The sequence below is a fragment of the Melitaea cinxia genome, chromosome 21 (assembly GCF_905220565.1).
Source record: "Melitaea cinxia chromosome 21, ilMelCinx1.1, whole genome shotgun sequence".
Classification (NCBI taxonomy): Eukaryota; Metazoa; Arthropoda; class Insecta; order Lepidoptera; family Nymphalidae; genus Melitaea; species Melitaea cinxia.
Window position 1 is genome coordinate 11,478,094 of NC_059414.1, and position 144,179 is coordinate 11,622,272.

General features: G+C 32.4%; 1 protein-coding gene and 14 non-coding genes across 15 annotated transcripts; 3 read left to right on the forward strand and 12 right to left on the reverse strand.

Moving 5' to 3' along the window:
• Nucleotides 1-56,184: 56,184 nt before the first annotated feature.
• Nucleotides 56,185-56,303, reverse strand: LOC123664305. The gene has a single exon (XR_006744795.1). It is a non-coding gene; the product is annotated as a 5S ribosomal RNA (ribosomal RNA).
• A 71-nt stretch (nucleotides 56,304-56,374) lies between these two features.
• LOC123664315 lies at nucleotides 56,375-56,493 on the reverse strand. Its single transcript, XR_006744804.1, has one exon. It is a non-coding gene; the product is annotated as a 5S ribosomal RNA (ribosomal RNA).
• A 71-nt stretch (nucleotides 56,494-56,564) lies between these two features.
• LOC123664316 lies at nucleotides 56,565-56,683 on the reverse strand. Its single transcript, XR_006744805.1, has one exon. It is a non-coding gene; the product is annotated as a 5S ribosomal RNA (ribosomal RNA).
• A 71-nt stretch (nucleotides 56,684-56,754) lies between these two features.
• On the reverse strand, nucleotides 56,755-56,873 carry LOC123664307. The gene has a single exon (XR_006744797.1). It is a non-coding gene; the product is annotated as a 5S ribosomal RNA (ribosomal RNA).
• A 7,328-nt stretch (nucleotides 56,874-64,201) lies between these two features.
• LOC123664318 lies at nucleotides 64,202-64,320 on the reverse strand. Its single transcript, XR_006744807.1, has one exon. It is a non-coding gene; the product is annotated as a 5S ribosomal RNA (ribosomal RNA).
• Nucleotides 64,321-64,393: 73 nt separating this feature from the next.
• On the reverse strand, nucleotides 64,394-64,512 carry LOC123664317. Its single transcript, XR_006744806.1, has one exon. It is a non-coding gene; the product is annotated as a 5S ribosomal RNA (ribosomal RNA).
• Nucleotides 64,513-66,814: 2,302 nt separating this feature from the next.
• Nucleotides 66,815-66,886, forward strand: Trnah-gug. The gene has a single exon. It is a non-coding gene; the product is annotated as a tRNA-His (tRNA).
• Nucleotides 66,887-67,894: 1,008 nt separating this feature from the next.
• LOC123664327 lies at nucleotides 67,895-68,013 on the forward strand. The gene has a single exon (XR_006744811.1). It is a non-coding gene; the product is annotated as a 5S ribosomal RNA (ribosomal RNA).
• Nucleotides 68,014-70,290: 2,277 nt separating this feature from the next.
• Nucleotides 70,291-70,409, reverse strand: LOC123664333. Its single transcript, XR_006744818.1, has one exon. It is a non-coding gene; the product is annotated as a 5S ribosomal RNA (ribosomal RNA).
• A 3,329-nt stretch (nucleotides 70,410-73,738) lies between these two features.
• Nucleotides 73,739-73,826, reverse strand: Trnay-gua. Its single transcript is given in 2 exon segments — nucleotides 73,739-73,774; nucleotides 73,790-73,826. It is a non-coding gene; the product is annotated as a tRNA-Tyr (tRNA).
• A 17,376-nt stretch (nucleotides 73,827-91,202) lies between these two features.
• On the reverse strand, nucleotides 91,203-91,321 carry LOC123664334. Its single transcript, XR_006744819.1, has one exon. It is a non-coding gene; the product is annotated as a 5S ribosomal RNA (ribosomal RNA).
• Nucleotides 91,322-91,394: 73 nt separating this feature from the next.
• LOC123664312 lies at nucleotides 91,395-91,513 on the reverse strand. The gene has a single exon (XR_006744801.1). It is a non-coding gene; the product is annotated as a 5S ribosomal RNA (ribosomal RNA).
• Nucleotides 91,514-91,586: 73 nt separating this feature from the next.
• LOC123664313 lies at nucleotides 91,587-91,705 on the reverse strand. Its single transcript, XR_006744802.1, has one exon. It is a non-coding gene; the product is annotated as a 5S ribosomal RNA (ribosomal RNA).
• A 73-nt stretch (nucleotides 91,706-91,778) lies between these two features.
• LOC123664320 lies at nucleotides 91,779-91,897 on the reverse strand. The gene has a single exon (XR_006744809.1). It is a non-coding gene; the product is annotated as a 5S ribosomal RNA (ribosomal RNA).
• Nucleotides 91,898-111,605: 19,708 nt separating this feature from the next.
• On the forward strand, nucleotides 111,606-112,460 carry LOC123663944 (craniofacial development protein 2-like). The gene has a single exon (XM_045598583.1). The coding sequence runs from the start codon at nucleotides 111,606-111,608 to the stop codon at nucleotides 112,458-112,460; it is 855 nt and encodes a 284-aa protein (XP_045454539.1).
• The last annotated feature ends 31,719 nt before the right edge of the window (nucleotides 112,461-144,179 follow it).

The window sequence follows — 144,179 nt, forward strand, 5'->3', positions numbered from 1 at the left end:
TGAAAGCAGTATTATTTAGTTGTGATCTTCTGTAAGGTCAAGGCCATTCGGACTGTTCCATTTTTTGAGCAGGAAATTTCCTGCCGTGCTCTATCTCAGTTAATTATAATAATTATTTGTTAGACATCTTATTTATAAAGTAGGTATGTACAATAAATACTATGATCATAAGTGAACTGTAATATGTTTGAAGAAATAAAGTTTCTTAAACCTAATAATATTATAATCTTTAGCTTCACCTATAAAAGAATTACTTTCATACCAAGGTAACATATTTCGACCTTACCACGTTTAAATAAATCAAAAATCAAACACAAAACTCATTGATCTATAAAAGGTTTTTATAGATCAATGACAAAACTGCATCATTTTAGCGTACTTTTTACACGTACACAAGTACATGACTCAATTAAAATAAACACGATATATTTTAAATTTCGAACGATCGAATTATTTTCCATGGATTATCACGTCATTAGCCATACATACCCATGGGGTGAAAATTGAACCTTTTTTTCCATGTTAATTAAGGAGATTATACCACATATACGGATGACCTATTTTTACCCCGCTTTATTCCCCACGAGGGAGACATAAGCGAACGGTTTAAAAGAATAAAAATAATTAATTAGGAAAATATTTCCCAGTTAATTGGACATCGGTGATCGGGTTTTCAACCGACTTCAAAAAAAAGGAACCTGTTCTCGATTCGACTATATTTTTTTATGTATATTACCACAGAACTTTTAAGCAGGTGGACCAACGTTTATGTTTTTTTTTTAACAGAAAGATGGATGTCAAGTGGTCTCATTTCAATTTAATTGATTAACTATTATCTACTTCATAATTAATGTAATAGGTATGTATTTATTTGTGTATTTAATTCTTTATATGTTTATAATATATATATATATATATTATTGTATTATTATTAGAATGTAGGATTTACTTTGTTTTTAATTTTCTGTTTTGCCTTTTGATAACCCTACTCTACTACCCCAAGGTTGTCTGGAAGAAATCGCTTACCTAGCGATAAGACCGCCTTTGTGCATAGTATTGTTTTGCAAATTTTATTTTTAAAGATGTATGTTATGTAATATGCACAATAAAGTATATTTCTTCTTCTTCTTCTTCTTAATTGAGATCTAACAAGTACTTTTCGAGTTATCGTTAATATTGCGAATTTACTTGATTATTTTTCCACATTTTTGTCAACCTACATTTTATAACTTTTCGATGTAATTGAAGTCGGTTTTTTCCTACAATCATGTAAAACATTTATTTCAACAAAATATAGAAAAAAAAAAACAAAATCTAAAAGGGACTGGCAGTACAAACATTTAAAGCTGTGTTATTTTTAACTGTACTAAGATTGAAAGATGACTTTTTCGTAAATGTTTCGTTTATTTACAACCGCTCTGGTCAATCATCTAAAGCATCGACGGCTTACAGGTTCGATTCCCGCTCGGAATTGATATTTGTATTTGTATAAAAAAAATAGTCCGGTTTGGATGTCTGTCCTTTTGGGTCTCCCTACCGTGCCTCGGAGAACACGAGCCGTCGGTCCCGATTATTATCATGAATACCAGATAGCGATCGTTAGTCATAGTAGGGAACATATCCGCCAACCCACATTGGAGCAGCCTAGTGGATTAAGGACCAAGCCTTCTCCTACATAGAGAAAGATGCCTATGGCCATCAGTAGGGTACACGCTTAATACGATTTTGTATTTACTTTCCTAATTGTAAAACAAACGTATGGTGATCTATATTTCTTTATATATTTAAATATGTTAATCAACTAAAGTAAAAAATACCTGTAATATATAATATACGTGTCATATTAAAAGTTAAGATACAAAATTTTCTGTAATTTTTTGTTGTATCCCATCCCTTTTATCTCTCTCCATATCCTGTCTAATAGTAATTAGTGTCATAATCAGTTAAGTGCGGATGTGTTTTACACGACTGAAGTAAAACATATTTAGCTCCTACAGTAACGTAATACGAAACGTAACTCTTTCTCTATCTTCACTAATATATATCTCATTCTCAACTTCCGTTTGCCCTGCCCGATCATACTTTTCGTAACGCTCTCGTCACGCATTCACCAGCTCACTCCGCATGTCAAGCGTTAAGAAATTTTGTTTCAAAGGTCATAAAGAGCAAAAAGTAACATAAAGATTTCTTTGAATCGTATAGATTCATCAGACGTCAAAATGGTGCATTATATAGAGTCTCACGTTCCAAAGTATCAAAACACGCTAAGCCCTTGAATCCCTTCGCACACGAAATAAGCAAGCCACAGAGCGTAACAATAACAAATTCGAAAATCGCAGAAAGGGTAAGGAATCGTCTTCCGCGCTTGAGCGATCTCATGACAAATTGCCTGTCTTGTAGGGTAACAACTGCCATACGAAAACTCGGACGTCGAAATCGAGATTTATATAAGAATGGATTGGAACTCAAATATCCCTAATTATGTTGGCATGTGAATATACATAAGTACAATTTAATTGTTGATAAAAATAGTCAACGTTCCTGTTAGATTTAGTTGGTCTCATTCTTAGTACACTAGAACAGTGTTCTTCATTTTATTTCATTAAAAATAGATCTTTTACGAAATTACTTTTTTAACGTAATATACAAAAATAACATATTCAGCATTTTCTTATTAAATGCTAATTTTTTTTTTTTTTTTTTTTTTGTAACCGAAAAATGCATTATTTTATTTATTTACTTACCAAACTTTAAGTGTATTAATTTGTCAGTCATATTATTAGCAACATTTTTTTGCATTATTGTATTTCTTAAGTTACCAAAATTTAAGTCAATTAATTTGTCTCTTATATTATTAGCAACATTTTGTATTTTATAAAAAAAAAATCCCATGAAATGCTTTTAATTGTGGTTACCCTAATCGCCATACAAAACATAATCTTACCAGGTAATGTAAGATTTATGAGTCGCAAATAGAATTCTGACTTTTTTGTTGCTCACCCGTAATTATGTGTTGTTTTGTCAAGCTACTTTTCATGAAATATTAAATTTGAATTTCAATAGACTATATGGAATAAAATTATATTTAATGCATAAATAACAGGCTCTTTAGTATTTTTACTTGGACATTAGTTAACACTTTTTTATTTATTAAACGATCTAACAGTTGTATTATTTTTTTAATAGGAAAAGGACATTTTCTTATCTTTTTTTTTTATAGTAGGCTACTCATTATTTGAGATTTATGAATGTTATTTTTAGTATGTAGTTTAATTTCGTTTATTTCAATTATAACTTTCGTTATTAATCAATCAATAGACAATGTTTAGACAGAAACTTAGACTTCAAAACAACATATTAAAATACACAACAATTAATTCCACAATCATTAATTAATACGAAACTCCTTTTAAAGTTACTTATAATATCGTTATAATAGTGATTCAGCAAAAAATCTATTATATTATAAGATAATGTACTATCGTAAAAAACTTAAGTGGATCGAGTTACACCATTACGTCCCCACTGATGGGAGATTTGATTAAATCTCTCTTTTACTTCAATTTGGTAGAAATTGTTGCGTTTACCCGCTTTTGTGGGGATAGTGCGGATTAGAGGAATAGGGGTGAATAATATTTTGCTAATTTCATTACTAATGATATTTTTTGAATATAATACGATATTTATTGTTATATTGATTCGATTATTTTTTTATGTGGTTACAGTTTTGATTGCGTAAAACAATCGCTGTTGTTTAACAATTGTAACCTTATTGTGTGTTTTGCTAGTTGTCATTCAATCATTTATTAATTGTTTGGCGTAATTACATTAAATAAATTTTGACTCTATTAGTAATGGATTTATTGAATATAGTCAAAACTAAAGTTATGATAGCCCGATATTTAAGAAAAAAAAAGTGTTTTACACACAGTGTAATAGTAATATTTTAATTTTGCGATAAATAAGTGGAGAGTTACATAAATATTTATTATTACTTCAAATTCTTCCCTTAAATATCGAACAATAATGGATAACTTCGACGTTTATGAACCAGTTTTGATAATTCTTTTTTTGTTGAAAAGGAGATATCCTAAATGTGGTACCAAGATAAGGAAACCAGGATCTGATGATCGGATCCCAGAGAAATCGAGGGAACCTTTGAAAATCCGCATAACTTTTTTGATGATTTTTAATTTAATCGAAAGCCGATGTTTATCATGTGGTCATATTTAAATTTTATCGAGATCTGATTACAACTTTTGAAGTAATCTTTGATAATGCGTATTTACTTGACTAAGTTTTCGTCTACCTACGTTGTATTACTTGTGGATGTAATTGAAGTCGTTTTTTTTTTCGTGTGCTAGCAAACACAACTATTTCTAATTTTTCCGCCGCCTTTCTCTATGATGTAAAATGATTATCACAGACTTTGAAATAGAATAAAAAACATTATTATTGTATTATATATACTAGTCCTCTTGTAATAATAATAGAATGAGGACTTTCAAATAGGATTTTCCTTATAAGCAATAACAGTAATCAAGCACACTGGCTGGTCATTCTTTCATATATCTTTTCGCTTACTTAAAGGCCGGCTGCCCCTCTATAATTCTTGTTAGAGCCCAAGAGATAATTTCCACTGGAGGATATTTGTGGGAAATCCAGTTATACCTATGTAGAGGCTGTTTTTCGTTTTAAGTTTTTGTTTTAATGTATATTTTGTGTTTGTTACATTTAAGACTTAGTTTAAAAAGTTTAAGTGAAATATATTTTCTACTAGTGTTGATTAACTCTATGTAAGGGTAACAAACATCGATCTATCCCCACGAACTTTACTATTTGTGAGGCCTTAACGAATTCTGTTTTATAATCATCAATACGAGTGCCAATATTCCAGCATATTTACCACAGCTATAAGCGAGAAATAAAGTACACGCCAAAAAAAGTATCTTATACGACATCTATACTAATGAATGGAGGGTTTTTTTTTTGTTCGGTTATATAGCGAAAACTACTGAACCGATTGGAATAATACTTATACCATAAGGTGCAGCGTGTATAAGAAAAGGGTTTAGTATATGTTATGCTGGTGATTACTTATCGTGTAAAAAAATATCGACGGACAGATGTCGCTAGTATAAAATATATATTTATGGGTCAATGATGTTAGTAAAGATTTATAATTATTTAAACTGAGAAAAATTTGTAAAAGATGACACACAAACGAAGACAGATACAAACTTCAAAAGTAGTAAAGATTTATAAAATCAACACGCTGTATATACAAACCGATAATTCCTATGAATGTTGCATGACGTCTCTCGCGTTGATATTATTTACCGCACCCCCGCTATAAACCTGTCTCGAATGAAGACAAACTGCGCTGGACATCTTGTGCCACTGTGCGAGCTTTTTTGCTTGACCCTCCGTTACGATTGAACGGTCATATCACTTTACAAATGATGGCTGCGAAATAACTGACGATTGTTTATTAAAAAATATTTTTGTGTAATTTTTAGTAAGTATATATTTAGTTTGTATGAATTTAGGTTCATTTTTACATGAGTACATAATATGCAGTTTTAATAATTAATTTTCATATTTTATTGTTTTCGATAACTAAGATTAATTATTATAGATAGGTTGTTTCTATGGAATCGCTCGTAGTGATAACACCGCATTTGAATATTTGTTTTATTTTTTTAATGTAACTCTTAATGTGCTACAAAAGTTTAAACAAAACTATTTTTTTCTTGTTCATTTTTGCGTTCAGACAGTAAACATAAAAAATGTATTCGAGACTATGATGATAGATAAACAATTTTTAAGCAAAATAATCTTTTTATTTACTAACAATTTTGTCAATTTTGCAAATGAGACAAAAATAAGCGATTCATTTTATGTATTTATATATTAAATAAAAAAAGTAACAGATTTCTCAATTTCTTTATACGTTTGTATATATATCATTCATTCATTAATTCATTTAATTTTAGCATACGAATCCCACCCATCTCACTATTTAAATTAAATTTAAAATATTCAATCACAAAAATCACCTAAATCCAAAAACTATAACTAATTCATTGATTAAAACGTCACTTATCTCTTATATAATACATATAATCCGAACAATCGGACAGTGTGAGTTAACATTAAAGATATTGAAAATAAATGTAATCCCCGTGAACAGTCGACAGTCACGTGTTTGTATAATAACCTCACATGTATGCAAACGATATAAATTTGCATATGTCAAACTATGCGATGTCGCTAAGTAATGAATTCGGAAGATTAAATTTTTTCCACTTGTTATTCGTTTAAAAATTCCCTCTGTGAAGTATGTTTTACACTTTTCCAATTAACGTGACATCAAATAACGTTAAATAATATTTTTTTAAAAAAAATAAACAACTCATTCGACATTTCTATTTTAATCGATTTAAACATTCTCTGTGGGAAGATAGAAAATCATTTTGTTGAAAATGGTTCCAGGCTATAAAACATTATGCTACGACTGAAACAGGTGTGACATTGATCACCAACGGCAACGGAGGTGAAGACTTGCAGGTTCGCATAAAAAGAAATCTCTTATATTTGCAAAATTATTTAACGCAATATAATATGATTTGTGCTTTGATATTGCATAGTTACTATAAGATTTATTTATTTATTATTGCATTCTGAACGAATGAGTATAGGTACGATATTATTTTTGTGTTACCCACACATTAGGAATTCTAAATATTTTTGAATATCATATCAAAAATTGACCGTTCTAGCGGGGATCGAGAACTCACTATAGACGGCGCCACGATTCGCTGAAATCGAAAATAAAATCATCATATCAAAAATTTCGATCTAGCGGGTACATCGTTCCATAGCTTAATTGGCTAGAGCGCCGACATGGTCAGTCAGAGACGCGGATTCGATCCCCGCTAGAACGGTCAATTTTTGATATGATATTCAAAAATGAATGAGTATAGAATTAACAGCGATGACATTTCTCTTCATATATTTAAAACAAATTTATATACCACCGTTGTCATCATCTTATTATCATACATCATAACTAAAACAAAAATGAAAAACATTAATGAAGTACAACTTAAATATTTCAAGAGAAAATCACAATTCAAAATTTAAACTACGAATACAAAGACATAAACGGTACCAAAGATAAGAGTATCGTCTATATCCATTAACATTTTAACAGGCATCCGTTATATAGACATTATCGTAACTCAAAAACCACTCCGCCAGAAAAAGCGGCATATTTAAAATATTAAGTAACAAGACAAAACAAAATTCTGAAGTCCCTTTGTTTACTGGGGAGGAAATAATTAGAGCAGATTCGAACGTAACGGAAGGAAAGTAAAAAAAAAATAACAATAATAACTCATCAGGTAAAAGCGGAGATAATCCAGAAAATTTTAACAATGGTATAAAAAAAAATCATCCGGGAATAGGATACGTTGGGATACGCAAATTAGCAATTAAATTATAAAAAATTCACTCGAGTGCCCGCTTTAAGCGGTATCGTATGGCGCTTTTATTTTCGAAACGCGATACCGGAAATTAAACGTACAAGGACTTTTTTTTTCAAGATGTTTATATAAACGTGTTTTTAAAACAAACATTTCCATACGAAAATAATATAATTCCAAGCGTAAATGTTTGTTTCATGTCGTATACTGCTTTGTATAAATGACTAGCATCCCGCCCCGGCTTGGCATGGGCATTTAACAAATATTTCAAAATATTTTTTCACTATTTTCTTTTTGAAATAATAATATAGCCTATTTCACCCGCAGATAATGTAGCTTCCCAACAGTGAAAGAATTTTTCAAATCGATTCAGTAGTTTCGGAGCCTATTCAATGCAAACAAACAATCAAATCTCTCCTCTTTATATTATTAGTATAGATACAAAGAACACGAAGGAAATAAAAGTTCTGCTGTCACTTCCTTGTTTTAACTTTTGGTCGTTGATTCTAAATATATTTTAGTACTTGATAAAGTAATTACAAATTAAAGAATTAGCTGAAACTATTACCATTTTGTATAACAGTTTTATTCAATAAATTCTATCAATTTAGCTTTTGATTTTGTTTGTTTCCATAAAATAAGTTTCAATTATTACAATACGTATTTTATCTCCTAAATTCTGCCAGATTTATGTAATCTATTACAAATGTGTCCGAGTGTCACCCTCCCATAAATATGTATGGCGAGCGCTCAAGTGTCATCCACTGTTGTCCCAACTTGAAGACAGATGGCGCTGATCGAGTACCCTTGTTTAGGTACTTTTAACTATCTCATATTCAATTCTTCTGGATACATAATACTACCCACATAATCTTACTTCCTTCTTTATATTTATATACATTTCTTGTAATTGCTTCAATTGAGAACTATTTTAATGGTCAATTTAGATTGTGACTATTTTATTTAATTTGTAATTGACTATTTATCATGTCATCAAATTAAATTTCTCGGATTGAACAATATCGTAAGTGTCATAAGTTAAACAAAAAATTTGAACTACTCAAAACATTGATAAACGATATCTAAATCGAAGATGCACCTTCTCCTCCATAAAGAAAGAGGCCAAGCAGTGAGCTATAACAGGCTAAATTCCTCAACAAAAATACATGTAGGTAATAATACACATTTTAAAAACAAACGAATCTTAATATTACTTGTAATTTAAAGTTAATTTTTAATTTTGCATAGAAATGACGTCAATGACAATCATTATCGAGTTCCACCCTATAATAAAGTTTAGAAAAACATCAATTCTTAAATAATTCGACAGCCGGAAGGCCACGACACTGATGTATCACTTATCCCTCAGAAGCAAAGGTCCGACGCGACATCTTAACAATTACACGACCCCACGTTCTCACTCAATATTGCTTTAAACAAGATGGCTGACATTGATCTAGAGTTGCAAGAGGGACCCAATATTATAATTATAATTATAATTAACAATAATAACAATTTATTTATTCATTCCTCTTAACATTTATAATACTTGAAGTGTTTATTTGTTTATTTACAGAAAAAAAATAGAATTTATGTGATAAACAGTGTAGCAAAAACAATTAGCAGTTTAACAATACGGTTTTAACACTTACTTTCAGTGCACCCACTAAAAAAATTCTTAACCACAAATCTGGCAACACATTTTAGCTTTTATTAATTCTTGGGTATACTCAAACCTGTGGTATGTTTTTATCTATACGTATATGTCTATATAAGTCATTAGTAACATCTAAAACTACCCGTCAAGCAGTCAAAATACATTTTATTTTTTTATTAATTGTCGAGTATTTTATAGTCAACATAACTTAAGAATGAAATTATTTAATCTGTACTAATATTATAAAGCTAAAAAGTTTGTTTGTTTGTTTAAACGCGCTAATCTCAGGAACCTACTGGTTCTAATCGAAAAATTATTGTTGTGTTGTGTTGTAGCCCATTTACCGGTAGGTTTTTTGTTTACGTATATAGGTACAAAAATATTGATGATTGAAATTTTAAACAAAATAAAAAAAATATTTAAAAAGTGTTATTTAAATTTAATTTAAGAATTAAAGCCATATCCAGTCACTCTATTAGTATTGCAAGCACAATAGATCTTTTACACAAAGAAGACCCTTTAAATGTACCCCAAAATTTATCACAAGTTGATTCAATCATTTTTTTTTTTATATTGTGTCTAATATTTTAATGATCATTTTCACCTCAAAAATTACTGTCAATAAAAAAACAACCTTACAAACAAAGTTACTTATATAAAGAAAGCTAGAAAACTAGTTGGTCGACTTTTAAAAATATTTCTTATGCTACAAAGACTGTTTATTAGGGAATTTTATAATAATTTTATAGGCTTTGATACATTACGCTGTGATGTTTCGAAGGCTGGCCAGAAAGCATAAAAAAAAGTGAAATAACTTAGGTTGTCTTATTAAAAATTTTACCTATGCATTGTACGAATACATATCATTCTAAACAGTATTTGAATGCAGTACCTAGTTGTTTACAGTTTCTAAAAGAATAGTTCATTTAAGACCGGACCACGTCTTATTTTAGAAAAGCATCGCCTTCCTTTGGCGAAATATTTCCACGTCTTTTAATGTTGCACAATCTCAAAGGACAAAAGACAAGTTCACATTTCAATGCAAATAGCAGTTATCAAGGTATAGTGTTTAATATTTCAGTGAGTTATTCGAAAATGCTGATTTAAAAATGTTCGACGTACATTGCGTTGCGGAAACTATAAATCATTTATGTTTTATAGTAAATGTCATGTTAAACAAGCAATGTATAGTCTTATATTGTATTTCAACGTAAATGTTGGTAGTTACGTTATATATCACAGTGGCTTGCTATCAAAGGCTCGAAGGGACGTTAGAAGACGCGGTTTTGTTGTTGACTTCCAAGTTAATGTATTCTGTTGTATTGTTCGCGGCAGACGGGATTATGAATGCATTTGATATCAGATTGCAGTGTAATAAGGATTCGGGTGTCTTTATCGATAAACAAGAGATATTTAAACAGACATATAGTGAAAATAAGATATTCTTATAAAGTAAAGGTAGATCCTTTTTTCTTTATAATCATAATGAGAAAAAAAATGTAACGAATTACGTTCCACAAATAAAGTTTGATAATGAAAAATCCATATTTAATACTTAACACCATAATACAATAAAAATCACTTTATCATGATCTATAAAACGCGACAAAGAATTAAATAATTATTAAAGTAACAACCTAACCACCATTACTATTAACCCTATATCCGACAATGTAAACAAAACTTAAACTGCCATCCATTACAGTAAAGTCTGAAAGCCTCGGATTTGGGACTCATGAATAAATGGCGCTATTCCATCGACAACTTGCCTCTTAGCAGATTGGCGATTCACTAGCGATATGGTCAAAGGAACAAAACGTCGTGAGACTAGATGGTAAATAATTAATTTGAGTAATGGCACAGTTTGTTTGGAACGTTTTGACATTTGTCACAATGTAGCAATTGATCGTACTCGCCTTTGATGTGATATTTTGGTTGATTATGGAGATTTCTGTTGTTAGTTTGGAAATGGAATACTTTATTACTTATATTTTAGGAAAAATTATACAATTAATATATTTTTGGTTCATCTTGGTGTCTACCACTTTTTTATACATATTAATTAGATAAAGAAAATATATGAAATAGCCAACAAACGATTTAATAAAACACTTTTTTCGGATTTTATTACGGTTTATTGTTAACTTTTGATTCCCGACGTTTCGGATACTTTACAGCAACCATGGTCACGGGAGGACTGAGGTGTCAGACGTCCCAACGTTACAAAGTTATTCGAAACTACCCGACATACATCAATATCTTATATAGTCCTATCTACGCAGAATGTGCTAATTGAGTCTTTAATCTGTGGTGAATTATGCTTGGTTTTTGATTTAATTATATTAATAATGGGGTCCCAAGCAGGTGGTAATTGCCAGCCATCTTCTCTATTGAAATTTGGATGTTGTTTAATTTCAATAGCCTCACGGATCATCCTTGGTTGGAATCGGTGTTCTTTTGCGAGGATCTGTGGTTTATCGAATCTAATATAATGGCTAGCTGTGTCTAGACTGTGTTCACACGTGTATACTAAGTCCGCAATCTGTGAACACAGTCTAGACACAGCTAGCCATTATATTAGATTCGATAAACCACAGATCCTCGCAAAAGAACACCGATTCCAACCAAGGATGATCCGTGAGGCTATTGAAATTAAAAAACATCCAAATTTCAATAGAGAAGATGGCTGGCAATTACCACCTGCTTGGGACCCCATTATTAATATAATTAAATCAAAAACCAAGCATAATTCACCACAGATTAAAGACTCAATTAGCACATTCTGCGTAGATAGGACTATATAAGATATTGATGTATGTCGGGTAGTTTCGAATAACTTTGTAACGTTGGGACGTCTGACACCTCAGTCCTCCCGTGACCATGGTTGCTGTAAAGTATCCGAAACGTCGGGAATCAAAAGTTAACAATAAACCGCGATAAAATCCGAAAAAAGTGTTTTATTAAATGAGTAAAATTCGCGTAAACATTAGAAAACAATATGTGAACCAACAAACGATGTTCTTTGACGTGACATGAAGAATTGAAGTGTGATAATTGTAGAGCTGAAAAAAATAAATGAATGAAGAAATGTTGTTTATTTGATCTCTTACTGAACTAATGTAGTAGGAAACGGCCATATTATAGCTATTGCATGTCAATTTTCTGTGAAAATATTGTATTGGCATATAATATGCGAATATAGGCTATGTTTTTTTTTACATGTTTATCAACTTTATATTACTTTGTTGCCACTATTATCTGATAGTAGATAAAATAATCTTCTTTCACACCATTAGACAATATCACTCCCAAATAATTATATAATAGATTTAGTAATGTAAGGCTATGTATAATATAATATAAGGTTATATATAATAGACATTAAATAGAAATTATATTTTATGCCAATTGGATCGAATATAATAAATTGTAGGGTCCATCTGACGGTAAGCGGTTACCTCATCGTACGAGCACTCACAACACTAAGATCCTTTAAAAACGCTTTAACGTAAGGTACTTACTTCTCCAGTCAGACTGCTCCAGATTTTGAAATATTTCCAGACGTTCTCTTATAAAACCAGCTTAACTTATTTTAAATTCCAAATAATAATGTTATGCGTTTAGGGAGTTTTTATTCAAATATTAGTCAATATGATCTCGAAGCGTCGATCTTTAACTATCATCAATTTTTACTATCTCAAAGGAAACGGGAATCACGATGAACATTTAAATGTTTAGCATTGTGTAAAATCACTTCAATAAATAGTAGGCTCGACAGCAATCGACGCGCCAACTGCCTGTTTTGAATTTACTTAACATTCACAATTGGAATCCGAAGCACTTTGCCATGCTTGGCTACACGCTGACACACAGACAAAACTAAATTATCTGTAAATTATTTAGGTCTTGTTAAATTAAAGCGATATTAGAGTAACCAAAGTGTTTTATAGAATGCTAGCGACTATAGCCACCCTCTCTCTTTGTGGGTGTCGTAAGAGGCGACTAAGGGATAACACAGTTTCGCTACCACCTTGAAACTTAAAAAGCCGACCGGTGGCGGGATAACCATCCAACAACTGGCTTTGAAATATACAGGCCGAAAACGAGCAGCAGCGTCTTCGGTTCGACAAAGCCAGCCCTGCGGTCACCAACCCGCCTGCCCAGCGTGGTGACTATGGGCAAAACACATGAGTTCACGTTATTTTTGGCGTATACTTGTGGACTATGTCCAGCTGCTGACTGTATAGGCTGTAATGATGATGGTGAATCATAAAATTTACTACACTATAAGTAATTGTACGTTTTGAGCTATATTTAAGATTAATTCTCCGGTTATCATCATATATATTACTACGCTAAGGTTAAGAAGATAATTGCCTCCCCCTTTAGAAAAAAACCTCACAATTACTTCACATAAATTATATATCATTTTATAGATAATGGCTTGCTCTACCGGCATCAACAATTAAAAAATTATTGTAGCTTCTTTTTTTTGTAAATTAATTAATTATTAATATATATATATATATATATATATATATACACATTGGGACACAATACAGCAATGCTGACATCTGACGGCTTTTATTTTGAAACAACGCAACACGGTTTGACAGTCGGTAAATTTTTTTGCAATCAACTCACGTATACATACTTTTTTTTTAATTTTGGAAAGTGATAATCATTTTACTTATTTAGGGCGAATTATTCGCAAGGGTGTTGAAACCAAAAAAAGCAATCAATAAGCAAATAACAAATCACATATATAACATAATAAACAGAGGTTATTTTTTTAGCCCTTATTTTGCTTGTTATTCCTATTGTCTGTGTGTTTCCAACGTCTTACGCTTTCATTGACTTGATATCGTGCCATAACAATAAACCTCGCCAAAGGGCCTCGATATTTACATATGTATTGCTTGAGACGTTTAAGACGTTTGACAGTTTCAAATCTATTGTTCTAACTTGAAGTTAGTTGATGAATAGGCTTCGTAAATCTTGTGGGTTACTTGAGTGAGGTATTAATAATAGTTTGGTACCACTTAAATCGTCCTGTGAATTTACCTTTATAGATATGACCCGAATAAGAACTTTGCTATATGAAGTACTGTTAAGCACTTAGATGATTATATTTTTGCTGTATCTTTACTAGTTGCAAACTATTTAATTTTAAATATCTAATTATAGTATCTATACAAATAAATAAAATTGCAGTGTCTGTTTTTAATATAAAATAACCGCTTTTTACTAAATGCATATGGATGTATACACGGTACCTATACCAAAATAACATTTTTTACAATTTTTGTCTATCTGTCTGTCTGTCTCTTTATTCCGGCTAATCTCTGAACCGGCTGGACCGATTTTGACAGGACTTTCACTGGCAGATAGATGATGTAATAAGGAGTAACATAGGCTTGAAAACTATCTAAGAGTTGAATTTAAATACAACTTGATATATCAATAAATCTAATTTCCTTTTATACAATACAATATAAATTCAATATAAATTTTAAAAGATAACTCTGAGCATTCAATCATAGCTAAGTGATCGATTGCGTTTCCGCATTTGAGTAATTCTTCTAATATCGCACTTTTTACTTCATAGTGTAGCGTCTATAATAATTGTATGAGAAAATCAATTCCTTACACATCATTCGGATGTCATTCATTTTCCTTGCGTCAGAAGAGTCTTAGACGCGTGTCTGCGATCAATCAACATTTTTGATACATTGTAAACGTTATTGAATTTATTTTATCTGTAGTTGATTCACGCTGCTTTGTCTAAGGTTTTATTTAGGTTTGTGGAATCACATGATGACAGTGTAATGTTTTATATACTGTCATCGTTGTTTATAAAACGGCTTGCATTACATTTACAACCTTAGATATAAAAGACAAAAAAAAAATAGTTAAGGTATTCAAAGTTTAAAAAACAAGCTAGTATTAGCTATTAGTAAAGATTTGATTGCAGATGCAGATTTATAAGAATGTTATTTAAATATGCTTTTTATCTACGTACTTTATTAATTAGCTTTTTCTTTATTTAAAATTAACATCCGTGGGCTTAAAATGCCCATGCCTTTTGTTGAACTTTTATTATAATACCACAGGCGATTTATTATTTGAACCACAAATCGATAGTCCTGTGCCTAGTAAAGCTCAAAGCTAGGACGTGGTTCGAAGCTGTTGGTATTTTTTTTTCTCTCTCACACTCACACATACACATTTACATTACACACTTGCACATATACACCTATATAATTATCTATCCACATTAATTAGCTTGCTTACACATCATCATCATCATCATCATCATTATCATCATGATGATTGAAATTGTATGGTCCTAATAAACGTAAATAAAATATTTTTGTGGTTAGAATATTACAAAAAAATATGGTGTCCATTAATTTAACAATTATTAATAAAAATGTCAACATTACACACTTACGAAATTCCGAGAGAGTATTGTTTTTTAAAAGTAGGTTTGATTCAAAGACAAGTTTACGCCACCTTATAAAACCAGAAAACAAACTACTGTTAAACTGTTACTGTTATACACTACCTTTTAAATTTCCAAAGCATTTCATGCTACATTTTAATAAAATTCAAACAATTTAGAGTTTAAATTCAAAGCAGATATTTGTTCGCTATTTAATTTTGAAATACGCAAATACACCACAATTACAGAAGCTTACATAGATATAAAATTTTTGGATGTGTTATCGTCGTTATATTTTCACACAATAATAAGGAAACCTTATTTAACTTAAAGTCATACGCTATATTAAATAATGCCTTAAAAAAATTAACTTCAATACTCGTATTACTTACAATGATTATGTATAGAATCTTTTGATAAGTTTTTTTTTTTGAAATTGAAATTACAATAACTAGTCGAAAATGTAACTAATTCTATTCGAAACATAACTAATTCTAAATATAAAATACATAATTATATAAGATAGAATTATATAAAATAAATTGGGGGTACATCTAGATGCTTGTATCCTAAACGTCATGTAGGATCTGCCTGTCGCAAAGCCGAAATGGATCAACTGAGCTTTGTACGGACGGCGACGCGCGAAACATTTGCGCTAATTGCGATTCGATGCGATGCGATCCGGATTTACTGATACGCTATTACGTTCAGTTTAGCATCGGTCTTTATTTAACTGTGATTTCACGTTATTTATGAACGGGTTGGTAGGATGTATTGTTATAGTGTTATTTATTATGTCGACGCTACTAAGTAGAGTTATTTTTCAGTATGTTATTGTGAGATATTTTTATAAGCTTGAAGTATAATAAAGACTAGTTAAATTTGATGAGTGTAGACAGTTGTATGATATACAAAGATTGTTTGACGAGTAATAATGGTCAAAATATCGAAACTGCCGAAAAATACACTTAGCAGATATTGATTGCTCTGACGATCATATCTCTTGGTGTAAATAATAAGAAGAAATTTTATTAGTTTTTTCAAGATGTCTTAGTATTCCGTTTGGGGGAAAGGAATATATGAAGAAAATAATTTTACCACAATTGACTTAATATGACTTAACACTGACAACTTCGTTGTTATTAGTCTAACTTTTAATATTAATTAATTTATTAATGATACAAAACATAATTAAAATAAATTTATAAGCTAAATGAAACGTCGTATCATTTTAATTATAAAAAATATTAAACACTCTAACATAAAAATAAACCAACACTCAAATACCAAAAGCGGTCTATTAGACCGTGTTCGTTCGTCGGCCAGTTCTACCGACATCGATCAATGTCGCAACTAATTCCTGGACGCGGACACGATAAAGTTAAATGCAAGCTACGTGACGCCGAGCGAATTGGATGTTTTTCTCTCAGAGAATTATTTAGGATTGGACAAATAGTTTTCGAGTGGACGTGAGAGGGTTTAAGATAAAGCTGGCGGTTAATAGGTATGAGAATTAGGTTCGATCGGATTGCTGTAAATGAATTGGACCGAGATGATATTGAAAATTTACTGGATAAAGATAACGTAAAATTTTGTCGATTTCGGCAAATTATTTTATATAACTTTTATTAAATGAAATATGTTATGTGATATAAAATGATATTATTTTTTTGCATTCTAACTATTTTAGAGCGTATATTATAATTTTGTTTTACGTGTATATAACACGTATCGTAATATAATACTAATTGATAATATAGATGGTTTAGTGGTAAATATTCTTTTAATGCATATTGTCGCTGGTTTAATTTCAACCCGGAATGGATATCTGTATGCAAATATTTTTTTCGCTCTTACTGTTCATCACGTGTCTACGCTATGTGTTTGGTTTTTAATCTATATATTAATACGTGACGCAAAAACTTTGTACCCCTTTTCACGAATATATTCAGTTTATATGGAGAAGGAGTGCAGAATACTTATTTTTTTTAAATATATATAATAAGAAATACACTAAACCAACAAAACAAAAACATTACACACACTACTATGTATTTGACACACACGCATATTATATCTTTTGTTGAATGTCAAAGTCTGTAGTCAATTGAATTTTTTTTATTAAAAAGGTTCTTTATTTTCATAATTTATGGACGGGTTGGATATGTTATGGATAGGTTGGTATCCTTTGATTTAAATTTTTAATTATGGTCGAACTTCGACCACTAGGCGACCACTAGTAATAATAAATAATTAGCCAATAATACCTAACAATATTTTCTCTTGGTAGGAATATTATCTACCCGAATTAGGAATCCTGCAAAGTGAGGTAATAAGCTTCTACTTTAGTTTTAGAACTTTTTTTACCTAAGAATTTCCTTGGACTTTTATTTAGAAACAAGAAGAGGTTTTTACGATTTCGTCCGAAATTATTTTTTTTTAATTCCAAATATTCCCATGGAATTTGTTTTCGTTGTTCGAAATTAAATTGTCTAGAAACTTTTAACGAATCGAAATGTAGTTCTTCATAAAATTTTAAAGTACCAACACGCGTTCCCATAGTTTAGATGTTTTGTTATAATTTATGAGTGTACCTCTATTATATCTGCGATTCCATGCACAGTCAATTGAGTGTTATAGAAACCATTAAACATCGCTAAATACAAGTCAACACGCCCTGCAGTTTATATATCAATTTGATTTAAACTTTTCCTATTTGAAACGATTATGATTTATATTACCGAAGCCTACGGTTGATATTTCTGAAGCGAAGAATATTTTTTCTTTTGTTAAATTTTGTACACGCGCGACTTCACACATGAGTGGATTTGTGTCGTTTGTCATATTTAAAAGTATAATCGCTAGTAATTATTCAGCAACAGTTGTAGCGTGAGAAGATTCTTCCTCCCATAAGTCATTATTTAAAAGTTATAAAACCCTTATATTATGTTATTTCAGAATATCATTTACCTATTTGAAAAAAAAATAGTTATATTTATTTGACTGCGGATTAGCTCGGTGGTCATGGCCATTGTCTTGAGCTCTAACTTTCACTTTTTTGAATTCCACTCATTAAAGCTGTTTATATAGACTTGGAGATGTTTGCGCTAGCTTGGATATTGAAGTGAACCTGACAGAATTCGAATTCTATTGAAGTGCAGTCTTAAAAACGTTTTTTTATGTCTTTATTTATTTATTATGTACTGTTACTATAAAGAATTTTAAAATCGTTTTATAATTCCATCAAAACTAAGTTCTTACTATAGCTTCTGTCATATTATTAGGTTACGTATATTATAAAGATTATTGACGTAAATAAAGTTACATCGAACTTAATTGATTCACATACCCAGTTCATAACAATGCAATGTCAACATCTGAAACGGATATCCTTGAAGACACCTTATACATCAAAGGCGATACATTCGTATCATATCGACAGATCACTAATTGGATTATTCAACTGCAATATTAGTTCAATATACAGTTGTCGAAGTACAATGACCCTTCTTGGTCAATCGATGTCCCCTATCGAAGCTCTGAGGGTTCTAACATTTCTGAGGGTTAAAGTAATAGGTAAATCTAACTAAACATGTTTAGTTAGATTTACAAAAATGGATTTAATTGTTTTAAGAAGTTATTTATTTGTGTATTGAGTTTTAAATTATCGTGAAACAATTTAAACAATGTAAATTTTAAAATAATAGTTTAGTGGGTCTGTACGAGCCCGTCAGCGTTTTAAGTGTTAAGTTTAATGTGTATAAATTGTGAAAAATATATATTCGAAAGTTGTATTTCAATATAAAAGTGAGTAAACTTGATATGGTTAATGTTGTAGCAGTCTGAAAATTTTAACTTTATTACTTTTAGTGAAGACTATAAAAGTAACAACAATAAATGAGATGTTTACAATATACATAATATAATTTTAAAAGCAAAAACCCGTGGGATGCGTGGGACACCAGATAGGAACGAAGTTGCTTATTACAAAATAAAAATTTCAAGTTTTATTCGAGGTATAAAGAAAATACTCATTCGGGTATACATTTTAATTATGATTTTTTTATCGTTAAAAAAAAAACTACGTTACAAAATTATCTTAACACCTCAACAATTATCGAATGATATAATAATAATAGCAAACTGCAATAATAAAAACATTCATCACGTAAACTACAAATTAGATACTGTAAAGCCATCATACATAGACTATACATAAATATCTTCGTTATTTTTAACGCTACGGAAGTTTGTTGTACGCAACGCCCCATAGGGAACTTTGTTTCAAAAATTTTACTTTTTTATTATAAAAAAAAAAAAAATTACCAATAAAGAAAACATTAAACCTTTTTTAATAATTTTATAATAAGTAGGTATATTTTTTATACTAGCACATTAGAATAATGTTTAATAACGTCGCTATCGAGAAACGTAAGAATGTATTTTAACACAATCTGACCGAAACACGATTCAGCAGACTTCGTCCATTACAAACTTTGCATTAACCGTAGAATTAAATGATCATTAATCTTGTGTGTATGTAAATTTCGAGATACATCGCCGGTCAAACGATGTCGTCCATTATTTCACGTCCGAGCTTGTACCTCATCAGTCATCCGTGAACTGCAAACTTTGTATTTTGTTCAACAGTTCTTTTTTCGATGTCAAAATGTATCGCTCGTTGTTGTTGGATGATGAAAATTTATCGATACATGTTTTCATTTTGAAAGAACTGGTACTATTTTTTTATTATGAAACGAACTCTAAAATGTTCGAATGCCTCTGGGATTTATGGAGATGCTTTTTTTGTAATAATACAATTTATTGACACATAACCAAATAAAGTTTTATTCTTTCTTAATTAAAATTTATTTGAATTTTATTAATAATGTTTTCAAGTAACTTGATCGAAATCAGTTTTATGAAAATATACCTTAAAATAAAACAAAATAATGCAAAGAACCATGGAAGTGGTAATAATTCAGTTAAAATTTAATCAATATTATTTTACACTTCATGACTAAATACAAAATTTATTCAAAGAGAAAAAAAAAGGTGTAAAATATGTATATTTTTAAATTTTTTATTACTTAAGTAATAAATGGAATGGGAAACTTTTTTATTGACTAATATTTGAAAATTTAGAGACCTATTTTAGTTCAACAATGTTAAAATACACTAGTGTATTACACTATTATTAATCAGATTTAATGTATTTTAATAGTGCCAAGATCTTGTATGAACATCTTAGAAAACTTCTCTGAGGTCACTTCGAATGGAGAAAATACGAAAGAGAATCTTCGTTGCATTGAAGTTTACTAGACATAGGCGCAGTTTTTTTCTTTAAGATTTACCAATTACATATAATAAAAAAGGAGATATTTTATCTTCACAATCAATCACACCACAGACAGATTCTAAAACACTTTAAATTCAACTCAAAAAGAGATGGAATCTTTTTAAATCGTTATCCGTCTATTTCGTCTTCGTAAAACGTTGGTTATAAAACGTCCGGACCGATTCCCTATTCCGCAAAACGCTTGTCCATCCTGACGAATGTCCACACATCGGGAACTGTTACGAAATTTTAAAACTACTTTCAATGGAATACCAATTTTATATCTATGTATTAAAGTTGAAAATTTTCTGTTTAGTTTTGGATTCGTGGTGGAGAAAAATCAGATAAAGTCGTTAAAAAACGAGAGCAATTACGTGAGTCTTATCTTCAGGATTCACAGTCTTGAGTCACGATCAAATCCTTGTTTGAATTGTTAAAAAACAAAGCGTCAGATGTCAGGGTAATCTGCCAATTAAAATGGAAACCGAAAATGTTAGGGCTCATTAAAATACGTAATAGGACGGTTTGAATGTGTCAAGATTGGATGGTCTCTCGTGAAATGAAAGATACATATAGTATTTAAAAGAGATTTATTTATCCAAGTATGTCTGCTTTAAAGTAATTAAGGGAGGCTTTTGTTTTTTCGTGCTTAAAAGCGAATAATTATATAATATATATTCAGAAAGCTGAAATGTCACCTTTTTTAATAATAAATAAAATTTTCTTTCTGAATATTTTTAGAAGTCAAATAATTTTTCTCACTCTAAATTCAAAAAGAGATGTAATGATAATGTAAAGGAATCTAATAATGTGATAAATAACACTACTCATTACTATATAATTTCTTCTTCTTCAATGGCTTTGAATATTGCCAAATCAGCACAGATTATTTCGCAACTAAATAAATTCTAATGCATTGATTGTTTTTCTTTGTTTTTTTTTCAGTCTGTTTTTTTTTATTATTTATGTAATTATTCTACTTCTAGAACTCGCTACTACTGCTTATGTAGTTGAAATACCTACGAATTAAGAGAGTATTGAATTTTCACTTACATGGTTTGTATACTATAAGTTTTTAGGTTTTTTTACTCCAATTTCCAGTATAAATGTATTATAGTAAACAATTACCTTCCCCTAGATCTAATTAAAGCATGTAACAAGTTATTACAAAATTGTTGTACATTCAAATGATTAAGACACTTTTTTACGGATACAAAATTTAAAACATAACCTGTATATAGAACGTTTCATTAAAAATAATAGTTTTTGTTAATTCGTATTGGTACAAATTTGTTTACCATACAAATCATGTAAGACATAAATAATAATATATTTATTGTGTGAAAAGGGAAGTCATGTTAGCAATTAATACACGTTACAATTGATCCATGCACGTGTTATATGACAGAGAGTACATAATGTTGGTTTATAAATTATGTATGTTAACACTTTGAAAGCAATTACCAGGTTTCCATTACATAACTCACAGATATCTCGCGCAAGGTATGCTAAATTTATATGGATAATATCAATATTTTAAAAATAAATTTATTGTAAAAAAAAAACCTTAATCGTCTAGATCTATGTGTTAGTCATATCCAGATTCCCATTACAAATTTATATACAATGACGACTTGCGTGAATTAATTAATAAGTTATGTATTGAAGTCTATTGTTGACTACTGTGGTGTCACCAATTCCTTTAGTATTGCAATTGTCCATAAATTGTAGGAAATTTCCTGCTCAGAATATGGAGCAGCCCGACTGCGGTAGTACCTTGAACTTACAGTAAATTACAGCTAAATAATACTGCTTTCAAGCAGTATTGTGATCCTGTTGGTGAGTAAGGTGACCTGGGGGATTGGGGGTACGGTCGGCAATGCGCTTGCAATGCTTCTGTTGTTACAGACGTCTATAAGCTATGGTAAACGCTAACTATTAGGTGATCCGACCTAGTTATATATAAAAAATTAAATGTTGTGCTGAAAAATAAATAATTATGGTTAATATGAAGCTACCCGATTCGGAATGTAGATTATGCTGAGAAGAATCGACAAGAAACTCCGAAGTCGTGAAAAATTAAATAACATAATTTCAAAGACAAGTCCTCTCCATACCATCATATCATCGAAACCCATGTCCACTCCTCTAATAGCGGTCTACTGAATAATAATCAAACTCACATAAAATTTCAATAATGGCCGCGTTAACTGCGTCTAGATGCAAATCAGTTACAGATTTCACTCGAGGCGCTAAGTAACTTTGTTCTATAAGTTTTAATTGTCTTCCCCTCGGGTTGTAAATCTTAATACTTCATTCATTTGGTCTATTTGTTTTATTTGAGTTTATAACTGAGTTTATTATATTTTCACTTTCATTTTATTTTATTCGTGTAGTTCCAGCTATTTCTTTTGAATTAATTGATTTCTATGAAAATCAATCATATAAAAAAAAAACCTAATTATTGATACCTAATAACATTTTTTAAATTGTTAGCAACGTCTAAAGACTCAGCTTTCTGTTCTGGGGGCTATGGATTTTGATTTCCGCCCTGAGTCTCTACGTGATGTACATTTGTTCATAAATGTTTTATTTATACGCACATTTAAAAAATATTTATCTTTATCAACAGCTTTAGGAACATATGACCGCGTGTATACGTTAAATCTATTTATTTATTATTTAATAGCTTCACATGTATTTTTGTATGTTGGTAATCGACTCTTGGACTTTATTTTGACCCACTTCAAACGTTTAAATTTCATTTAAACTTAGTAAACTTATCGAGGACAGATGACAATACACTGATTTGATAAGATTTTCTACTTTTTAGTTTGTTTTATATAAAAAAGCGTGTTTTTTAACTATTATTTATTACAAAATTGAATTGTTAGAAATGTAACGCTCGTGTACGTTGCGTTGTCTCTACGTTACATTTTTAGTCTCTTCCTTACTTTCGAAGTAAAACTTCTTAACGCACATTTGACTTAGGAAGTAAGCTGGTGCGTGACGAGAGTCTTACAAAAAGCGTGATCGGGTGAGGCGAACGGAAGTTGAGAGTGAAATATAAGTTAGTTAAGATAAAAAGAACGTGAGTTACGTTTCGTAATTACTACAGGAGCAAAAAATTTACTTTAGTCGTGTGGTTTGAAGCAAACTTGTTTTTTTTACTCGTTCATATTTCTTTCATCTTTGCGCTTTAGACTTTAGCTTTTTAGCTCTTTAAGTAACATGCGTAAAATAAATTACTCAAAAAGTAAATGTTATCTTACGAGCTTATTTTAAAAACTTTATAACTACATATTGTTAGCAACTATATCTGAACTGGCCAAATTAAAATGGCCATTTCTAAAATATTTATTGGCACAACAATACCCTCCTGAAAATCTAGGTAGATGTTTCCAATCCGATCAGGCTCTTTAATCAGTCATTCATCGATTTTTCCTTTCATTCAACTAACTTCTTTATTTCCAAAGTTATTAAGTCTGTTTTCGTAAAGCACTATCCAGGTGAGTGTTCCCAAAGGATTCAATGCAATCATAAATACAATACTCGTAGATTTTAATTACAATGCTATTTATTATACGCTACAGGGCCAAGAATATTTTGTACACAAAGCTGGACTTCATAATCATTTAAACCACGTTTTAATCAAATCCCCTGCAAGCTCAAAGAGACATACCTCAAAACCGAAACGTCTATATTATAATCTATTTTCATATATCTATAATAAAGCTGATTTCGTCTGTCTGAGAGCAACAAAGACGGCCTTACAGAATTCCGCCTAGCCATTGTCCACTTTGCTGGAGGCAAGATTCACCTGTCCAGTATAATTTGAACCCTGTCATACAATTTATTACCTTCAATAACGTTTTGCGCGCTTCGTAAAGTTAGTATTGCTTGATACCAGCATAAACTGGGTAGATCCGGTTTAAACCAGATGTAAGGGGAATGAACCGGTATATTATGGGGAATAGGAACAGAATGCGGTTTCCGTATATGAGACGGTGACATCTGATACGTGGGGCTTGGAGGCGTATTATTATCGTTTGTTAGTGTTGGAAAGGTCTTTATCGATATCAATGATCGTAAACATCCTTCAGCGCTTTGCCTTAAGCCTAATGTACTTAGCTCAGCGTCTGTTTGTAGTAATTTTCATATTTTTTAACCATGCGATTACTCAAAATTATTATTTATACTATTAAAAATCAAATCATAATATTATAGTAACAGCTGTAGACGGCTACAAAATTAAAACATTAATAGCAAAAAAATAGTTTTTATAAAATATATAAAAAAATATAAAGAAAAATGTACAGAAACATTGTACCATGTCACTTTATTTAGAACATTATAATATATGTATTATTTCTTACGATAATTAAATGATATTAGAATCGAAAGAATTACGAGCTTCAGAAACACACACATACAAAGTCACACACATTAACACATTTTAGATTTTTATGTTATTATGAATAAATATTAAGTAATATACCTCAGTAATCTGGATGAACGTTTGAAACCTAATCTCTCTAAGAACAAGCAATTCTATAGCTATATTCAACGCTCATTAGGAATTAGAGTGACTACCTATAGTAAATAGGCGGTGACATTTAATTAGATATCCCGAGGCGAATTCAGATCTGATCCGGCCATTGATTTGTGTTTGATAAACGAGAATTGCTACGTTCTGAGATTATACATACGTATATGATGATGACATTACATCGTGACGTGGTTAATGACGCGAGATTTATTTGGAATTGACTTTGGATTGACAATAAAATATCATTAAACATGGTTAAGTTAAGGTATAAACGGTTGAAAAGCCGAAAATCTATATACTTAAAAATGTATGTCCCTTATAGAATCGTAAACTATGCATTTGATCACGTCATGATCTTCAGCAAAGTGTTGCGCACGAGCCCACAAAGGTTTCTGAGTTGATACGACCAGTACGACGCTAGTACATTATAAAATTATAATCACTTATTAGTTCACAAAGAAAAATATTACGATTGATAGGTTTTGAAGTAAAACATCTTAACGCACGCTTGGCTTGGGGAGTAAACTGTAAAAATTCGTGACGAGAGCGTTAGAAAATGTGTGATCGGGTGAGGCAAACGGAAGTTGGGAGGAAGATATAAGTTAGTGAAGATAGAAAGAAAGAGAGTTATGTTTCGTATATTACTGTAGCGGCAACTAATGAATTTTTACTTCAGTCGTGTGGTCTAAAACACACACGTTTTTTTCTACATTTTTTATTAAATAAAGCAATAATAAAAAATGATTAAAGTAAAACAAGCACTTCGAATGTATTAATTCGCGTAGTAGACTTAATAATTGTGTTTGTTAGTAAATAAAGAGACTAACCAATTCACATTGACAAGTAATAAGATGACAATATATAAAATTTGTCCATTAAATGAGCATTATTAGGGATAGCCGTAATAGTACTCTTCAGACCTTACTCAAATTTAATTGAAATCATACGACAAATCGACACCAACAATTTATACTACGTCAATTCGACTTTTCGATAAGTTTGTTTTTTTAATGCGAACTTGATAAAATGTGTTTTTATATGTTATAAAAAATTGTGAAATTGCAATGAATAAATTAACTATTCATCATTCATCATTACAGCCTATACAGTCCACTGCTGGACATAGGCCTCCACAAGTTTACGTCAAAAATAACGTGAACTCATGTGTTTTGCCATAGTCACCACGCTGGGCAGGCGTAGTGTTGCCCAAATTCAGTCTTGGTCTTGCAGTCTTGGTCTTGTTCTTGCGTTTTTGCAAGACCAAGACCAAGAACAAGACCGCGTATTTTTAGCAAGACCAAGACCAAGACTGACCGTGCAAGACTTGAGCAAGAACAAGACATAGCCTGCAAGACTCTTGCGTCTTGCAGCTAGGACTTAGCGCTATTTCACTGAGTAGTTAGGTGTAACAGTTCGGTGTATAGGTAGGTACGCTTAGGGATTCTATGAGACGCAAAAAACTGTATCAAAGAATATGAAAAACTGGACCTATGCGCATTACGACTAATACCATAAACATAGCGAATAAAAAAATATCTATTAAAATCAAACTGAGTGCATGCATAGTTATGTTTTAACCATCGGCACTTTGATAATGCGGCATCAAAGGTTTTGTACTTACTTCTCAAAGAAATTTTCCGCTTGAGCGGGCATTGACATATTGTGCAGTTCTGTCACCGAATTAAATGATTTTCAAATCACAGCTAATGAATGGCAGGTACTCGAAAAATTACATAAATTTCTAATAAACTTTAAACTTTTAAGTACAAAACTTGGTGGAGACAAATATGTTACATTACCGCTAGTCATTGTATCATTCAATCTCTTGCTAAATAAAATTGAATCCATGGTAAAACAGTTAGATGAGAAACCTAATCGATCTGAAGTGGATGAAAGGCTCATTCTAGCTTTCCAAGCAGCTCGAGACAAAATGCTTAAACATTACAAGAAGAGCAACTGGATTTATTGTACTTCTTTAATTTTAGACCCAAGGCATAAGGCTCAGACTTTTGACCTGACAATGTGGGGGAAGCAACTTAAAACAGAAAGTCTGCGCAAGTTCAACGAACTTTATGAAGAATATAAAAGTCTACACTCACTGAACAAATCTCTGGAATTACCAGAAAAAGAAAATAAAGTATGTGATGAAGATGAAGACGTAATAGACTTTGATAAACTCTATGCTTGTCCCTCGACGTCATCTGGATCTTGTCTTCAAGGCTTAGTGATAGACGAGTTGGAGGAGTACCTGAGAAAACCAAGAACTGCCAGCTCGGAAGACATTTTAGATTGGTGGAGGACGCATGAGACAGAGTATCCGATTTTATCGAAAATGGCCCGTGATTTTCTCTCAATACCTGCAACTTCAGTACCTGCTGAGAGGTTATTTTCTAAAGCATCATTAGTAATTAGAAAACATAGAAATAGGTTAAGTGATGAGTCAGCCAGATGGTTACTTTGTATTAATTCTTGGTCAAAAAAATTGATATAAAGTATCATAACCTAATGATAAAGCTGTTGATTTGTGTTGTATTTTATTTTTTATTCAAATAAATGATAAATCGTAAAACTCTTTTATTAAATTTCTTATAAGTTGAGGGTTCAATCTCTTTCTAGACAGATAAGTATTGTTCTTTATAATTGTGTTTGCTCGCAAACGAAAAAAAAAACCGACTTCAATTACATCGAAAAGTAATACAACGTAGATCGACGAAAAAATAGTCAAGCAACTACGCGTTATTAAAGATGACTCGAAAAGTAGTTATCAGATCTCGATAAAATTTATATGTGACCACATGATAAACATCAGCTTTCGATTAAATTAAAAATTATCAAAATCGGTACACCCAGTAAAAAGTTATTACGGATTTTCGAGAGTTTCCCTCGATTTCTCTGGGATCCCATCATCAGATCCTAGTTTCCTTATCACGGTACCAAACTAGGGATATCCTCTTTCCAACAAAAAAAGAATTATCAAAATCGGTATATCCAGTAGAAAGTTATGCGATATAATACAACGTAGGTCGACGAAAAAAGCGTCAAGTAAAAACACATTATTAGATATAACTCGAAAAGTAGTTGTTAGATCTCAAATAAATTTAAATGGGACCAATTGGCACACACCACCTTTCGATTAAAACAAAATTTGTCAAAATCGGTCCACACGGGCAAAAGTTCTGATGTAACATACATAAAAAAAAAAAAAAATACAGTCGAATTGAGAACCTCCTCCTTTTTTGGAAGTCGGTTAAAAATACAGTCAAGTTATTGTAATTAAGTTGTTTTTTTACATGTTTTAGCAAATGTAAGCTTATAAATCATAAATGTTTATTAAGAAACAGTTACTTCCATGGAAAACGACATATAGGTCAGTTGATTTTTCGAATTTCTTATCAAATCTTAGTTATTTATTAATCTGCTTGATCTTTACTATGGCTATGTTAATTCAAGCTCACAATGTTCCAATTCTAATACGTTTTTCTAAGATTTAAAGTAAACTTTAATAAATAGTAATAGACTAATAGGTAATTGCAAGACTTGCAAGACTCTTGCTGCAAGACCAAGACCAAGACCAAGACTGGGAGCGCAAGACCAAGACCAAGACCAAGACCAGGTGTATTGGCGCAAGACCAAGACCAAGACTGGCTAAGTCTCGTCTTGTTCTTGCATTTGGGCAACACTAGGCAGGCGGGTTGGTGACCGCAGTACTGGCTTTGTCGCACCAAAGACGCTGCTGCCCGTCTTCGGCCTGTGTATTTCAAAGCCAGCAGTTGGATGGTTATCCCGCCATCAGTCGGCTTCTTAAGTTCCAAGATGGTTGTGGAACCTTGTTATCCCTTAGTCGCCTCTTACGACACCCACGGGAAGAGAGGGGGTGGCTATATTCTTTAGTGCCGTAGCCACACAGCACTTTTTACAAATTAACTATTAAAGATACCAAATTTCAAATAAGTTTCTTAATTAATATAAAAGGTATCACGTTTTTTCCTTTTATAAGCCTCTATTGTAAAGTTCACTTTTAAGAGTTAGCTTAGTATAAATTGCTGGTGTCGAAATATTCGCTTTTGAATAAAAACGAATAATCTAAATCGGTCCACCCCGTAAAAGTTATGAGGTAACACCTAAAAAACAATTTAAGTAAGAACCTCCATTTTTGAAGTCAGTGAAAACTGTTTGAGATGTTTGAAATATTCGGTTTTTTTACTATTTTAATTATTATTTATTAACAATCAAGCCGTGCGCCAATTTCAGACATTTTACCAAAAATTTGTAGTATACGCGTTTGGTTTAAATAGTCATAAAAGCAACCAATTAAAAAATATGTATGTAGCATGTTTGAAGGGTTGTCGATGTTTATTTATTAAATAAGATCTTAGTCGAAGTAAAAAACCTTTGGAAACCATTACAAAAAAATGGACACGTTTTTCTTTATCTCATTGTCAAATAATAACGAGAAAGCTAATATGTTAAGCAATAACGTAATATATATATATATACATATATACTAGCCCGTCAGCGCAGTTTGACCCTGCTTTTTGCTCCAGGGGTTGTGGGTTCGATTCCCACCCCGAGTTTGGGTGTAATTATATATAATATTCATTTACATATGTATTATTTATATGTAACTATGTTTATCGAAACAAAAATGTGTAGCTATACCAATCGGCTGTTACTTATAATACACAAGCGTTAAGCTGCTTTCTTTAGGTACAAATGACCGTGTGTGTATTGTAGGTATTTATTTATTATTCAACAATAGTTACAGCAACAGTTTTTTGCAATGTCATCCCAATTTTTTATTTTGATATAAGACTATTACTGTTGTGTGTAATCTGGGAAATTCTCAGCGAGAGACAAAAATACCATCTGTAAAAATCAGCAACACAATTCTTCTCGCCATAATTAATCCTCCGGACCTCAATAAAAGTAGATTAACCGACAGCCACTCGGACAAATTGTGTATTAATATTTTATGTGTTCACACCGCCAGGACTCGGCCCCGGCTCATAAAACTGTCATCGGAAGACAAACTGTTACTTCTTATAGTGATTTAGGTCTGGATTATAGTATTGAGGTTGGGTGCTACGGACGGACAAGTTGATAATGTTTTGTGTTAAAATTATGTGAATATTGCGTAAATATGTACGACTAGCTGTTCCACGCGGTTTCACCCGCGCAATTTATTGTCCCGTGGGGATAAAAAGTAGCCTATGTGCTATTCTAGATCTCCTTTGCGTCAAAGAGTACCAAATATACACGCAGATACATCCTCAGAAACTTTCGCATTTATAATATTAGTAGGAAGATTTTTATTATAAATGAGTTTTAAATACAAACATGTGTCCAGTTCCTTAATAGACTTGAAAAGCGTACTAAGTATAAAAAGAAATGACGCAATGTATTAAAAATAATTAAAACGTTTTCGTGTATTATGTTTACCGCTAGATAAAAACTATTTTTAACCGACTTCCAAAAAAGGAGGAGGTTCTCAATTCGACTGTATTTTTTTTTAATCTATGTTACATCAGAACTTTTGACTCGGTAGAGCGATTTCGACAAATTTTCTTTCAATCGAAAGGTGGTGTGTGCCAATTGGTCCCATTTAAATTTATTTGAGATCTAACAACTACTTTTCGAGCTATATCTAATAATGCGTTTTTACTTGACAATTTTTTCGTCGACCTACGTTGTATTATACCGCATAACTTTCTACTGGATGTACGGATTTTGATGATTCTTTTTTGTTGGAAAGGAGATATTTAGTACCATGATAAGGAAACCAGGATCTGATGATGGGATCCCAGAGAAATCGAGGGAACTTCTTGAAAATCCGCAATAACTTTTTATTAGGTTTACCGATTTTATTGATTTTTAATTTAATCGAAAGCCGAAGTTTATCATGTGGTCTCATTTAAATTTCATTGAGATCTGATAACTACTTTTTGAGTAATCTTTGATAATGCGTTGTTACTTGACTATTTTTTCGTCGATCTACGTTGTATTACTCGTCGATGTAATTGAAGTCGGTTTTTTTTCGTTTGCGAGCAAACACAATTATTCCCAACATTGTTAACTAGAAGTGCCTTTATCAAAATATTATAAAAATACCATCGCAATGCAGTAAATTAATATAACTGTATATAACGACAACATTTGGTGAGAAAAATATGACTGGGCTTAGAAGCAGTGTATTTAATAAGAGTGCAAAACCGCAAGCATATACATAACATTATAAATCCAAAACCCTAATCCACTAATTAAATACATTAGACCGAGCGTCCACCGATCAGAGAGCAATTTAATCGGAATGTACGTCACACGCACGTAATTAGTGTCGACATCTGGCAGGCACGCGCCAACGAGCCGAGAGGTGTACACAAAGTGAAAATTGTATGTCTCTTAAGGTGTATAGATAGATTTGTAGATCGGTAGATTTGTAGTAGAATTGTCTTTGCTCGCAAACGGAAAAAAAACAACTTCAAATATAGTAATGTCGAGATCGAGGACAAAATAGTCAAGTAAATACGAATTATTAACTAGGTCGGCAAACAAGCGTACGGCTCACCTGATGATATGAGATTACCGTACCTTATAAACGTCTGCAACACCAGAAGCATCGCAAGGGCGTTGCCGTCCCTATCCCCAGTTCCCCTCAGAAGCTCTGGTCACCTTACTCACCAACAGGAACATAACACTGCTTGAAACAGTATTATTTAGCTGTGATCTTCTGTAAGGTCGCGGTACTTCCTTAGTCAGACTGCTCCATATTTTGAGCAGGAAATTTGCTGCTGTACCCTACCTTAGTTAATAGAGATTAAAGATAACTCAAAAAGTACTTGTCAGATATCGATCAAATTTAAATAAAAACACATGAGGAGCCCACTGCCCTATCACCGCCTTTTGATTAAAAGAAAAACCATCAGAAACAGTCGACCCAGTAAAAAATTCTGAGGTAACTAACACATGAAGAAATACAATTAAATTAAAAACCTCTTCCTTTTTTGTAGTTGGCTAAAAAAACTAATTAGCCACTTCAGTGACAAATTTGACTATAAAATAGGAAATTTTGATGAAAAAATTTGAAATCATTTAAGTCTCTTTTAACAAAATTGTAATAAAAATTTGCATTTGTGCATACGATCGTACGTGAGTGCTATTTATATTTGATCTTCTATAAGGTCGAGGTTCTTCCACAGTGGGGCTGCTATAGATTTTGAGCAACATATTTCCTGCTGTACCAATTAAGCTAGACTACTGTAAATTACTGAGCATGTTAGCTATTCAAGAGAGCTCGACTTTACGCACTTAATCTTTCCGGTTGCTAACAAAGTCTCTGACAACTTATTAAGATATTATCTACCAGATAAACTAAAATTTTAGATTTTACATGCAGATACATCAGAATGGCTTGTAACATCTCATCCGAATCAACTGACTGTTACAGATTATATCACTAAAATATTTAGTCTCGAGCAAAAATCTAAACACTAGTAGGTAAATAAAAATATATGTTTTTTACAAGTGTTAATAAAAACATTTATTAAAACAGAATCAATCAGGAACATATAATAAAAATTTAAATGTTGTTTTTTTTAAAGTTTGTACACGCTAATCTCAGAAACGGCTTATCCGATTTAGATGCGGTTTTCATTAATATAATGTGGTTAACATTTAGTGTTCTTTTCATGTCAATCGGTTCATAAATAAAAAAGATATGCCAATTTAAAAAATCACGTTGAATATGTAAATACCCTAACGACAGTGTTTATAATCCAAAATAAACCAAAAGCTATATCCAAAAAATGCTGTCGAAAGTCACAACTCCACGCGGACGAAGTTGCAGGCACAGGTATTATAACATAAAAATATAACCATAAACATACAATAGATATTCAAAAAGATACGGTAATTTTAAATGGTAACAATACAATAACTTACAATGAGAATTCAGAACTGATCCTAAATCGAATCATTCATACCTTTAAATTTCCCAATCCCATCGATGTTACAGGTTTAGGTAATAAACATATTGTCACTTAGCGTGATTAAAATGTTTGAAACATGGCCCGTTTCGAATTTATTTTAACGCCAGCGATCGCAATAAACACGTATTACCCGCTTCCGTCATAGATTTTTATTAGGTCCGTCCAATTTTCGTATGCAGTCGTTTCGTCATATCGATTAATTAATGCTTTTATTCGAATTGTTTGTTTTCGTTTCGATAATTGTTGTGTAGCTTTTTTTTCCATTGAAATGAATTGGTAAATTTATTATATTAAAAAATCAGTTACGTTTCGACTAAAATATATTTTCAAAAAACGAGTGTGCTTTAGTAAAGAGGTTTTACTTAAACCTCTTTAGCAATAGGCCTGCACATAGGCCTACACTGTCTTAGATATACGAAATCACACATTTATCGTAACGCTCTTGTCACGCATTCAGCTTACAACCCAAGTCAAGCGTACGTAAAGAAGTTTGACTTCAAAAATACGAGTGTGCTTTACGCTACACGACTGAAGTAAAACTTACGAAACGTAACTCACTCTCTCTATCTTCACGAACTAATATCTGCCTCCTAACTTCCGTTCGCCTTACACTTTTTGTAACGCTCTCGTCAAGCGTGCGTAAAGAAGTATTACTTAAAAAACATTTGGTAAGAGATCTCATAAAACTTAAGCCAAGTCTTAAGGCGTCGTAGCTTAAAAATCTTTAAAATAATTATTTAGTTCTTAAAGACATTTTTTTATTTATGAAATAGTACAACATGCTCGAAATATTAGTTTTTTTTTTTCTTTTCATAAAGGAATAAAGATATTTTTATACAAATTAATGAAAGCTTAAAACCTCTTTTTATAATATATTTAAATTTAATATTGTTTATATTCGCTTTCACCGATAAATGCTTTGATACAAACAATTCTATACAGACGCCTTTGAAAGGGCGATGAAAAGTTTATGCTAATGGCGTGTGCGATATCAGAACTTTACGACGGAATAGAAACATAGATTATTCTCTTTGACTACACGGTTAAGTAATTTTCGCTTAACAAAACTTTACTTTATGATAAACGGGAAGATAAACAAACCGTCTTAATTATTATTACTGGTAATAAGGGGAGGTTGATAACCCTTTCATCTTGGAAACAATTATTATTTTAAGACCAATGTGTTTTTAAAACTGAATAAAAATTATAATTTTAATTTCATATAGAATATTTAATAGGTACCTAATAATCAGTAAACGGATGTTATTGTAACCAATACGAATTTTCCTCCTCGTTGATTACGGGCCGGTTTTTTTATTACATTTTATCCTCTCTCTGTCTTTCTGTCTCTCCCTCTCTCTATGTTAAATTTTTTGACTACATTTTTATTTTTGTTGTCTTTATATAAAATTGTAATACTATAGTATTTTAGCTACTGAACTAAATTTGAAAAAAAATAATTGTATTTGCTCGCAAACGAAAGAAAGGACTTCAATTACATTGACATCGACAAGTAAATAACGTAGGTAGACGAAAAAATAGTCATGTAAATACGCGTTATGAAAGATTACTCAAAAAGTTTTTATCATATCTCGATGAAATTTAAATGTGAATACATGATAAACATCAGTTTTCGATAAAATTAAAAATCATCAAAATCGGTACAAGTCAATGCGTATAAATACAACGTAGGTCGACGAAAAAATAGTCAAGTAAAAACGCATAATTATATAGAACTTGAAAAGTAGTTGTTAGATCTCAAATAAATTTAAATAAGACCAAATGACACACACCATCTTTCGATTTAAAAAAAAATTGTCGAATTCGGTCCACCCAGTCAAAAGTTCTGAAGTAACATACATTAAATAAAACAGTCGAATTGAGAACCTCGAGTTAAAAACGAAAATATAACAAATAACTTATTTATACTTGATTCACAGTAGCGGATAAACATTTTTAAAATTCCTTACACCTGAAACTTGCATGTACCTAATCATTTTAGCATGAAATATTATGTTAACCGTATATTATATCATATATCAAATACTTAGGCCATCATCAAAGGCCTCTTTCCCCATATTGAAGAAGGGTCAGAGCCTAATCCACCACGCTGATCCAATACAGGTTGGCGAATAGGTTATCAGGCTTACATGACAACAACCGGGACCGATGGCTTAACGTGGTCGCCGAGTCACGGTGGGAAAACCCACAAGGACTACACAAACACCCGACCACGGCAAGCATCTGTATGGCCTTAAAAATAATGTTTGTCATGTGCGGGGATCGAACCCGCAACCGCCAGCGCAACAGCCACAAACCAGTGTTGTGACCGTTACGCCAACGCGTCGTCAAAAGTTAGTATTTTGAATAGAAAAGATTTATGTAAGTAATTAAATAAACAAACAAAAACCAGTCTTACTTTTTTGATTATGAAAATTCCTAAAAACATTCAATATTTTAAAACATTTTACAGACATATTTTAAGAAGCATATTTAAATGTTACATCGGGGAGTGCTACATCTTGCAGATTTCGACGGAACCAAATGTACTGACGACATTTCTATGAAATTTACAATGCTTTTAGTCTCACTCCAGTGGTCGGCTCACACGTTTGCGAGCGATCTGTTTGGAAAAACTCGGATGTGAGAAAAATAGATACGACATTATTTAAAATATATTGGTATACTTAACTTTAATATTCTTCTAATGATTTTATGATACATATTTCAATTATAATCTAATTTACTTGTAATGACGCATTACACATACATTATTTCTTCTACACAGCTTAATTGTAAAATATTATTTGCTTTTAATTACATATAATTCTAGTTAGCCTTATCATCGTCACGTTTTTGCGTTTACTCAATTTTTCTACCGGTATAAAGTAGTGTAAATTGAAAACAAAATTAAAATGTTATTAAAAATCATTAATTCCCAAAGACCATTTCAATAATTCTAAGGTATCCAATAAAACATAAAGAAATTAAAGGCATTGCCTTGTCCAAACTTTCTTTAAGCTACGTTAACGTCAACGGGAGTAAAGGGGAAGACGTAGATTTTCTTATGCCATTAACATGTATATTACCTTTAATTTATAGCGCAAACCTTTTTGATGGCATCACAAACACTTTATTTGCAATTTGTTCACAAATACTGTATCGTTTCTAACATTATCTCGGCTCGATTGATTCGATAATGGATTTTTTAGTCAACAGTTGGTACAAGCAGTTTATAGTACTTATGTTTTTTGTTAAAATTGTTTGTTATGGAGAATACCAAATTATGTTAAGTTATGCTTTCTAATTTTAATACATGCCATATGCCAGTGTGGAATAGATTTGGTTTCAAGGAATAAAATCTTGTGATAGATGGTCAAACAATCGTGCAACGAATGTAGGTACCTACTGAAAAAGTTCCCATTGGTATTCATTTGGTATTTTACGGAAAAATATAATATGACATCCATATACACTATTTTACGTTTTTTTTATCAATACTGTATATGTGTTTCTATTTTTTTTCTTCTTTTTTTGATTAGTTCCAGCCTTGCTTTTAGCGTATATTACGATTTTCGCGTTTGTTTTTTTTTTGTGGTATCAGACATATATATTGTGTTTGTATTTATAATAAAAAAATATCCAAATATATCACGCCTATTTTAAGTGAAGACAAAATTCATACAGCTTTTAAAAAGATCAATTTTTATACATTGCAGAATACAAACAGTTCTCATAAATCATAATTAATGTCTGTTTCTTATGCATTAATCATTATTGTTTCATATTTTACTTATTTCACTTCATTATCACCATTTGATTCTGATTTTAAAAGAAATTTGAACTCAATAATAACTGCATTAAGAGTTACTTTAGCTATAAAATCATTAGGTTTCAAGCTTTCTGCAATCAGTTTTCATTTAGCACAATATTACCTTCAATTTGAAAATGGCGGAGCGAAGCAATCAGCAGAAATACGGTATAAACCATTGTGAAACAGTAAGTTACCGTCCAATTTAACCGGATCTGTGACTACTTGTAATAAATTTGTTGATTGTATAGACTCAGAAGGAGCTGATTCTTAGACGGGTGTCTGAGTAAATTGGTCAGTTTTAGCATAAAATAAGGAAAACGCTCGGAGCATATTCGGAAGAAAATCTCGAATATCACTTAGCTGGAGGAGTTATAACAATAAATTCGCGATAACATTTACATACGGGCGCTTGAGTCGCGAAGGGTGATTCTGTAACGGGTCGCTTAACACGTTAATGTGGGCTCTTGTAGAATTTTTCCTGTTTTTCCAATATTTTTTTTGTGATATTCTTGTTTTCTTTTATTTATAAATAACGGTTTTCGATGCAGCGTGAAAAAAAATAATTTTTGGTTATAATATTAATATAAATTTTTGCAATCTTAAATTTAGAAACAATAAAAAAGCTAAACATATTGACAACACTTCCAGCATATTAACGAAAATTACATTTTCAACGCATCTGGGGTTAAAGTCAAATCTTGACAAAATTATAAGTTAAACGAATCGATGGATTGTGATTTTGGTATACAAAAAAATACTTAATTTTACTTTTGTTAGCTTCACTTTTAACCATAATTAATAATTTAATTTGTAAAATGATGATTCGAAGGTGCTTTAGTGGCCTATTTGAATAAAGCATTAATAAAGATTATTTAAGCTGAGTTTCGTTAAGCTAAAAATAAGTAATGATATTTCGGAGACGCAAGACAGATACGAAAAATCCAATCAGAGAAATCATTTTTAATTCACACCCCCAACCACGATCACTCGAACTTATCTCGTATAAAGAAACTCGAATGAATATAAATGATATGAACATCCGAACCGCAGAGGAAATGACCGGGGATTTGTCATTGTCAAATTTGAATACAAAACGGATGTGAGAAAAACGAACGTCATTTGAACAGACTGGTATGAGGAGATTATGTTGTTTTGTACTGCGATTCGTTTGATGTTTTTATTTTGAGTCTGTTTCGTATTGGATGGCCAGTAACTTGTTTTTACTTAAAAACATTAGAAGTTTATTTCAATGATATTGTTTTTGACTAGTTGTGATTATATTGATACATTTTTTTTGATTTTAATATCGTAGCGTTTACGTAATATTTAGCAACCCCAGTTCATGTGGGTAATGCATTTCATCACTCTCTTTGTATATGTTCCCTACCCCTTTACTATGTTGTATTTTAGAGCCTATGTTGGTATGGACGAGATTGTCTATATAAAACTACCTTCATCCAACTAGAAGTATTACAATAAAGACATCTTTCTTTTATTATAATACTTCCAGTTTCTTTTTTTATCGTGTACAATAAAATGTATTTTTATTACGTTCATTTACATTTTCATATATATGACATTCACAAATTACCAGTAATAACATACAATGTTACATAGAATATTTACGTAATAATATGATTTTATTAAATTTAATTATTAGTATATATGTATGCTGTGTGGTTACGGCATCAAAGACTATAGCCACCCCCTCTCTTCCCGTGAGTGTCGTAGGAGGCGACTAAGGGATAACACAGTTCCACTACCACCTTGGAACTTAAAAAGCCGACAGATGGCGGGATAACCATCCAACTGCAGGCTTCGAAATACACCGGCCGAAGACGGGCAGCAGCGTCTTCGGTGCGACAAAGCCAGCCCTGCGGTCACCAACCCGCCTGCCCAGCGTGGTGACTATGGGCAAAACACATCAGTTCACGCCATTTTCGGCTCGAACTTATGGAGGCCTATGTCCAGCAGTGGACGGTATAGGCTGTAATAATAAAAAAAAAAATAAAAGAAAATATCTCGCTCGAAATCTGAATCAACCCGATTGGCAGTGTCTCAAACTTACTGCGTTTTGATTCTATGGCAAGAAAGTTATCCAGAGTAACAAAAACATACTACATTGCAAAATCTTGAAAAAAAAAACGAAGAAACAAAATATGGAAAAGCCAAAAACCTATTATACTTATATATAAAATATTGTACTGAGACAGACTCTGGTCAAGAAGTTAAAGTAAGCCGAACACAAGCTCAAGCTAAAACGCTTTTCTATTTAAAAATAAATATGGAATGCGAATAAATATGGAATACGGATTTTAAAAATGCTATAAATATAAAACTTAAATGAAAATAATAACACATATAACATCTGTGAAATGTATTAGATCTACCGAGATTTATTCAATACGAAAATATCATTATATTTCTATCACAATTCTCATACATTACCATCAATTCAGTATTTCGAAAAGAAAATGAATTATGGACGTCTTCATAATTCCTGTAGGATTTTTACTCATCCATTATTTAAGGGAGCGCAGGCTTTGTGTTAGATTTACAGTTTCCGTTTGAGGCGTATTCAGTTCGAGTATATGTCATTGTCGAGTTATCGTAGTTAACACCTGTAACAGCTGTAAAACTTTTTTGTTCAAGGGAAAGAAAGTAGAATTTATGGGTCACATTTACAAAAATTATCATATGTTAGGATGATTATAGTGTTTTGTATTATTATTCCTATATCAATAGGAATAATAACACAAAACACTATTGTTGATATCTTACCATATTTTTAATTTCTCGATACGACGTATTATTTAAATTTTTAGGTTTCCAACTAAATCCAAAAATGAGCTAGGATTTACTAAAACTGTAATCAGCGTGGAAGTATAATATAAAATTGTTTTTGTTAACTTGAACATCAAATCAAAGAAATATTTATCTAAAAATATGGACTATGAGTTAGGTTAGGTTAGGTTTAGGATTTTTATTAAGCTTTATTTAAAATTATATCAATTTTAATATATATAAGAAGCCAATATGTACGTAACTCATGTTTGAGAACAATTTTGAAATAGCCAAATCACACTAAAACATACACTACATTGGACTGTGGTGAAGCGCGATCAACTTGATTATTTCATACTATTTAATACGGTCTTCAAAAATCTACGAGTATTAAGTCTCTCATCGGCACCAAACAATCTTTTTCAAGTATTCTTCATTCTACGTAACATTGACGAAATCATCTTTTCTATATTACTGATAATCCAAATTAAGAAAATTGGATTATTTCATTAACATTTAAAAACACTATTTGTGAAGATAAAAAAAAACCGGTGAAACTTCAGAAGGTAGGTTTACAAAAAAATCGTTAATTATTGTGGAAATTATACGGAAAAACTAAGTGAACTTAATTTCATCCTGTTTACGGTGTATAATTTATCAACTATGTGATAAATAAACACACGGGTAATCCTCATCGGTACACTACCGAATCACGTACGCGCATTAATCATGCGTTGGATTTTATGTAAATTTAGCTAAGTGCTACTGATAAATGGATGGTCAGATCTGGACAATAGCGCTGGTAAATTATGAACTTAAGCTTATTTATTGCAAGTTAAGAAAATTAATAAAAAACTATAATAAATAATTATTGTTTTATTTCTTCTGTTAAGTTGTGTTCCTTCTAATATTATAAATGTGAATGTTAGTTTGTTTGTTACGCTTGCACGCGAAAACTACTTAGCCGATCATCATGAAACTTTGGAGGTATTAGAAGTAACATAGGATAATTTTTATTTAAGAAAGTTCAATGCGAGCGAAGCCGCGGTTAAAAGCTAGTTATATCATAATTAGTAAATGAAGTTCTATAGTATTATATTATTTTACAACAGTATTGACAATTTGATAGTTTATTTGTAAACGTGAAGCTATCTCAAGATATTATAAATTTTTATTTGAATTTTTGCGACCACCAGGTCCTCTGGTATACAATTCACCAACTAATAATGATATTATTAATTTATTAATCAAAATTGGAAATACCTACCATGTAGATTCTGTGATTTCATATGATATGTTTAAAATATATAAAGCTAATCTAAATAGTTTGGGACGAAATTCAATATTTTTCAGATGGAAACAGACGTATAGCTGAAATATCAAAAATAATATATTTAATTTCAAAAACATTATTTTAGTACACAAATCTATTTTTTTTCTATAATTCTTATAATATTTTTTTTATATTTCTGCTGCTTCAGAAGTTCAAAGCTCCAGTAGCCAGTCGACTGTCCACTTGATTTCATTTTTCATTCTTAGAGCGTTTTGTTTCGCTGACAAGGGTCCGGTGTGTATTGAAAAGAGCTTGTTTTTGTTCTGACCCTTCTCAATCAGCTCCGCGGGACTTGATGTTGGTTTATGTTTGTTACATCATTAACTCGTTCTACAGCTATCGTGTTTGTTTTGCGAAGTTTTTTACGTTGTGACAAAAGTTTCTTCATATGAGTATTTCACGTATTTTTTCGTAACATTTTTAATGTTATTAAGATGTTTATCTTGTATTGATAAGTTTAGTATATAAACGTCATGAACACACGAGTACATAAGAAAAATTAAAAAATATTCTCAAATATGTATATAAATTATACTAATATATATAAAAATAATTAATTTAAATACAAACAATTTTTAAAATCGGTTCAGTTATGAAAAAAAAATAGCTAGTTTGTTTTGTTTTGATTTTAAAATACACTAATAACTAAAACAAATTGTCGTAGTAAATTTCGGTCAACAAGGTCATAGTTATAACTCGTAAGTTACGGAGCAATCAAACTAACGTAGTACATCACACGATATAAATGGTCTGGTCACGCTATGATGTTACAAATTTGTCTAACTGAAGGAATCTCAATCATAACTGCTAGTATTATGACCTCGTATTAATCTGCCTACTTAAAGGATCAGAGACGGAAATTTGTCACTTCAATTTTCCGTAATTAGTAAATAATGACTAAAGATTTCCCGTAGACTATAGGAATAAATTCAATTAATTACTAATAATTAATATTAATTTCCTAACACTTTGTATTAAAAACAACAAGAACATAAACGAACAGTGGTATTTGATGTGGTCTGGGCTCCGGACTTGCTGTTATCATAAGTTCTGGTCCTTGACACACAGTTTTTAAATTCATCTGGAGGTCGATTTATGTGTACTTTGCAGAGAATAAACAAAAAAACACCAACCATTTTTAATCGACTTCTAAAAAATGAAGATTTTCTGAATTCTATTGTATTTTTAACACAAAAAAGGAGGTTCTCAATTCAACTGTATTTTTTTATGTATCTCACATACGTAGGGGAACACCGGGCAAGATGGGGTACTTAAGGTTTAAAGCTCCAGAAATCATAGGGGTTCATGGTTTCATAATCATATTTATTCTTAATCAGGCTTGTAGTTATCAATCTTACATATTAAATTGAAATCAGGAACACAGCACCACAGAATTGTTAATAATATAACAAAATGTAAAATATGACATATCACCCCATCATGCCCGATAGGTCGGGTAAGATGGGGTGGGCCTAATGGGCAAGATGGGGTATAGCCATTCTCTCGACTATTCAGGAGTGCAGAACTCGCAAATGAATGTTGCTTCGGCATCATTATCATCCACTCCTGCGCAGCCATAATGTAACCATTTACCACAAGAAGAAAAAGCAATCGAACCTTTCTTGGAGCCGAAATATAACCCTGTAGAATGTAGGCATGGAGTGTTTTCGGTTTCAACATCACTCTTTTCAGAAGACGACTGTCTAATACGTTTCTTTGGATTATATTTCTTTGTGGCTTTAGTCTTGAAATAGGTTTTGTTACTCTCCTTTTTTCTCTGTCTGATTTCCTTGTTTTGCTTTTTTAACTTTTCTGTCACATTTTTTTAAAATTAATTCTTCTAACTTAACTCTTAACAACTTCTGTTTATAGGGTGAAGAGATTATGATAGTAGTTTTACCGCGTTTTTTCGCAGAGGCAATAGTTGCTTTGGGCTGGCTAATGCACTAAATTAGGCCAGTAAGAAAATCTAGGGGAAGGACTCAAATTTAAATATGTGTTAATTTCAGTTGCACTAAACATTTTGAATATCATATCAAAAATTGACCGCTCCAGCGCACTAGTTGTCACAACTGTTGAAGTAGCAGGATCTGTAACAACAACTGCAGTGCTCGTTGCTGTTGTTGTAAGAGGTGCTGCCACAGTATCTACAGTTAAAAAAAACCGATTTCTATGTCTAGTAAATAATCCACCAAGCTCATCCTCTTCTTCTTTTTGCGAAAATACTGGTACCCAAAGGTACCTTTACATTCTTTTTTAGCCTTTTTTACCTTTCATTCCAATGTAGTTTGTGGGACTAAGAAAAATTTTGCAGCCAACATATATCCCATTTCTCGCTTCAAAACAACTTCTATCGCCTTATTCAGTGCTTCCCTTGACTGTTTTCCTCTTCCTGAGTTTCTTTTATAAACATATATGACTTTTTTAAAATATAAACCATCCTAAAACAATATATAAAAAAATATAAATAATCAAAATCGTGTCAGGCAATATGGGGTATCAGATACCCCATCTTGCCCGTTGATTCGTTTCAAAATTAATATTCAAACAAAAAAAAATTGAATAATGTTTCATAACAAAACAAATAATTACCCGTTACTGCAATGTACTGTAGATAGGATTAACCGAGGTGCCGCTTAAAATTCACCAAATACAAGTTTCATGCACTACGAAACGTACATATAAGAAATTTTGATACGAACAAACGAAATCTACTTTTCGACGATAACTAAAACAAATGAATAGCCGCTGTGTTAGTACTCGTGTGACTAAGAGCTGTCGTGGTGGCCAGTAGCGAGATGGTAGAGCGAATGAGATTGATCAATTTAAATCACCTGAAAAGCCTGATGCCCCGTCTTGCCCACCACCCCGTCTTGCCCGGTGTTCCCCTACATCAAAAATTTTTACTGGGTAGGCCGATTTCGATGATTCTTTTTTTAATCGAAAGGTGGTGCTTGTCATGTAGTCCCATTTAAATTTAATTGAGATTTGACTCGTACTTTTTGAGTTATATCTAATATGGCGTATTTACTTGACTGGTTTTGGAATTTACTCCTTAAAAATCGATTTCAGATTTTAATTAAATATAATTATAATTTTTATTTAACATATAAGGCCCCCAGAATAAAAAAAAAATGTGAACAGTAAAATCTACTGAACGAATGACCTCGTTAGATTGTTGTTAACGCCATCTATCGAGATTGCGTTCAAACGTTTTCTAATAACGCCATCCAGCTGCGATAGATGGCATTATTGGATTCATTTATTTACCATTTGATATGGTATTAATATTTTTCTTAGACTAGTAAGCTGTTTTGTGCCTATTTAGACAATCGGTCTGAAAGAGTAAACTCCAGTCGTGCGTCGGAGCTGACACATACACTTCTTTTTCGTCTCCCTACGTTGTATTTTATTTATTTTATTTTATTTTATTTGGATAGCTTACAGCTTATTATAACTATAACTCATACAGAATATGAATAAAAAAAAAGCTAATAACAAGCTATCACATATAGAAACAAGCTCTCACATATAGAAACAAGCTATCACATATAGAATATTACACCATATAACTTTTTACTGGGTGCTCCGATTTTATCTTTTGAAGTTTACTCCTTAAAAATCGATTTATATAAGGACCCCGGTATTAAAAAATATGAGTAAAATCTATTGAACGAATGACCTCATTACCTTGCTCGTAATGCCATCTATCGAAACCAAATAGGGTTTCAATTGATTACGTAACAACGTTTTCTAACGCCACATTAGACAGATAGATGGCGTTATTTGATTAGTTTATTTACCATGTGATATGGTATTCTTTTTCTTAGGCTATTAAGCCTTTTTAACCGACTGTCAATTCGACCGTATATATATATTTTTTTATGTATGTTCGAGGACTACTTCATTGTTTATGGACCGATTTTGATAATTCTTTTTTGTTGGAAAGGAGATATTCCAAGTGTAGTACCATGATAAGGAAACCAGGATCTGATGATGGAATCTCAGAGTAATCGAGGGAAACCCTCGAAAATCGTTTCTTCATTTTGTTCGTCTACTTACGTTGTATTACTTGTCGATGTAATTGAAGTCAGTTTTTTCATTTGCGAGCAAACACAATTATTTATGTCTTACGTTGTAATTTTTTACTGTATATATGTGGTGTTTGTCTTGTGGTCCCATTTAAATTTAAGTGAAATCTGAGAAGTTATTTTTGAGTTCTTTTTAATAAAGCGTATTTGAAATCGTTTTTTTTTGCTATATCTTTTAAAAATACCAATTCTTGTTAATATGTCTGTATACTAATAAAGCACCACAACTCATGCCTCATAAACTGAATCTCCATCACTCTGATGGTTCACTCTATCACCGAACATTACAAATGGTACGGTCATTGTGAATAATACACGTTTGTCTGCTGCGATTTAATCATAAATGTTCATTGATGTTGGAAAAACTACTTTATTTAAATTGTAATAAGAATCAAAATAAAAAGGTAGTCTAAAACTGCAATGTTATAATGTTATGGTTTTTATTCTGAAAGTAATAGTAAGTTAATTTTTTTACGACTAAAAAGGTTGATAAGTTTTAAATATTCAAAAAAATATTAATTTATGAGCAGTGCCCTGTGGTTAAACTAACCCTCCACAATTACAATTGTCAAAGCGGCAATTAATTTCGTGCGGACGGTTTTGCTTGCCTGAAGAATACTGAATAAAACTTTTAAACTGAGGATAGCAGAAAATATTCCGCTCAAAATCTGGAGCAGTTTGACTGGGGAAGTACCGTATACTTACAGAAGATCACAGCAAAATAATACTGCTTTCAAGCAGCTTTGCGTTTTTGTGGTGAGTAAGGTAACCAGAGCAGCTGGGAGGGATTGAGGATTGGTAGGCAAAACTTTGAGATGCAGTTGTTGCAGGCGTATATAGGCTACGGTAATCGCTGGTTTGTTTGTTTGCCGACCTAGTTGTATAAAAAAAAAAAACTTTAAAAATATTTAACCTAACTTCTATCTTATCTATCCTTATCTATCTAGTGCAAAACATCTGTCGGCCACAGTTTTTTAATTTATGCATAAGAAGTCTATTACTTAATTATTTATTATATTTTTCTAATATGCATTGTCGCTTACGTCATAATTTTTCATACATTAATTATGTATTGGATAGCTCTGATTATTTATCTTTGCTCCGTTTGCCTAGTTATGTCATGTTATCAATATTTCCTATATTGTCAAGAGTTGTCGGTCACTATTAGTGATAAAACCGCCTTTGCACTTTGTTAAGTTAATAATATTTTTTTTTTTTTTTAAATATATAGACTAGCGCTTGACTGCGATCTCACCTGAAGTCAAGTGAAGATGCAGCCTAAGGTGGTGCGCGCTTGCCTAGAAGATGCCTATTCACTCTTGATTTAAAAATATATTTTTAATACAGAAAAGTTATGCAATTCTAAATATACAATAAAGTTTTAAATAAATAAATACATTAACGACTACCTACTGTACGATTAATTGACTCTCGGTAGTAGCCAGTATCTATGACCGCTGTTTAAATTAGTCAAAATATAACATAACTGTATGAACGAAATTATTTATTTAAAAACAAAAATCTATTACAACCAAGCAACATAATCCACAGCCAAATTATTATAATAAACTATGGAGACAGGACTAATCATTTTCTATTTCATCCCGTGGTCCCTTAAATATTATGACATATTTTAATTACGTAGCGCCATTTTAATTTTAAAAGTAATCCGCTTACGACACGACGCTGTAATGTCGCTTTAGAATTATCTTTTAGTGATGCGATAGTTATGTGCGTATCGATAAAATTAATAATTATAATACAAATTTATAACAAAATATTTTTTATCTGTCATCAGATTTGTTGTTCAAAAGACCCAGAGGTTACTAAATATATCGCACCTTTAATAAAACAAAGATGTAACTCAAAATTTGTGGATTTGGAGATTTTACAATAAAACCCTTCTTCGTCGCGTAAAGAATAGTTAGACTTCGACTCCGGCGTTTTAACTATAAGATACAGAGAGATACGCGACTGTTGCTCTCTTTTCTATCAACTGGAACTGACAAGTCAGTTCTTATAAAGTGGCGTGATTCAGAGATGCACCGGCAGTGAGCGGAGATTGAAGTGCTGCCGTTTTGAGTAACATCAAATAATTCGATATTAGATTAAAAGGGATTTAAAATAAAAAGATGATTTTTGTTATACTTCATTCTCTCAGAAAACGCATTTGATGACGATGTGATGACATTTGGATTCACTTCGTTTTTGTTTTAAAAATTGACAAATTTTACAAAGCTAACGCCTAACACTTCAGTTTTATATTGAAATATATGCCTTAGTTGTTGGAGTAATTGATTAAGTATCACTTTATTGTAATAAATAAGGCTGTTTATAAAAGTTACTTTTGTTTACTTCTTTTTATTATTTAGAATGACGAAAGATAAGTAAAAACTTTCAACATTAATTCCCTTTTCGTGTAAAAGTTAAGAATAACTTGTAACTGTTGTGCTTATTTGTATAGGTTTTGAAAATTGTGTCGTCTTAGAGCTCACATTTTTTTTTAAGTTTAATACCACAATCAGAAACTGAACACCACAATGAAGAGTTACAGCGTATCGAGCGTAAAAGTTATAAGATAAACATAATAGTGTATCATTACAACCTATACAGTCCACTGCTGGACATAGGCCTCCACAAGCTTTCGCCAAAAATAGCGTGAACTTATGTGTTTTGCCCATAGTCACCACGCTGGGCAGGCGGGTTGGTGACCGCAGGGCTGGCTTTGTCGCTCCGAAGACGCTGCTGCCCGTCTTCGGCCTGTGCATTTCAAAGCCAGCAATTGGATGGCTATCCCGCCACCGGTCGGCTTTTTAAGTAATATAATAATAGTGTAATAAGTTGTAAATTTTTTTTCATCTGATTACTGTAATAAATGTGAAAGTTTATGAGGATGACGTATGGATGGATGATTGTTACTCTTTTATGGCAAAACGACTGAATAGATCATTGTCATTCAACAATGCTGCTATTTTGACGTTAAATAATTATGATTATTATTCATCCTTAAAATATACTACAGTGTTATGAATTATTGTTATTTTAGACTAAAGAAGTTATGCAGGTTGAAGAGGAAAATCAACAAAATACATATATCTCCGGAGCCCAAAAATGTAACTGCAGAGCTGACGAAAATGATGACACCGACTCAATATTTTACTGTCACTTATGAGTTGACGAGAAAAATGACACCTAAATAATACTAGCCATTTACAGTCCTCTAGTTCGTCTTCAAGATCATCTTCATCTAGTTCCGATTCATCTAGCTCATCATCGTCAAGCTCTTCTAGCTCATCTTCATCCAGTTTTTCAAGCTCCAATAGTTCAATGCCTACCCAAAACCCTGCCCCACAAAACGTTACAACGGATTGTGAAGAAAAGACGTCTTACACCAATTCACCACAAAATACTGAGCAAAATATGAGCAAATTCAGCTGAGAGAGCGACGAAATTACAATAGTGTGGCCAGTTACAATATTTCTCCAGTATAATACACAGATCTAAGTGACGTCGACCTGAGTGACGACGATGCACTGTAGATTTTAATACGTTGTTTAATAAGCCTGTCAACAGAAGAAATTTTATGTTTGAAAATCAAAGTTCTTCTGACTCTGACTGCAATAATAAACCAAATATTTGTCAGTCAGTTCAGCCTATTGCAATGCACTGCTGGACATAGGCCTCCCCAAGTTCGCGCTAGACATCCCGGTTTTCCGCAATCCTCATCCAGCTTACACCGGCAATCTTAGGTAGATCGTCGGTCCAACGGGCCAGAGGACGTCACACACTGTGTTTGCCAAGACGCGATCTCTACTCCAGGACGCGTCTGCTCCAACAGCCACCGGTCCTGCGCCACAGATGACCAGCCCACTGCCACTTCAACTTGCTAATTCTGTGGGCTATATCGGTTACTTTCGTTCTCTCGCGGTAGTCTCGTTTCTAATCCTATCTTTGAGGGAAACCCCAAGCATGGCCAGTTCCATTGCACGTTGAGGGACTTTATATTTGTGGACCAGTCCCTTCGCCAGTGTCCATATCTCGGCTCGGTATGTTAACACAGACAGGACGTATTGCTCGAAGACTTTTGTCTTCAAGCATTGCGGAATCTTCGAAGTGAAGACTCGACGAAGCCTGCCAAATGCCGCCCAGCCCCACCGAATCCTCCTATCGGCCTCCTTCTCAAAGTTGTTGCGGCCTAGTTGGATAGTATGGCCTAAGTAAATATAATCCTGAACAACTTAGAGAAGGGTACCATCGACCGATACCTGTCTCGGTATGACTTGGTTGTTAGACATAACTTTCGTTTTGTCCAAGTTCATAAAGAGAACGACACGTCGGGAGGACTCGTTTAGACCGGCTAGCATTTGGCCTAACTCATCTAACGTGTCCGCAAAGATGACGATATCGTCGGCGAAACGAAGGTGAGAGATGTATTCACCGTTGACATTGATGCCTTGTTCAAGATCTTAAAGATATCCTCCAGCGCAGTGGTAAACAGTTTCGGTGATATTACATCTTGCTGTCTTACCCCACGCCGCAGGGAAATAGGTCTTGTTCTCTGGTCCTGGACATGAACGGTCATCGTCGTTGCGTCGTACATACATCTCAGTACCACGATATATCGCCAGTCGATATGATATCTCTGCAGAGAGTCCGGGACAGCCCAGGTCTCGACACAGTTGAAGGCTTTCTCGCAGTCCACAAATTCCATACACAGCGGCTGATTATATGTCTCTGTCTTTAGAATAATCTGTCGAACAGTATGGATGTGGTTTACGGTGTTGTAGCCATTTCGAAACCCAACCTGCTCTGGTGGTTGGAATTCGTCGAGTCTTATGGCGAGACGACTCAAATGTGCAGAAAATATTGATTCCGACGGTATTTAACTTAGGGTTTCACCAACCAAAAACAGGTCAGTGTGATCTATGTGTAGGTATCATATGATAATTCAAACAATGAGCAAAAACAAGATGATAGACATTATAAGAAAGAAGAGACTGCTGATTTTTATACTATTTACTAGCTGACCCCGCAAACTTTGTTTTGCCATATATGTTATTAAACCCCTTAACCCCCCCCCCCCTTTAACTTAGGGGTATGAAAAATAGATGTTGTTCGATTCTCAAACCTACCCGATATGCACACAAAATTTCGTGTGAATCGGTCTAGCCGTTTCGGAGGAGTTTAACTACAAACACCGCGACACGAGAATTTTATATATTAGATTATTTGTGGTTAGTAATTATTTGTGATTTTAGGAGATATTTACTAGAGACTAATTGTACCTAATTCTTATAATAGTGTTATAGTTTTTGTTTTGTTTAAAAAACAATATTTGTAGCCATAAAGAGATATATAAATATGAGATGATTAATAAAAATTTGTTTAATTTAAAAAAAAGGTGATAAATTTCAGTTTTCGTTTTATAAAAAAATGATGCATTAATACATACAACGTCATAATTACAATTAAATAATCATAAAACGAAACATTGTGATTTGTTTTTAAAACTTTTTGTTATGTTTTAATACTAAAGAGAATTTTTTTGAAATACTAGCTAAAATATTAAGTAATTTTTGGCATAAAGAGATTTAAGTCGGAACTTTTTTTTCATCTCCATTTTACAGCTATTATAGACTGTAACACAGTTGTTTTTCTATTATTCTATTAATCTCTGTACTTTAAACTACTGATATCAATAGTAAAAGTCATTAAGAGCATTACAAATAATTGGTAATTTTTAATCAAACACAATGCGGAAAAAGTGCTAAACTTCAAACGCCAATTCCCACAAGTTGCGATTTTTGAGTTACATCTTTGTTTTATTAAGGGTGCGATATAATAGTTATTTAAAAATAAAAAACATCAACAACAATATTTGTCGTATGATGTAATGTTATGAATTTTTTTTTTTTTTTTTGGATCAATATAGGCTACAAGACAATACTAGTAATATACAAATAGGTTTGCGTTAAGGAACAATCCAAAAAAATTAACACATTTAAGATTTTAAATAATAAATTACTTCCTATGCAGAAATATATCTAAATATTAAGGCATATAGTAATGCACAATTTGAACAGATGAAACAAAATGTTATTTTGAAAACATGAAATCTTTATAAGCAGTACAAACACACTTATTTTACAGACCACAAATTCCATCGATAGAATATGATTTACATCGGCTTACATTTGCGCAAAACCGCTTAGATACTTTGCCCATCACTAGTGACAAGCTAACTGCAATTAACACGGCCTAATCCCACCGCGACAGGTTTCTTATTAACACCATTTGTCAGACCGCGGGATTTGAAGTTATCAGCACATCTCTATTTGTTTGGGGGCTTTATAATCTATGCTTCGGAGGAATTATAAATTATACTTAATTAACGAAGCCGAAGATAGTGGCTACAATGAAATGTTTTAGGATTTGAAACTTAATTTGAATTTGGAATTCCGCGCAGATGTTTTAATTTGTGATGGTAATTATTATTAATCTATGAATCGTAAAAATAATTTAATTCTTGATTCAATGGTTGTTGAGGTCAATTAAATTACCTACTATGTAATTGTGAGGCTCGAAACACGCAGAAACACGAACTTACTGAAACATAGGTTTATTTTTAAACAGATTTTCATTATAAATAAATAAATATTTACAATTTACACACGCGGTCCTCTGTTCCTAAACTATATATATATAGGTAACAGCCGAGTATAGCTTCTTTTTTTTTTTTTGATAAACATACACATAAATAATACATATATAAATATATATATATATTACACCTATACTTGGGGTGGGAATCGAACCCACAACCCCCGGAGCAGAAAGCAGGGTCACGACAAACAGCGTCAACGGGCTAGCGACTTATATTATAATGAAAGAACTTTTTCGGATTTTATCGCGGTTAATTGGGTTTTTTCAAATGCCCGAGGTTTCGGATCATTTATAGCAATCATGGTCCCGGGAAGACAAAGGAAGAAATTGTTCTATTATAATTGGTGAAATTCGCGTAAACATTAGAAAACATTTTCATTCTATTATTAATATTAACACAAAAATATCTAAAAATGTAAATAATTGCCTTTTAACTTAATTTTGGTTTTTAATAAATGTGTCTACTTATTATTTGTATAATACAAAATCTGTATTAGTAAATATTTTTATTATATCGATTAATATTAAGATAGAGGCAAGGCGTACAACTTTACGAAATTTTATAGTATTTTCGTGCTATGCACAAAATTACTCTGAATTTTTACTAATTTTTACATTTTCTACAAATATTTTAAACTTAATTTGATTGAAGGTTGTCGGGATCTACTAATGAAATAATTAAAAATATGTCAGCCAAAACATTAAACGAACGTAAGCGAAACTGCGCTGTTAGCATATAAAAACCCCATTAAGATAATCTCAAATATAAAAAAAAAAATCTTTAAATAATCATCTCCCCCATTAAAATCAAAGTGTATCTATGTCAATTGTGCTATGAAATATCATTTTAATTCATCACAAGGACACATCAAAAGAAACTTGTTATTTTGACTATTAACTCCTGTACAGTATCTCAACTCGCGCTATATCATTTCGTTACAAAACAAAAGTTATAGCAATTTAACCCGTATTAAAATCGTGATAAGGTTCAACCGCCTTACAATAGTGAGTACTCGTTGTTGACAAGTCAAATAAGATCACACAATGCATTATAAATAGATATCATTAATATTTGTGAAAGATATACGTTATTGTACGCAGTACTACTATAGATACACGTAATTTAGATATAAAGAACTGTAAATGATATAACGCCTGATAATATTAAATAGCAATAGCATAAAATTGCGTATAGTGTAAAAATATATTAATATCTAATAGCAACATTATGTAGGAAAGCAACATAATCAATAGTAAATATAAGTAGTCTAAATGTTTATATTGCTTAAGGTTACGGGCTAACTATTAAATACCTACTATTACTACGACCTTCAAAAGTATGTCGACGGTGCCTACACGATACGCGCAACAATATAACATGGTGGATATTTTGATATTCGTCTCATTACATCCTTACACACAATTAATCTTTGTGCCATTTGCAGTAGAACTACTTGAACCTTGGAGTAGCAGTGCTAATATTTTTTAAGAGATTTTCGCCTTATTGCCTCCACCGGTGACAAGAGGGCTGGTGCATTTTTTACCCAGAGAATCGGCATAGCGATTCAACGGCGAAATACTGCCAGCATTCTTGGCACCGTTTCACACGGACATGACTTGTACTATAACTAATAAATATTTAGTTCTTAAGTTGTGAATTGCAAATATGTATAATATTTCAATAAAAAATATTTAAAAAATTCTGAAGTACACAAAAACATCATTTAATTTATCGTTCTTAAATGGTTTCGAACATTAATATAATATTATAATCTGCTATTAAACGATAACCTTAATGATTATTGTGTATTATCAAATATTCAGCCCAATCCGATCATAAATTCCCGACACCAGACAGACAGTTTCATTAACTCAATCACGCCGTATCTACTACATTTCTAACCCTCATTAATGCGTTAGATATTAAGATAGAGCTAATCTTCACATAACTTAGGATCAACGCAGTTACGACCGTTGACCATTGTCCTGCTTAAATTAAAGCGAGGGTATTCAGACAATTGATTGTGAAAACCTACGTGTATTTTGGATGTCAAATTTTATTTGTTACGTATGCATGGCTTGTTTTAATAACACTTGGTTTTGGGCTGTATTAAGTAATTAAGCAATGTAAATAGAACATTTAGGATTTGTAGTTCAGAGATGCAATATTGAGTAGTATTCAGCCCGTTTCAAAGCTACGCTGTAATGATTTTAGTAAATCCCGGCAATGTTGGTTTTGCACTTTGATTTTCAGGATTTGTACCTTATGATTAAAGCTTTAAAGTGGAAATTTGTACAACAAATGATTTTTAAAATGCATTTTAAAATAGTTTACGAATGTCGTAAGATTTTATGTTTGACGGTCTTTATGCAAAGCGGTCCTTTGGGTGGTGTTTTTGGTTTTTGATGCTATTGAAACTTGACCCCGTCAATTTAGCTATTTCCTTAATATTCCATAAAGGAATATTATGTTATTGTTCATGTTCGTTTTAATGATTCGTTGCTCGGATTGTTATTGTGATAGAGATGTTTGATACTAGACATTCGTGTGCCAATTAAAACATTTGTTACAAAGTTGTGTTTGTTCGAAAACGAAAGCAAAAATAACTTTAATCACACCGATACGTAATACAACGAAAGTAGACAAAGATTACTCATGTAATCACCAGATCTTGATCGAATTGAAATGAAACCAAAAGGAAACCAGCAATCAAGTAAACAAAAAAAACGCGACAAGTAGTGTTGACAGTCCTCTTTTGATGATAACTTTACATACACTACGCAAAAAAAAATCTGAAGATACCGAAACAGATGGAAGTCTGAGGGTGCAAGATCGGCGCTATAAGATTCAAAAAGTCTTAATTTTTTCAATTTTAGTTAAGCGGCTACAGACGGGATAGGTTGTTGTCGTGATTAAAGCCATTTTCTGCTGTATCAATTCTGGTAGCTTTATCTCAATTTCATGCTTAAGTCACACAGCTGTTGACAGTAAAAATCCGAACCAATAGTTTTGCCCTGCGGTAAAAGCTCATAATGATTGATGTCATTCTAATCTCACCATATACTCAAAGAAGCTTATTGCTTGCCAACTGTTTCGCGATTGTTTGTGCAGCTTGACCGGCCTTTGACCATGATCTCTTTTGAACTGAGGTAGGGCACAGCAGGAATTTCCTGCTCAAAATATGGAGCAGCCCGACTGGGGAAGTACCTTACAGAAGACCACAGCTAAATAATACTATTTTCAAGCAGTGTTGTGTTCCTGTTGGTGAGTAAGGTGACCAGAGCTCCTGGGGGGGATTGGGGATTTGGTCGGCATCGCGCTTGCGCTTCTGGTGTTGCAGGCGTCTATAAGCTACTGTAATCTCTTACCATCAGGTGAGCCGTACGCTTGTTTGCCGACCTAGTGATATAAAGAAAAAAAAACTTTTTTATTGTAGGTAGGTACACTTTTCGTCACCAGTGATCAACCACTTAAAAATAGTTCGATATCATTACGGCTTAAGAGAGAATCACAAATGAGTAAACGGTCCATTAAGTTTCTTTCAGTGAATTTATGTGACATTCATATATCGAGCTTTTTTGTCTAATAAGCCTTTTTCAAATGAGTCAAAACTATTTTATGGTAAAATCTCAGATCTTAAGCGATATCGTAACTACTCAAATAACGATCAAGTTCCACATTTTCAAAAACGTTGTCACGTTTATCGGTATCTGGGCGACTAGAGCTAAATACATCTCTGACATCACAATTTCCTGACTGAAAACGCTTAAACCAATTATGTGCTACTTTTACTGAATTAGGTCCATAAACGTCACATTTTTTTTTTTGCGTCTTGAGTCAAATTTTACTGGTTTTATAGTAAGGCCTTAAAATGTACCAAATTTCTTCTTTAGATTCACCCATTTTTGCGGACAGAACAACGAATGAAAAATGACGGGAAACAGTACAAACAAAAAGAATTTATTGCAACTTTTTTACTAGAAATACGACAATAATTTTATCCGAGATCGAGATCCGAGATTAAAAAAGTGACAAAAAGCCAACGTCACGCGGTGTTCCCAGGCGGTCACCCATCCAAGTACTGACCGCGCCCGACGTTGCTTAACTTCGGTGATCGGACGAGAACCGGTGTATTCAACGTGGTATGGACGTTGGCGATAAGTAAGTTCCAATAACACTACATATTCACATTACATACAATAAAATTAACATAAAAAAGTGACAAAAAGCCAACGTCACGCGGTGTTCCCAGGCGGTCACCCATCCAAGTACTGACCGCGCCCGACGCTGCTTAACTTCGGTGATCGGACGAGAACCGGTGTATTCGACGTGGTGTGGACGTTGGCGATAAGTAAGTTCCAATAACACTACATATTCACATTACATACAATAAAATTAACATAAAAAAGTGACAAAAAGCCAACGTCACGCGGTGTTCCCAGGCGGTCACCCATCCAAGTACTGACCGCGCCCGACGCTGCTTAACTTCGGTGATCGGACGAGAACCGGTGTATTCGACGTGGTGTGGACGTTGGCGATAAGTAAGTTCCAATAACACTACATATTCACATTACATACAATAAAATTAACATAAAAAAGTGACAAAAAGCCAACGTCACGCGGTGTTCCCAGGCGGTCACCCATCCAAGTACTGACCGCGCCCGACGCTGCTTAACTTCGGTGATCGGACGAGAACCGGTGTATTCAACGTGGTATGGACGTTGGCGGTAAGTAAGTTCCAATAACACTACATAATCACATTACATACAATAACATTGACGTTAAAAAAGAGACAAAAAGCCAACGACACGCAGTATTCCCAGCCGGTCACCCATCCAAGTACTGACCGCGTCCGACGTGTGATCAGACGAATTGTACGGATCGAACAACTAATTTTTTTTTTTTTGCCTGATTCACACTATGTCCGTCCGTGATGCTGCAATCGCCATGGTCGTGGGTCATCTTGCACAAATTGCAAACGTTTACATAAAATAATATACCTAAGTCATCTTGCTTTGCTCTGGTGTAGTAGTTCGCTTGCAGTTCAGTCGCTCAATTTTTCTTTTTCTGTTCTATGTGTGTCTGTCCTCGGATAACACATTAAGCTATCGGCCCCGGTTGGCATCACAGGCAAGGCAAAGTAGGGAATATATCCGCCAAACCACAGTGGAGCAGCATGGCGGATTATGCTCCGATCCTTCTCCTGCATGGAGAGAGAAGCGTATCCCAGCGGTGGGATATTACAGGCTGAGTCATCATCATATTGCTAGTAACCACGATAGCTGAAAACTATAACATAATTATACATCTAATAACATAACAATAAATTAATTGCATAATCGAAATAAACTCAATACAATCAATGTTATCCGCGATACGAGTCACAGTAGATAAGATTCCTTAATTAGGAGCAATTAAGCGAGTGATATTAGAACTAATTAGTTGTTGATAACATCCACTGATTACAATTGTGACGGTATTGTCTGTAGGAGTGTATTTGGATGTGCCCGACAGTTAATTATAACGACGTGCATATAGGAACTAGAACCTATAGATTGATTGACGAAGTTATTTATGAGTTAGTATGAATGTACACCTAAGTATGAACCTTGTCATAGGCAAGGTTACTATACATCTTGTTACTATATTCAATGTCAAATGTCTTGTAAAATAAAATAACAAAATTATTATGTTACTTACAGAAGATCACAGCTAAATAATACTGTTTTCAAGCAGTATTGTGTTCCTTTTGGTAAGTAAGGTGACCAGAGCTCCTGGGGGATTGGGGATTGGGTCGGTAACGCGCTTGCGATGCTTCTGGTGTTGCAGGTGTCTATAAGCTACGGTAATCGCTTACCATCAGGTGAGCCGTACGCTTGTTTGCCGACCTAATGACATAAAAAAAAAAAAAAATAAGTCGATATCAGGAATTCTTATGATTACAAACGTGCCTAGCAACTGGATTAAACCAGAGACGTATGGTTCCTAAAATTAAATCTAAATTTAACACATACATTATTTTGGTTTGCTACAAAAAAAGAACAGAGAATAAATAAACCTATCTATTTATTTAACAGTAATTTTGCTGAAAGGAGTATAAGAGACCCATATTTGCAGTAATGTATCGGTCATAAATCACTGCAAAACTGGTTACGGCAGTAAAGAATATAGTCACTCTCCCCGTAGTCTAGTCTCTTCCCGTGGGTGCCGTGAGAGGCGACTAAGGGATAACATAGCTCCTCTACTACCTTTGAACTCAAAAAGCCGATCGATGGTGGAATAACAATCCAACTACTGGCTTTGAAATACACAGGCCGAGGACGGGCAGCAGCGTCTTCGGTGCGAAAAAGCTAGCCCTGCGGTCACCAACCCGTCTGTCCAGCGTGGTGACTATGGGCAACACATACGCCATTTTCGGCGCGAACTTGTGGAGGCCTATGTCCAGCAGTGGACTGAAGGCGATAGGCTGAAGTGGGTGTTTTTTGAAATATTACAAGCTATCGAATTATGATGACAAAACAAATCCTTAGATATGCGCAATTTCTTTAAATGCTATAGCTAAATACCAGTATCTACTTAGTACTTAGAACCTCGTGAGTGCGATTAATTTTATTTTCGTTATGTGTCATTGCTCCATAATAATACACTCCACACTTAGTGGTTATTTAATTGTTAATTATGTCAACTAATAGTTGCGTGCTCGATGCCAGTATATTCTAATTATTTTCAAAGCGTCGCGCTGTAATAATTAACTGCGAGATTGATGTTGTTTAGTGTAATTTGTGGACATTACCGATCTAATGGATGGGATACTTTATCATATTAATGTGTTGTAATGTGGGCTAATTGTTTTAATACGTAATTATGTTATAAAAAGTACTAACATTATATTGGTGCTTCTAACGTTTTGTAATTTATACTGTGGTTAATTATAGAACCGTTTCATTATGTGTTCAGTAATTATATCCTTTAGATTTTATAATATAAGAAATTCGGTCACATTTGTCTATCTTACTCGTCACGGGAACACAATACAACTTGAGAAGTGTTATTTATCTGTGATCTTTGGTTTAGGTACTTCCCCAGGGATGAGGACGGAATGTGATTAATAAACACTGACGGGGATTTTTGATTCATACTCACCGTGGCAGTAACTCGGCAGCAGTAAGCAAAAGCACGTGCTTCCCTACTTTAGCCCTCCGAAGCGAACGCAGCGACTGTGCAAACGCAACGGAATGACAAACGATACGGGGCCTGCGCGGCGCGGGATATGCTAATCATCGTCGCCGACGATATTTTTTTCTCGCCGTGCTTTTCTCGTTCCTGTCCTGTCTATGACACGATGTTTCCAAAACTTCTTATCCCGTTCCGTCCTGACAAAAACACGTATGCCCTTAATAATTGAATAGAATAACGAATTCCCAAAAGTTTTCAAATTGTTTATCATATAACTAATTGGAAATAATCACACTTTAACGCGATCGCTTTATTCGATTGTCGAAAACGATATTAGGAATGACAATTTTCAAATTGGAAATCATAATGTATTCACCCCTGACAGCTTCGGATTCGGATAGAGTTAGAAAGTTTGAGAGGAGACCAACGTTTAATAATAGTTTCTCGGTGATAGCAAACAAAACTGTATTTGTTATTATGTCAAATTGTTTATTAGAGTTATTAATTGATGTTACAGTCATTTAGACCATCGTTAAACTAGGGGTCGCCGAGGTCTAGCGTTAGACGATTTGTAATATTTATTTAGACCGTAGTTTATAGAAGTTTAAACCAGATTTTTTAGTGAAAGCGCTTTGCTCAATTGGTGGTTGGTATTGGGTACGTTAATGGCTGTAATATTATTAACATACATATGTAATAATTTCAAGAACCTTAGTGAAAAATGTAAATATGAGAAAATCAAGTTTTTTTTTTCAACTGTTCATACATATGCTTTATATAGAAATTAAAAAGAACACTAGCTGGATTATAATATTGTCTGTCTGTACATTTTGTTTATTTTTAAAATAGATGTAATACGAATAATTGAAACTTATCGCGACCCCATAGCAGTTTATTCCATATGTGTCGAAAGAATTGTTTACCGACGACAGATTTTAGATAAAAGCGATACCTCAAATTTCAAATAGGGTAAGAAAAAAGATCCAATTTTGCTGGTTTATTTTGGTACAGTGAAGTGGATGGATAATGTTTCTAATTAGATTACATTTTAAAAGGGACGCAAAATTTTTGGGGCATACCATGAAGGGCTCGTAAAAATAATAGCTACGTAATATTTAGCATTGTTTTGTTTTTCATTTTAAATGAACTCAATTAGAAATATATACTAATACTGTAAAGCTGAAGAGTTTGTTTGATTAAACGCGCTAATCTGAGGAACTACTGGTCAAAAATTTTTATTTGTGTTGGATAGCCCACTTACCGAGGAAGGCTATAGGCTATTTTTACCTCAAATTAATGCTGGTGAAACCGTGAGGCACAGTTATTGGAGATATAGTATAAGATATGTATTATTTTTATCAACATAAAATGATACAATAACCAATTTATGTGTCTCAAGTCATTAAATACAAACAACAAAATATAGCGTATTAATTTTAACATCCCTACGCCGAATATAATAAAAAAACTTCATACATAATTAACTGTTTATTTACTAAAAATTCTTAATAAAGAACCTTAAGCAAAACTAACAGCTTATTTAAAAACAATACAATATAATAAAACACTTACTTGATGACGTTCAAATTTAATTCAAAAATTTGGCTCTTAACCCTCACAAATCCAGTGGTTATTTCTGAGAAATAATTCCTCGTATTAATTATACGGATTGTTCACGCGTTCCTGGATGCGACGCGCCAGTCCAATGTATTCACCCCTTTTTCGGCTAGTTGACTGAATATTAATAATCCAAGGGTAATCTTCAACGATTAATGTGTTGTGTCATACATGCATGAATTGTGTTCTAATATTAAAATTTAATTTTGCGACGGTATTTACGTGGGTATAAACATATCATTTATTTTCAAAACCTTTATTTATACTTATTCTCGATTAGGTATAATAGCAAATATACTAAGCATTAGAAAATGATTCATTTGAAAGCGACTTAACTGTTCAGTTTATCTAATATGTACAATAAGAGATTTTATTTGATATATGTCGTTATCAAAATAAAATAATCTAGTTATATTTAAGTAGCGACCTGTCCCGGTATCGCACGGTTACAACAACTATCAGTGTTTCTCTCCTATATTATGCATGTATTATACATATAAATCTTCTCTGGAATCACTCTATTTACTAAAGAAAACCACATCAAAATCCGTTGCGTACTTTTAAAAATCTAAGCATACAGACAGCGGGAAGCGTCTTTGTTTTGTACTATGTAATGATGTGTCAGTCAATACAGATGTACATATTTATTGTCAAAGAAAGTATCTCAGTTTATTTTATGACACACATTAACGGTGAAGCATTGTGGACTGGTAAAAGTGTAATCAAATAAAATATCGGAGATATATCTTCAATATTCATGAAGACATTCACGAGTTATTTGGACCGGTACGAGAGCAATATTTTTCTCAATCACCATTAGTACGTATCTGCCTGCCTACCGACCTTTACATTGCTAGCGATATCGTGGTTCGACCATTCTGTCACCCCAAAATCTTTCATCAATCTCGTGAAATGCTACACGGTTTTGAAGTTAATGACTAAGCTCATAAGGCTTAGAATTGTCTTTAAGCCTGAGATCAGCTTGGTCAATCATCCTTGCAGTCATTTCGTAGTAGAATGCGGAATATGTCGACACTTCACTTTTATTGTATCAAATAATAGGGGTGTTCTTATAGCCGTTATCACGTGTTTGATCTAAAATGATACTTGCTTCGTTCACTTTGAGGGGTGTATGTTCTATAGTATCAGAGTGCCGAATTTCAACCGATATCAAAAATTGAATCGCTCAAATAAATACGATTGTTAATCCACGGTTGTGGATTGCATCCTTTGTTCGCGGTTTTATAATGCCAGCGCAATCTTTATGAAACTTTTTTATGCGGTTGACTTAGGGCTAGTTTATCGGAATCACTTTTGTTAACTAGTAAATTGCAAGCGAATGCGAAAAAATAGAATACCCATATATTGTTTATTGCTAGTATGAAAAGAATAAGTGCTTTGTATTCATCTTATCCTGTAATAGCCTATTAACGTTAAATATAGTACAATCTTCAATAAAGACAGAGGTAAGATCTTTTAATGTAAAACGGCATTCAAATGCTTATTGGCGGTCTATATGTTTGTACCTACGTACATGTCATCATATATAATAAAATGGTATGAAAGTCAAAACTGTACATTGAATATTTTTTTAAAAGAATACTTGGTCTGCGATCTATAATCGATACCGAAGCCAAAAATATAGTTTTTAGAATTTTTGTCTGTTTGTCTGTCTGTATGTCCGGCATAAACTCAAAAAGTACTGCATAGATTTACTTCCAATTTGGCACGAATATTATTAAGAAGTCGGGTCAACGTATAGGCTACATATTATCACGCTATCACCTACGGGGAACGAGCAGTGAACCTTTATTTCTTCAACACATTCTGTAACAACGTGTAATCTAACGACGCATATTTGAATGTTGTTATTATGTTAATAACCATGCTATAAGCTAGTTTCATACTCTAAATAAAGATATTCTGTAGTATATTTAGTATCAGCATTGCACCCGTGCGAAGCCGGGGCGGGTCACTAGTTTGAAATATGAAAGTTGTTCACGATTGTATTGAAATAAAACTTGGTTCTTTACGTACGCTTGACTTAGGGAATAAGCTGGTAAATGCGTTACGAGAGCATTATGAAAAGTGTGATAGTATAGTGTGATCGGAGGCGAACGGAAGTTGAGAGGGAGATATAAGTTTGATGGAGCTAAAGAAGTTTTACTTCGGTCGTGTGATCTGAAGCACACTCGCTTTTTTGTGCGTAATTTTTTGCACCTACTTTGGTACCTACTTTTGTCAATGAATGAACACTTTTAAATAAAGTTAACATTGTACTAAGCACATCTGAATCTTTCTATTACACTAACAAAACGTATAAATAAAAAGGTTTAAACTTTCGGCAGCTATCATAGAGTCAGCGTAAAAATATTTGGGCGTGCTGAATACTGCGTAAGATATGGTGTTTTTCAGAGTTCGTCACTAAAAATATCTTTAACAAGTAGCTTTTTCCCGCTCAGCGCAAAAACAATAATACAATGTTCATTGTTTCTAGCACCATAAAGTCTTGAATTCAGAATAAATCTATCTGAAATATTCTCGACGTCTCCATAACCGTCACATTTCACGCTCGGATGAGAATTCGAAGACAATAAACCGAAGTAACGTAGCGATAACACCGAGCCATTTGGACATTTCAAACTTGGCTTCAGATCTTGAGACATAACCATTTCCTCGTCTCATATGAACGTCATCCATCGAACGAAACTAGTCTGCAGTGACGTTTACAATCAAAACACAATACGTTATAAATGACTAACATTATATCATAACAGCTATATCTGTTCCGTGTTTTCTATCACTGATGCAGTAAAATGATCCTTATTTTTTATGTGGTAAGATATCTACATCATTATTTGCACTGCAAATTTAAGTTGGTAAATGCTTCGGCTTCTCAACTTTGGCCCATAACCATCCCGCTGTGATAGGTAAAGAGAAGCAATGGTTTTCGATAAATTTTGTTGCTTTATTTATAACAGTAGTTTGCGTCTCAAATGACTTGACGCTTATAATAAAAATACAAACATACATAGTTGCAACTCTCGCCTTAGTGTTATATATACAAATATCGTTATTAAAATTATTAAAAGTGCGGGCAACTTTTTTTAATTCAATATAAAATGTGATATTAATAATAAATACAATCGGCTGCCTCATCACTGCACTGGTACTTTCAAACAAGTTTACTGATAATCTGTAAATAGATTTTAGTATTCAATATAGACTATTTATTATTATTATTTTTTAAATAACAAAAAAAGCCAACGTCACGCGGTGTTCCCAGGCGGTCACCCATCCAAGTACTGACCGCGCCCGACGTTGCTTAATTTCGGTGATCGGACGAGAACCGGTGTATTCAACGTGGTATGGACGTGGGCGATAATAATGTTCCAATAACACTACATATTCGCATTACATACAATAACAACGATATTTAAAAAAGTGACAAAAAGCCAACGTCACGCGGTGTTCCCAGGCGGTCACCCATCCAAGTACTGACCGCGCCCGACGTTGCTTAACTTCGGTGATCGGACGAGAACCGGTGTATTCAACGTGGTATGGACGTTGGCGATAGCTGGTGTAAAATTATGTTATGTACTATAAATATTATTGACAAATACTTTATTCATTGATAAATATACTAACGATAACAAGATGTTTTATCTTTAAATTTAGTACTTTTACAGCATAAACCAATTCATTTAAAATATTGTATGCAATAAAGTATTAAGTAATAATAGTACTATTGTATATTATAACAGCACTGTATAATAACTAAAAATTATTGCATTTTATATTTCTGCATAAGTAATAAAATCATAATAAGGCTTACTTTTGTTTATCTACTCATACGAAATTATGAACACGAAAACATTACTTGTAATCGTGTTCAAATAATAATAATAATAATAATCTTTATTTCAGGACTAGCCCATATAGTGTTAGTAACAATGATGTATAGTAACAATGTGTCAAAGATGATGCAGTACAATTATATAATATATTTATATGTCATTAAAACTTTGGGCATATAACATTTCGTTATTACGTTTATAAATGGACTAACCCCATTAAAATCGATATTGGTAACAAGTATTTACTTCTTAAGAAGTGATTTACCTATGACCTAAAATTGGGACAAGTTACATTGTTAAAACAAAATAATGAAAATAACGAAGGACCACTTTAATAAATGTTGTTGAATAAACTGTTGGGGTAAATTGTACTCCGCGAGCACGCTAGGGATAATGAGGATTCATAGAATATTTATTACTTAAAGCCTGAGCAATAGAAAACTATACAACATGAACTTGTTTTTTTTTCTATATTTTATGCATTTAAAGTAAGAAAAGAAAAACCGACTTCAATTGTTTCGACAAGTAGGTATAATACAATTAGACGATAATATAGTGAAGTAAATATGCATTCTCGAAGATTACTCAAAAAGTAGTCATCGGATCCTTTTTTTAAAGTAGGTTAGATAAAGAAATAAGTATGAGAGTAACTAAATAAAAAATAAAAACCTTTTAAAAGACAAGTTTTATTTTAAATGTCCTACATAGAAAAAAATAAAGTTAGGTATCTGTTAAAACTTTTATTATCAACATAATTATAACGTCATTATACCATTTATCTACACTGATATTATAAACAGTAGGAGTAGGCTCTGACACTACTGAACCGATTTGAAAAATTCTTTCACTGTTTCACGAAAGCTACGCTATCCCAGGTGACATAGGCTATATTATATTTTCAAAAAAATTAATTTAAATACCTACCCGAGCGAAGCCGCGGCGGACTGCTAGTACGATATAAAACCTTATCGCGAGATTAAAATTTCTGCATTAACTTAATTCGAAAATTTTGAAAATTAAAATCAATCATATTAAATTTCGTAAGTAATTCTCGTAATTTTTAAAAACACATAGGTAGGTATTTTGTTGTAAGCATAACGTTTCAAGAATAAAATATTATGTCCTTATTATAAGTTCAATAATTAATTATTTAACATTGAAAAGATTATGAAATTAATTGTTTTCATTAAAAAATAATAAAACTAAAAAAGCTATTAACTACAATCACACACATTTAAGTATTATATAATAAAAACACACACAGACACAAAGTTTTGTCTCTATGTTACTGTCTACAAACATCCACCAATTTGACTTATTTTCTTTTGGACACGTGTCATAAATTGCTTTTGTAATTTGACATCAATTTAGAAAATAGAGAAAATAGACACAAAATAAAAGTACATTCAAAATTAATCCTTATTTTTTTAACTATAAGAAGAAAAATCTTGTTTACCAATAGTGATAGCAATTTTATGACAAACTAAAATGATTTGGTCACTAATTTGAATAATTGCTCGTTTTGGTCAGTTGTGGTTTTTGTTTGCCTATTTTCGATTTATTTATTAGAATAGGGATTATTATTTTTGTTTTATGTAGGTAATCACTTCTAATATGTATAGGTACGGCAAAAGCTATCACTAATAAATGTATTTTTTATTTATCATATACTCTTATGACTTAAACAAATCTTGTTATTGAGCAATTAATATATAAAGTAAGAACAGCACAAAAAAATGTTGTTTTAATTTATTTGTTATTTTATTTATTTATTTTTTACCACAAAACTTTACATCGTAGTTCAATTTCAGTCAAATTTATTCATCAAGAAATTACTTGACACGAAACAATAATTCGAAATATCTCCTAAATATTTAAATATTATAATTAACGCTGAAAAGTGTCTTATGTGATATATCTATTTCTTTCTAACATATAATGAATGAAAAGGATAGATGTTTATAAGGCGTTTAAGATACACATCGTTATTTTCGCCTAAGTTCTCACCGCTCCGGTAGCCGTGATCGTCTAGTGGTTAGGACCCTACGTTGTGGCCGTAGTAACCCAGGTTCGAATCCTGGTCACGGCAGTGTCAAACACTGTTACGGCGGAGCTTCTTTTTATTTTGTTTTTTTTTTTAGTTATTTGGTCAATTTCTTGTTCCCAATAAAATCCTATGACAAATGACAAACATATTACAAAATTGTAATTTGTAAGGATTATTGCATAGTCAATAAAAGAAGTCTTAGCTATTGGATCGCTAACCATTATTCACAATTCATAATTTTATTATTGTAAAATTATTAATAATTATATATTTTTCCTTCTTTAGAAAAAAAAAGGAAATTTCATTTGTTAAAAAAATCTATTATACTAATATTATGAAGCTAAAAATTTGTTTGTTTGTTAATGGTAAATCTCAGGAACTGCTGATTCGAATTGAATTTTTTTTTTGTTCTGAATAGTCCATTAGCCGAGGAAGACTATAATATTTAAATGTTCGGTTTTTACTCAAATTAACACGGGTCTAACTGCGTGGCACAGCTAGTTAAAAATTTATAATTCACATAAAATAACATAACATTACACTTTATTGTACACCAATACAGAAATAATACATATCAGATTGATTTTAACAGAGTATCACAAGGTACAAAGGACGGCCTTATCGCTAAAAAGCGATCTCTTCCAGGCAACCTAGGGGCAGAGGAGATGGTATTGTGTCGGTGTAGGTGTACAAATTGAGACATAAACGTTTGAATATATTTACTTAAACACATATACATATAGGTATATACATACATACATACATACACACATAGAAACATACATACATAAATTATTATTACGCCATAATCTTAAAATATATAAATTATGCGTCACATTGTTTGTCCGCGATGGACTCCTAAACTACTTAACAGATTTTAATCTTTGCACACCGTGTGTATTTTGATCCAACTTGAAAGATAGGTTATATTTTATTTTGATATGTATTAAACATCTTTTATCGATTTTAATGATAAAACTATAATATAGCTAAACTATACATTGACATCATAATAATTTGAATAAGATGCTTAAAAATGTCAGTACAGTCGCCAACGTCCATACCACGTTGAATACACCGGTTCTCGTCCGATCACCGAAGTTAAGCAACGTCGGGCGCGGTCAGTACTTGGATGGGTGACCGCCTGGGAACACCGCGTGACGTTGGCTTTTTGCATTTTTATTATTATTTTTTAGTAAATTTTGATGTGATTGATTTTGGAAAAATATCCACACAGTTTATATTAACAAGAAATATAATATAATCTTTTTGCGATATCTGCATGTTGCTGGCATCTAATATTTTTATGAAATGAAATAAAGATTAAATCTGCTTGTATTGTAAATCACGTCATTGTATTTTTCTATTAGTATTATGAGAATTTATAAAGTTTGATTGAAAGGCAAGAATATATGTATTGATAGAATTAATTATTTATTTTATGCAAAACCTACCAAGTACATTACCATTATTATTGTAAAATCCGCGGAATTAAAAGTTAAGTTTGCAATCCAGAAATGCTTGTTTTAAAATAAAAATAGGAGATACAGAATAATTAAACTCAACACCACTTATTTTGTGATTTCCACGGAATCAATGGAATCGTCTCAACGTAAATTTAATGTTTATTTAAAAAAACTAATTGTAACTGCGGAGTTTCTTGCCGATTCTTTTCTTCTTAATTTTACAAAAATAATAATCATTTTTAAAGTTCTAATTTGTAAAATGACGAATCGAAAGTGCTCCTTGGACCCTTTTTGAATAAAGTTATTTCGATCAAGAAGTTAAGTAAAAACAAACGAATTGTAAATTTCAAATCTACAATAGAAAAAGACTTGAGTTCCTTTAAATTTATATTTTAATGATAATATTATACCTATCATCAGTTACCAGTGCCATTTCGTACGTCAAATCCTGCTTAAGTACACTTAACGAGCGAATTTTACACCATGCGGGCACATTGAACGTCTAATCAATCAAATTTACTGTAATTTAGCTCATTTGCATACTAATCGCCGTTATAATATGACAATATTAATTTATGTAAGCTTCTGGTGATTGTTGAAAAAAAATATGGGTATAAACATCATTATTAACAGACTACGAAGAAAGGAGGGGTTTTCAATTTGACTGTTTTTTGCGTTTCGATTGTGTTCGTCTTCTTTTAAAATTTGATCGAGATATGATGAATGCTTTTGAGTTATAATTTATTGAGCAACGCAGAACGTATCCTGCTCAAAATCTGGAGCAGCCCGACTGGAGCGTCTCGACCTCACAGAAGATCACAGCTAATTAACTGCTTTTAGGAAGTGTTGTGTTTCTGGGATGAATAAGGTAAAGAGCTCCTGGGAGCAGGGTCGGCTACGCGCTTGCGACGCTTCTGGTGTTACAGGCGTCAATCTTTAAGCTACGGTAATCGCTTTTCATCAGATGAGCTGTACGCTTGTTTACCGACCTAGTTGTATAAAAAAAAGTGTTATTCCTCATCGTGCTCCTTGAAAAAAAATTCGTTTACTTGTCGATATACATTGAAGTCGGTTATCATTTTAAACAATATTTATCTTATTAGCAATAACAGTAGCAATTACTCAATAAGTATAACGTAAAATATAAGTACACGATTAAAGTAATATAAGCGCATAATATGAAAATAATACTAACAATACGGGTTATTTCCATTACAAAGTAACTTTTGTGTAATAGGTGCCGTTTCTTGAGTCGTTACGCTGTATAGTATACGAGTATATTTTACTTTATTACCTACCGGTTAATTTTAAATGACCGATCTTTACTAATACTATAAATTTGAATAATTTGTTCATTTGAACGCGCTCTCAGGAACTGCATGTTGATTTTTTGTATAGTCCATTTATCGAGGAAGGCTTTAGGGTACTTATATAACATTTTATTAAGCTTTTTTTTTGTAATAAACGCGTGTGAAAAGGGGTGGCACAGCTAGTCCTTAATAGATATTTTTAGAGTAAGGATATTTTTCACAGTTGCTTTAATTTTTAAAAGCAATCTGTGTAAAAATATGTGTAAAGAAGACTAACTATAACAAATAATATAAATCATAAACTAATTACTATAAAAATATAAAGATTCTATGCGCTGGAAATATTTTTTTATGATTATTGAAATCGTAAGCGACGAATAGCATAATTGCTATAAAAAATGACCAGGCGCTAACATTTTAGATTTGTAACTAATGTTTTACCTTAATTTTATTTCAACATTCATTGATAAATGACTAAACATGTAAATGAAAAATTATTTTATTGAAAAAATTTTAATATCGAAGTTTAATTTGAAATACCTACATTTGAAAAAAATGAAACAAATTAAACATTTGTAATTAAATATAACTATTTTTTATACTGATTATCGAAAAATGTGTACTAATTTTTTAAAAGTAACAATGCGGCATGTAATAAAAAATGCAAAAAAGCCAACGTCACGCGGTGTTCCCAGGCGGTCACCCATCCAAGTACTGACCGCGCCCGACGTTGCTTAACTTCGGTGATCGGACGAGAACCGGTGTATTCAACGTGGTATGGACGTTGGCAACATTCTATGCAATTTAAAGCTTCAGAATCTCACTAATGTGTAATCTTGCTATAATATTTACACGTACTTTAAAGAAATTTAAATATATTATACCTATTTATTTTATGATAATACAAATCATAAATAGAAAAAAAAATGTATATTACACTATTCAATTAGCTGCAAAACCTATTTAATAAAATTATTTTTACGTTTTGTAATTTACTCATCGTATCGAATTTTTGTAAGGTTTCAAATTACAATTTTAATCCTTTCTTTTAACGACCTCGCGCCCATATACCGTTAATTAATGGTGACTTAACCCTTCAACTGCGAGTCTAAATAAATCACAAACGCAGGAGAGGCTCCCAAAGTTTACCGATATTGCAAATTTGTCATTTATGCCAACAAACATCTGATAATATTTTCACTAAACAAATAAAACCAAATTTGTTTTTTACTGGAGTAAGTATCAATATATAGAATTTTTTAAGTGTCATGTCATAAATTATAATTAAATTTTCTACTATAATATCTGTTACTTATTTATTTTTGTAAATTACGTAAATATGTAAAAAAAAAACCTAATATTTCTTATCATATAAGAATCGTTTGTGTTGTGTTTCATGTAGGTACTTATACCAATATTTTTCTATTTATTCATACATTTTTACTAACACTTTGAGCATCATAGCAGCCGACCCTTCCATCAAGCCACTGATTCATCTTAACCCGTCACCGCTGATGGATCAAGATATTAATACCGAGTGCGTGGCGAATTCGACCAGCTAACCCTTTCTATGCATAATAATTGTATCTGCTGCGTGGGGTACTGATGTGTGTGATTTTTGTGTCAAATGCTATATTTATAAAATCTATTACAATTTTCATTAAGAAAAAGTAGAATATTGGAATAGAATATTGGAATATTATCATAGAATATCATAGAATATCGTCAGAACTTGTTAAATCTTACTTTAAGTATTTAGAATTATGTTAATGTGTATACTCGTATTATAAGATATATTGTTATTTTTTTAATGTATTTGTTGTAGTGTTATATATTTATGCTTGTTTATTATGTGTTGTATTTTATACTGTAAGTGCAATAAATATAAACTGTAATAAATAAATAAATAAATTGGACAAACGAACGACCTTTTGATAGCACCATTTGACACCTTTAATAGATCCAAAATATAATTATACAATCATGGAAATTACGAACTTTAATATCTTTATGATGCTTCATATTGTTAGAGAAAGGATAAATATAAATAAAGAAATGGGCAATTGAATTGTATTTTTTTAAACCATAAAAGTTTTTTTACAACAAACACTTTATATGTACAGAATAGGACACATCTGACCAATACGTTTCAATAAAGCCTTTAAAAACTTTACTCCTAAGCGTTGTATGATAGATGTGAACAAAAAACAGGTAGTTCATTTGTATTAGATTTTTATACAAAATTGTCCGTAATGACCGTAAATATCATATTATTATACTACTGTCAGGCTTATTTCCAAAACACATAAAATAAACGCCTATATATTAGTGTATCTTTTAATCACTGCAGATAACTACTCGAATTTTTATTTCAATTTCAAACACTAATAATAAACAGCATAGTACTTTTTATAAGTTTTGGTGTATTTGACAATTGTATACCTTGTCCTATAAGTCACAAAGATAGCAACAATTTCGTTGCCATCTTACAAAAACTACATACCTATCTGTGGTATGCGTGTCAGTGTCAGTGTTTTATAAAATACGTTCGAAAACTAAGAGATGACAAAGGTTTTTATGACTATAACTATTAAAAATTATCATACCACAAAATGACAAAAAATGATTCATCACGAATTCCCATCACAATCAATGACAAAACTTAGTCGAATTACAAAGATTCGAATAACAATTGCCGATGGCATGAAATTGCACCCACCCACATAGATTAATGACATCCACGACCAACAATGGAATAAGCCGTTTTTTGTGCTATCCCTTTTCGATTTAACAGCAATTAAAAAGTTCTACAAAGCATCTAAAGGGTTAACTTCATTTGCGTATAATTGGTCTTGTTCATAGATTTGAGAGGATCGTTTTGTGTTCACGAGAAGATCACGATAAGATTCCCGCTTGTCGTACAAAGTTTATCTTAGAATGATTGTGTCTGTTCGCAAATAAAAATAAATTGTCTTCAGTTACATTGACAAGTAATACAGTATTGAAAGATGAAAAAAATAGTTAAGTTAATACGCCTTATCAAAGATTACTAAAAAAATAGTTGTCAGATCTCGGTCAAATTTAAAATGGGACGATAAAACAAGCATCAGCTTTCGATTAAAATAAGAATACTAAATATAATTAAAATCAGTAGAAACCAGTAAAAAGTTACTAGGTATAATACAATGTAGCTGGACGAAAAGATAGTCAAGTAAATACGCATTATGAGATATAACTCAAAAAGTACTTGTCAGATCTCGATTACATTTAAATGAGATCACATGATAAGCACCACCTTTCGATTAAAAAAAAACAATAATCGAAAACGTTAAACCCAGAAAAAAGGATTGAGTTACACACATAAACAAAATAGTTGAATTGCGAACCTTCTCCTTTTATTGAAGTCGGTTAAAAATAATACAAATGACGTCCATCAATATAATAGTCTATACAATATGAATTAAATTTACGAATACGAAAGTGAACAAGTTAATAAATGCGAATATTTCGAATAAGATATGGATTGCTGACAGCAATTCATATTTTCAATCACTTGATAATCAAGAAGATATATTTTTTTAAAAATCATTTAATAGTTCTTGCTAAGCGCTCTTCACGTTTTCTCGGACAATTTGTATTTAGTAAATAAATTAAATCAAATGTAATTTATCTTAGCCGATAAATTTAAAAACAAGAAGCTAGTTTTGTACTTATTTAAAAATTAAAAATCTTTCCAACAGGAGTAAAGGTTGCTTTACAAAAAGTCTTTTAAATTAATTCTGTCATAGTCGACAATGGAGTTTTCTTGTAATTGATTCAATACGCTTCCGAGACTCGGAAATTGTATTGCATTTGAGGGTTAAGTCCCTGTATTCAATTTTCTTTAATTTATTTGCGGGTTTCTCAGGAGTGCTTCGTAAATTGAAATATATTTAATTAAAGTTTTTTCTTAAAAAATGAGTCTTTAATTGTTTATTATGCTTTTATTCTGTTTATTATGATTTCTAAATTGTTTTTATGCAATTTTTTTTGTTAGAAAAAAATTGTTTCTTAGTGTTAAAAATGCGTACTAAAAATCTTATAAATAAAAAAAAAAAAACAATAAACTACAAAAAGACTCCTTCGAGCCGGATTTGAACCAGCGACCTATGGATTTCTTGTTGACACATCTACAGTCCACCGCTCTACCAACTGAGCTATCGAAGGTACAGAGGGCATTGCGAAATTTCTCTACACAAGAGTATTTACAGTTAGCAAGCGATAACAGGTATGCTCCACTTATGTAAATAGATATCGTAACATACTTACGAAGTTAAAGTATTTATGTATATTTATTAATACTAGCTGCCCGGACAGACTACGTTCTGTCAAAATTTAATAGTAAAAGTAATTTAAAAAAAATTATATCAAAACCTTCCGTGGGCCTCAAGGAACATATAAAAAATTAATTAGCCGATTTGGTAGTGCCATTCTCGAGTTATGCGCTTAGCAACATTCATTTTCTTTTAAATATAGATTATAAAGAAAAAAACATTTGAGTTTTTATTTAATTTAACTTAAAGACTTAAAGACTTATGGATTGATTTTAAAAATTCTTTCACTAGGAGAACGATACATTGTCACTGACATAGGTTATACTTCAACAAAAGGAACTGAACAGTCATAGTCGTGTAATCTACACGGGCCAAGACGCATACAGATAGCTATTATGTACCTACATATATTGAATTTAAATGTGTATTTTATCACAAATTACGAATGGGAAATACAATTATCGTGGTTATATATAATAATATAACAAAACGTGTTTTTCGTACCAGTTTTATGTATGATAATTTATACAGTAGGTAAACGTGATTAGAGACAAATAAATAACAAAATGTTGATAATATGCAAACAATCTTGCCTCAAATCAAGATAGTACCCACAGCCTAACTTTAGCTGTGATGTGTTAGTATGTAATAATTATCAACTTCAATGAAAATTTAAATGTCATTATCATCATCATTTCAGCCTATTGCAGTCCACTGCTATACTTAGGCCTCCACAAGTTTGCGCCGAACATGATGCCCACATGAAATGAGTCCTTGAAAGATAATTTAAAGGTGCAGTCTAAATGGATTCGTAAATTATTTATTAAAAAATTAAGTTTTTCAATAAAGTTTTTATATATTCTATAGTATTGTTTTGTATTGCAATTTATAATTATTATTTATACGTATTAAAAGGGGTATTCATAATTTATAAAACGGCTAGATGTGGCACGCGGTTTTACTCGCTTTAATTTGAGAAAAAAACTTAAGAAAACATTATTTATTATGGCCTTCTTGATAAATTGGCTAAACAATACTAAAATAATTTTTCTAGTTCCTGAGATTAGCATTTTCAAACAAACAAAAAAATCTTATATGTAGAGATGATAATAATGATAAGTTAATGTCTTTCAAAATGATATATTTATAATATAAACCAATTTTATTAATAAAGAAACAAACAACAAAAATATTAGTAAACAATACATTCTTACTAAATTTTAGTAAATCTTATAAAAAAACGCAACTAAGCTACAAATCACAAACGATTAGGATAACAGGTAAAACAAAATGGCGAACATCAAGATAACAACATCAGGCCGCAATCAGAAGCGCTGTACAGGCGTATATTTCATCGCGAGAGAACCTCTAAATTATCTAAATGGAGATCGCTCCCCAATCAGGAATCAACGCTTGTAGAATATGGATGACTGGATAAGATAAAAATAATTTAGAGGTTAACTTTTTTAGACTTAGACACTCGCGGCTTTTAAACGTAGTCTATTTTAAGTATAAACGAGTACATACCACGATATAGTTTTTTGACGATTTAGAGGATTTTATAGGTTTTTAGAGGTTATATTTTATTTGTGCCATTTTGATGAAAATATTAATGATAATTAATCGATTTTGTAAAGTTGTAAATTATCAATAGAATATTTAATAAGGCCTAGCAAATATACAAATATTATTGCTAGTTGCTTGGCCAGTTGTCAATATAATGTAGGTAGTTATATATAAAATGTGTTAATAATAGAAAGCGCCATATTTTCTTTACTACAAAACAAAATAATTTATTTTTAATTACAATCAAAAAGTTTGGCGTTTCCAGAAATTATTGGGTAGAAATTTTTGCCACCGGATACACCACAATCCTAGAAAAGATGGAGGAAATACGTCGCGCCTACTGTCATGGCCGCCGGAAGTCCTCTTGCCATTTGATAAATAGTTGTTCTTCAACAGTTTTTCTCATGCAAATGAGGGGTCGGATGACGGATGGCGTTTGTCACAATTTTCTGGGATGGATTTAATTTAGGATTGCAGTGGGGCGACTAATCTAGCCGGGATTGCTGATTGCGCTTTCTGTGTTTTGCATTTTTGCGGGAATAGGGAAGACGCAAATAGAAGCAGATATTTCTTTAAATTCAGGTTGAATTCTAATTTAAATGGATAATAAATTTATGCGAATGTTTAACTTGTAGTCTTTACAATATATGTCAAATGCATTCTTTGTCGTTATAAAAGCATTCGATCTTTAGTTTTAAAATTATTTCTATAAAGTGATACATTGTTTCATAATATTATAGTTTCTATCTCACTAACAAACATCTACTTAATATAAAAGATTAATAGAAGTATCACGCTGCGATGGTTAAAAATAAATAAGCAAGAACACAGAAATGGCACAGATTATCTACTGTAAAATCTATACAAATAAATAAAATAGGAGTGTCTGCTTGTAATATTAAAATAACCGCTTTAAACTAAATACATATGTATGTAAACACGGTAATAACATTTTTTATAATTGTTGTCTGTCTGTCAGTCTATCTGTCTGACTGTCTATTTTTTTCCGGCTAATCTCTGAAACTGCTGGACCGATTTTGACGGGACTTACACTGGCAGATAGCTGTAGTAAGTGTGTCTACTGGTCCGATTTGAAAATAATTGTTCAAATCGGACCAGTAGTTTCTGAGATTAGCGCGTTCAAACAAACAAACAAACAAACTCTTCAGCTTTATAATCTTAGTATAGATTCAAAAAGTTGACGTCCAACTTAATATTTATTTAAACGATTCTCTTTACTATAATAGTATACAAAAATTACTTCAAATATTATTTAATTTATAGTTTGATGTTTATTATGTATAAAAATGTGTACTATATAGCATTTTAATGCATTGTCATAAAGTTATAGAGGTTTAAGAGTTAGTGCTTCCTGTACTTTTCAATTTGTGAGAATAAAACACAGGCTATCGGAGGCGTGCAATATTAGTAAGATACTAACTGGTATTTAAAACAAAAAACCTCAACAAAACGTCAATAACAAAATCTAATCACATTTAAAACGTCTTTTAACATGATTTCTATACATAAATGTTAATAATGTGCAATATGAATAACACCTAAGCGTCAAAGGCATGTATAATTATTGTCCTTTAATACCAGGGCTAATAATAACTAATAGAACACGGGCGATCCCGCATAAATCGCGAACTGTAGGGCCATTAGTTAACATCTGCTGTCAGTAAGTTTTACCTACCGTTATATGGTATGTTTAGTTTCAGAATATTCGTAATTTGCTATAAATATTTGATCATTATACAAAGGTAAGCACCGCGCTGACGTCTATCTAATAGTCAAATTATGAGAAAGAAAATCTTTAAAAAAAAAAATAAACTGTGATTGTTAAGAATGCTTGTAAGTTACCAAACATCAATTCATGAGCCATCAACGACGTAGATGATCAGTTTCTTTTAGGATCTAAACAGAAAATGTATATGTAACATATGGTAGGTACAAGTGGAACACACTTATTAAAATAGGTATTGAAAGATTACAATGCTGTGACTGCGATATATTATTATTATACAGATTTTTTATAATTATAGTAAATTATTGTATTAGTAGGTATTTATTTCATTTTTTGTAATATAAAAAAAAATGTATTTTGTGTCATTTTATAGTAACGATAAGACGGAAATCGCCTATCGATAACAAACGATTGTGTTCAAGAACACACGACAGAAGTAAAACTTCTTTGGTTCCTACAATAATATACGACACGTAACTCTCTCTCTCTCTATCTTCATTAACTTATATTATCTGCCTCCCAACTTTTTTTTCAAGAAATTTTACTTCAAACATTTCGCGATTTCGTATGTCAGTTTGAGTGTATTAATTTATAGAAAATCTGATTACTTTACTAATTCTTTAATGTAGTCATGATTATTAATTATTGTTGATTATGATTTATTCCGAGAGTTACTCTCCTAGAGTATAAAAAACTGTTGAAATGTTGTATTTTGTAATTTTAGTCAAATTAAATTATTCAATAATTGAAAAGACTATCTAATTTTTACCACATACTATACAAAAATGACAGTATTGCTGTACAATTACTGTTTGATTAGTTTTTGCGCCCTCATGACCCGTGCCATTATAATTACAAGGTGGTACTTGTACAGGTCACGGCAGATGTTTGAACGGTAGTGTTGACCGTAACGCACCACTGGATTACTTCTTTGACTGTTTCTTTTAGCTCCGGTTGTTGCTATGCGTTTAAATGTATTATCTGCACTAATATTATAAAGAGGTAAAGTTTCTAAGAGTGTTTGTTTGTAGCGGGTTATCTTCGCAAACTTACAAGTAATCATTTTAGCATAAAATATTATGTTACTTACCCGAAAGTATCTATAAGTACACATTATCAAAATTGGAGTGTCGATTTTTAATATTACCGCTATATTATAACCGCTTTTTACAAAATGCATATCGATGCCTAACAGCCAAAAAGGGTTAAGCGACATTTTTTGAGAAACTGAGTTATATATATAGTTAAAATCGAATACAACTATATATATAAACTATATATATAACTTAGTTTCTCAAAAAATGTCGCTTAACCCTTTTTGGCTGTTAGGCATCGATATGGATACACGGTACATATACCAAAATAACATTTTTTTTTACAATTGTCGTCTATCTGTCTGACTGTCTGTCTGTCTGTTTGTTTCGGTTAATCTCTGAAACGGCTTGACCGATTTAGATGGGACTTTCACTGGCAGATAGCTGATGTAATAAGGAGTAACTTAGGCTACTTTTTTTTTAAAAAATATTTATTTTATAACTCTGTGAACTGAACAATAACTTTTTTGTTAAATTCCACACGGACAGAGTCGCGGAACCGCTAGTCTTGCCTAAAATCTGGAGCAGCCCGACCGGGGAAGTATTTCAACCTTACAGACGATCACAGCTAAATAATAGTGCTCTCAAGCACTGTTGTGTTCCTGTGGTGAGTGAGGAAGTTAGAGATGCGTTGACTCAGTAACTGGCTAATGTGCTAGCAGTCGCGGGTACGATCCTCGTTAATGACAAACATATATTTGTAGTGGTCGGCCATTTTTGCCATTGTCTGGGCGTTCTTGATTATGCTTTGATCGTGACATATTAATTAATTAATTTATTTATTTACTATCTATACTTTAATAGATCGATAGAAGTTTTATTATAAATCTAATAATTAAGTGTACATTGATAAAAGTTACATTTTTCATTACAATTTATAACGAAATAAACATAAAAAAATTGCGGTTAGTAAATTTTAATGCCGTTACCGTTTCACGTAAATAGGTACAATTTCTTTTGACACAAAAAATAATTTAATATTCAATGCGTCTAGGTTCATTACCGTACCTTACTACACGTCCATAAAAAATTGCAAATGCTTCCTACATTCTTAAGAATCTAACGTTCATTCATGATTTTACACCTGCCTTATTAAAATTAACAAAAATACACTCTAATGTTACACAGATAAAGTTCAAAATTAACTGGCGCGAATTTTTAGTGTGACCAGGTGTTTCCTCGCTCGGTAGGACACGATTGTGCATATTGTTAGTGTGACTCACGCCGTCCTAAGGTCAAAGAGACACGTGGTCAGTTTTTCTAAGCATTGATTACTGTAGCGTACACATTTTTTTCAAACTATCGTGTTCAAGCAATTATAAATATCGAAGAAAGTTCTTGTGTGATTAACCATTATTCATTAGACCGTATAAAAATTTTATATTTTATTTGTTATTATATACGTGTTAAAGTATATACATATACTTTTTATAATCGATATAAATATTGAACCGCTGATGTGTATATAGACGGTATTTTCGCACGATTGTACCATATTGGAAAATTATTTTTTTGTATTTACTCTTATAAGGACAAGCTTTATATGAAAGAAAAAAAAAACTATTCACAAAAAAAATAATGGTACCAAGTTCACTTTATCAGTTTCATACAAAGACTTGTGTACCCACTTAAAAACAAAATATTTATATTATTAGTCGAAAATTAAGCTCAATACAAAAAATTACCATCTTAACATGACCCTAATGTGCGCAATAAAAATAAATTAGAACTTGAAATATATTCAAGCGAAATTCACCCTTATTCAATTGAGAATAAGTGTGGAAAATGTAAGTTAGATGAGGGTCAGAGGTACATTATTGAGAGTCCAGCAAAACAAGGCGTGGTAAGTCAATACGTTAATCTACATAATAAAAGGAATGTTTAAAATATGCGGCGTGCGCTCTCTTAATTGCTCTTAGCTGGCGGCTATCAATTGCGAAATAGGAAAAAACTGTCCACTCCATTTGGTCGTATGAATGAGTTTTAGGAATTTTTAACAGGGAATCCAGTGGAGCTTTAGTTATGTAAATTGATGGCGAATTTTCGTATTGTATTACAAATGGAATACGATATTTTTGTGTTGCTGTTTTAAAGTTTTTGAATGAAATATTTGTTTGGCCTTTTGTGTTTTTTTGATAAGTTAACAAACTTTTAATAAGTATAACCTATTACATATACTTATTAAAAGTATTATATATTATTATATTTATCATACTATATACATACATTGAAATACATATTTAAATTATGAACATGCATGGAATTAGCAGTAAAATTAACAGTTAAAAATATTTAGTTGCAAAACTTTTTTAAATCGTTTCAATATATCAATATATTTCAATCAAAATATTAATCAGCCAAAAATATTGCAATTTCTTTTCAAAGCATGCTTTTTATATATTTTCTTAGTAATATAGTATCTATTTTGTCAAAAAAATAAACTTCAAACGGTCCATCAGCTACTCCACACCATCGAAAGGCATCCCAATAAAGGGGTGCACGTCCATCTTTTGTCCCATCCAAATGACCCCAAATAATAATCATCTATTCACTGCCCGCTCTACTTTCCCATAGCGAAGATACGGGCACTTTGATTTGCGTATATTCGAGCGAGATCATTTTGAATTACAACTAATTAAGCAACGAATTGAAATCGCCGGACTTCGTTTGTTCGTTTGTCCTCTCTTCAGATGTTATCTATTGATGATGATTATACGGTCATAATATTAGGCGTTTCATTTCAGATTGTTTTGCTGTCCGGGTGTTATTAAATTAATGAAATGATTTGTTGGATTCGATTGAGTCTAGTTATTTTGAAACTAACTAGTAACTACGAAATTACGTAATTGTTGCTTTTTGCATAATGCTTCACGACACTATCTTTTAAGGCAACTATTAAAGAAAAATATTGTATTCGTTTTGTTATTTAAAAAAATTGTGCTGTGTGGCTACGGCACTAAAGAATTTAGCCACCCCCTCTCTTCCCGTGGGTGTCGTAAGAGGCGACTAAGGGATAACAAGGTTCCACAACCATCTTGGAACTTAAGAAGCCGACCGATGGCGGGATAACCGTCCAACTACTGGCTTTGAAATACACAGGCCGAAGACGGGCAGCAGCGTCTTCGGTGCGACAAAGCCAGTACTGCGGTCACCAACCCGCCTGCCCAGCGTGGTGACTATGGGCAAAACACACGAGTTCACGTTATTTTTTGGTGTAAACTTGTGGAGGCCTATGTCCAGCAGTGGACTGTATAGGCTGTAATGATGATTTAAAAAAAAATATGATATTCGAACTTTTTACGTTTTTGTTGTCGTTGGTCTTCTACTGAAAAGTAAAAGAAAAAATCACCCAAACTTACACATATAGCATATAATAAAATAACTGTGCAATAAACATAATACTTTACTACTAATAATTTATTGCGGATATCTTTATTTCAATACACGCAAGGGTATCACATAATATAATAGTACGGATTAATAAACCTAGGTTCGTTCGGAAGCCGATCGTAAACCTTTTACGAGTCCTGCAACGTGCATTCGTAAAAATATTTCGGTAAAGCTCCGAGCGTGACGTCATTACACCCGTTGACGTTTATTGGACATCTCCGTGCAGGCAGTTCGTTTTATACTTTTATCGATAGTCGTTATTTACGCTACAATGCCATATTTCCTTGATACGAATGGCTTTTGATAGCTCCGATGTTTGATAAGAGTTCAAATGAAATTGTACCAACTTGTCATTTTATTTATTACCTATTTAAAAAATTATGTTCTAAGTCTTAATTTGTGCACAATATTGCTAAAAACTAATTGTAGTAAGTTTATGTGTATATTGCTAAATATGTTAAAATCGGTAGTAAAATGCTTTGGCATTTCGATTTTATAGTTTTAATTTCGTAATTTTCATCATTTACTATTACATATTTTATGATAAAGCTTACGAGCTTATCAAATTTTACCAATGTAAGAAAAAAATCATCATTAAAATATTAAATTCAAGTTGAATAATTGGCTTCTGGATTCAATTTTAACTTATTAATGAATTAAAATAATCGTTTTAACTGAAAATTACAATCCACTTCAAATCATCTCTACAAACGACAACGCACATCCAATTTTTAAAAGCGTCGATTCGTCGTCAATTACAATCACCCCAGCGATTTGCGTCATAACATCCGTATATCCAGCAATAAATGTCTGGAAGATCGTTTGTCGGACGCATATTTACGAGTCCGCGTGTCGGCCAGTTTATGATTATGTCCCGCTGATTGAATGGTCACGGTCGCCCTACTGGCGGTCGCGAGTTAATTGCGTTTGTTCGCTGTTTATAACGATAATGATTATGACGTTGGTAAATTACATTTACTCATTAGATATTTTGCTTGGATACGAATTAGAACGAAAATTGACGAGAAAACCAAAAAAAAAAAGATAAAATACAAGCAATTAAATTTGCTATCATATTAAAAACTGTATTTTTATTACATGTGCTAAAATTATAGCTTTTGTAATATAAACTTTAAGGTGAAATTGCTAAGAATTTTTAATTTAAAATTTTATAATGTTATGTTAGGTACCTATAGTAGTCATGATATTGTTTCATTTAATGGTTTTTTTTTTTTTAATTCAAGGTTTAAAATTGAGGACATTATTGTTTTATATAGATTTTGACAGTTCTATTTTGTGAGTGTAACGTCATATAAACTTTAGTTTAATGCAAATTTTAATAATTAAAACATCTCGTAATTCCCTATGGAAAAAATGTCATAAAACCCTCCTAAAACATGAACAAATGCAGACCAAATTCTCACAGATCTCATACTCGGTATAAAAATTTGGTATTTTAAAATAACATTTTATTGATATATTTTAAAGTTTTCAACTCAATCATAAAAATGCTAAAAGTATTTATCTTAAGAGTAAAAATACCTTTATTCTCGTATATAATTCTATTCTTTCTTTTTATGTTTTCTCAAGGAAATATACGCGACGAAGAAATACAACTATCGCTTAAACAAATGTGCTAAAAAGACAAACGTTTTGTTACTTCTCTTGGGGACATATGATAATAGCAATGCATAAATACCCCTACTATGTTTTCGGCGAACTCGATCATATAAAATTAAATAATTTATTTTATTTTCTATAAGTATATAGAGTGGAGACCGCGTGTTGGCAAAGGCAGTGTTGGACGTTCTCCGGCCCCCTAGACGGACGATCTATGTAAGATTGCCGGTGTAGGCTGGATGAGAATTGCGGAAAACCGGGATGTCAGGCGTGAACTTTGGGAGTCCTATATCCAGCAGTGGACTGAAATAGGCTGAACTGACTGAATGACTGAAGTAGGAACATAAAATATAAATAGATACAATAAGATATATATTTTATTGATTAATAATCATTGGTATCTCTTGGTAAAAATAATTAAATTATACCTTAAGATCAAAACATGTTCAAATTAAATTCGTATTTTAATAGTTTTATTTGAAATTCACTGTATACGAAATATCATGTCGGGTTGTCTGAAAATAGCACAATGATAAGGTGAAGTGACGGACATTAAGCCACACATCGCTTACTGCAGCACCTTCAATCCACAATGGCACCAGCTTCCTATACCAAAAAATTTATCAAAATCGAAACAAATATATTCAAATAGGCTTCAAAAGCACTTTCGAATCACCCTTTTACTTAAGGACGGCAGGCTTGAAATGGGTTTATAATACATCGTTTTTAAAAAGTGGTAAATCTTTACAATACTTTAACAAATCCGGAAAAGAACCCACCTTAATAGCATTGTCAAAAGTTAAAGCTAAGTACGGAGAGATAGTACTTATCAATTTAACTGAAATGCCCCACAGATCATTTGTTTTCTTAATATTAAGACTCTCAAATGATTTTAGAATATCTAATGAATCAACCTGCAGAAAAAACAATAAGTAAGTCATCATCATCATCACTTCAGCCTATCGCAGTCCACTGCGGGACCTAGGCCTCCCCAAGTTCGCGCCACACATCCCGGTCTTCCGCAATCCTCATCCAGCCTACACCGGCAATCTTACGTAGATCGTCGGTCCAACGGGCCGGAGGACGTCCCACACTGCGTTTGCCAAGACGCAGTCTCCACTCTAGGACCCGTCTACTCCAACGGCCATCGGTCCTGCGACACAGATGACCAGCCCACAGCCACTTCAACGTGCTAATTCTGTGGGCTATGTCGGTTACTTTCGTTATCTCGCGGATAGTCTCATTTCTAATCCTGTCTTCGAGAGAGACCCCAAGCATAGCCCGATCCGGATGACGGAAATCTGATGAATAGAATAAAACATTTGAAATTATAAAATACTCACTAGTAGTACTAATTTAACTTTTGTATATTTTCCGAGATGATAGTAAGGGACACGGTGCAAGACTTGTCTCTGGAGAATATTTAGAGAATAAACTTCACTTGTTTCGCTAGTTTATGCAGCATGGAATCCGTTTCTGTCGGAACTTTACCAACTTCTTAGATATTAACTATAGTACTGACGTGGACAATTATGTATAAGATAAATTTTACTTAGTTTTATTTTATTTACAAGAAACCACTTTATCCTAACTTTACTACTTATCTATATAAATAAATTAAATAGGAGTGTCTGTTTGTAATATTAAAATAACCGGTTTTTACTAAATGCATAATTATGGATGTATACACGTTACATATACCAAAATAGCATTTTTTACAATTTTTGTCTGTCTGTCTGTTTGTTCTTTTTTGTTTGGACTTTCGCTGGCAGTTAGCTGATGTAATAAGGAGTAACTTAGGCAACTTTTATTTTAAAAAATAATTTTATTTTGTAACTCTGCAAGCTGATTTTTTTTCAGCCACAACTAGTATAAAATATATTCTAGAACCTACCTATTATTTAATATTTGGTTTGTGATGTCATAAAAATAATGTAACTCTTGTACTGAAATATTTTCAAAAAGAAATTAGAAAAAATCTTAAGACCGACAAATCTTAAATCAAACCCAGAATATTTAAATCTTTATAAGCTTGGATTTTGTCACAATTAAATCTAAGAATTCTTGTTTTATCTACCAGTATTTAGAACATGATATTCTGACTTTAAGTTAAAGATCCTTCTTTTCTTTGCATTATCTTTTAATTTTCTATTATTTCAAGCTCCTGGGAGGAATTCGGGATAGGTCGGCAACGCGCTTGCGATTCTTCTGGTATTGCAGACGTCTATAAGCTACAGTAATCGCTTACCATCAGGTGAGTTCTACGCTTGTTTGCCAACCTAGTGTAAAGAAAAAAAAAATACCGATATATTCGTGAATCATATTTTTAGAACCCAATAAATCGTACATTTAAAAACATTTCTAATCTCGTACAAGGTAGCCATTATATATATCTAAATAAATAATTTATTCTCATAAATTTTCTAAAGTAAATACGCAATTAGTTGAGTTAGTCGAACCGACACGGTTTAAAGTCAATTTGATAGCATTTGATAGCAAATAATCCTTTGTAATCTCTATATAACCGTAATTAATTCTCAATAATTAAGCAGAGTTCGTGTTAAGTCGACTTTAGGATACGATAGGGTAAAATTGTAACATGATTTGTTTTAAATAGCTGGTTGGCACAGTTGTTATAAAAACTCGCCTTTGTGCTAGTGGTAGTCGATTCGATTCCCGCTTATATCAATGTTTGTATGGGCAATAAGTGTTTCTTAAGGTTTTTTTAAACCTAAATAAGTTTGTAGGTTGTTTGGTGTTTATTGCTATATTACTTTTATTTATGGCTATGATTTATTTACGACATGTTTTTTGTCTCTCATTTTAAAATATTTAAATCTTATTATTTTTAACCGGCTTGAAAATAAAGTGGATATTCTCAATTCAACTGTATTTATGTAATGTTATTATTCGATGATTTTTTAAATATTTTTATTTTAAAATTAATCTAATCTACCGAATAAAAATATCTAGATGGCACAAACAGAGAAAGAACAGAAAAGTACTTGTCAGGTCTAGCTTAAATTGAAATTGGACCACATGACGAGCACCACATAAAATACAGTCGAATTGAGAACCTCCTCCTTTTTAGTAGTCGGTTAAAAATAATTTAAGTGACTGTTTCACATTTTTGTGTTGTACTAAAAAAAATTTATGTATAAGTACTGAAATATAAGGTTTGTTTTTGTGAACTCGTTAATATGAGAGTCGAATGGTCCGAATAAAAGAAAATCCCTTTGAATTAGAAAGGCCGCTTGATTGCGAAGTATTTTGATATTTTATTAATAGATATAAAAAGAAATAAAATAATATCACGCCAGACGTTACCAACATTTTCTACAAAGAACCGTCAATTAAAACACAAAAAGTCAATGGAAATTAATGGACGAGCAAGGGTTAGAGATAATCCCGCGTCTTAGTAATTATTTTGATAGGGACCGCGTCCCTGGGGTATTGTGTGGACTGAGGCATGCGTGTTTTAATTAGTTTCGGATTATGTTAGGTCCCGTTGATTAATTGCATGCAAAGGTTTGTGACACCTGATGTGTCTTAGATTTATACTTCGTTAATATTTTCATAATATTCGAAATTAACTATTAATTGGACAGTGGGATATACCATCTCTGGGTATTTTCACGCCTAAATTATAAAGGTTTTTTTTGTACGATTTACTATGAAGTCCTGTATTATTTCACCGCTGGGCATAGGCCTCTTTCTCCACGCAGGGAAAGGTTCGGAGAAATCGTCAATTCTCTCATATAGTACAGATGATTTTCATATAAGATGGTCTTTGTATTGTACATTCCCAATTTTTTTTTTTTTTTTTTTACTTCTTGTTTTTTTTCATAACTATATTTTTTGTTTTTCTTCCATTCTTTCTATTTATATATGTTTTCTGTAAAATAAATAGTTTGTATTTTGTATAAAACTCTATTATTAAACGCGATCAAACTCACAACCATCAAATCACTTTAGAATGACGTCATTGAAAAGGCAAACGGCTTGGTTTTGACGCTACACACCCCTTTGACACTCCATACGAATTTCCATTCACATTGAAAGGCTTGAGAGGACCCTGGAATACTATTCTGAAAACATTTTACCACGCGTATCCATAGTATTGCACGATATACATTGCTTATATCATAGGCAATTAAGAATCTTAATATTATACGTGACAAGCAATATATATGTTTTGTTACAAATACTGCAGTGCCAGAATGTCAATACGTGTTTAAGGTAGTACTATATCTGAGGCTCGAGAATACAGGTCTTGACGTGGGTTTTGCTTTGTGAATACATTACAGGAATAATAGGAAATCGATCTGAGGAAATCTACTGACTTATAAAATACATTTTACTTATATTGTACTTTTTCGTATGAATGTTTATTGCATTTGAATCGATCCTGTTAGTGGAGATGGACCTCGCGTTATAAAGTAAATTAAAGGATATAAAAATTATGATGGCGAAGAGAAATAGGTAAGCAGGGATCGACTCAAGCACGTACAAAAAAAATACTCATCTGTTGAATAGGTAAGTGATATTTACAGTGATTAAAACTTATTACTAAAATAATTACCATTGGTAAATAATAATGAAGTAACTACTTATTAATAATAAAAATTTCCTTTATATTTAGCTTAAATTTACCAGCAATTTTTTTCTCAGCCTGTAACATCTCACAGCTGATCATAGACCTCTCTTTCCATGTTGGAGAAAGGTTCGGAGATTACTATCAATAACAATAAATAATTTATTTAAATTGAATTTTATTTCTTTATTATTATTTTTTCACATACATAGTAATATATTGTTAACGTTATATGTTTCTATCAAAGCCTAACCATTCAATACACCACCATGTTCCCGTAAACTTGACGTATTCCCCCATGCGTCTTGGTTGATTCATGGCTATTGAAACACCATGCAAATTCCACGTCATCTACACTCCACTTGAGTCGAGAGTCAGCCTCAGGATATGGGTTACGTAATGTACGATAAATAATTTTGTACCAGAAATACTTGGATATTATTAATTAATATTTTAATTTTTATAAAGCACGCACCAAGGCAATTTTTAAATTATTACAAAAAAAAAATGAGGAGGTTATCAAATAGACTAAATTTTATGGTGATGATGATGATGATGATGTATTCATTTTGTTGATACTTAATATATAATTATCATTCTAATAAAAAAATAAATAAATCCGATAGCTGGTCGTCATGTGTACCCATTTAAATTTCATCGAGATCTGACGTGTACTTTTTGAGTTCTTCCTGATATTTATTTTATGATTACTTGGCCGTCTTTTCTTTTTATTTTGGAACTTTCAAATGCCGTAACTTAGTGGAAATGAGTTTTGAAAACAATTTGGAGACACGGTTTGTTATTTTTTTTTAAATAGTAAAATTAAACATTAAAAAACTGGTAAACATGTAAATGGGTTTGGAAAGTATTATAGATTGTGATAAAAAACGGAAATTAATGCGTTTTCATTCAATATTTTTAAATTAATACGTCAATGAATAACTGAACTAGTCATGAGGAGAGTAATTATTAGTAGGGGAACGAGATCTTGTCAACTAAGTTATTGTTAAAATAATGAAAAATAATTGAATCGTGATAATGAAATGCCGTTTAATGTCAATGCTGTGTATTCTAAAAACTGTTTATGATATGAAATTTGGTAAATGATTAGTTTTGTGAGTCATACACCTATATTAAGTGTAGGGACAACGTTTTTACAAACAATAGTTGATTGACCCATAAATATATCATGCAACCCGACAACTCTCAAATCAATGATACGCATGTAAAACAACAGTACGAATCTGGTAATCTTAGAACAACTTTCGTGACAAATATTTCGTAAGCAACTGCAATATAAGAATCTGTATTTGTATCTACAACATTAACAACACCCCTCTTTATTCGTGAACAATTGCATAAAAATAGATAAAAGACAGACAAAATAGATAAAATAACATAACACGTGTCGTTACAAAAGAAAAAAAAAATCTCACGAAATTATTCCGATAACTTCGATAAAGTTAAAATCACTTAACGTTCAATAAAATGTGTATGCAAATTGAGTAACAAAAACCTCTTAAAGACCGCCACAGATCGCCCGCATACTTAAGACCACTCGACGCTGATCTCAAGGATAAAACATAATACATAAAATGTCTAAGCGTCGCGAAGTTATTGAGGGTACTTGTAGAAATTTTATTTGAACGTCTCGTGAATACTTAACCTTATTTTTTAAATTATGTTTTGTAGTAAACTTCTTTACGTACGTTTGACTTGGGGAGTAAGCGTTACGAAAAGCGTGATCGTATATACGTCTGTGAAGATATAGAGAGAGTTACGTTTTGTATATTAGGTTCTGTGGTAACTAAAAAAGTTTTACTTCAGGCGTGTGGTCTAAAGCTCACTCGTTTTTTTTTTTTTTTAAATTACACGAGTTTACGGCGGTAGTTCATGAATTTAAAGTATTGTAGTTTAAAAAATACTTGACAAATAACGTAAAATTGCATTATTTTTTAAATAGTTATATTCACTTTTGGTTAGGTATAATTTTTTTTTATGGAAGTACTTCAAAAAAAGGAGGTTCTAAATTCGACTGCATATTTTTTATTATCACAATGTAATTATACTAGCGTTTAGGTAACTCTCATTATACATAATTATGCATGTAAATGACACGGGACAAGTAGTCGATCTATAATTCTGAACAAATTTTGTTATATATGATACTAGCTGACCCCGCAAACGTTGTTTTGCCATATATGTTATTAACCCGCTTAATCCCCCCCCCCCTTATAACTAAGTGGTATGAAAAATAGATGTTGGCCGATTCTCAGACCTACCCGATATGCCCACAAAATTTTATTAAAATCGGTCGAGCCGTTTCGGAGGAGTTCAATGTTTAACACCATGACACGAGAATTTTATATGTATATTAGATTTTAGAGTTAATAAACAAACGACTCAAGATGAAAATATATTTGTGGAATTGTACAATAGCAAACAAATTTGTTCAAAGCCACCACTTTGCATTACGACGTATCCAATCTCCAGCTTCTAATACTGGACAAAATGAAGTACCAACATTATTTCCATCACAAACATATATTACTTACCTTAAGCCTTTGTTTACCAAATGATACAGTATAAATATCATCGGGTACCTTCGGTTATTTTCGTTTCATTTTCCATGTCTGTATCTTACTCGTTGAATGGTATGGAAGTGGTTTTATATTTTCCTTACGAATTGGATGTGCTTGTATCTTCGCTATTCCGTGTTATTGTTTATTTTTACAATTGCGCAAATGTGTTTTGTTGATCAAAATCATATAATTTTGTAATATTCTATAATTTATTTTTATATTTTGTTGCATTAAGTCTCGTTATTGTTAGTCTTCAAAACTGTATGGACTTTTACAGTAGTAGTTTTACCTATTAGTGACTTCCTAATTGTGTATATTCAAATGGCGTATAATTTTCAACGTTTTGCGGTATTTTAATATTTCCCTTTTATTCTGATGTATTACAGAAATATTAATAAAAATTACAAAAAAACCGTAAAAAGAATTAAATTAAAAATCTACAGTTTTCTAAAAAAAAGTATCAATGAGTCAAAGAAAACTTGTGAGCATGCTAAAGAAAGTTGACCAAAATGAATTTATTGATCGAAACGAAAATCATTTACTAAAATATCCATTTAACCCTTTCAGACTCTGTGCACATAGCTTTTTGGTTTTCTATTTCGATATAACTTTCTTTCTCGACGTATTTGCGCTTATTTGAGTAACAATGCGGCATGCAGTAACAAAAAATGCAAAAAGCCAACGTCACGCGGTGTTCCCAGGCGGTCACCCATCCAAGTACTGACCGCGCCCGACGTTGCTTAACTTCGGTGATCGGACGAGAACCGGTGTATTCAACGTGGTATGGACGTTGGCGATAATAACGTTCCAATAACGCTATATATTCATATTACATACAATAACAACGATATTTAAAAAAGTGACAAAAAGCCAACGTCACGCGGTGTTCCCAGGCGGTCACCCATCCAAGTACTGACCGTGCCCGACGTTGCTTAACTTCGGTGATCGGACGAGAACCGGTGTATTCAACGTGGTATGGACGTTGGCGATAATAACGTTCCAATAACGCTATATATTCATATTACATACAATAACAACGATATTTAAAAAAGTGACAAAAAGCCAACGTCACGCGGTGTTCCCAGGCGGTCACCCATCCAAGTACTGACCGTGCCCGACGTTGCTTAACTTCGGTGATCGGACGAGAACCGGTGTATTCAACGTGGTATGGACGTTGGCGATAATAACGTTCCAATAACGCTATATATTCATATTACATACAATAACAACGATATTTAAAAAAGTGACAAAAAGCCAACGTCACGCGGTGTTCCCAGGCGGTCACCCATCCAAGTACTGACCGTGCCCGACGTTGCTTAACTTCGGTGATCGGACGAGAACCGGCGTATTCAACGTGGTATGGACGTTGGGAGTAATTATGTTATTTTAAAGCATCATATTCAAATTATCATATTATTATCATATCATATTATGTTATGATTATATGATTACGATCAGTTAACGAAACTATTTTTAACAGACTGCCAAAAAAAAGAAGATTTTAACAATTCGATCGTATTTTTTTTTTTAATGTATGTTATCTACTTCAGAACTTTTGGCTGATTTCTTTTTTAAATCCAAATGTGGTGCGTGCTATGTAGTCCCATTTAAATTTAACTGAGACCTAACGAGTAATATTCGAGTTATACGTAGTAATGCGTATTGGCTTGACTAGTTTTTCGTCGACCTACATTGTACCTATTATACCGCATATCTTTTCACTGGGTGTACCAATTATGATGATTCTGCTTTTAATTGAAAGCCAATCCTTGTAATGTGATCTCATTTAAACGTGATCGATATTTGATGAATGCTTTTTGAGTAATTTTTTGTAACGCGTATTTACTAAACTATTTTTTCGTGTACCAACGTTGTATTATTTTTCGATGTAATTGAAGTCGGTTTCTTTTCGTTTGCGAGCAAACACAAACTCCTATCCATTCCTGTTCGACGCGGGCACAGCTAGTTTATTATATAACTACACCATACATACCGTTTACAAGACTGTAAGACGGATGTCCATATTCGAGCACACAGAGAAAAACTTGATGTTCACATTTAACAACTGAACTGAGGTAGGGCACAGCAGGAATTTCCTGCTCAAAATCTGGAGCAGCCCGACTGGGTAGTACTTCGACCTTACAGAAGACCACAGCTAAATAATACTGTTTTCAAGCAGTATTGTGTTCCTGTTGGTGAGTAAGGTGACCAGAGCTCCTGGGGGGGATTGGGGATTGGGTCGGCAGCGCGCTTGCGATGCTTCTGGTGTTGCAGGCGTCTATAAGCTACGGTAATCTCTTACCGTCAGGTGAGCCGTACGCTTGTTTGCCGAACTAGTGATATAAAAAAAAAAACAATTTGCATTATTTTAAATCCAAGTTAATTATAAAAAAAAATCGGCAGGAAAATAACACGAACAAAAAAATTCAGGTCAGGGTTAAAAGCTGCAAGAAAAAGAAAAAATGAATGGATATAATTGCCTAAAATATAGAACTTTTTAAGCACAAATGTTAATTCTAATAAATTATTTCTAAGGAATTTATCTTATTTAGATAAATAAAAAATAAAAAAAACCGTGTGGCATCGTGGGAAACCAGATAGGAACGTAGTTCCTTATTATAAAATATTAATTTCAAGTTCTATTCGAGGTATAAAGAAAATAATTATTCGAGTATACATTTTTTTTATTATGATATTTTTAGCGATAAAAAAAACTATTTTACAAAATTATCTTAACATCATTATTTTATTTACTTACTTTAGCTGTGTCTTCGTCCACGTGGAATTTAACAAAAAGTTATTGTTCAATTCGCAGAGTTATAAAATAAATAAATTTTTAAAATAATGGCAGACAGCTGATGTAATAATTAGCCTGAGATACTCCTTATTACATCAGCTATCTGCCAGTGATAGTCCCGTGAAAATCGGTCCAGCCGCTTCAGAGATTAGCCGGAATAAACAGACAGACAGATATTGTAAAAAATGTTATTTTGGTATTAGTACCGTTTACACATACATTTATTAAAAAGCGGTTATTTTAATATTACAAACAGACACTCCAATTGTATTTGTTTCTATGGATGTATAGATGATTTATAAAAATATATATAATAATTATCGAATGACATAAACAACGTAAAATAACGTTGGATGCATTTTACTATAATTTCATAACTTTTTACTATGTTTTTATTACTCATCGCACATAGATAGTTGCAAGAAGAATAATAATTGTTACATTTAATATATCAAGCACCCCACGCTTTTTACTCCGAATAGAATTATTCTCTTAATAACTTAAATTTTATTTTGAACTAATAAATTATGATTTATTGTTCGATCTTCACATATACAGACACCGCGTTGGCGCAACGGTTACAGCCATGGATGGTACGTGTTGCGTTGGCAGTTGCGGGTTCGATCCCAGCACATGACAAATATTTGTGTTAGCCATACAGGTGTTTGTCGTGGTCAGGGTGTTTGTGCAGTCCTTGTTGGTCTCCCCACCGTGCCTCAGAGAGCACGTAAAGCCATCGGTCCCGGTTGTTATCATGTACACCTGATAGCGATCGTTACTCGTAGTAGGGAATATATCCGCCAACCCGTATTGGAGCAGCGTGGTGGATTAAGCTCTGATCCTTCTCCTACATGGGGAAAGAGGCCTTTGCCCAGTAGTGGGATAATACAGGCTGAAGCGTAGCGTTTGATCTTCTACTACTCTAATATAAACTCTTTATAGTTAAAAATTATTTTCAACTTTTTAGTTCGATTAGCAATAAAAGCGTGGTTTTTTACTTTTTTAAACTATAATTTATTTTTTATTTTTTAGTCCGATTTTTCAATCAATTATTTACTGTCATGTAATAAATAGTATTGAAATGCCTTACGAACTATTTCGTAATCTAGTCGTTTCGTCTAAAACTTCACTGTTGCATCCGTAACTTAGAGCAATCAAGTTCTTCCATCCGAATACCGTCTAAATTTATAAGGATATTGGGAAACTGTTATTGAATTGCATTGTCATCGATCCTTGATATATACGTGTGCAAAGTTTCAAATTAATCAATCTTCTGGAAATTGGTGAAAATTATGCTCAAAGATTCTATTAAATACATACGTACATACACACAACCCAAGCCAGTAAAAGCGTGATAAAAATAGCAAATATAATAACATTAGACAGTGTATAGCCATCGTACATGATTATACATAAGAATCTTACGATTTTATTTAACGTCACGGACGTTTTTTTAGGGCACCCCTCCGCAACGCCGCACAAGGAATTTCGTTCCAATAAAACGTGATTTTATTATTGTTGATTAAACCAGAAATCGAACAATAATCAATGTCAATAAATTTTAAATTCTTAAAGCGATAACAGACCCATTTGGCGATGTCCCAACAGAAGTAACGTACATAAGAGGGTAACAATTGCATTGTGCTGATTCAATTTGTAATATAAAGCTTGGGCATGAAATTTAAAGGGTTGGTTGGTAAAACATCGACGACTTTTTTTTTAAACCCTATCGACATATTGCCGATAAAGCATACAAAGGAATCGACATTAATTTGACATACCATTAAAAATATTGCTTTTAAAATCACCAAGGCATCAAGTCACGCGGAAGATATTGCCAGTGCCGGGTGTCGACGCACCAGCGGTGACGTCATAAAACACATCTTTACGACAAAACGTAATCCCTAATGAATGTATTAAAAGTTTTTAAATTCGAAATTTGCATGAAACTAACGCTATTGATTGATCGATGTCGTAAAATTAAATCAGTTGACGCGTTCTGAAAGACTCGTCGACGATAATAGCAATGGATGATTTTTTGCGCGAACGATGACACGCGATTTCTTTTAAAAATATGCTAATGATGGTAAACATTAATTTGTAACGGTTGATTTGTTAATATACGATTCTGATTAGCATAATCACGATGAATTTTTCAAAAGAAAAAAGTTAGATTTGGTCGTAAATGACGCGAGGGATGACGTTTACTAGTTTTATGATGTATCGACGATAAAATTTAATGTCACTAATAAAATGACACATCTCTATTTAGGTAAACGTTGCATCTGCGGTTCGGTATTCAAATTAGCGTTAATAGCTGCGATTAATTTTGAATGTGAAATAATAAAAAAAGAAACAGTTATATCTGTAAACAATAACGTTTCTGGTGTTATTAGTTTCCCACGAAGAGTATTGTTGTTGTCAAGGGGGTTAATTTCAAAGTGACGTTTTTAAAATCGCGTCAAGATTTGTTATGGTTGGTGCACAGAAAGGAGTAAACGCTGATTGCGTCAAATAAGAGTGACAGTTGAAGAGTATACGAAATCGGGACTCGTGCGAAAGTTGACAATTGTTAAATTTGAAAGTTGTGTGACTAATTACAGTATCAAATTTAGCGTTCCACTGTTGAATTCAAGAAGTTTATTGAAAATGTTGTTTTAATTTTTTATATGTATGTATGAATGGAAGATATGATTGGATTTTTTTTATTTTTTTTATTCGAAAACCAACAGCGTAACAATTCGTGTATATATAACATTTAACATAATATTAACAATAATAAGGCCAATAATAGGTTTTTCTATCTATACATCTTAGTACTGTTACAAAAGGGCTGTATTAAGAGCCGATATTAAAATGACTTGAAAAACAAAACAAAATTAAAGTTAATAGGATAGTGTTGAGCTTATTAATTAAAACACTTCACTTTTAAATATTTGATTTAATTTTGAGACACTAAAAAGTTACAATATTGCAATGTTAACACTTCAAGACGTAGTTATAAACTGAACAGATATTATTAAATTACAATGAATTTATATTCTTCTCAAGGAAGTCATAATCACAACTATTTTAATAAGGAGCTAATTTTTGTATATTTTATTCATATAAACCAACAGATAGTAACATAAAAGATAGTAATATAATAAAAGATAGTTTTGTTTGAAAACTTACTTTACGAAGACTTTGTTCTCCATTCGTTCATTTTCATTACATAATATTATAAGTCAGTATTATTGCTATAATTTAAACTTAAGGAAAGTAAACAAGAATGGCCTTATTTCGAGATCTTCACAGATTAAAAAAAAAACCTTTCTTTGCGAGTCAAACTCGCAACAAGCTGTATTTTTTATATAGACAGTAGTCAAATTGTAGGAAAATTTAGAAGAAAAGAAGTGCTCGAAGTAGTAGTATCAAGCATATATTTCATATGTAAAAATAATTTACTTATCTTGTCTGTACTTACTAATATCACACAGTTCATGTTTATCGATTTGTATCTTCAGAAATGTACAGGGCCTATACCTGTTCCATAGGGTATATGAAATCAACCTACTAATGCTGTTAAATCTGTAAAGAAAATCTGTATTGATATAAAATAATTACACAAAATCAAAAATATCTTTATTCGATTCGATTCGTCATTTTATAAATTAAATTATGAATTAAGATGTACGAGCTACCGCACAATCGGCAATGTGATTGTCTTTGCAATTGCTGTTTGCACATACCTTAGATTTCCACACCTTCCGCATCTTCCCTCATATGTCAGTCACATATAACTTGTACACCATAATATATAATGTTAAAAGTGAAACTACCACCGATTTGCAATGTAGATTCTGCAAAGGAAATCGGCAAGAAACTCCGCAATTACTCTTTATAAAAAAATGAATATAAAATTAATAGTTATGACACATGTAAAATCATTTGTCTGCCCAATCATCGTACTAATTTCCTTATCTCTAATGTAACGTTAAAATATCACTTGGGAGTTAATAACAAAGGTATAATATAGCAATTAGACGTTGACAGTAAAGCAAGCGCTCGTAAAAAACCAACAAGTTCTTTGTTCCGAGCCTCATGGGACGTAATAACGATAAGAAAAGGGTTTATTGTTTTTGACGAAAACAGTGACATTATTTAAGTAATATGGCGTAATAATTATTTCGCCAATTAGCTAATTGGTATTATCTTTTACGTAAAGTAGATAGTATTGTTACAAGTATAACTTTTCGAGTGATATCGCTTTGTGTCAAAAGATAATACCGTGCTTCGCTTTCGTGTCGTACAACTTTCATATTTATAGTTTAATTATAAAATTATAATAAAAATGTAACTTTTACGTGTTTTTTAATTTGGAGCATTGTAAAAAAATACAAATACATATTTAAAAATAATTAATTAACTCTAAAATATTTTATTTACTTAGTATTTTATGCATATTTAAAATTTCATTAAAGAAAATAATAATATGTACATTAATCTAGGTTTGCCTTTTTTCTTTGAGAAATTATCAACATTCAAAGACAGAACTCTTGATAATATGAATAAAATTATAGATTATACAGCACATAATCAAGTAACTTTAGATCTTTAATACATTAAAATTAAACAAATCTAATCAGTATCAACCAGTATCAAAACTAATCAGCATCTAAAAAAAACAGTATCGCAAGTATTAAGATTCTAAAAATATATTAAATCAACAATAATTGCTGAGCATTTTCTTAGTAACCTGACATTTTCATTAACTCAGTAAACATTAAGTAAATACGAATTAAGTCGGCCAGATGTCGCCTTTGGTCGGGTCGTAACTCCTTTTTATTTTGTTTTATTACGGACAAACCAAATGTTCACCAGCCCTGACTTAGTGTTATTGTGATTGAGGCCTTTAATAGTAAATGTTTTATGTCGTAAAGATAACTCTTTGTTTTCTAAAACGTTTGGTGTTGTTTAATTATTTATTTATTTTATTATATGATTGTATACGTTGTTTTTTTCTTTAACTATAACGTTCATAATATGATAAACAATTACAATAAATTATACATGACGTTGAAACCGCTGCCTTTTTTAATGATTATGTTCACTATTTGATAAAATGTAGAAAAGATATAATAGTTTTCATTATAACTATTTGTTCCTTGTGTAAATAGTTTTTCACAAAATAAAACTTCATAAAAGTATCGTCATATAAAAGCAAAATAAGTCTACTTTTGACAGTCTTTTTACATATCGCGTTCTGAGGTTAGCAGCACTATCGAGAGGCTGGCAGCACTGTCGCGCTAAGCGGCCAGTCATTAAAACTAAGATTATTTCCTTTGAAGTACGTGAGGTAGTTCCTTTGCTCGATTATCCCACTATATTTATATATATAATATTTGAAACTGTAAATCTGTTTGTGCTAAGAAAAACCTTTAAGCAAACCTATTACAATTAATTTTTTTATTTATTTATCATAAGAAGTTATCCGAGAAGAAAATTATTCAAATAATTATAAAGGAATATTATAGGTCGTACACATTATTCTACAAGCTGCATACGTAGATACGTATACGATGATTCATGATCATAAATGATGCAGGTGAAGCAGCATTACCCATCTAGTGACAACAACCATAGTCCGCGCTAATGAAATTGCGTAAGCTCGTAGTAAAACGTCAAGCACATACTAACTCAGTTGTTACAGCTTTCAGCGTACAGTGGTCACATTCAAGTCTCATAATCCAATTACACGGGCGTTACAAATTGTGCGTCAATCCAGATCTAATAGCTCAGAATAGTTGTCAGTAGAAATGGTATGTGTGATTCGATAGTTTAGACTCATGCAGAATTTGTATTCGACATCATAAGTTGGGAACTTGGTAAACTTGTAAGTTTAATTAACAGAAACATTATTTGAATATTAAATTTTAAATTATTACAGTAGATTAATTTTCATGATCTTACAATGTTATTTTATTTATTTTTCTTTATCACCTAGTTAAAAGAAACGCTTAGATGAAAGTCTCATCTCCATAACAGTAACTAGGTTGCCACTTGTAATTACTGTTTATATGAATAATACTTTGGTGTTTTATAGCCAAGAAAGTAATACTGTATTTAACGCTTAAAAACATGAATACAATTTTTTTTTATCGAAATTATAATATTAAAGGCTTACCTAATCAAATTCACCCACCTATTAAAATTATTATTGGAGTAGTTACCTATTTAAATTATTATTGCAGTAACTGATTCTAACGAGAGTATTTTAAATACTAATAATCCAGTTGGCAACAACGTAAAATTGTCTAAATAATAAAATAACGATCGCTACCATTTTCAGACGTTTTCGGTTCCGTGTTAAAGGCTAAGCTTATATAACATAATGTTAGTCGAACGACTCGATAATTTAATTATGTGACAATTTCACCGTGAATTGAAGGGATCTAATCGTGGGATACGTTTCCGTTTTATACACACAACATACTTACCTTATAAACATATTTGCATTCAGCCTTTATTATCCCACTGCTGAACATAGGCCTCTTTCCTCATGTAGGTTAAGGATTGGGGCTTAATCAACCACGCTGCTTCACTGTGGGTGGGCAGATAATTATGTTTTCTACTATGAGAACGGATTGCAATCAAGTATTTATGATATCAACCGGGACCGATGACTTAACATGCTCTCCGAGGCACGTTGGGGAGGTCCACAAGGACAGACACGCAAACCAGAAAAGTATATTTGTACAAATACGAATGTTTTAGGCGACCACTCACATCAGTACACCAAAGCGGTTGTTATATACATATTTAAATATTAGTAACTTAATGTCATCCTATTGTATAAATCAAAAATTTATAAATCACATGGGTCTAGGCTTCTATACTTATTTTACTCGTATTTGTAATTCGTAAGTGTACACGTACACAAGTGCTTACAAAAAACGGGCTTCTGCCTATATCTTATACCAGCGAACCTTACATACACAAAACAACACAATAAAACATAAGCACGCACAATTTTCAATCAATCAAAAATAAACGTAATTACATTATTATTTTTATGGCCTCGCTAAGCGTCCATATTGAGTGTTTATTGAGTAATGTCGTGACACACAGCACAGGTAATTATCATACCTTATCCGATCTTTACAGACACATGTCGTGTGTTGTACCAGCTCCTACTTATTCATTATTATCGAATTACGATTGCTTATTAGATAATTGTAGCTAATGACATCGCATTATCTATACTAATATTATAAAGCTGAAAAGTTCGTTTGTTTGTTTAAACGCGTTAATCTCAGGAACTGCTGGCTCAATTTAAAAACATTTTTTTTGTTGGATAGCCCATTTATCGAGGAAGTTTATGGGTTATCTTTTTTCCTAAAATGAATGCAGGTGAAATAGACAATTGCTCCAAAATAATCAGAGTAGTTAAAGACAGAGATAGTTGGATGTCTTTGGAGGAGATTTTAATTGTTGAAAGATGAGCTTTTGCCGTCTAACTGATTTTATCAGTAACAAATCTAATAGTGAGTTGTGAATAATTGTAAACAGCAAAAATTTTTCTTTAATTATTTTAAAAATAAATAAGGACATTTTTGGAAACCCACAAAACTAAAAATCAAATTACTTACTGTAGTACCTACTGTCAGTTTTTATCAAGCTGGTTAATTTTTCCCAAGTAATCCAATCGATTAATACTGTAGATGTCTAAATATGGTAATACAAACATATTCTACATAATTGTGCTACAAGAATGTACGAAAAGCTTTTGCGCATTTTCGGTAGTGGATACAAATACTAACTAGCTGTGCCCGCGGCTTCGCCCGCGTTGAAATCAGTTTGTCACAAAGTTTTCCCGGCAAACTTCCAGTGAAACTCTCATCAAAATCGGCTTAGCCGTTCCGTAAACCTTCGTCTTGAAGCCCTCTCTCCATTGGTGAAACCGCATGAAAATCCGTTCAGTAGATTTTGAGGGAATCGATCACATACACTTATGGAGACTGTTTTATAATACACTAACTGTTGTCCGCGACGACGTCCGCGTGGTTATGAAGATATGCATTACTATCAAGATGTTTAAGCAAATTATTTTTTTATTTCAGTCACTTGAAATGCTTATTACGCTGAGTAATTTTTTAAAAGGCACAATTTAGTATAATTTATTAGTTATTTTTATAAAACCTCTCTATACACCACATTTTTAGTTTTATTTTCAGGCTGCATTATAAATAACCTATCAGGCGAACTTATAGCTGCTGAATATATTTCATACAAACTATCAACCCCAATTAAACCCCCTTAGCGGTGGAATATCGCCAAATCCGTTCTTAGCGGACGTCTAATAACTATAATCTACCTCCCTGCCAAATTTCATCTTTATCCATCTTGGATGGATGGACCATCCAGCGGTTTTTGAGTTCTCGTGATGAGTGAGTCAGTGACCTTTTTCTTTTATATATATATATAGATTACGATGTATTATTTGGACACTTCATCACCATGTATAGAGCATACATTTTAAATTTCAAGTCTCTTACTTCAAAAACCTAGGACTTTTATACAAACTTCCAACCCCTGTTTTATCGCTTTAGAGGTCGAGTTTCGTAAAATCCGTTCCAGCGGATGTTTACGCCCTATAAGAAACCTATTTGCCAAATTTCAAGTTTGTAGGTGTTATAGTTTCGGAGATTTCGTGGTGAGTGAGTGACCTTTCGCTTTTATATATATAAAGACTAGCTGCCCTCGCAAACGTTGTTTTGCCATATATTTTATTAACCCCCTTAATCCCCCCCCTTTTAACTTAGTGGTACGAAAAATAGATGTTGTTCGATTCTCAGACTTACCCAATATGCACACAAAATTTCACTTTCACACTCCTCCGAAACGGCTTGACCGATTCTCAAATCGGTCAAGCCGTTTCGGAGGAGTTTAACTACAAACACCGCGACACGAGAATTTTATATTTGAGATAAGTCAATTGTCAATAAATAAATAAAATAATAATTATACAGTTTTTTTTTTGTTTGTGACAGTACAAAGTGTTCATTGCTCGCTATGTAACAACTTAAATGTAATTTTTTTTATTTTCATTGGACCTTTTTCGTTTTAATTTTTCAATATCATAAAATAACTGAGAGTACGGAATGGATAAATGGTTATATAGGTTGGTATAAATAAATGATTGTTGTGTTTCTGTGGTGATTAAGGTGACCAGAGCTCCTGGGGGAGATTCGGGGTAAGGTCGGCAACACGCTTGCAACGCTTCTGGTAATCGCTTACCATCAGGTGAGCCGTACTCTTGTTTGGCGACCTAGTTGTATAAAAAATATTATAAATATTTATCATGTCTTATTTTTGTCTTAACAGTTGGGATAAATTTTTAACCGACTTCCAAAAAAGGAGGAGGTTCTCAATTCGACTGTATTTTTTTTTTTTTTTTTTTTTTATTTTATGTATGTTACATCAGAACTTTTGACCAGGTAGACCGATTTCGACAAATTTTGTTTTAATCGAAAGGTGGTGTGTGCCGATTGGTCCCATTTAAATTTATTTGAGATCTAACAACTACTTTTCGAATTATATCTAATAATGCGTTTTTACTTGACGCTTTTTTCGTCGACCTACGTTGTATTATACCACATAACTTTCTACTGGGTGTACCGATTTTGATAATTCTTTTTTTGTTAGAAAAGGGATATCCCTAGTTTGGTACCATGATAAGGAAACCAGGATCTGATGATGGGATCCCAGAGAAATCGAGAGAAACTCTTGAAAATCCGCAATAACTTTTTACTGGGTGTATCGATTTTGATAATTTTTACTTTAATCGAAAGCTGATGTTTATCATGTGGTCACATATAAATTTTATCGAGATCTGATAACTACTTTTTGATTAATCTTTGATAACGCGTATTTACTTGACATTATTTTCGTCACCTTACGTTGTATTATACCTCATAACTTTTTACTGGGTGCACCGATTTTGACGTTTCTTATATAAATTAAAAGCTACTATTCGTCACGTGGTCCCATTCAAATTTAATTGAGATTTGATTCGTAATTTGTGAGTTATATCTAATATTGCGTATTTACTTGACGGTTTTTTCGTCACCCTACGTTGTATTATACGTTATATCTTTTTACTGGGTGCACTGATTTTGATCTTTTTTGTATAAATCAAAAGCTAATACTTGTCATGTCGTCCGTTTTAAATACGATTGAGATATAATGAGCAATTTTTGAGTAATCTTTGATGACACGTATTTACATGACGATGTTAAGACGACTGTGGTCATGTTCAATACTTTGCCACAACGCCATCTATCAAAATGTTATGAAATTACTTCGTTCACTATCGATCAAATTACAATATTCCACTAGAGTAGAGAGTAGCAGTTTATTCGTTATAAATATATTTGAGCTTTTAATTTTTGAGTTATCGCTAATACTGGGTATTTACTTGGCTATTTTACGTCGACCAACGTTATATTAACCTCATTACTATTTTACTGGGTGGACCGATATCGATGATTCTTTTTTTAATCGATAGGTGGTGCTTGTCATGTGGTCCCATTTAAATATAATTGAGATTTGACTCGAACTTTTTGAACTATATCTGATATGGCGTATTTACTTGACTGTTTTTGGAGTTTTCTCCTTAAGAATCGATTTTCATTTAAGGCCCCGGAATGAAAAAATTGAACAGTAAAATCTACTGAACGAATGACCTTGTTAGAGATGGCGTTCAGACGTTTTCTAATAACGCAATTAGGTTCCGATAGATGGCGTTATTGCATTCATTTATTTACAATTTGATATAGTAATAATATATTTCTTAGACTAGTAAGCCTTTTTGTGCCTATTTAGACAGTTGATCTGAAGGGGTAAACTCCAGTCGTGCATCGGAGCTGTGTGAAAACATGAACATTACATATTTTTAATAAAAAAGACATAAACCGTAATTCAATATAAATCCGCTTCAACTAAAAAACCCGCCGTAATAAGCGATGTCAGCGCTTCGCGCGAATCGACGACGGGCCTTTTATGAAATTTCTGCCTACAATCGCTAACAAAATGTTAGAAATAACAGTAGAACATTATATAATTCTACAATTTTATAATGTCGCGTTATATGGAATACGAACAAAGTATTACTATTTTTTCGTCGATCTACGTTGTATTACTCTTCGATGTAATTGAAGTCGGTTTTTTTTTCGTTTGCGAGCAAACACAATTATTTTATATTATCTCATCTGTTATGCTACGAAAAGAGATACATTTTTTCGATTTTGGAATATTTTTATTTTATTAATCGTTGTAGCGTAATATTTTATAGATTGCTTTCGTCAATGAATTGGCTCTTAAATATAGATGATGAATAATAAAATATAGATGATAAATAGAGAAGATGTTTGCCTTCCTATTTGGGAAAAATCTCACATAAAAAAACATGATTACTGATTTAATGTCATTAAATGCTCTTGTATAATTGTTGTAAAAATAATAAAAATCGCGTTTTAGACCTAGTAATTAGCTCTCTGGTTATCTCCCAATTGAGCGAAAGCAATGACCCCCTTTCCGGGATAGAACCATTACACCCTCCTATTGAGTTTTCCGTTAAAATTAACTTTCAGGAAAAGCTCGAATCTTGTATTGGGGCTAGGTTCCGTTTCTACAAAGCTGACTATGACAAAATTACAAGTGCCCTGAATAATATTCTTGGGAGAAGAAATTGTCGAGTTATGATTTCTGTTCTGAGAATTATCATTGCTAAACATGTGCCCAAATCCAAAACACGGTCTAGTAAATATCCGCTATGGTTTTCTGCAGCACTGATAAAAGTCATCAATGAAAAATTTAAATATCGTAAAAATGGCAACCTTCGTGATTTAATTACTTTTAAGTTGCTCAAGGAGCGTTGCGCGAAGCTTCATAATCTAAACTATAAATTGTATTTGAATAGCCTGGAAACAACTTTGTCTTCAAACCCTAAACTTTTTTGGAGCTTTATCAAGCGCAAAAAGGGTAAGTCAATTTCCCATCCTGCCACGATGTCCTTAGATGGCGAAGTGGCTTCTTCCGGACCTGGACAGATATAATATCATAAATAACGGTTCGTTATTAAACAGGTTTGTTATTTTTGTTGGCGTCCTGTCGTGTTGGTGCATTGGCGCGTTGGAACGTTGGCGCATTGGCGTGTTGGCGCATTGGCGTGTTGGCGTGTTGGCGTGTTGGCGTGTTGGCGTGTTGGCGTGTTGGCATGTTGGCGTGTTGGACTGTTGGCGTGTTGGCTTATTGGCACACTGGCGTGTTGGCGTGTTGGCGTGTTGGCGTGTTGGCGTATTGGCGTGTTGGCATGTTGGCGTGTTGGACTGTTGGCGTGTTGGCGTGTTGGCGTGTTGGCGCATTGGCGTATTGGCGTGTTGGCGTATTGGCACATTGGCGTGTTGGCATGTTGGTGTGTTGGACTGTTGGCGCATTGGCGTGTTGGCGTATTGGCTTATTGGGACATTGGCGTGTTGGCGTATTGGCTTATTGGGACATTGGCGTGTTGGCGTGTTGGCGTATTGGCGTGTTGGCGTGTTGGCGTGTTGGCGCATTGGCGTATTGGCGTGTTGGCGTATTGGCACATTGGCGTGTTGGCGTGTTGGCGCATTGGTGTATTGGCGTGTTGGCGTATTAGCTTATTGGGACATTGGCGTGTTGGCGTGTTGGCGTGTTGGCGTGTTGGCGTGTTGGCGTGTTGGCGTGTTGGCGTGTTGGCATGTTGGCGTGTTGGACTGTTGGCGTGTTGGCGTGTTGGCGTGTTGGCGCATTGGCATATTGGCGTGTTGGCGTATTGGCACATTGGCGTGTTGGCATGTTGGTGTGTTGGACTGTTGGCTTATTGGCGTGTTGGCGTATTAGCTTATTGGGACATTGGCGTGTTGGCGTGTTGGCGTGTTGGCGTGTTGGCATGTTGGCGTGTTGGACTGTTGGCGTGTTGGCGTGTTGGCGTGTTGGCGCATTGGCATATTGGCGTGTTGGCGTATTGGCACATTGGCGTGTTGGCATGTTGGTGTGTTGGACTGTTGGCGCATTGGCGTGTTGGCGTGTTGGCGTGTTGGCGTGTTGGCGTATTGGCGTGTTTAAGTTAAGAGGACAATAAAAAAAATGTCGATGTTTGCGATTTTAGTAATTTTCCAACATGCAATGAAACAAAACTAATGAATGAAAACTATTGCTAACGGGCGTCAGATGTAGCCCAGACGACGACCACTGACTACTGCGCTCAGTCAGGCGTTATACACATTATATAATTTATATGTAGAAAGCCGGTAGAGATAACTATAGAAGAAGTCTCTTCCAGCTAACCTGCGGTAGTTGTTTTATATATTTTTTATTTTTTATTTTATTACTGGACTTTCATTTGGACAAAATCTCTGTGTTGTTACGGAAATAAAATATATAGCCGCCCCCTATCTTCCCGTGGGTGTCGTAAGAGGCGACTAAGAGATAACACAGTTCCACTACCACCTTGGTACTTAAAAAAAGCCGACCGGTGGCGGAATAACCATCCAACTGCTGATTTGAAATACACAGGCTGAAGACGGACAGCAGCGTCTTCGGTGCGACAAAGCCAGCTCTGCGGTCACCAATCCGCCTGCCCACCGTGGTGACTATGGCAAACACACATGAGGAGCTTGAACTTGAGGAGGCCTATGTCCAGCAGTAGACCGTATCAAGCCAAAGTGAAGATGATGATGATGATGAACACGGAATCGACTATCTGTTTAAGCGTTATATCAAGTCAGTCAGTCAGTCCACTGCTGGACAAAGGCCTCACTGAGTTCGCGCAAGACATCCCGGTTTTCCGCAATATAACAATATATTTATATATAATTACTAGCTGTGCCCGCGGCTTCGCCCGCGTTTAAATCAGTGAGTCACAAAGTTTTCCCGGCAAACTTCCAGTGAAACTCAAAATCTCTGCAATATAAATCACCTAGCAGGCGAACTTATAGCTGCTGTATATGTTTCATATAAACTATCAATCCCAATCAAACAATCTAAAAATCCGAATCTCAAAAAATCCGTTCTTAGCGGACGTTTACTAACTATAATCTACCTCCCTGTTAAATTTCATCATTGTCCATCCTGGATGGATGGACCATCCAGCGGTTTTTGAGTTCTCGTGATGAGTGTGATTACGATGCATTATTAGGACTCCTTTTCACCTTCCATTTATAGATATAGAGCATACATTTTAAATTTCGTCTCTTACTTTGCCTTTCCGAACCCCCGAAACTTCCGACTTCCGACCCCCGTTTTATCCTCTTAGGTGTCGAGTTTCGTAAAATTCGTTCTTAGCGGATGTTTACGTCCTATACAAAACCTACTTGCCAAATTTCAAGTATGTAGGTGTTATAGTTTCGGAGATTTCGTGATGAGTGTGTCAACCTACCATCCCCCGTTTTAACCCCAAAAGGGAGTTGGTTTCTAAAGATATATTATTTGGACATCTTCTCACCATCTATATAGTATACATTTTAAATTTCAAGTCTCTTAGTTCTAAAACATAGGACTTTCATACAAACTTTCAACCCCCGTTTTACCCCCTTAGGGGTCGACTTTCGTAAAATCCGTTCTTAGCGGATGCTTACGTCTTATAAGGAGCCTACCTGCCAAATTTCAAGTTTGTAGGTGTTATAGTTTCGGAGATTTCGTGATGAGTGAGTCAACCTACCATCCCCCGTTTTAACCCCAAAAGGGAGTTGATTTCTAAAGATACATTATTTGGAGACCTTTTCATCATCTATAGAGCATAAATTTTAAATTTCAAGTCTCTTACTTCTAAAACATAGGACTTTCATACAAACTTCCAACCCCCGTTTTATCCCTTTAGACGTCGAGTTTCATAAAATCCGTTGTTAGCGGATGTCTACGCCTTATAAGGAACCTACCTGCCAAATGCCTGCCTTTCGCTTTTATATGTATTATAGATTGTCCATCAAGATACAAATAAAAACAAGTGCTACAAAAATGTACAATTTTGTTTCACATATTTGGTATATGACGCGATATCGTAGCTGAGATTAAAAAATGCATGAGTAATTTATAACCAATAAAAAAAATCAGGGAGTAATTACTTAACGAGACGACGAGACTTAACGCAAGCCAACACAGGATGAATTAGAATAATTGTGTTTGCAGGCAAACGAAGAAAAACCGACTTCAATTATATCGACAAGTAATACAACGTAGGTAGACAAAAAAAATGTCAAGTAAATACTCATTATCAAAGATTACACTAAAAGTTGTAATCAGATCTCGATGAAATTTAAATATGACCACATGATAAACATCGGCTTTCGATTAAATCAAAAATCAATAAAACCGGTACACCCAGTAAAAAGTTATGCGGATTTTCGAGAGTTTCCCTCGATTTCTCTGGGTTCCCATAATCAGATCCTGGTTTCCTAATCATGGTACCAAACTAGGGATATCTCCTTCCCAACAAAAAAAGAATTATCGAAATCGGTCCATAAACGACGGAGTTATCTCCGAACATACATAATATATATATATATATATATATATATATATACGGTCGAATTGAGTAGCCTCCTCCATTTTTGAAGTCGGTAAAAAATATACAAGCGAAAATATGAACATCATGTTCGATAACCGAGCTGCAGATAAATCGTCATAAACATCACCGAGGGACGGGACACGCGTTGTCGTAAAACTTTACGAGCCAAGATCGCCGCTTCCGTTCCTTTCGCGTTTGTGATGCGGTTTCTTCTCTAATGGACGTTGATATGACGATTGTTTGTCTATTGTTCTTTTATATATTGACATTTACTTTCTGTATTTTATATCCTTGTATGTATTGTATGTACAAAGATACTACTTGACTAGCCCGTTGGTGCAGTTTGTAGTGACCCTGCTTCCCGCTCCGAGTAGGAGTGTAATATATATATATATTTATTTATATGTGTATTATTTGTACGTATTTTTATCAAAAAAAAATGCGTATTTATAACAATCGGCTGTTAACAAGCATTAAGTTAGTTACTATAGTAGGAACAGATGACCGTGTGTGTAGGTTATAGATATTTATTTGTATTGAGCTGCGTTTAAGTCAGTCGGTAAGTTTGTAGGTAGTTGAAATAGTTCTAAAAAAGCTGTAAATACCAGTTGCTTTTATATACACCTTTTTATATATCTTAAGTACAATTAGAATGATGAAAGTAAATTTAAATACACACAAATTAAGGAACGGTCATAATCATTTAATATAATTCTATCACAAACATAAAAAAAGTAAATTGAAAAAAAAAAAAACATTCCCAAACACGCAAGAGATGTACACAAGTATTTATTAAAAGAACACAAAACAGAAAAGAAATCCCGTATAGAAAACCGACAATAAATTATTTGTATGAATCGGACGTTATCAAAACGAAAGCCCCGATGCGTTTGCGGACAAAAAATGTGTTAACAAACAAAAAGATTTATTTTCAAGTGGCCGATAAGTTCCTTTAGAATTTCCGCAATACGGTGAAAGAACGTAAAATAAATATAGTGGAAAACCCAATAAAACTGTATGGCCTAATCTCTATCCAATATTTTGTTAGAATTTCGATAAAGATTTTTCCTCTTAGGATGCGAGTGTGTAAGATGACTATTGATACGCCGTGATTTTTGTAAGATTTTTAGCAATATTTTTCCAACTATTTTCAAAAATTTACTGCCGTCCAATAGATGAGCAGTTAGACAAAGGAAGAAATGGAAGATCTATCTATCTTATGTGAATCCTTTTAATATCTAATAATATCTTTATTAATAAGGCAAAATTTTGTCATCATCATCTGACCCTGACCATACCTGCCCTTATCCCACTTATGTAGGGGTCGGCACAACATGTGATCCTCTTCCATTCTTCTCTATTATTCGAATTCCATTCTTTCTGTTATAAGGCAAAATTTTGTATAAGATTTTATTTATTAAGTTTAAGTTTAGACCTAATAAGGATCTGACTAACATCCATATCTAGAGTTATCGATATAATTTGAAATTTTATTTAATATCTAAAATAAAAAAGGAAATTGTAATCCACCCAAAACTTTCACCCAAACGTACTTCCACCTTCTTCTGTAGCGAACGTTATTGTTAGCGATATTCCCGCTCTTATCTCTGAATTATTTAAGAGATGTCCTCTCCAATGAAATAAGTGCTACCGGAAAATGTGACGTAATATGATGTGTATATTTATAAACATACTAGCTGACTCGGCAAACGCTGTCTTGCCGCTAAACGCTATTTAAAAATAGAGGTCGGTGGTAGGGGGGGTGAAAATTTAGGGTTGTATGTATTTTTCAACGCCAAATCATTATAAAATGAAAATAAATAATTTATATAAAAATTCAAAAAAAATTTTTTGGGGTGGTCTACCCTTAACATTAAGGGAATGAAAAATAGATGTTGTTCGATTCTCAGACCTATTCAATATGCACACAAAATTTCATGAGAATCGGTCAAGCCGTTTCGAAGGAGTTTAACTACAAACACCGCGATACGAGAATTTTATAATTAGATGTATTAAGAGTTTATCAGTATTGCGTATTAGTGAATTTACCACTTATTACTATAGGTTAAAACAATAGTGCTAAATAATTCATCAGACAATTTTTCAAACCTTGTCATCTAACTTGTAATAGGTTATTTTAAAAACAAGGACAAACTAAAAATGGTATTTATGAAGTTTATATTATGTTACACTTACTTTGAGAGAATTTAAAATTGTTTTAACACACCGTACAATATGCTCGAAAAGTTAGTTTCAAACATTTTCAATAATTTCAGCTAAACAATATAAACTTCTTTCAAGCAGTATTGTTGGGGCTGAGCTGCAGGCTACCAACGGGGTCACAGGTGGCGGATGGCGAGTGGCCACCAGATATGGTGGTTAGCTGCGAATATACGAAATTAGCAGTCCCCGACCAAGCAGCGACAGGGGCTATCAGGGTGTAGTGGTGAGTCTGGTGGGACAGGCTTACTTAAAAAATGCTACATATACCCAATGACAACCCTTGTGACGTGGCGAGTAAGTGCCGCCATTAAATAAGCACACCCCCCCTGGATCTGGGCAGCAGCGGAAACAGTACTGGCAGAAAGCCGAGGTGAAAGTCATCAGAAGGGTTTCTGACTAGATATGCAGGGGCGCAAACGCGGCCTGGTTACTGCGATACGGAAGGCAAGGGGAAACTACCGTATTATTTGTCCCAAGATTTTGCCGTCATGGAAAGTACAGAAATGGAAACGGCCCTGAGTCCCCGGCAGGCCTTGAATGGCCACAGGGTGCTAAGAATCCCCGGGTGTGCTTTTAAAATGGGAACATGGAACGTTAGAAGTATATACGAGGATGGAAAGACGTACAACACAATACAAGAAATGGAAAGAATGTCACTGGATATATTAGGCGTTAGTGAGATGAGATGGAAGGGGAAAGGAGAAACGGGTTGGGAAAAACATAAGATTTATTTTTCGGGAAATTACGATACGCACCACTGGAATGGAGTTGGTTTCATTGTAACGAAAGAGATGGCAAAACACGTTATTAATTTTACCCCTTTGACTGATAGGGTGGCTCTACTAAAGTTAAATGGCCATCCATTCAATTTAAACATTATCCAAGTATATGCGCCCACAGCCGAAAGCTCTGATGACGCTATAAAGTCGTTCTACTCTGACATCATGGAATGTCTGAAGCTTACTAAAAATCATGACATCAATATAATTATGGGAGACATGAATGCAAAGGTTGGACAGAGACCAAAAAACGACGTTGTGGGGTCATTTGGACTGGGAAGTGGAAACGAGCGGGGCGACCGCCTGGTTGACTTTTGTCTGGAACACAACTATGTGATCACAAACACTTTCTTTCAATTACCACCGCGCCGCTTGTACACATGGAAGTCACCTATGGATAAACCGGGACATATAGTGCGCAACCAGATTGATTACATTATGGTAAATAAGAGATTTCGTAACAGCTTTACATCTGTGAAAACGTACCCGGGAGCAGACGTGGGTTCAGACCATAATCCAGTGGTGGGGGTCTTAAGAATTAAACTCGAAAAAGTTAAAAAATGAATGCATCAAAAATTGGATATGCGCTTACTACAACAAGAAAATATAAAAGATACTTTATCAAGGGAAATAGATAATGTTTTTAGTGACGTATCTATGCATGGGGAAGATATAAATCAAAATTGGGAAGAGATAAAGGAAAAGATAGTAAGTTTGGAAGAGAAATATTTAAGACCCCCCCGGATGGATATTAAAAAGAACTGGATGACAGCCGAAATACTAGACTTATTTGAAGAACGACGGGTGATGAAACAGTTGGACGAAAAAAGATATATAGAGTTAAATAAGGAAATAAATGCAAAGATACAAAAGGCAAAAGAGAGTTGGTTACATGTGAAATGCGAAGAAATTGAATCTTTGGCGGAAAAGCATGACACCTTTAATATGTTTAAGAAAATAAACGAAATTATACAACCTTTAACAAAACGGACCGCTGTAGCGATGATTAATGATAATGGGGATCTAATACACAAAATTCAAGACAAAATTAATCAATGGGAATTATATATAGAGAGACTTTTCGCGGATAACAGAAGTGACAATATTGATATAGAGGTGCCGGAGGAATATTTAGAGATATTAGAGTCAGAAGTAAGAAATGCGATAAAAACTTCAAAGATAAACAAAGCTGCAGGTCCTGATGCTGTCTACACAGAAGTTATAAAGATTATGTCCAACAAATCGTCCCTAGTCCTCAAAAATCTATTCAACATGGTCTACAAAACTGGTGTTTTCCCCAATGATTGGTTGAGATCTACTTTTATCACTATACCCAAAAAACTAAACGCAAAACGGTGTGAAGACCACAGAACAATTAGTTTAATGAGCCACGTTCTTAAGATCTTTTTAAAAGTTATACACGCTCGTATTTACCGGAAATGCGAAGAACATATATCAGAAACGCAATTTGGTTTTAGAAATGGCTTAGGTACCAGAGATGCACAGTACTGTCTAAATGTTTTAGTTCAGAGATGTCTTGACATGAATAAAAAAGTGTACTTATGCTTTATTGGTTACGAAAAGGCGTTTGATAGAGTACGACATGAACAGCTAATTCAGATTCTCGAACATACTGGTATCGACAAGCATGACCTTAGAGTGATTGCTAATCTGTACTGGGCTCAAAAAGCAATGGTTAAAGTGGAAGATCAACTATCCCCAGAAACTAAAATCAAGCGTGGCGTTCGACAAGGGTGTATTTTATCACCCTTACTATTTAATCTCTATGCCGAAAGAATCATGGCCGAGTCCCTCTATGAAACCGATGAAGGTATAGTGATAAATGGAGAAGTCGTGAACAATGTTCGATATGCTGATGATACGATTCTTATTGCGAAGAATATTGTAGGACTACAAAAGTTGCTGGATCTTGTAAACATGGCGAGCAACAAATACGGACTAAAAATAAACACGAAAAAGACCAATTTTATGATAGTATCCAAGACCCCAGTGATTAATGAACATCTATTCTTGGAAGATAACCTAATTGAACGCGTAGAAAAATTTAAATACCTAGGTAGCTACATAAATGAACAATGGAGTAGCGAACAGGAAATTCGAGTCCGTATAGAAAAAGCCCGTAGTGCCTTTATGAAGCTGAAAAAGATTTTGTGCTATAAACGCTTTAGCCTAAAACTCCGCATGAGACTCGTGCGCTGTTGTGTATTCAGTGTTCTACTTTATGGGGTCGAAAGTTGGACCTTGACCTCGGTATTATGTTCAAAACTAGAAGCTTCTTAGTTATCTAGTATGAACTTTGTGTGTATGTGTGTGTATGAATGTGTGTGTATGGGTGTGTGTCTGCGTGTATGTGTGTGTTCGTATGTATGTAAACAAACTATCTGTGTTAGTATGTATGTTTATTTATTGAGTTGCTTTCTATTATTTTTTATAAAATTATACTCTACACCTACACCGTCAATATATCATCTCCTTTGCCCTAAGGTTGCCTGGAAGAGATTGCTCTTAAGCAATAAGGCCGCCTTTTGTACATTTTTTTTTCTACAAATTATTGCTAATGTTGCTTGCTTATTTTATTTGTATGGTGTACAATAAAGTGTTAAATAAATAATAAATAATAAGCTTTTGAAATGTGGATATACAGACGTATGCTCCGAATATCCTGGACCATGAAAATAACAAATGTTGAGGTTCTGCGCCGAATGAATAAAAGGTTGGAGATAATGAGGATTGTGAAGGAAAGGAAGCTGCAGTATTTTGGTCACATAATGAGAGGACACAGATATCGGATTCTTCAGCTTGTGATTGAAGGAAAAATCGAGGGAAAACGCCGACCAGGCAGAAGGAAAATATCCTGGCTGAAGAACCTCCGTGAATGGTTTAATCTAAGTACTCGCTCTCTCTTCCGTGCTGCAGCTTCGAAGATTAAGATAGCCATGATGGTCGCCAACCTTCGTAGAGAAGAGGCACCGTAAGAAGAAGAAGAAGCAGTATTGTGTTCCTATTGTGATTAAGGTGACCATGGCGTCTAGGGTGATTGGTGGTAGGGTCGGCAATGTGCTTGCGGTCTGATTGAGTCGACCTAGTTGTGTAAAAAAAATATTTGGGGATAAATTTACCACGACAAATATCGAAGAATGTAATTATAGATACGAGTTTTATCCAAACCATGTTATAGATGTTCTCACGTATATTACAAGATAGCTGAAATAGAAATAACAAGATTAACCACACTGCCCAGTGTCCAGTCAAAGGGTTGTTATCCCGTTAACACTTCATTTGACCAATTTTCGTATTTGGTTCGATGTGGGAACTACTTTAGATAAAAATCTCTTACAAATTAAAACGGCTGCCAAACATTCTATTCATCTATTTTTAATATAGTTATCCTTACATTCGTTACTAAAATTTATATTTCTGTTTGTTTATTTATTTTTTTTATTATTCATCAGGTAAACTTACAATTAGCAAAAAAATTTACTATACTTTTTGATTTAAAAATACAAAAAAGATATTACTGTACAAAAGCTATTGAATTTTTTAAATTTATCATATTTGTTTTTTATTTTTATTCATTTATATTTATTTATTTATTTATTCCGAAATACAGGCACACATAAATAAATATATCATACAAGATCTACAAAAGCGATCTTATCGCTAAATAGCGATTTCTTCCAGATAACCTTTGGGTGCTGGACACGATACAGTAGCAGCGGTTAGAAGTGATATTTGAAACGAAATAAAACAATTAATTTTACAATATTGCGAATTGAGCAAAAAGGATTTTTTTTTTTTAAGAATGAAGCGTCGTCCTTATGTTACCTGTGTATTAGAAACAGATGACCATGCGTGTCTTTAAAATATATTTTTATATATAATAACAGATATCTCACTCACGATTGTTCAAAAATCCTTTAAAAGCGTCAATATTTCACGGATTTCACGTGATCCCTCGTGTAAAACTCGACGAGTGTTCATGTCGGTCAGTAATCCGATTTCGCGCTGGTCATCGAGCGGTTTAGCTGCTAATTAAGTTAAACTGACCTTGTGAAATTCGGACATAGAGAATTCACATCGTGCTCTGGGTGTGTGTTGTCAATCGTAAATAAAACCAATATTGAGGTACCACAGCCTATATCCACTCACTTGTTTAGTTTCAACTCTTTAAGGTAACCGTAAATTTTACAATATACAAGTATTCAGTATCCTAGCTCCTAGTATAAACTCAAATGGTTGTAAGTTTCACTTTAATGCAAGAAAATGGGTGTTTCAATAATTGCGTTTGCTCGCAAACGAAAAACAGACCCCTTCAATTACATCGACAAGTAATACAATGTAGGTACATGAAAAATAGTCAAGTAAATACGCGTTATTAGACATAACTGAAAAAGTACTTGTTAGGTCTCAATTAGATTTAAACATAATCATGCGACAAGCGATAGCTTTATAATGAAAAAATCATCAAATTAGGTAAATCCAGGTTAAACAATAAAAAAATACAGTCGATTTGAGAACCGCCTCCGTTTTTTGAAGGCGTTTAAAAACAAACGAGCATTTTCGCTTTTAATGTGGATTGTTTTTTGGGGCAAAAAGAAAAGCTTTTCTTTTTAAATTAAAAGATTTTCTCAGATTGATACAGTTTCGTTCTAAGTTAATACAAATGTTGAAGTCCAAGAAATTAGTTTTTAAGGTGCATTTCCTTTTTCGTTACATAAGTTAACTTTTATATTTTTTCAATTATAAAAAGAAATCACGAAAAACAATTTTAAACTAATTAGCTTTTCATTGAAGGCAATAAAAATATCATTACACGATTAAAGTCGTATTTTTTTTAGTAAAAAAATAATAATTTTCGTATAATAATATAAGTTATCGAGTCGTTTCCAAAGATACAATACACGCGGATGTTTTTTAATAAAACTATCCGTAAGTTTAATCCTCAGGGAGTCGTAAATGTTTACGACCGAGACTCGTCGCGGTGCGAACGCGTCCTTATGACGCCTAGGTCGTGTCAGCGTAATAAAGTTGATGTTGTACTGAGAATTTTCATTTAAATAAAATAATTAATAACTATCTCTTACTCAGTACTTTTTTAGTACAATGAAAATCATATGGACTTCTTAGTATGGTAAGAGTCTTCTGTAAGAGGAAATAAACGTAACACGATCATAAACGCCCTAACCACGATAAACATATATGCCCTATACAAACTTTTGTCATGAACAGCAACGGCTATTACGAGTTTCTTTACCCAGTAGGTTAACCGTTGTCGCTTCAGCCTGTAATATCCCACTGCAGGGCATACCTCTTTCCCCATATAGGAGAAGGATCAGAGCTTAATCCACCACGCTGCTCCAATGCGGGTTTATTTGTAAGGTAGTTATTTATATAAAAGTAATAATTATTAGTAATATTATTTATAAAAATAAATAACGCCTCTTTTGTTATATGATGTCACTACGATAATTTTCCGGTTCTAAATAAATTTCCTAAGTTTATGATAAGACGGATACAACTCTGTGTATAACAATTAAAACAAAAATTAAAAAGAACAAAAAGTATGAAGCGTCAAAACTCACAAATTGTTGTAAACTTTTTTTTCTCGGTGTACCCCAAGGCTAACAATGATCGTAGATATTTCTCGTCTCCAATATTGCCACTTATTGTATTTTGTATTATTTACCCACATTTACGATCCGTAACTCTCATATTTTTGAGTGAGTCCAAGCTCCTTAAAAATTTTATGCTCCTATTTTCCACGTCAATAATGCGGATTTTTATTGTCGGCCGTTAAATGTTTTTGTATTATTTTAATTAAACGTCATAATACGTATTTCGCTCATTAGTTATTATGTTATTATTTTAATGAAATTAATTAAAAGAGAAAACCATTTTTTTTAAATATAAATAATCAAGTTCTAAGTCGAGAGTAATTAATTTTAAATAATCTACTCGCCCGTTGGCGCAGTTTGTTGTGGCCCTGCTTTCTGTTCCGCGAGTTGCGGGGTCGATTCCCGCCCGAGTATGGGTATAATATTTATATTTATATAGGCATTATTTCTAATTTCTATTTATATTTAGCAAAAAATATTTACCTATAATAGTCAGCTGGAACCTATAACACAAATATTAAGGTGTAACACCTTAGGAAAAGACGACGTATGTTAAAAGATATTTATTTATTTATGTTACTTGTTTTGTTTAATTGTGAACAATAATTTCATTAAATAATTGAAAAAAATCTAAGTTGTAATTAATTGCAATTATAGAATCGATAAAAATATAAATATTATTCCTAATTTTTGTCTATTTTTATACGTTTGGGGTGGCGGTCAATCATACGGTTCGTCTGATGATAAGCTGCTACCGATGCGTACCTGAAATATCAGGGGCATCCCAGGAGTTCGGACTACCCTCCTCACCACATACAACGCTACTAGAGAGTACAGTATTTTGAAGTTATACTTTTTTGGTACGTTAGGGAAAAATGATGAGAGTAGATTATTACGATGCGCGCGCACACCGTTACAAAAAAACCAACACCCTGATGTTAGCTAGTCAACGAAGAAGAAGCTAGTAACGTGGAGTTAGCTAGCCAATTAAATTAAATGTATAATTTCTTACGTGCGTATATAACACACACACACTTTTTTATATTCTATAAATTGGAGTTTTTTCTCTTATCAGACTGCTGCGAATTTTGAGCAAGACATTTCCTGCTGTGCTCTTACTCAATAGAAAATTAAATTTAGAATATCTTATTTAAACGCAAACATTAACAATTCCTGAGAAATTTTAAACATCTCTCATCACACAATTTATCAAGTGCAGTTGTCAATAAACGTCAAAATTGTACGTCATTACGAGATTATATGTTTTGACAAACCATTAGGTCGTTTCAAAAGATTTGACAGTTCACATTCGATCGACTGCTATTGACAGATGCATTTTACAGTTGACGTCATCTTTATGGCGTCTAATGGGTTTTAATAGAGTTTGATATTAACGTTTGTTGATATTGTATTCTGTTCTGAGTTTATTGTTAAATATTTTATAATATATTTTAATAGACTTCAAAATATTGGTAAATATACTGTGTGTTCGATCGTGTTATAACACACATTTGCGGGGATTTTTAATCGTATTAAGAAAAAAACCTAAGATTTATATTTTGTTATATTTCTAGTAGAATATTTAACTATACTACCAACTTCTTAAAACAATTAATGTTGAGTTCATTTATTAATTAATACATTTTATTTCATTTAAAATTTTAAGCACATCAGGTACAGGTATAAATTGTAGTATGTACGTTTGTCTGGATAATATAACACAGTATATTATACATAAAAACTTTTATCTATTATTTATTTATTTATTTATTTATTTTACTAGGCAATTAAATTTTAAAAAATTAATACAAGAATATTTGAATTGATCAATCAGAGATAGCCTTGTTTTACCTATTAATAAATTACTATTGCGTTCCGTTGATACTAAGCCTCTAATTACGTACAACAAAATTAAAAGATTCATCAAAAGATATAAATATTTAGCCCACATCGTGTCAGATATGTCATGTAATAGCTACTGTTACAGTGATGGTCAGATTAAAACTGTATATTAATTAATTGGTCTTAATTAAGTTAACCCATTCCTTGATGATGGGGTATTTTCGGCCCACACGCATGCCCATATTAATTGTAGCATGCACAATTTTAATTTTTATCGTGTAATTAAATTGGTAATGCGGTTTTTTAATTTTATAATTGTATATTTATGTTTTGGTAATATGAAACCAAAAGGTTTCATATTAAGTTTAATAGTTCTTATAAATAGTTTTTATTACAACGTTGTAGTATGATATCTTTTTTTTTCATATTTACCTATTTAATAAATACACAAAACAAAAGTCATGGTATTAATTATATCAAATTATATAAACAGAAAAATATTTATTAAGCTAGTCTAAAAATGTCTGTAACTAGAAGTGAGTTTACATTTATAAACAGTATATAGATAAACACCAACCACCTGCCCAGCGTGGTGGGTATGGGCAAAACACATGAGTTCACGCCATTTTTGGCGCGGACTTTTTGAGGCCTATGCCCAGCAGTGGACTGTGATAGGCTGAAGTGAGTGTGTGAGTGATAAAGATAAAGCTATGTAATAAAAAATAATACATGAAAGTTATCAATAAAAAGATTTTTAATTACACAATATTTTTTAATATCATTTGGCAATGCACTAAAATTTTTACATCTTACATTAGATTTTGCTATATAAGTAGAGTTTTCATAATTTCTACTTAAAGTAATTCGAATTGCAAGATTTGATAAAGTTCCACAGTGTAAAATTTCCCCATCTTCTAATTTCAAATGCGAATCGCTATATTAGCCATAACAGTACAATGTCCCGTGGTCATATTACAATAACGACATCTTGGACCGCATCCATTAGCAAATGGACAGTTAAAATTTAACCTCTCATATGCTGAACCGAATCACAATGTAGTTTATTACCGGAGAAAATCTTGATATTAGCTTTGTTTATGCAACGCAAGCTACTTTGTTGTTTATTACCAATGTTTATCCTGAATGAGGAGAAATGTAAAATAAGCATAATGTTTAGTTAAAGTATCCAACAGTTACATTTTGATTTAACATATAAAATTAAAACATATTGGATAATATTTAGGCGTAGGATTTATTAGTTAATTAACCAAATGAATAAAGATGGGAACCGTGCGGATTGTGTAGCATTTTGTCTTGGAAAGTCTCAAATGAAAATTTATGTATGTATTCAAGTATGTTTACTTTCACTTCAGCCCAGTCCCGATTCAGCTTGGACATCAGCCTCTCTAACTTTGCGCAAAATAAATCCTCGTAAAATATTAACTGTATTTTATTTTGACATTATTGAGTCTTTGACAAATATAAATCAAAGTTACAAAATGTTAGCAAGTGTAATCAGAATATTATTGTTAACACCTAAAATTAGGTGTGACCGGTCTTAACGACCCCGGTCTTCACGGGCGATGTATTTTAAGGCGATTTCTGTCCGGTTCAAGAGTAAATGCGATAAAATTCGTTCCGTTGTCTAAAGAGGGGTCAATTTTAGAATTATTTTTGGACACTCTTAACTTGATAGATTTATATATTTGACGTAAGAGTATTTCTTTTCTTAATATATAACTGTTAATGAAACAGTAAAAATAATAATAATCAGTAATTATAAATATTAATTTTACTTTAATACAAACTTATATCATTTATCAATTTAAACAAGAAGGGAGTGGTCGTTTTAATATTATGTTTACCGATACATTCTTTCAACCGTATACCGCAACAAGCGATTAAAAAGCTGCAAGCGAACAATTAATCAAGTAAAGAACCAAAGATTGAAATAAATAACGTATGTGACAATTGGCAGAGAGATAAATGGGAATTCGATGTTATTATTGAAATGGGGACTAAGGTTTAGGGTTAAGTCAGTAGCAATGACGCTAATGCTTTCTACGCTTGAACGGATACGCAAGGGGAGGAAAAAAACACAATTTTTTACGTAAATCGAATTTTGACGCAAGGATATTAGAGAATTGGAGTGACCGAAGGGAAACAAAATTACTGAGCGCGGAACCGTTAAATGTTCATCGGATTACAATTGAATATTTTTTTTTTTTCGTGTACACCTAACCCGTCACTGTCGGTGGTAATTTAATTTCTATATTTTAATAGGACTGAAATAGCATACATTATTTATTATTTTATTAGTAAAAAATAGTCGCAATTATCTGTATTATGTCTTTTTTTTTAAACTAGAATATATCATTATATAATAAATAACATCAAACAGCGGTAAAAAAATAGAATATATACTAGCAAAATAAGGAAACGCCAACAATAACCATCAAATTTTAGGAGTGTCATATTTAAAATCAATTATAATAATAAAAAGTCGAAGGGGGTGGCGAGCATTTCAAATCGGGAAGGTAACAATTCACCGAATTTAAACCTCGTAATGTTAAATGGAGTGAGATCACGACCCAGAACATGTGTACTTGCTTACAACGACTAATGGATTTAAAATTTATTGTATCACCACCCACTTTATGTAAAGAACCACTTTATTTGACACTGGCTTAAAATATTATATATTTTATGTCTCAACGAAATAGAGGTCAAATTCAAATAGAATACTGTCATAAAATTTTAAAATTGGTAGCATAGAAATCCAAGCTTGAATTTTAAAATGAAAAAAGTCAGTAGTTATTGTAATTAATTTTATTAATTCATTGTTTTATTTAACGAATTTAAAATAATAAAAAAAATACAGTATAGTATATATATTTATCGTTTTATTTTATAGATATATTTTATTTATATATAAATTATATACACATTATATTGAATTTAACAAACTAGTAATTTATATTTTAATATATTACAGATCTATTATATTATGTGACTCAATCTTCAAGTTAGAAGGGGATGAAGCGATCTATGTGTACCTGTACATGTTGCGCCGTGTTTTCTACGTCGCGATCATCACGAGATCATCAGGTGATGCACCCAGGAGGTGAAGCCTCAGGTCGACGGCAACGCACCGAACACGTTGGAACACCATTCTTTAGAGGGCTCTCGGCTTAGTCAACATGTGTAGACTCACTTTTTTTTGTGTCAAACCATTTTTCATTGAAATTCCTTTGATGTAATTTGATAATTTTTCTTTAGCGATTATTTTACGAATTGTTATCTTGTGAATTTTAGTTTTTATTAGAAAATCCACTTGATTTATAAAAGTATATTATTGCAACACTCACTAACTATGTCAAATACAATAAAATAAGTATACCAAGATGCAACTGTGCAAATATTTTTCTTTGCGAATAAATTCAAATATGCACATCCGTAACATGAAAACCCTTTCTGCTTCTTCGGAAGGCAATCGACGATATCGTAAAACTTTACGAGAGACTTCCGACAAATTAACGTCAAGTCTTGACGACATATTGCCTTGAAGTATGATCTGCAATCCTTGTGATTTTATACAAAATCTCTTACAGACGAATGAAGTTTCTGATTTCTTCTCACAAAATTTGGATCAATTTTCTTTTATATATGTTTAACTGTTTCTTTTTCAATTGTTTGTTTTATTATGTTACAATTTAGAAAATTCAAAGTTTTTGTTTTGTTTTAGTATCTACAAATTTATGTGTTAATATATTAACGTTAAATGACAATATATTTTCAAAATCCACGAGGAACTTTTATTTCTTAACCATGAAAAAGTTATATTTTAGATCCATCATGAAAAGATCGTTTTTTACATACTTACTGCTTATCTTAATATAAATAAATTACGCATCCTGTTATTTGCCCGCGATGGACTTCTAAACTACTTAACCGATTTTAGTCAAACTTGCACATCATGTGCAGTTTGATCCAACTTGAAAGAATTATAATTAAGAAACAAAAAATAATGCGGTACGAAGTTCGCCAGGTTAGCTAGTGTGTAGTAATAAAACTTTAGGGTAGGTACTGTAGTAGTCACTTTTAAAACACCTTATAAGTAATAAGATAATTCAAATCCCTTACACGTTAACTTCTTCCTTAGTAAAATAAGATTTTTTAAAGACTTTTTTAAGTAATGTTTTTACTCTCTCCCACAAGTTTGTGATTCATACAGACATAAAACCTAAATTATTGCTGCTGATGCTAGCTTCGTTAAAACAGCATTTATCGGTACCGTTAACGTGAGCTAAACCGTTTAAGTGTAGAAAGCAACCCTTCTCAAACAAGTTTCCACAATAGCGTGTAAATCTTTATAAGTCTCTTCAAAACACTTTTACCATTAAAAACAAAACCGATGTTTCAGATTTATTGAAAGCACGTATACACACATAAGCACACTATTTATACATTTACCCTAAACGCATGCGAGATATAGTTTTTAAGACGGTTAAAAATGAGTCAAAAAACCGTAAAATAAAAGGCTCTTTATTATTTTTTCTTTTAACGTAATTTTAGGTATATTAAAAAGATGACAAATAAATAAAGAAGCCTAATTTAGAAATATAATTAAATTATTATCAATGCTTATACAATTTATAATTATCACTTTTTGATAGTTTTATAAAAAAGGAAAAAAATAAAAAATAAAAAAATAAATATAACCATCCACGTAGTTTGGGGATCTTCGTTCAATTTGTCACAATCACAATATACCAGTGCTCACATCAACATTACAATAGTCGCAGACGCTGCGTCGAGGTAGCGGAGTTGTAAATTTTTACAACTCCCGTAATTACCGCGGCGGGAAAGGGTTGAATGGGCTATCGGCTGTATCAAGGAAAATCTATTTAATGTCACCCTTGCTCTTGAATTTCTTTATTTTTATTTTGTTTTTAAATCCACGTTCAACCTTACACTTGTTGAGACTTGATAAATATTTTTAGAAAATATCTGTTTTGTGTTCATTTCAAAAGTAAGAATGTGGTTCGATTTTTTTCTTTTAAATCACGTTGTTATTTATGATGTATGTTATATTTTTATGAATCGAAATACTTTTTTAAGGTAACGTAGAATTCTAATAGTAAAAATAGTGTTTGTCAATTCATGGTATAATAACGCTCAGCCATATCGATTTGTGGATACTTTTTCGACCACAAATATATAACACAAGCGGAATTGAGCTCACAATCACTAGCATGAAGGCGATTTACGATTGTACGATTACTACACCAGACATATGATATATTTGTATTACATTGCTTCAATATTTATTTTTTGCACAAAATGAAATTAACACCAAAACGTACGTTTTATATAAACATTGTAAAGTAAACAGCAAAGTAAATATAATTCGAAATTAAACATGCATGCTCTATTAGAATAGTCCAGAAGCCCCACAGTGACGGCCGTCTCCCTGATACTAATCCCAACCTGACGTGGTTATGCAAATATTGTAGAATTAGTTAACTAGATATGACTTAAACATTGGCTTAATACAACTATTAACAAGATATCGTCTGTTGCTAGGACTTTCACCCTTTGATAGATTTTATAAGATAATAAATACCCAAAAATCACTTCCAGCTTCTTATTTAACATATTTTATTAATATATTCAATTGAACTAAAATATTTCATATTTTTCTGTGCATTTTTTATTTCGTAAATTAGTCTATAAACATCTTTATATATAGTCTATAAATGTGAAGAATATTTTCTTTTTTGCATACAGATCAACAGAGCTTTAAAATTAAATACTTTAAAATAAAAAGTATAGTATAACAGTATAAAATAATTTTTAACAAAAAAAAACCGACTTCAAAAAGGAAACTAAAAAGTGAAAAATAAATTTACTTAGTACAAAGTAATTCGTATTTTGATTTAGTTAATCAGAAATGATTAAATAAATATTTTATAATTTTGAAGTCGGTGCCAAGTAAAACAATAACTACTCTAGTATCTACTCGTAAGTTGTATTCAGTTTTCTTTCATAATTTGTTTCATTGACTATTAGGTTGAATGCTGTTATTATTCTGTTATTGTTTTGACATATCTAATAATATTTTTTATACTTGTTTTTTGTGTGTGTGTTGTTTGTATTTGTTATTGTAGCCAGGTTGTTGTAGTATTTACTTGGCACCAACTTCAAAATTATAAAATATTTATTTAATCATTTCTGATTAACTAAATCAAAATACGAATTACTTTGTACTAAGTAAATTTATTTTTCACTTTTTAGTTTCCTTTTTGAAGTCGGTTTTTTTTTGTTAAAAATTATTTTATTTTACAATTTTTAGTGATGTGTAGACCTAACAAGGATGCTTTTTCTCTTACGTCAGGGGTTCGGAAACATACACAATACACAAGCATAAACATCCAGATTATGACAAACATCTATATGGCCAATACAAATGTCTGTCGTGCGCGGGGATTGAACCCACTAACGCCAGCTCAACAGCCGGTGCTATGACCGCTGCGCTAACGCGTCGACATACTATCAGTAAAGTTCGCTATCAGGTGTACGTAATAACAACCGGGACTGACAGCCTAGCGTGTTCTCCGAGGCTAGGTTGGAAGAACCACAAGGATTAACAACTAGACCGAAAATAAATATTTGTATAAACATAAATATCCACTCCGAGCGGGAATAGAACCCGCGACCGTCGGTGTTTAGGTGCCGCCGACACGGCACATGCATCATTATATCAAAGCGGTCGTCAAACAGCAAAAGGTAACTGCTGTAAATTGTTGAGAAATTCCCTCGAGTGTTTATGGGCTCCATCATCAAACCTGGTCCTGCGACACAGATGATCACACAGCAGGTAATTGCTATAAATCGTTGAAAAGTTCCCTCGACTATTTTTCGTCTCCATCATCAGACTTTAATGGCACTTGTAACTCATATAGGTGCAAAGTTCTCATCAATAGAAACGAATTAAGTTCAAACAGCAGGTAATTGCTATAAGTCGTTGAAGAGTACCCTCGACTATCTTTCGTCTCCATCATCAGACTGAAATGGCACTTATAACTCATATATATGCAAAGTTCTCATCAATAGAAACGAACTAAGTTCAAACAGCAGGTAATTGCTATAAATCGTTAAAGAGTTCCCTCGACTATCTTTCGTCTCCATCATCAGACTTTAATGGCACTTGTAACTCATATAGGTGCAAAGTTCTCATTAATAGAAACGAATTAAGTTCAAACAGCAGGTAATTGCTATAAGTCGTTGAAGAGTTTCCTCGACTATCTTTCGTCTCCATCATCAGACTGAAATGGCACTTATAACTCATATATATGCAAAGTTCTTATCAATAGAAACGAATTAAGTTCAAAAACCAGGTAATTGCTATAAATTGTTGAAGAGTTCCCTCGACTATCTTTCTTCTCCATCATCAGATCGACTCCAGACCTTTATTAAATAGTAGTGCTTTATAGTACTTAATGAAAACATGATTAAATTTACTAGTCACTCTTACGATTTTTGAAAGTTTCCCTCGATTTCTCTGGGATCCCATCATCAGATTCTGGTTTCCTTATCATGGTACCAAACTATGAATATCTACTTTCCAACAAAAAAAGAATTATCCAAATCGGTTCATAAACGAAGAAGTTATCTCCGAACATACATAAAAAAAAAAAAAAAAAAAATATATACGGTCGAATTGAGTAACCTCCTCCTTTTTTTGAAGTCGGTTAAAAATAATATAAAATAGTATATACCACTTCCAGTAATGAAAAAGATGTACCTAAATCATTGTCAATTTCCGGACATAAGCCTAGGTCAATTTCTGTGCGAAGTAATCTCTAATATCATCGGCTTATCCGTTTCACAGCATCCGTCTGTACTGAAGTAGAATAGTTTCTGTTGAGGATTAAGTTTGAATACAAGTTGAACCATATTTGGTTTAAGCTTTAAGTAATTATAAATGAACTGAATATATAGTTTACACTTAAATATAATATTTTATGGGAAAAATATATTTTTCAGTGTATTATTTGATTAAATTAATAATAGCAATAACTGGATTGGACGTGGCAAGTAATTTTAATTGTGTATCTGAGGCAACTTGGATAAAAAAACAAATTAAGACAGAATTAACTGAGGTTGAGCACAGCAGGAATTTCCTGCTCAAAATATGTAGCCCGACTGTGGCAGTATCTTGACTTTACAGAAGATCACTGCTAAAGAATACTGTTTTCAAGCAGTATTGTGTTCCTGTTGGTGAGTAAGGTGACCAGAGCTCCTGGGGGGAGATTGGGGATTATGTCGGCACTGCGTTTGCAATGCTTTTGGTGTTGTAGGCGTCTTAAGCTACGGGATTCTTTTACCATCAGGTGAGCCGTACGCTTGTTTGCCGACCTAATGATTAAAAAAAAAGAATTACGTAAATGGTAAAACAATTACCAAGTGCTAGCAAAAGAGACAATCGCAAATTGTCTAATACGGCAGAAAATAATTATAAAACTAATTTAACCCTTTACTGCTTCCACAGCTATGAGAACTATAATACTTATCAAATTTTATTTCAAATCATATTATTAGTAAATAGCATTTTGCTATGTAGGTTTTTAAAAATATATTATATTCTTTATTCCACTCAAAAAATACATGTAAAATATAACATAACAATAAGGTTTATGCCATGACATATTTCACCTTAAATGAATATCCTAAACATCCTTAGTCCGGTAGCGTGGTAACGGTCTTAGATGGTGTTCTACTATGTTATGTCATCAAACATTTCCTATTTCACTCGTGACGACACACTCAAGTGTCCATAACTTATCGTATTCCGATTCCCACGTTATTAGACACGTGTTTACTCAATAGTAAGAGGGAAAGGCGTGTCCTCAACAAATATTGTCTTTGAGGACACTCTCGAACTTGACTGTTTAAGGGTTGAGTGTCACTATGAGTGTTCAATTGAATAGTGAAATTGTATTATCAAAGACATTTAAATTTTGGGTGGTTGTGATAGGATTGTAATAATAATCACAATAGTTTGAAACTGTAATGTAAGTTGAGTGTCTTTAGTTCATACAAATTTTGGACTCGCTAGCAGGAACATTTAATATGTAATGTATTATGTTGAAACAATAATATGAACTCAATACCATATTTTTAAATGTAAATATACTTCAAAAACCAATTTTAAACAATGGGACACTGGATATAGCAACTGGCTTATACTACTAGCGGTCGTGGGTTTGACCTCCAGGTATGAAAATATTTGCATAGGCCATACGGATGTTTAATGTGGTCTTGTCGTTATGGTTCATGAGTATTGTTTATTTCCGCACCTTGGCAAGATTCTCGGGAGTAACTGTGAGGCGATTTTAGAAAAAAAAAACATTTTTTTTTCGTTTTTTTTTAAATAACAAAAATAGTGTAGAACTTCAGTCAGTCATGACGAACAATCAATACAAAACAACTACAACTTAAGAACACTTATCGTACTAACAACTCGCGATTCATAACAATGCCCGTCTAAAGATTCCCTTGTTAAGATCGGACAATACGAGACCAATAATCTGCTATTAATTATAATTGACATATTTCGTACTTCAATAGCAATTTGTCGATGGTGAATGGACGCGTGCCTGTGTTTGTTTTGATGTCCAGGGGCCGAATCGACCAGCGGCGCTCATTAGAGGGTTAGATCTGTACTTCAATACGTTGCACTTATATTCGGAGTAGGTGAATTGCGGTTTATTGATTATTATTATTATTATTATTAACAGAAGTATGTTGGAATGGTAGCCTAAGGGACCATGTTGTTGTTATAAACGTGGCTTTCTTCAGCGATTGTCTAACGAGTAAAAAGGAGAAGGAAAAAAATCTTAATCTAGAAATTAAAATTATTTAAAAATCTATGGTTTGAAACTTAAGTTAACTCTGAACTGTACCTGTACTCTACAAGGATCAATTTTTCATAAAGGACAAGGGTTCGAGCTTAACTCAGCATCAGCACTCTAGCGGCAGTATAGATAAAAATATTACATATATTAAACTTAATTGAAACTAAACTATAAAAAAATTCCCACGATAAAAATCTATTGAACCGTAAAACGTGTTAATTTACAAATATTAGCCACTAATGTATCAAATAGAGACCACGTGACCGCCTCGAGCTCACAGAAGCTGTAACGTAACAATAATAACTGTTTTACAAAACAATGAATAGTACGATTTGAATTTAGGCTTTTTTAACTTTGGGGTTAAGTATGTTATGTATGTCTTTTATCTGAGTATTCCAGTGGTTTAGTTTGAAATGAGTTATTGAGTTATTTTTACCTTTTAGTTATTTTCTGCTTTAGATAAAAAAAATTACATGTCACCGTTCATGTCACAGTTCTATTATAATCAAATGAGAAACATTCTCTATGTTAGTATAGGTATTACTAAAATGAAAATAAGTTTAGTAAAAATATTAATTTTATATGTTTAATTAAGTAAATAATAATAAAATGGTATCTGTACGGAACCACAAAAAATTGTTATTTCGCGTGTGTTTGTTGTTATTCTATTATTCAAAGTTAAAACATTTATGTGGGATTTTGCTCGAGGCGGCGCGGAACAAAGTTTGTGGAAGTGGACGGTTGGTTAAATTTGTTAAAATAAAAATACATTCATTGTGAGAAGGTAGGGCGTATGTGCTTACATGCTTTATTTTGGCCTATTTTTTAATAATATAAGAATTAATGTGATTTATCTGATGAGCTTTCAGGCCAGGAGTTATAAGTTTATTGGTACCTAAAATAATCTCTTTATCAATGTGATTGACGAGTGGGAGATGAGATTTTATTTCACAGTATTTTACGCTTCAGCCTGTAATATCCCACTACTGGGAATAGGCCTCTTTCCCCACGTGGGAGAAGGATCAGAGCTTAATCCACCACACTGCTCCAATGCGGGTTGGCGGATATATTCCCTACCATGAGTAACGATCGCTATTAGGTGTACATGATAACAACCGCGTTGGCGCAACGGTCACAGCGCTGGCGGTTGCGGGTTCCATCTCTGCACATGACAAACATTGTATTGGCCATATAGGTGTTTGCCGTGGTCTGGGTGTTTGTGCAGTCCTTGTGGGTCTCCCCACCGTGCCTCGGAGAGCACGTTAAGCCGTCGTTCCCAGTTGTTATCACGTACAGTATTATAAATATAAAGGAATTAAGAAAACAATTTTTTGAAGTGAAATTTCAAGGGATTTAAAACCCCATGAAACGAAAATGCGTCATGGCAAAGAAATAAACACATAAATGTATAGGACAGAATGAGATATAATACATTACACAGTATTTTGTATTTCCGGTGAAAAAAATCCCTTGTAGGCTACTTTTCAGAAGTTCCATTTCTGCCATGTGTGATTTACACACATAGACATTTTTAATCCTTTTGAAGGTCTTAATAAGTGCTAAAAATAATAGAAACTAAAACAACTATTATTAACAAATAACCTATCATTCCTCCATACATTTAAACACGGAAAATTCACATTACGATGTTGGAGACAATTTTTACAGGTGAAAATCTTAAGGTCTAACATTACTTTGATTAGCCCGTTGGCGCAGTTTGTAGTGACCCTGCTTTCTGCTACAGGGGTTGTGGGTTCGACTCCCATCCCGAGTTTGGGTGTAATATATAAATTATTTATATATGTATGTTTATCGAAAAATAAATATATGTAGCTATACCAGTCGGCTGTTACCTACAACACAATTATTAAGTTGCTTACTTTGTAAATTAATCATAAGACAACGCTTAGAAGTCTATCTGCTTCCCTATAAAAACACTAAAATTGTAATGACAGATAAAAATTTTACATCTAGTCAAAAATAGTTTTTTTAAACTAAATGTTGGCAAAGCTAATATAACTCTACATGACATTCGGTTTAGGTCGCGTGCATATTGTATTTTTGTATAATTTAAACCGTATATTAATTTGGTCTCAACAAAATCGCCTAAGGGCGCGTGTACGTCAAGTAATTGTATGTTTTGTTACAGTGTAGACATCCCGTGAAGATAAGTGGGGAATTAGATTTTTATATTTACTGTATTTTGATAGTTAACTTGGGGACTATAGAAAATAAAGGTTTTTGACGTCTGAAAGTTTGATTGACTTGAAAATTGGACTGATTTATTATTATATTATATTTTTATGATATATTTTTTTTTATGTAAAAGTAATTTTAGTTCTAGTACTCATCATAGTAAGTACATCTATACATCTACCTATACAAATAAATAAAATTGGAGTGTCTGTTTGTAATATTAAAATTTAAAATAGCCGTTTTTTACTAAATGCATACGGATGTATACACGGTACATATACTAAAATAACTTTTTTTACAATTTTTGTCTGTCTGTCTTTTTGTTTGTCGGTTTGTCTATCTGTTTGTTCCAACTAATCTCTGAAATGGCTGGACCGATTTTGACGGAACAATAACTTTTTTGTTAAACTCCATGCAGGCGAAGTCGCGGGAACAGCTATTATTATAATAATTTTCGTTGCGTTTCACACTGAAATCACATTCTGAGTACACAGTTGATATAGGATGTTTTTAAGCCTTCTAAACCATACGAGCTATTACTAGCAAACACATTCAAGTTAAATATAAATATAATTACAACATCTATATTATTCCAATCGAAATATAAAAAAAATATAATAACCCTAACCTCACCCTGACGCGGAGGACACCCAGTACTAAATGAAAGAACAATACGTACTAGGGGAGGGCACGCGCTCTGACGGAGGTCACGTGACCGACACGTGACGCGAGATGGCGCTGTGACGATGACGGGATGACCTGACGTGAAACTGTGGAGTAGTATTAAACTTTTTTTTATTTAATTTAAAAAAAGATCACATACTATTGTACATGTAGGTATGTATAAGATATCGAAAAATAAAAAAAGCTTTCTGCAAAATTATTAATTATGTACGGATAGTTTTTCGATATTTTTTCTTTATTATATTCTAAATAAAAATGAATCATTAAAAGTATTTTTGATTAACTAGATGATATTACGGAATTTAGAATTTAAAAAGTACAAAAAAATGCGCAGGAATTCGATAAATTTAAGAAAGCCTAATGATTACTTAAATTTCATATATTTGACTTTTAGGAAGACTGAAGACTGGCGGGTCATCGAGTGATAAATAAAAAATAGTATGAATATCCTCTCAAATCTTTTTATAGTCACAAATGTATGGATTCCATTTACGTTTGACTCGACACTGATTTTGTCAAAGGCATAAAACAGTAGACGTTGTACGATTGTTTTTATACAATTTGTTAAGCGTGACGCCAGTGTTAAGCTTTATTTGGTTTGATTCGCGACTGACATTGTTGTTTTGTTGTTTTTTAACATGTTTTATTTTGTTGTTGTTGTCGTCGCGTTATCTATTTTCTCGATATTGTGGAGACGCGTGTCTGAGTTTTGATAGACTGTCAAATTTACATTATAATGTTTTTGTGTTACCGTGTGAATGTTTGTAACTACGTTTTCTTATTTTCATTTTATTATTGCTTAATAATTGTTTTGTCTATTTGTTAATAACATTGTTTTGTAAATTGGGCATTAATATATACGAGTAGAATAATAGTAAAGGACATTTTTTTTATATAGCTATATTATTTTACCTCTAAAACGTTCGTATAAGTATATTAATTTAGTGTCTAATTAATCGCCATAATTTAAATGATAATAAATGTAATACTTTTTAACCTTCCAGATCTTTCTTTATGTTTAAAGTCTGATTAATTTAAAATTTTGTATCCGATGGTAAAATGTTATATACATACACTTTATTGTAATGTAATTTAGCGTCACTGAATTACGCTATTTTAGTAACAATCTCTATAGGAAATTATTTATATTTTATTCTTAATGTGTTTTGTATTGAACCATAACACCGGTATATTTCATGATCGTAAACGCTATCACTTACCTTGTAATCAACGTTTATAAAAAGTATTTTGCTTATCCGAGTTATGACTGTTTTTGTACAACTATGGTGGCAAACAAATATTCCGTCATCCTGATGGTAAATGGTGAGTGTTGCTTAACCAACCATATCCCTGGCCTTTAGCATTAGCTCTGTCTACCTTTATTACTCACTACCTAGAATCACTCTACTTACTAAAGAAAACCGCATAAAAATCCGTTGCGTAGTTTTAAAGATCTAAGCATAGAGACAGCGGGAAGCGACTTTGTTTTATACTATGTAATGATTAGGGATTTAGATTAAATGTATAAGCAATAATTCAAAATGAAATTAAATTTTCGTTCCAACTCCGTTAACCTCGTCTCGGTCATTCGCGTGATTTCTTCAATTGTCCCGCCGCCAGACGAAATTCATTAAACGTACCACGCATCGCTTGTTCTAAGCCCCAATCCAATAATTACATACGTTTTAACCGATAGCCCACCCTTTCGATATTTGAATATGGTTTTATTTCAATTGCTATTACATACAATAAACTAATCTCTAAACTCAATATTAATAAACACAAAACTCACTCTTATTATAATGTATCTAAGTATCAAAGTAGTATGAACGTAATGTTGTTTTAAGGCTTAAAAAGTATAGACTTTTTAAAATTAATAAATGAATTCGCTTAAAAGAGTAACTTTATTTGTAGTGTGTCACCGCCACTTAGAAGGCCACATGTCGCCTAAAGGGCTTTTCATTTGATTGTTCTACATTTAAATGTATGTTGCATTTTTTGAGGGTAATTTGACTTTTTTTGTTTGATGAAAAGGTCTTAACAACGTTTCTTTGTTTGTATATAAGTATTGATTTTCGCGTGTTTTGATATTTAAAGCCTTTATAATGTTCAATTATTGAAATAATTTTTAAAATCTGTTAAATCTTTCCCGATCATAACGATTATGGTGAAATTAATTCTACCTTTTGAAATAAGTTATACATATAGTATTGTAATTATATAAAAAGACAATTGTTAGTATTTATTTATTTTTTATCGTAGAAAAATTGATTTTAGGTATTTCTTTATTTTTTAATGTAACAGTTACCTCTAAGGCTCTATTTTTAATGTTTTACAAAAAAATTTACGAATAAAAAAGAAAGAAAACTAAGCGAATATATTTTTAAAATATCTAGTATTTTTTTTTTTAGGAACAGCACATCATAGATTAGTTATCATAGACAAGAGAAAATGTCACAGATTTATTCCTAGAACAAGAAAATGAAATCTCGTAAACGTGGCTTTTTGTCCTTTTTAGGGCGCCACATTCAATATAATTTGACAACCTATAACCAGCGGACAATTAAGACGCTTCCAATGATACCTCATTTGTCTAAATATGACTAGTAGTTTGGGAGATATGAGAGAACAGATGATCATAATAGACTGCTAAAATTATAACCCTCCTTTTTTTATTTGCCATAGTTAGGTAAAATACTTAATTTTCTTTTATAGTAATGTTTACAGAAGTATAAATATTACAAAACCTCAATACGTTAATAACATCATATAACCTATTATGGTTATATATGGTGCTGTGTGGCTACGGCACTAAAGAATTTAGCCACCCCCTCTCTTCCCGTGGGTGTCGTAAGAGGCGACTAAGGGATAACAAGGTTCCACGACCACCTTGGAACTTAAGAAGCCGACCGATGGCGGGATAACCATCCAACTGCTGGCTTTGAAATACACAGGCCGAAGACGGGCAGCAGCGTCTTCGGTGCGACAAAGCCAGTACTGCGGTCACCAACCCGCCTGCCCAGCGTGGTGACTATGGGCAAAACACATGAGTTCACGTTATTTTTGGCGTAAACTTGTGGAGGCCTATGTCCAGCAGTGGACTGTATAGGCTGTAATGATGATGATGAACCTATTATGCCTCCTTACATCCAACCTCTTTTGAAAGCTTAATAATAAGAAAACTTTTTAATACATACACAATAAATTTTTAATCTGTTTAATGCCCCACCTCTACGGACTGATAATCGAAAAATAAATCCGAATAGAAGCTTAAAATTCGAACGGCCGAGTGGATAGTATTTGTTTTAATGGACAGAAAACCGCGAAATGTGGACACGGAACAAAACTTAAAATAATTGCTCCGTAGCACGCTCCGGCCGTCACCCTCGACCCTGGACTGCGACCACTTGATACTTGTGGAAAATAAATAAATATCACAATTAATTATTAGTAATTAGTATTTACTTAAATATTATTGATAACAATGTATTTAGGTAACGCTGTCATTTTATTGATCTTGCAATATATTTAAATTATCTAAATTAATCCAAAAGTAAAAAAAAAAAATATGAAGTTAAGTGCCAATGAAATAAGATTGTTTATTTTTTTATTATCTCACAAATCAACGCTTTTAAATACTTTCCAGTAAGTATAAAAATCGTTCATAATTTAAAATTTTGTGTTCGTTGGTAAAATTTATTTTTAATTCAAGTATCGAAACGCATCAATCGTTTTATAGATACAGTCGAAAGAGTTACGGAGCGCCGTGGACGTGGATAAGTCATTAACTAATACAAATAAATTAGATTTACAGCAAAAAATGGCGAATCGCACCCGCACCGATAATACCTCTTGGGGCAGTTACGATGAGATAAGGGGTGTTGTTTTTAATAAATAAATAGGAACACTATTTATTCTACGGGACTCAATGCATTGGTATTTTGAAACTGCCGATATAAGAAACATTGCAGACCCCATGCGAGTCACCCATTCTATTCTCAGTGTTAATCGTGAACGAAAAGGAAAATAATTGTGTTTGCAGGCAAACGAAAAAAAACCGACTTCAATTATATCGACAAGTAATACAAACGTAGGTAGACGAAAAATTATTTAAGTAAATACGCATTATCAAAGATTACTCCAAGAGTTGTTATCAAATCTCGATCAAATTTAAATGTGACCACGTGATAAATATCGGCTTTCGACTAAATTAAAGTTATCAAAATCGGTACAGCCAGTAAAAAGTTATGCTTATTTTTGAGTTTCCTTCGATTTCTCTGGGATCCCATCATCACATCCTGGTTTCCTTATCACGGTACTACACCAGGGATATCTGCTTTCCAACAAAAAAAGAATTATCAAAATCGGTTCATAAACGACGAAGTTATCCCCAAACATACATAATATATATATACGGTCGAATTGAGTAACCTCCTCCTTTTTTTGATGTTGGTTTAAAACTTTTAATAAATAGTAACACATTTGCATCTGGATTTGATACGGTGGGGCAGTCATCAAATGCCTTGTTATTTATATCGGCCATGCAGATGACCATCAGTCTGGGCGTTTGTATTCATGTTGCTTGCGTTTTGGAAACACATTTCTCACCGTACTTAGTGGCTGTCCATACTATATTAATTACTTACTTAAATTATAAGGACGAAAGTCTTTGCTTATTTATTATTATGGTTTTTTCTTTTCATAGGGTTTATGAGACTTACGCGCTGCCTACTGCGCTACCGAGGCCGATTTTTCATAGGGTTTATTGACAGTTAATCGATCCGCGTTGTCTTACCTACATTAATATTAATGGTTCATTAATGCTTTACTTAAATGATTTACGCCGTGATATTCAAGAACTCAAGTCGTTTATCAATATAATTATAATCTTTAATACTGAATAATCATAGCGAGCTTCTGTAAAATTGGCAAAACATGTAAACTAGACTAAAGTTATAAGAAAAAATATTTTCGGGTCCTTGTATATAGAGAAGGTTATAAATACACTATGAACTTAACGCTCAAAGCACGAAACACATAGATTTTCACTGCTTTACACAAAAAACGAATCTCATAATTAAATATACAGCTAATAACAAGAACAAAAAGATGTCTATTAAAATAAAGTCCCGTACGGAAACTGTCAAGCACTAAACATCGTTACTCATTTCATATATCCCATTTAAAATCTGTTCTCTAAACAAAGTTTGTGTAAAATGGGATGAAATAGCTTGAAATACGAACAAATAGCTTGAAATACAAACTTGTCTAGTTAATTAAACGCCAGTCCGGTAAGGATTCGTTTCGTTGTTTCAAAACGTATAATTGGATAATGTTACGGCATGCAACAGACGTGTGTATGTGCTATTGTCTTACATAATTTTATTTCCTTTTGTTGTCTGTTTTAAATTTATAATTGGCTTGTTTAGATTTATAAGATTTAATTTTGTTTTCAATATATTATTTTGTATGTTATGTATATTTGTAAGTCTAGTTATACAGGTGTACTAATTACTATTGAAAAAAAAAGCGAGTACGCTTTAGACCACACGACTGAAGTAAGCTTAGTAATAAGCCTGCACAATAGGCCTACACTGTGTTTTAGATATACGAAACGTAACTGGCTATGAGAGAAAGAGAGAAAGAAAATGTGTGCTCTTTTGCTCCGTTCGCCACGCTACATTACACTTTTCATAACGCTCTCGTCACGCATTCACCAGCTTACTCCCCGAGCCAAGCATGCGTAAAGTAGTTTTACTTTAAAAGTTTTATTAATATTCTTACATATTTGTGAGACTATAAACTATTTCGAAGTACCTCGACCTTACAGAACAACACAGCTAAATAATACTGCTTTCAAGCAGTGCTGTGCTCCTCTGGTGAGTGAGGTGACTAGCTCCTGGGGGTCGGCAATACATTTGTGATGCTTATGGTGCTACAGGTATAAGTTTCGTTAATTGATTTGACCACTAGGTTAGCCGTAAGCTTGTTTGCCGACCTACTTGTGTACCAAAAGAACTTTATACAAAGTATCAGAAAACTTTAAAAAAAAAAATAGCCAAATCAGTCTTTTCATTCTAGATTTTGAGCTTAGCAATTAGCAATTAATTTTTTATTTTTATATATATATATTTCAAATACTAGCTGATTAAAATGTCAAATGATATTAACTTTATTAAACAACGAAATAACTTTTTCTTACAAGTTTTGAGTTTATATTGTAACTATTGTCACTTGTCAATAATATAAATAATTGCAAAACGTAGAAGAATTAAGCGTACACAGATACAAAACAAAATTATTGCATTTATTTTACACAATTCTATTAGAATATTTGATTCATTCATAATAAATTTAAGTCAATAAAAATAAACTAAAATTTTAGAATGAAAGTTTTAGCAAACACTCTGTATAAAACGGTAGCAGTCCGAGTTCGTTTTCCGCAATCTAATTACACTAAGTGCTTTTCTCTCTCCTCTTATACTATAAACATTATCGCTCATGCTCAAGTTATTAGCGGAAGGCGTTTTTAAAATAACCTTTAAATAATATAGAATATAAAACTATAAATATTTATTCTATTAGTAATATTTAATTACTCAATAGAATAAAAAATATGTACCACTGGATGCTTCAGAGCATTTTTTTATGTTTTTTTTTATTTATATTTTTTTTTATATCACTAGGTCTGCAAACAAGCGTACGGCTCACCTGATGGTAAGAGGTTATCGTAGCTTATAGACGCCTGCAACACCAGAAGCATCGCAAGCGCGTTGCCGACCCAATCCTCAATCCCCAGGAGCTCTGGTCACCTTACTCACAAACAGGAACACAATACTGCTTGAAAACAGTATTATTTAGCTGTGATCTTAAGTTTTCTAATTACCATTAAAAAGGAAAAATATATTTATAATAAAAATATATTTTCATATTTATTCATAGGCTACGGTAACCGCTTACCATCAGAATTCCCATACGTTTGTTACCCTAGTGATATTTTAAAAATATATAATTCTTTAAATTCTAATTTTAGGTAGATATTGATGGCTTCAAACGCTATACGCTTGCTTTAGTACCAGAGTAATCAGCCTTCTGTACAGTATCGAGGTCATATAATTTGCTCCCGTATGGTTGAACGAGGACCATGGATTGATCGATGGGGTGCGAAAATTATTTTAATTAGTGCTATGATTATTAGAAAATGTTGATATATCAATATCGATAAGTAGATCTCGAGAGTTAAAAATGAAATATAGGTATATTGGATACATATAGAATTTATTTGCTTAGTTTAGATACTTAATAGTTAATGTTAAATTTGTTATAGTACAAGATTCAAACATATTTTATTTATTACCTTACTCTTTTAGACCAGGATCGATAATTGTTGAGACCAAAAATATTAGGACAGAATTTTTGAATTATCTTGCATAAATTTTGAGGTTATAAGAAAATAGTGCCCGAACAAAAGTTGTAGATCTTTTTACTACCTACAGTTTCGTCATTTAACTTTTTTGATATGAGTCGTTTTACCGGAAATTGTAATAAGCCGTTTTCAACTTTAAATCTTCTCCTTCCCTACTTTCTGACCTCAAATCTCCAATCAATATATTTTTATTACGTCTTGTCTAATTGGTTTCAAACTCTTCTATTTTTTTCAATTTCTACTATTTTCAAAGGCACTCGCCTTTACATCAACGTAATTTGCCAAAATATATTCTCATATACACATAAGTTTTAAAGTTAAAATAAAAATTAGTTTATTCATATAGGCTGCAAACGCACCTTTGAATCGCCATTTTACAAATTAAATTTATCTTAATTGATTATAATCTCTTTTTTTATAGCTAAAGATATACAAATTGTGATAGTGATTGTGAAAAACAGTTCTTAAATAGTAAAAACACAAATAATTAAAAAAGAACTTGATACGAATATTATCTGATTCGATTTATAATGAAACAGGTAATTATTTGTTATAGTATAGTTTCCAATAAAAAAAAAATATATATATTCGTAAATAGAACACGTAACAAGTCTAAAGTTATAAAATAACTGTTCATATCTTTTATACAATAAATTAAATAAATCTATAATATTTTAACTACAATTTATATCACCATCATCATCACTTCAGCCTATCGTAGTCCAATGCTGGACATAAGCTTACCTAACTTCGCGCCAGACATCTCGGTTTTCCGCAATCCTCATAACACGTACCACAATTTTTCTCCGAAAATTAAAAATAAATAACAAAAATCATACAAATTATGGTAAAAATGTACCTCGCAAATTAGATCTCAAAATTTTCCATAAATATAGAATTAATCTAACTAATATCCTTCAATAAAACTACTGTGCAAAATAGTAGAAGTAATATATAATTAAACGAAGACCCCATAGCGTGACGGTATACCAAAACTACGAATGATATTGCAATAGTTTATGAGTAATTGTCTCAAATGATGGGAAGGACATACATTAATTTGCCTCTATATTGTTTGGTCATGTTATTTTAACCCATATGTCTAATGTTATTTCAATTACATATAAGTTAGAAATTGTAATTGTTTTTTAATTACAAAATTTAATTTCGTTACGAATCTTCTGGTGTACTATTTTTGAAGAAAACACATATGATATATTATGGGACCGCTTTTTAAAAGATTTTAGGGATAATAATTTATTGAAGGCACTACATAATTATGTCTATCAATACACGTCTTGGCCGACTCCCAATCTCAACTCGCCAAGAACAACGGAGCCGTTTAACATCAGAAGGTACCGGCCGCTCGTTCTTTATTATTATTATGAACTATACATATTTCTTTTAGCATATATTTCATGAAATAGAAAAAAAAAAAAAACAAAAAAAAAAAACAGTACTTTTTATAAGAATTGTGGAGTTTCTTGACTATTTTTCTTTTGATTCTTCAGAATCAACATTCTGAATCAAAGGTGGCTTTACTTTTAACTGTGATTAATTAATTAAAACAAATATATTTTTAATTTGTGAAGTGAAGATTCAAAAGCACTTTTGAAGTATACTGCTATTAATTAATTTTTGATTTTGATATTAATTTAAATAATAATTAAATTAAAATTAGTAATAGTAAATGTATGACTATTAATAATTCTAAGTATATAAGTGAGTACTCTTCATAGTTTTTAATTCCAACCCCAATGAACAGACGACAGTAACGCGATCAAATTTAATGGATGTCATTAGAAAATTTGTGAATGTCATTATTGTATTAAAAAGATATTTATATAGAGTACGTATTAATGGTATTTAAATTGGTACTATTATCTTATTTTTGTTTATCGAATCATTTTAGATGTTACTAAATGGAAAATGAGGATGGGTTGAGCGGTAATAAGTATGGATGATTTTAATTTAAATATCAATTATTTGATATTTAAGTTAACAATGACAAATGCTCTTTATTACATATCAAAAAATCTTACCGGTACAAAGTAAACATTTTAAGAAACAAATATACATACTAGAGGCAGCCTTTTTGCTAAAGCAGCAATTTCATCCAGGCAACTTTACACAGAGGAAATAAAAAAAATAGATTATTTGGTTTATTTGGATGCATTAATTTCAGGATACAAACATGCATCTCAATGTAGAAGACATCTCGCATTATACGAGATTGTATGTCGTCAATACTTAACGCGAGATATCGTCAGATTACGAGATTTTGATTTCTCTGTTCAAGAGTTGCTAAACAACATTAATTCTAATGACAATTTAAAAGACTTATATAATCTGTGCAGTTACCGTAAACTCGAACGCAACAATCAGTTTACTCGTATATATTATCTGTATCCTCATAACTCTAACACATAACGTATTTTTATAATAAATAAATATAAAATAATTCAATTTATTATCATTAACGTTTTTACATTGTTTAATTCTGTAACAAAATGTCTATAGAGTGAAATTTAACGTATAAAACCATTCTTATAATAACATCCCTGTTAAACCAGCAATTTATCCAATTTCCTGAGATCCACACGTAAAATAAACACAATTAGGTCTCGTCACCGACGTTATCAGTTCTGGATTGTTTGTTAAGCAAACTTTGATCTTTGTTTGGAGTTCGTTGGTGATATTTTTATAAGAGAGTCAAGGAATTAATGTGCGAGCAAAGAGCATTTACAATTGGAATTCTTTATTTACACTTTCTTGAACTCCATAATGGAATTTTAGACAAAGCTTAAAGTTAAATCAGGAATTAAGTTAAACAAAATGTACTGCTACGTAATCCCCGAAATTCGACACTCTATTCAATCATTTGTCAAATTAAAATATATCACAAAATTCTACGCCACAATCATTTCATCCAGACCAATCGAACAGATGGTCCTGTTTCGAGAAAATTAATCCGAAATACATTCTGATCCCTCTTGAGCGATCGCTATTCACTTGTCACTGGAAACCACTCATGCGCATTGGTTTGTACGCGAAAATAATATGAGCATAAAGCGCTTTATTTCGCTTCGATTTTAGTGACAGAAAATAATTTAAATGTTGTAAATTGATGTATACACGCGCTTATGGTTACTGTTCCATTTCGTTTTGATGTTTTTTCTTTTGTAAATTAGTCGTAACTTACTTTTTTTTTAGTTTATGACGATATAGAGTCTATTCTAATGATGGAAATATATATTTCTAATTTAACGTACCTACGTCATACTTATAAATTCCTAAATATATATATCAAAACTATCTAATTAAAATAATGATATTTTTATTTATTTTCTATGTAAGGTGGCTTGCCCGATTTGTCAATATATGTGTTGCATTTGTATTTTTACGTTCTAATTTTTTTTTTTATTAATAAAGAAAAGTTATAAATAAAAAAAGGATTAGAATAAAAAAATAATTGAATTTTTATCTGAAAATGAGTTATAAAATTGGAAACAATCTTTACATAGATCAAACAGCGCTTTACGCTTAAAGATAGATTTGGATAATATCGTATTTTATTGTAATAAGAGTTTAAGCCGCTTCAAAACACTTCGACAAAGCGCTATTTGATTGACACTCGCGTTTTCAACAAGTGTTAAAATTGTCAGCTAATTTCAAGTGAATGATTTTTTACTTGTATTAATCTACCCTCAATGGCATAGACCTACTTATTGAGATTATATTAGTGAACAGTATATGTAGTGTGTTGTGCATTGTCTGTGCACTATCTAAAACCTTGTAAATAGATTGATTGATATAATAGATTGTTTGAAAAAAAAATACTATATACTAGAATAGATTAAACTACCAAATTACTAACAAAAATATCGACATTAAAAAAAGGAAGAGGTTACTCAATTCGACCGTATATATTTCGGAGATAATTTCGTCGTCAAGTGTAGTACTGTGACAAGAAAACCAGGATCTGATGATGGTATCCCAGAGAAATCGAGGGAAACCCACGAAAATCGGAGTGACAACTAGTGCGTTTGTTATTTTTTTCTTCTACATAATTATGTTGTATTACTTGTCGATTTAATTGAAGTCGGTTTTTTTATCGTTAGCGAGTAAAAACAATTATTTTATTGCACTAAATAATATGCTGATCGAAAGATATATACAGTTTTACAGGTTCCGTAATCTAAAGGTACAAAAAAATATGTAGATATAGTGTTAAAACTTTGATACCTACCTATGTCTCTGACTGTCATAGATATCATTATAGCTCCTTTTTAGATACTAGAAATATCAGTCGATATTGTGATAAATAACGAGTAAAATTAGTAATAATTAATTCCTAACCGAGGTAGGCCATAGTAAGAAATATCCTACTCAAAATCTAGAACAGGAAGTACCTCGGTTTTACAGAAGATCACAGCTAAAAAATACTGCTTTCAGGCAGTGCTGTGTTTCTGTGGTGAGTAAGGTGACTAGATCTCCTGGGGTGATTGGGGGAAGGGAAACGTGCTTACGATGCGTCTAGTGTTGCAGGCGTCTATTAATAAATACTAAATCATCGTAC

Excerpts from the sequence above, each read along its gene's own strand:
- LOC123663944 (XM_045598583.1), top strand. The coding sequence starts at position 111,606 with ATGGAAAGTACAGAAATGGAAACGGCCCTGAGTCCCCGGCAGGCCTTG.